Source organism: Heterodontus francisci, chromosome 1, assembly GCF_036365525.1.
Source record: "Heterodontus francisci isolate sHetFra1 chromosome 1, sHetFra1.hap1, whole genome shotgun sequence".
NCBI lineage: Eukaryota > Metazoa > Chordata > Chondrichthyes > Heterodontiformes > Heterodontidae > Heterodontus > Heterodontus francisci.
Window position 1 is genome coordinate 121,266,559 of NC_090371.1, and position 144,179 is coordinate 121,410,737.

At 42.2% G+C, this 144,179-nt stretch overlaps 2 protein-coding genes across 5 annotated transcripts in view; both read right to left on the reverse strand.

Moving 5' to 3' along the window:
* Positions 1–218: 218 nt before the first annotated feature.
* On the reverse strand, positions 219–118,338 carry exoc1 (exocyst complex component 1). Of its 4 annotated transcripts, XM_068035057.1 has the most exons (20): positions 118,255–118,338; positions 102,376–102,430; positions 89,460–89,591; positions 86,142–86,272; positions 83,067–83,226; positions 75,259–75,446; positions 73,802–74,029; positions 70,957–71,089; positions 63,300–63,409; positions 57,374–57,523; positions 49,895–50,000; positions 45,943–45,987; positions 36,804–36,967; positions 33,724–33,834; positions 22,654–22,733; positions 18,826–19,063; positions 16,000–16,183; positions 15,699–15,898; positions 8,681–8,875; positions 219–3,402 (listed from the first exon to the last, which is right to left on the reverse strand). In XM_068035057.1, the coding sequence occupies exons 3-20, from the start codon at positions 89,581–89,583 to the stop codon at positions 3,250–3,252; spliced, it is 2,700 nt and encodes an 899-aa protein (XP_067891158.1). In that variant the 5' UTR covers positions 89,584–89,591; positions 102,376–102,430; positions 118,255–118,338; the 3' UTR covers positions 219–3,249. The 4 variants fall into 4 exon arrangements, with proteins under 4 accessions (XP_067891158.1, XP_067891147.1, XP_067891169.1 ...); XM_068035046.1 differs by lacking the exon at positions 102,376–102,430; XM_068035068.1 differs by lacking the exons at positions 45,943–45,987; positions 102,376–102,430.
* Positions 118,339–142,104: 23,766 nt separating this feature from the next.
* Positions 142,105–144,179, reverse strand: part of exoc1l (exocyst complex component 1 like) — a 23,741-nt gene continuing 21,666 nt past the window's right edge. Inside the window, exon 3 of the mRNA XM_068057174.1 lies at positions 142,105–142,362. Coding sequence (XP_067913275.1) covers positions 142,105–142,362 — 258 coding nt within the window. The remainder of the gene's footprint in view (positions 142,363–144,179) is intronic.

The window sequence follows — 144,179 nt, forward strand, 5'->3', positions numbered from 1 at the left end:
ATCAGTCAGCATTTGTTGAGAGAACAGGCAAGTGAACATTTCAGTTTTGACAAGGGTCTGTATCTGAAAAGTTGACTTATCTGTGTTCTTTCCACAGATGCTGACTACTCTCCTGAACATTTCCAGCATTTTCTATTTCTATTCCATATATATGTTCCCTTCTGCACGGGTGTATTAAGAACAATGGAGTAAAACACAGGCTAAAATTAACACGAATATGAAGTTCATTGTCTTTTATTTAGTGTTTTAAATGCAGCGATACATTGTTATGAGGCCATCAATAATTGCTCAGTTTCTTCATAGAATTTTACTGTTTACAAAGCAAGTGACAAATCCCCGTTGTAGACATTGACAGCATGATCCAAGTCAGACGGTAAATTAAGATATCAATAGCAATCTCTAGAGCTCAGACACATTAGGATTTTGCACCAACAGTAATTTTCCAGAGTAACATTTAATACAAAATTTAAAATGTGCTTTATGCCATAAAGCACACTCAACATCATCAGTAGGTACTTGCAGTGACAGCACTGTACACACCTTAGTGAATGTAAATATTCTGATGTCTCCTTCAATGCTAATAAGCTTATTTACATTTATAGACATAATGCAAATAAACATGAACATTTTCAGACAGGTATGTGGTGTCCTTACATTATTGAACAGATTGGAGTTAAATACATAAATCTTCCTTTACTAACATTCAATAACCATGCAGTTCCATTCATATGCTTGCAAAACAAAGGTGCTGCCTGGATACAACATGTATAGCAAGTTATTTTAAGTTAATGTGATCAAAAATCAATTCAGACTTCATCAGAATTCATTCATAACCTATACTGAAACATCTCCTGGTCACTTGTTAGCCCCTCCAAAGACACACATTATGATATTGAAAGAAAATTCTATAGGTTAGGAGACAAGCTTATCATTTTTTCACTAAAAAGGGAATTGCTCAATTATAATAAACAAACTGAAGTACTGATTACTGCCTGCTGCAATAATCATTACTTCAGTCAGTTCATTATGATTAAGGAACTCCCTTTTTAGTGCAGTCTTAACATTGAATTGAGCAATACTATTGTTAATGTCTGTAGTTACTTAAAAGCCTTATTCACTCACTTTCATAATAATGCATAAGAACACCTCTTTTAGTAAATTTTGTACAGTCATGATTAGTGTTTATTAAGAATTAATGCACATGCTACTATATATATCACAAAGTAACCCAAGTGTTAGATGAATATCAGTCAAAATGAGTAACTTTGCTGCATTTCTAATTTGGGAATATCAAAATCAAAGTTAGGAAACTTGCAGACTATTGTGTGAGTACATCAGTGCTATCTGCATTTCTAGTGTCAAATAATTTTGATTTTCTAGAGTAGTTTGCCCCATGCTGCACTGTACTATAAAATAAATAATGTCTCATTCTACTCAAGTTAGTGGGAACCAGATGTGTAAAATTAAAGATACATTTTCTGAAGAGCACTATGCCTCATTTCTCTGCCATTCTAGATCCTATATTTTAAATTTATTTTAGGTGGACTGTATTTATTGAAGAAATTCTGTAAGTATTCCAAAATCTGTGTTTAAGCATTTCTAATTATATTAAATACTTCAACAAAGATGTTTCTTGAGGATGGTAGTGTGCTTCACAAAATATTGCTCTCAATTGCCTTTGGTGTTCTACATGCTCAATTTGCAATTTCTGAACTGACACACATTAATGTCCCTTCTTCCACATACACTTGAGTAAAAAGTAAATTAGCATGTGTCTTTTATATCTTTATTTTATGCTGAATAAAATAACATGCTGGATATTATCTGAAATTATTTTGTAATGTGGGTTAAAGTTTTCAATACGACTGATGAAAGAAATTTACAAAGACAGCAGTAAAACTTGTACTTTAAAGTTATAGCTCAGTTTAGCTCACAGGACAAACATTCTACTGAAAAAGCCTGGCCAGTGTCATCACTGGCATTATCATAGAGCGGAAGTAATGTGGTTGATTGAAAAATTAAAATGTATTCATTAGCCTGCTCAAGAACTGACCAAATTATTCCATCTGTTTAGTATTTTGTAATCCCTTATACCCCACCCAGTCAGGACAATGGACAGCAAAGAAAAACACTGCCTAATATTAAAATTGACTCTGGAAGGGAATTAATGCAGTGCATATGATTTCAACAAATGACACTGATTATCTGAAGCAATTATTTTTTTTTGATGAGGTCACTGCTACTGAATGAAAGGGCACAATCTTCCCTGTCCAACTAGATTCTTGATGTCCATTATATGGATTTAGTAATGAATGCAACCTATCAATTTAACATTAAATCAACAAGTAGAATATTAATTTTTTTTTAAAGAGTGAAAGTGCTGGGAGTTGCACTTTTTGACTGACTTGATAACCAAGATGAACATGAGTAACTTGAATGATCTTGGTTTTGTATACTGATAATTCAAAATAATCTTATTGTACTAAAAATATTGAATTATCCAATAATTTGAATCAATGGAAATTACACAGTGAGAATTTAGTGCAAACAAGAACAGAGATAATCTGAATCAAGCAATTTTGAAATAACAGTAGACTATTTTTAATGTTAAATATAAGTACATCAGCAGCACTTCTTGCATTATTCTCTAATATGGTCACAATTTATATTGGAGATAGTAAAATTATGGATTTAGAAGTGGCTTTCTTTTTTAAAAAAAGCTTCCTTTGGAAACACCTTAGGCTCAGCATTTTTCAACATCTATGAACCTTTCCAAAAACTATACTACAAAACAAACACTAATGGTCATAGATCTCCCATTGCTCAGAAATTGTGATGAAATATCTAACACCAAGATGCTGCTAGTTATTAAGTTGGAGCCAAAGGCTATCTTTTTTTAAAGAATACTATCAATCCTTATAGCTACAAGTACAAAATTGCAAGCATGTTGCATCAAAACCTTTCTAACCTGAAACTCTTCCCCAATATGAAATAACAAGTCACAGCATCATGCATCCCTAATTGAACATACTGTCAGATGTACATGTAGGTTAGTTAAAGGCAGTGTCAGAAGAACCAACAGCTTTTCAGCTTTAGCCTACTTAGATGAGTATCTATGTTCTTATATATAGGTAATGTTAAGCCAACATTAAATGACAATTCCTTCCATAAGGAGCTTTTACAGGATGAGGCAAAGAACATTTTGTGACGATTGCACTTAAGAATGTGCCTGACAGATTATATTATTTTTCAGTGAGACTGAGCAATACTAGAGAAATACTCTAGAATATCCTGAATGGTGAACTCCATAATAATCCCAGAGCCAGGATAACAGCGTGCTATCAGTCCCTCGAAGTGTTTATACTGACGAATGAACTCATCCTGCATGGAATGCCACATAACCTTTGAGAAAAGAAAAATCAGAATTAACAAAAAAAATTCTTTGCACAAGCTGCAATCCAATATTTCACCAATGTATCAATGGGCAAAGCCATTTTCCATATTCTAAAATACAATTTTTATAAAGGTTTGTATTTGGTTTATAGTTTTTTTGATTCTTTTCTCTTCATCCAGCTACCTCCATCCCCCACATACATATACTAGACTGAGGGTAGAATAAAAACATTAAAAAAGCTCTACACTGGTGCCTGTGCCCCTTGAATCAAAACTTCGGTCTCCCACACCACTCTTTCAACCACGCATTCAACTCTCTGATCTGTTTGACCCTATTCCAATTTGCACGTGGCTCCGGTAGTAATCCAGAGATTATTACCTTTGGAATTCTGCTTATTAATTTGGATCCTAGCTCCTCAAACTCGCTCAGCAGAACCGTATTCCTCATATGTTGTTGGTTCCTACATGAACTACGACAACTGGATTATACCCCCTCACTCCAAGTGCTTCTCCAGCTGCCAGAAATTGTCCTTAACCCTGGCACTGCGCAGGCAACACAAACTTTACAACTTCTGGTTGCAGCTGCAGAGAACAGTATCTATCGCCCTGACTATACTGGCCCCTATCACTACCATATTCCTTTTCACTCCCCCACCTGAATAGTCTCTTGTAAAACAGAGCCCTGGTCAGTTTGCTCATCTACCCAGTAGACTTTGCCCTTACCCACACAGACAGCAAGAACCTCATAACTGTTGGATAAGGACAAAAGACGAGGCCTCCTCCAACACTGCCCCTTACCTGCCTGACTTGCATTCGCACCCTCCTGTCCATGACCACTAACCAGACCTGTATTACTTCCTAACTTAAGGGGGTGACTGCCTCAGGGATTAAACTGCCCAGGTAACTGTCTCTCTCCATGATGCTCTGCAATGCCTTCATCTCAGACTCCAGCTCAACTACTCTGAGCTGAAGTTCCTCGAGATGCAGACACATCAGATGTGATTCTCCAGAATCACAATGCTCTCCACAAACTCCTACATGAACTCAAGGGTTGAGGCGAGAGTAACTGCCCTTGACATCAAGGCCGCATTTGACTGAGTGTGGCATCAAGGATCCCTAACAAAACTGCAGTCAATGGGAATCAGGGGGAAAACTCTCCACTGTTTGGAGCCATACCCAGCACAAAGGAAGATAGTTGTGGTTGTTTGAGGTCAATCATCTCAGTCCCAGGGCATCACTGGAGGAGCTCCTCAATGTAGTGTCTGAGGCCCAACCATCTTCAGCTACTTCATCAATGACCTTCCCTCCATCATAAGGTCAGACGTGAGAATGTTTGATGATTGCACAATGTTCAGCACCATTCGCGATTCCTCAGATACTGAAGCAGTCCATGTCCATATGCAGCAAGACCTGGACAACAGTAACATTTGCGCCACACAAGTGCCAGGCAATGACCATCTCAAACAAAAGAGAATCCAACCATTCGTCCCTTAGCATTCAATGGCATTACGATCGCTAAATCCCCCACTAACATCCTGAGGGTTACCAATGACCAGAAACTGAACTAGCCATATAAGTACTGTGGCTACAAGAGCAGGTCAGAGGCTGGGAATTCTGCGGTAACTCACCTCCTGACTCCTCACTGCCTGTCCACCAGCTACAAACACAAGTCAGGAGTGTGATGGAATACTCTCCACTTGTCTGTGTCATGGTCCTGTAGCTCTTTTTCAGAATATGCGGTTTGCCTTTAAGGCTTGCAAGAGATCAGTATTGCTTTAAGAGCCGGCAAGCCTTAGGAGTTATAGGAAGGTGCATTTTCATTGCCTTAGAAACAGCCGTTTGGATACTGCGATTCAAAGGGTGTATTCTCGATACCATGGAAACAGCCACTTGGAGTGATCTTGATGAGATACATTTGTTACAATTCAGTTTGAACTGGCAGTTAGTAAGACAGTTTGTCCTAACTGACAGAAGACACAGAGGACACAGCCGTGATGAACACACCTGAAAAAAGAGCTCTCTACCATTTAAACTGAAGGAAATAGGATTTTTGTCTGTTTAATTATTATCTCTCGAAATTCTAAAAAGTCAAGCCAAGACACAGATCTCTGGTAATTTAAATTGAAGAAAGGGAAGTTAGACTGTGACAATACTTTATCCCTCAAAAACTCTAAAGTCAGATTGACTCTGTTGAAAGTGTTTGCAAGTCACTAATTGTTGACATTCGCTCGACTTCAAACAACATTCTGCGAGGACTTCGAACAACATTGGACTGTACATTTACAAGGACTCTAATTTTTCTATTTTTAAATGTTCATACTGTTTAAGAATTTAATTCCGTGTCTGCGTGGGTTTCCTCCGGGTGCTCCGGTTTCCTCCCACATGCCAAAGACTTGCTGGTTGATAGGTTAATTGGCCTTTATAAATTTCCCCTAGTATAGGTAGGTGGTAGGGAAATATAGGGACAGGTGGGGATGTGGTAGTAATGTGGAATTAGTGTAGGATTAGTATAAAATGGGTGGTTGATGGTCGGCACAGACTCGGTGGGCCGAACGGCCCGTTTCAGTGCTGTATCACTAAACTAAACTAATTAAAGAGTTAATTTGTTGATTTATAGGCACCTGGTTTGGTTAGCCTCATTCAGGGGTTAACAGATGGTACAATTCAGTTGGGTCTTTCTTTAATTTGGAAAGTTTTTAAATGATATGTTAGCCTATCTGTGGAACGACGGGATTGAATTAACAGTGTGTTGGTCCCACCACAATCAGAATCGTATATTTTTGATTGGGGGCTTTGACAGGAGCGGTCAGTCGTAACACCTGGATGAGTGCAGCTCCAACATAACTCAAGATTAACACCATCCAGGACATAGCAGCCTGCTTGATTGGAACCCCATCCATCGCCTTCAACATTCATTCCCTCCACCACTGGCGCACAGTGGCAGCAGTAAGTACTATCTACAAGACGTACTGCAGCAACTCACCCAGGGTCCTTCCACAGCACCTTCCAGACTTGCGACCTCTACCTTCTTCTTTGGCCTCCTTGTCTCGAGACACAATGGGTAAGTGCCTAGAGGTGGTCAGTGGTTTGTGAAGCAGCGCCTGGAGTGGCTATAAAGGCCAATTCTAGAGTGACAGACTCTTCCACAGGTGCTGCAGATAAGATTGGTTGTCGGGGCTGTTACACAGTTGGCTCTCCCCTTGCGCTTCTGTCTTTTTTCCTGCCAACTGCTAAGTCTCTTTGACTCGCCACGTTTTAGCCCCGCCTTTATGGCTGCCCGCCAGCTCCGGCGATCACTGGCAACTGACTCCCACGACTTGTGATCAATGTCACAGGACTTCATGTCGCGTTTGCAGACATCTTTAAAGCGGAGGCATAGACGGCCGATGGGTCTGGTACCAGTGATGAGCTCGCTGTACAATGTGTCCTTGGGGATCCTGCCATCTTCCATGCGGCTCACATGGCCAAGCCATCTTAGGCACTGCTGGCTTAGTAGGGTGTATATGCTGGGGATGTTGGCCGCCTCGAGGACTTCTGTGTTGGAGATACGGTCCTGCCACCTGATACCAAGGATTCTCCGGAGGCAGCGAAGATGGAATGAACTGAGACGTCGCTCTTGGCTGACGTACGTTGTCCAGGCCTCGCTGCCGTAGAGCAAGGTACTGAGGACACAGGCTTGATACAATTGGACTTTTGTGTTCTGTGTCAGTGCATATATTGCCCTAGAAGGAAAAGGGCAGCAGGTGCATGGGAACGCCACCACTTGCAAATTCCCCTCCAAGTCAGACACCATCCTGACTTGGAACTATATCACCATTCCTTCATTGTTGCTGGGTTAAAATCCTGGAACCCTCTTCCTAACAGCACTGTGGATGTACCCACCCCACAAGGACTGCAGTGGTTCAAGAAGGCAATTAGGGATGGGCAATATATGCTGGCCTAACCAGTTATGCCCACAGCCCATGAAAGAATAAAAAAAATGCTGTAGCTGCAGCACACCACCTGCACTGCCATTAGACTATTTATTTATTCAATTAAAATTTACGTATATGATCAACTTAGCTTATCGTTTTTAACTAATTACTTGATCTAGTATAAGTTACAGGTAAAATAAATATTTACCAGTAACATTAACCACTACAAGTATTGGAGGCAAAAAGCAGAACCTCCTTCCCCCTGAACTGTATTCCCATCTTCACTAAATTCCCAACTTTTACATTCGGTTAATGACGACCACTCTGTGCGTCTGCAGATACTCTACTTTTATGCACTATTTTGAGCCATGCCCAAATTACAAGTACTTGTACAGTTTTTAAAGTTCAAGTTAAATACAAAAAGTTAAACTAAACTTCAGTTTGAGACTACTCAGCCATTACTTAACAGAGAGTTTCATGCTCATAAAAGTTTTAACTTTTGCACTTTTTGTGATGCAATTCATTTATTATCACTCAGTACATCAGCAAATACTGCTTACCTCTCTGCTAATAAGTGCAAATAACATTTGCACAAGTGTCAGGCAATCACCAGAACCAAGAAGAGAAAATCTAACCATCTCCCCATGACAGTCAAATTCCTCCACCAGCAACATCCTGGATACCACCACTGAGCAGAAAGTTAACTGGACCAGATCCCATAAATACAGTGGCTGCAAGAGCAGGTCAGAGGCTGGATATTCTGCAGTGAGTGACTCAACACCTGATTCCCCAAAACTTTTTCATCATCCACCAAACACAAACCAGGAGTGTGATGGAATACTGTCCACTTGCCTAGATGAATGTAGCTCCAAAAACATTCAAGAAGCTCAACACGATCCAGGACAAAGAGGCCTGCTCGATCGGCATCCCATCTACCATCTTAAACTCCCTCCAATACTAGTGCAATGTAGCTGCAATGTATACCATCTACAAGATGCACTAAGGCTTCTTGGACAGCACCTCTCAAAGCCATGACCTCTACCACCTAGAAGGGCAAGAGCAACAGGTGCATGGGAACACTACCACTTCGGAGTTTCCCTTCAAGTCACACGTCATCCCGACTTGGAAATATATCGCCGTTCCTTCATTGTCATTCGGTCAACGATTTGGAACTCCTTATCTAACAGCATCACGGGAGTACCTTCACCACACAGATGGCAATGGTTCAAGAAAGCGCCTCACTGCTACCTTCAAGGCCAATTAGGGATGAACAATAAATGCTGGCCTAGCCAGCAATCTCCACATTCTGTGAATGAATTTGAAAAAACTTAAGTTGAAGCAGATTTAAGTTTAGACATTCCATTGACACATACCTGCAGCAAGTTTTCCTCCTCACAGAGATGCTTGTCCACCTTTTTGTACAGGTTGTCCAGTCCTTTTTTCACTTCCTTTCCAGGATATTCTTTAATAACCTTTCGTAGCTCTTGCTTGTTGAAGGCTAGCTGATAGCTCACTTCCTCTTCCCTGATACCCTGTGCCACACGAGCTTCAATTCCTTCAAAGAAATGCTGCAACCAAATATACTAGTTAGTAGTAACACAACATATAAAAGCATTAATTTACTCAATGTTCCATAGGATTTTTCATGACAAACTTTTCTTCTTTCTTCTTTTGGGCCTCCTTATCTCGAGAGACAATGGATACGCGCCTGGAGTCCCAGCAAATGTGAATTCAACAAGTACACCTCAACAAACTGTAGCACTATTGCTAGACTAATTTTAAACACGTCTACATAATCAGATTTTAAACACGTCTACATAAAAAACTGTTTATATTTTAGACACTACCTACATTAACTTTTCCAGTGAATGCAAATTTCATGACTTTGCACTGGATTGCTGACTTGGGTTGTATTAGAGTGCTACAGTGGAAGTTTGGTAACTGAGGATAATTAAGGGTTAATTTTATCTTAAATCTAATGTCTTTTATTTAGCAGATCAACTTAACAGTTGCTGTTAGGGTTGGAGGTGGAGAGTTTTAGACCAGCTTTAAACAGGGTTCACTCAAGTTCTGCTTGCAGCTGCACCTTGTTAATTGGAGAATTGGCTTAAACCAGTTTTCAGGGGGCGAGAGTCAGTCAGTATAAAGTGAGCCATCTTACAGTGCTGACTTTGTTTGCATTGGAGTGTTGACTTGGGTTGCATTAGAGTGCTACAGTGGAAGTTTGGTAACTGAGGAAGTTCGGTAAGGAGGGAGTGAGGAGCTCCTTTCATTTCCTACCTGTCCTCAGTGAGGGGAGCCGAGAGCTTCCAACAGCACAGCTGACTGGGAGAAGACTCGGAGGGCGGAGTTGCGGACCGGTAAGTATAAAAAACTTACCTCTGGTAAAAAAAAACTGAAAGTGAGTCACAGGAAAGCTGTGACGTGATTGGCTGGTAGGGAATTTTTTTTACTGAATTTGAAAATAAAACATTGATAAAAATTGATTAAAACCCTAATTAATTAATGAATAAGTAGAGTAACTAAACCAGAGGGAGGAGATTGCTCTATTTAGTTAGCATTTAATATTTATAGTAGGAATCTAGCACTAGGGACCATATAGTTATTATAACAATTTAGTAAGGATTTAATAAGTATTTATTTATCTTAAATTAATTTATTAATTAGTGCCAGAAATGTCAGTTAGTGGGGTCAAGTGCTTCACCTGTGAGATGTGGGAGGTCCATGATGCTTCCAGCGTTCCGGACGACTAAATCTGCAGGAAGTGTACCCAGTTGCAGCTCCTCACAGACCGCATGGATCGGTTGGAGCGGCAACTGGATGCACTTAGGAGCATGCAGGTGGCAGAAAGAGTCATAGACAGGAGCTTTAGAGAAGTGGTTACACCCAAGGTGCAGGCAGATAGATGGGTAACCGCTAGAAGGGGCAGGCAGTCAGTGCAGGAATCCCCTGTGGCTATCCCCCTCCTGAACAAGTATACAGATTTGGATACTGTTGGGGGGGATGGCCTATCAGGGGAAAACAGCAGCAGCCAGAGCAGTGGCACCACAGCTGGCACTGTTGTTCAGCAGGGAGGGACAAAGCACAGAAGAGCAATAGTTATAGGGGACTCTATTGTCAGGGACACAGATAGACGCTTCTGTGGACGTGAAAGAGACTCCAGGATGGTATGTTGCCTCCCTGGTGCCAGGGTCAAGGATGTCTCTGAACGGACAGGGGGCATTCTGAAGGGGAGGGTGAACGGCCAGAGGTTGTGGTACACATCAGTACCAATGACATAGGCAGAAAGAGTGACGAGGTCCTGCAGGGGGAGTTTAGGGAGTTAGGTAGAAAGTTAAAAGACAGGACCTCGAGGGTTGTAATCCCGGGATTACTCCCTGTGCCACGTGCCAGTGAGGCTAGAAATAGGAAGATAGTGCAGCTAAACACGTGGCTGAACAGCTGGTGTAGAAGGGAGGGTTTCAGATATCTGGACCACTGGGATCTCTTCAGGGACAGATGGGACCTGTACAAGGAGGACGGGTTGCATCTAAACTGGAGGGGCACAAATATCCTGGCTGCGAGGTTTGCTAGCGTCACTCGGGAGGGTTTAAACTAGTTGGGGGGGGGGGGGGGGGGGCGGTGAGAACTAGAGCAGTAGGACAGCAAGTGAAATAAATGAAGGGGAACTAGTAAATAAGGCCAGTAAGACTAAGAGGAAGAGCAGGCAGAAAGATGTTGCGGAGCACAGTGGGACTGGTGGTCTGAAGTGCATTTGTTTCAATGCGAGAAGTATAACAGGTAAGGCAGATGAACTTAGAGCTTGGATTAGTACTTGGAAATATGATGTTGTTGCTATTACAGAGACTTGGTTGAGGGAAGGACAAGATTGGCAGCTGAATGTTCCAGGATTTAGAAGCTTCAGGCGGGATAGAGGGGGATGTAAAAGGGGTGGGGGAGCTGCATTACTTGTTAAGGAGAATATCACAGCTGTACTGCGGGAGGACACCTCGGAGGGGTCGTGCAGCGAGGCAATTTGGGAGCTCAGGAATAGGAAGGGTGCAGTCACGATGTTGGGGGTTTTCTACAGGCCTCCCAACAGCCAGCGGGAGGTAGAGGAGCAGATATGTAGGCAGATTTTGGAAAGATGTAAAGGTAACAGGGTTGTAGTGGTGGGTGATTTTAACTTCCCCTATATTGACTGGGACTCACTTAGTGCTAGGGGCTTGGATGGGGCAGAATTTGTGATGAGCATCCAGGAGGGCTTCTTGAAACAATATGTATATAGTCCAACTAGGGATGGGGCAGTACTGGACCTGGTATTGGGGAATGAGCCCAGCCAGGTGGTCGAAGTTTCAGTGGGGGAGCATTTCGGGAACAATGACCATAATTCCATAAGTTTTAAGGTACTTGTGGATAAGGATAAGAGTAGTCCTCGGGTGAAGGTGATAAATTGGGGGAAGGCTAATTATAACAATATTAGACAGGAACTGAAGAATTTAGATTGGGGGCGGCTGTTTGAGGGTAAATCAACATCTGACATGTGGGAGTCTTTCAAACGTCAGTTGATGAGAATCCAGGACCAGCATGTTCCGGTGAGGAAGAAGGATAAGTTTGGCAAGTTTCGGGAACCTTGGATAACGCGGGATATTGTGAGCCTAGTCAAAAAGAAAAAGGAAGCATTCGTAAGGGCTGGAAGGCTAGGAACAGACGAATCCCTTGAGGAATATAAAGACAGTAGGAAGGAGGGCTAAAAAGGGGTCATGAAAAGTCATTGGCAAACAGGATTAAGGAAAATCCCAAGGCTTTTTATACGTATATAAAGAGCAAGAGGGTAACCAGGGAAAGGGTTGGCCCACTCAAGGACAGAGAAGGGAATCTATGTGTGGAGCCAGAGGAAATGGGCGAGGTACTAAATGAGTACTTTGCATCAGTATTCACCAAAGAGAAGGACTTGGTGGATGATGAGCCGAGGGAAGGGAGTGTAGATCTCAGTCATCTCATTATCGAAAAGGAGGAGGTGTTGCATGTCTTGCAAAGCATTAAGGTAGATAAGACCCCAGGGCCTGATGGGATCTACCCCAGAATACTGAGGGAAGCAAGGGAAGAAATTGCTGGGGCCTTGACAGAAATCTTTGCATCCTCATAGGCTACAGGTGAGGTCCCAGAGGACTGGAATAGCCAATGTTGTTCCTTTGTTTAAGAAGGGTAGCAAGAATAATCCAGGAAATTATAGGCAGGTGAGCCCTACGTCAGTGGTAGGGAAATTATTGGAGAGGATTCTTCGGGACAGGATTTACTCCCATTTGGAAACAAACAAACTTATTAGTGAGAGGCAGCATGGTTTTGTGAAGGGGAGGTCGTGTCTCACTAATTTGATTGAGTTTTTTGAGGAAGTGACAAAGATGATTGATGAAGGAAGGGCAGTGGATGTTATCTATATGGACTTCAGTAAAGCCTTTGACAAGGTCCCTCATGGCAGACTGGTACAAAAGGTGAAGTCACACGGGATCAGAGGTCAGCTGGCAAGATGGATATAGAACTGGCTCAGTCATTGAACACAGAGGGTAGCAGTGGAAGGGTGCTTTTCTGAATGGAGGGATGTGACTAGTGGTATTCCGCAGGGATCAGTGCTGGGACCTTTGCTCTTTCTAGTATATATAAAGGATTTGGAGGAAAATGTAGCTGGTCTGATTAGTAAGTTTGCGGATGACACAAAGGTTGGTGGAGTTGCGGATAGTGATGAGGATTGTCAGAGGATACAGCAGCATATAGATCGGTTGGAGACTTGGGCGGAGAAATGGAAGATTGAGTTTAATCCGGATAAATGTGAGGTAATGCATTTTGGAAGGTCGAATGCAGGTGGGAAGTATACAGTAAAGGGCAGAACCCTTAGGAGTATTGACAGGCAGAGAGATCTGGGCGTACAGGTCCACAGGTCACTGAAACTGGCAACGCAGGTGGATAAGGTAGTCAAGAAGGCAGACGGCATGCTTGCCTTCATTGGTCGGGGCATAGAGTATAAAAATTGGCAAGTCATGCTGCAGCTGTACAGAACTTTAGTTAGGCCACACTTCGAATATTGCGTGCAATTCTAGTCGCCACACTACCAGAAGGACGTGGAGGCTTTGGAGAGGGTACAGAAGAGGTTTACCAGGATGTTGCCTGGTCTGGAGGGCATTAGCTTTGAGTAGAGGTTGCATAAACTTGGATTGGTTTCACTGGAACGACGTAGGTGGAGGGGCGACATGATAGACTTTTACAAAGTTATGAGCGGCATGGACACAGTGGATAGTCAGAAGCTTTTTCCCAGGGTGGCAGAGTCAGTTACTAGGGGACATAGGTTTAAGACGAGAGGGGCAAAGTTTAGAGGGGATGTGCGAGGCAAGTTCTTTACACAGAGGGTGGCGAGTGCCTGGAACTTGCTGCCGGGGGAGGTGGTGGAAACAGGTAAGATAGCGACGTTTAAGAGGCATCTTGACAAATACATGAATAGGATGGGAATAGAGGGGTACGGTCCCCGGAAGTGCAGAAGGTTTTAGTTTAGGCAGGCATCAAGATAGGCGCAGGCTTGGAGGGCCGAATGTCCTGTTCCTGTGCTGTACTGTTCTTTGTTCAACATAGTGTCATGTTAGGAGTCCCAACTATATAAATATGAAAACTTTAAAAAAGCGAACTTCAGTTTCATTCATCATTTCCAATGATTTTTTTTTTTTTTCGATTTCTTCAAAAAATATATTCCCAGCACTGTTATTTGTACCCTTAACTGGTGGCAACATTATGCCATGGTAAACAATAATGATGGAAACTGAAATGACCTTGCATAATGAAATCACTTATACAATTTTTTATTTTAAAAACAGTTGGGAGATTATAAATAAAAACAGAAACTGCTGGAAGTACTCAGCAGGCCTGGTAGCATTTGTGGAGAGAGAAGCAGAGTTAGCATTTCAGGTTTTTCATCAGAACTGGCAAAGGTTAGAAATGTAATAGGTTTTAAGCAATTGAGGGGGTGGGGGGGGGGGGGGGGAATAGAAAAAGGGAAGATGTGTGTGACAGGGCAGAGGGCAGGGGAGATTAAATGACAAAGATGTCATGGGACAAAGGCAAAGTGAGTGCTAATAGTTGTGGTGAAAGACAAAGCATTAGTCCAGAGTGTTAATGGCAGAATAATGAACAGCTCTGTACAAAGGCACAAACATGAATAAGCAAGTTTAATGCAGGCACATGGTTAAAAAATTTAAAAAACGATGTGGTCGCCTCTACATTGGGGGAGACAAAAAGCAGATTGGGTGACTGCTTTGCGGAACACTGCCACTCAGTCCGCAAGCATGACCCTGAGCTTCCGTTTGCTTGCCAGCCATTTTAATTCACCACCCTGCTCTCATGCCCACATTTCTGTCCTTGGCCTGCTGCAGTGTTCCAGTGAACATCAACGCAAGTTCGAGGAACAGCATCTCATCTTTCGTTTTGGCACTCTACAGCCTTCCGGACTCAACATTGAGGTCAACAATTTCAGAGCATGACTGGCCTTTTTAAAACATTTTTTTTAAACCATGTGCCTGCCTTCAACTTGGTTTTTCATATTTGTGCTTTTGGACAGAGCTTTTCATGATTCTGCCATTAACACTCTCTCTGGACTAATGCTTTGTCTTTCACCACAACCATTAGTACTCCCTTTGTCTCTGTCCTATGACACTTTTGTCATTTAATCTCTCCTGCCCTATCACACCAACTTCCTTTTTGTTCTCTCCTCACCTCACCCCACCCCCTTCACTTGATCAAAACCTACTACATTTCTAACCTTTGCCAGTTCTGATGAAAGGTCACAGACCTGAAACGTCAACTCTGCTTCTCTCTCCACAGATGCTGCCAAACCTGCTGAGTATTTCCAGCACTTTGTTTTTATTTCAGATTTCCAGCATCTGCAGTATTTTGCTTTTATTTTGGGAGATTATAAACCTTTACATTGTTCCTTTAGGGAGGAATATTGGAAATCTTGCCTTTATATATTTTTTGAAAAAGTATAGGGCTCTATTTCTACTAACATACACCATACTAAAGAAACTCGACATTGTATGCTCCCCATGTTTGGAGTTTTCACTATTGGTTTTCTAATGTTCCTAGTTTATCACTAATTTACTTCTAACTGGATAACAAGCTTCTTCACAAACCAAAGAATCTTGTGGTTCCTTATAACCCTTTAAGCGATGCCACATGGAACATCGAAAATAAAACCTCAACATAGTTTATTTAACATTATTGTATCCAGTCCAGATTAATGTTTGCGCAAAACAATACTGTTACCTTTTGTTTTATTGATAATTATGCTATCTCAAGAATAACACTTAGCAACTTCAGATTAAGGGCATGCTCAAAGTTTTCTGTGCGAGTGGAATAAAATAGACTCACGTTAAGTTTCTCAAGAGGTTGTCCCAGAGAGTATATTACATAAGACTGAAGATGCTCTGTATATTTGTGCTTGGCTTCCCTTCTTTCTGTTTCAAGGCATGCAATTTTAAGGCGAGAGAGTGTTGAAAAAATGTGGTGAAAGTTTTCCATCATCACAACATCTCGTGGAGTCTTCTGACTCTCATTAGCCACTTTTTCCACTGAGAATGGAACACACCATGAATTATCATATAAGGAACACTATTACAAATATATATATATTAAATCTGTGTTTTCAGTTCATAGTTTAACAGCCTCTCACCATTGTTGTAAACAGCCCGAATTAGTTTGGTGTAGGCCTTGTCCAGGTCCCCCCTGCGCTCAGCATTTCTGAAGATGGACTCTGCTAGTTCTGCAAACTCTTCAAATCCACTAACAAATGGTAGAATTCCAACTTTACTCTTCTTCGATATCTTCACTTCTTCCATCTGCTTAACTTGATTTAACTGAAAGAAAATACAAATGGCAAACTAATTCATCTTTGTGTATTTACAGATCTGAAATCTGGGCATTAATTGAGAATCTACAACCTCTAACCATTGCAAAGTATTTACAATGTACATTAGCAATCATCTGGAGTCTCCTTATCCACTGTATTGACCAGATCAGATCATACATTTATGAAGCAAAATAAAAACTCAAGAAACTTATATAAAACTTGAGTAAAATTACTATGTGCTCTACAATAAGCTCTGCAACTAGTCTGCAATTCATGAACTATAAAATCAATTTTGTTAGCACCAATACAGAACTCTCTCAGACCACAAGTTGTCGAATAACTGAAGTTTGCTAGTTCTGGATGATTTTACTGGAAATTGTTACAACGTGTACATTGATACATTTATTCAATGCTGAACTTGAACTTTTGTTCTATTTCAATAAATTGAAACATTTTTATTCAACAGTTAAAATATTAAATCTTACTGTCCAGCCAATAGACTGTCAAAGTTCTATTACTTGTTTCTTGTACCATGGACTGTATGTTCAAGCATGGGATACCATTCATGCTTTTGAGAGCTATTTTTGTTCTACACCAGACACAACAGATTATGTGCACTATTCAAAATTTAACAGTTGCTTTTCTTCACCCACGTGTCATGAAAACTTGACTCAAAAGATTTTCAAGTAACCACACCATCAAAAAGCAAACACAAGATTCAAGGCAATTAAACTAGGCCGAGGATCCCAATGGCTCAGCTAGTTAATGTAATGAGTAGCCCACTGTCAAGTAAGGCTCAGGTTAATTCACAGTCTATGCTGAGTTAACTAAGCTCAGTTGACATGGGATGGCCATAATTAACCTCAGTATCCCTGGGTTAAGGGTGGAAAATGGGCCAGAGTTCCCACTCAATCACTATCCAGTGGCTCCTGCTAGAAATGCATTTAGGGGGAGGGTTGGTGAGGACAGGCTTGGCTGTGCCACCTGTATTGAAATAGCCTTCCAAAACTCATACATGAAGGATGGTTCCAGAGGTGGGTTTTTACAGGATGCCTTGCACCCAGGAAAGGTACCCATCACTAAGCCAACATCTTCAGTAGAGAAAAGTGGCAGAAAAAAATTGTGGAAAATATATATATATATATAAAATAGAAATAGCTCATGATTATGACCAAATAACCAGCATTTGCTCATTACTTGGAGAAGACTCTATGTTACTGCTCAATTCATATTATTTCAAGGCTCTCAGTTTTTGTTCTTATTTTCCAATGAGTTCCAAACTAAGAAATCATCTCTATGGACACATGTGGTGTAGATAGAATCTGCTGGATACAATACTTCCCAAATAAATACAGCCAACACATAAGGCATAACTTGAGTTAACTATTTATTTGTTTCTGTCACAATCCTGTTTTTTTCTCTCCTCGGGAAATAAGCAGTGTGTTTTTAAGGCTACAAGAAATCAATACATCTTTAAGGCAGCCAGCTCCAGACACTGAGTGAAAGTGCATTCTAGTTGCTTAGCTACAGCCATATAAATCGAGAAGAGGTGAAATACAATGTTGCCAGTTGACTTTGAAACTGGCTGGTAGACACAGGCAATTGACACAGCTGTGTACTAGCACCTGAAGGGAGAAAGAAGAACTCTCAGACCATTTAAACTGAAGGAAGAGGTTAGTTTATTATTCTCTCTCAAAATTTTATAACGTTAAGCTAGATTAATTCCTTAACAAAAAATTGATCCGCTGTGTTCATCGCTGGAAAGAAGAAAAGTTTGATGCTTCAAATGCTGAACTGAACTGCTGAATTCCTATCTCTGAAAGGACCCTTTCCTAATCAGGCCTTGGAAGACTGCATTTGAACTTAGAATCAGGGGACCGTTTGTCAGGAAGTGTAATCTGCGGCGCAGTGGTTAGCACCGCAGCCTCACAGCTCCAGGGACCCGGGTTCGATTCTGGGTACTGCCTGTGCGGAGTTTGCAAGTTCTCCCTGTGTCTGCGTGGGTTTCCTCCGGGTGCTCCGGTTTCCTCCCACATGCCAAAGACTTGCAGGTTGATAGGTTAATCGGCCATTATAAATTGCCCCTAGTATAGGTAGGTGATAGGGAAATATATAGGGACAGGTGGGGATGTGGTAGGAATATGGGATTAGTGTAGGAATAGTATAAATGGGTGGTTGATGGTCGGCACAGACTCGGCGGGCCGAAGGGCCTGTTTCAGTGCTGTATCTCTAAACTAAAAAAAAACTACTGTTACTTCTATTTTTTCGGGCAGCTAATTAAACATCGAACCATCATTAGTTTGGGAGTTAGAGTCTTTAAATAAGTTGTAAGGTGTTTTGATATTGGTTTATCTTAACAGTGTTTAAAAGATTTTTGTTTTTTTTAAATAAATAGTTAATTTGTTGACATCTAAAGATACCTGGTTTGGTTTGCCTCATTTGGGGTTGCTAGATTGGTACAATTTGGCTGCTGCTTTCATTGTTTTGGGGAAGCTTAAAGATATGTATGATGTGACCTGTGCAGCAGCAGAACTGAACTGACAGTGCGTTGCTCCCACCACAATCAGAATCATATATTTTGATTGGGGGCTTTGTCTTGAGTGGTCGTACCATAACATTTCAGCTAAAATTTTCTTCAAAAATACTTACAATGCATTTGTCAAAGTTCCTCTTGACTGTCACAAGGACATTTCCTAATGTTGTACTGAGAAAGGAAGCAGGATCCACATTCTCTGCTGTCCAAACGTGATGGCTCATCTTCACCAACATATACAGCGAGTTAAAGCTGTCAATCTTGTCTCCAAGTGAAATGAGGTTGTTTAGCTCTGGCTCAATACAGCGGAAAACTTTTATCATCATTGATCGAATAATGCCTGCCTCCTCTTTTCTGCAATTATAAACAGGACTTTTAAACACACAATTAAATATTTAAAAAGTCCTACACACAGATCTAAGTTTTCAGCCCTTTTGACATAGAAAACCATTAATCTTAGTCTACAGTCCAAAACCACACAAATAAAAAGGATGGTGCAGCTATTAGAGAAGTCACTGATCTTCTGGAAGACCTATTATAACTAGTGTACTTGAAATATAAGCTGTAAAAAAAATGACTGAACAACTTTTTTGAAGGTAAAGTGCAAATCAAATCCAAAAAATGTCATCGATCAGAATAAAGCTAATTTACTTTTACAGCACACAAATATTATGTTTTCTAATGAGCAACTGAAAAAGACTATGACAAATAGAGTGTTTCAGTTTCAATTCTAATCAGAAGTTTAGACTTTTGAATATATATAATATACTGACAGTTACTTTACATTTTGTTGATTGATAGTGTTCAGTTTGATGTACAAAGGTCATTGCAGGTGATTTTCCAAGGCTTTTGTATTCAATTAGAATAGGCAGTCCCTATGAAAGTGTCTTTATTTGACATAACAGGTTAAGATTAGATGCCCTTCAGTTCAGAGTTTTTTTGGCACGATGACTTCAGCAAGTGATCAACTAATTCAGTTAGGGTTTTACAACCAACGGACAAATGGATTTGTATCATCTGCCGAATAGATGGATCCAGAGAATAGAACCTGGAACCACTGAGATCCTCCATGTGTGTATTTGTTTGATTGGAAGCATAATTTAATCTTAACAAATTTTTGGGCATCAACAAGGTCTAAGTCAGGGACCAGATCACCAATTCTAAGGTCCAGAAAGAGTCTGGAGATTGCTATGGTCCAATGAAATACCACATACAAGTTATATCAAGGTGCACGTCCACATTCAGTACTGGACGAGTCAGTAAAGTGTTGAGCTTGTTTGTTATTGCGTATCCGAGGAGCAAATGTAAATTAAAATTTTTGCAAAGATAATGCAAGCTATTGTGTTGTCTTTACTTCTGCTTACCAGTCACTTTTCATAACATTGTTTCATAATTTAAAGCCCAAGTTATGATCTGATAATGATTATTCTACCACTGTCTAGGAGATCAAAATAAGGCTCTTGCTGTATCCAGTAAGTTAGATACAGTGACAAGGGCTTGCTATGGAAAGAATCTTTGGCACTGAGAAGGGGAAAATAGCATAAAAAGAATGCAAGTACCTTCTACTTGCTCACTGACGCTCAGCTTGGGTTCCACCTGGGCCACTCAGCTCCTGACCTCATTACAGCCTTGGTCCAAACATGGACAGAAGAGCTGAACTCTAGAGGTGAGGTGAGAACAACTGCCCTTGACATCAAGGCAGCATTTGACTGAGTATGGCCTCAAGGAGCCCGAGCAAAACTGGAGTCAATGGGAATCGGGGGTAAACTCTCCGCTAGTTGGAGTCATACCTAACACAAAGGAAAATGGTTGTGGTTGTTCGAGGTCAATCATCTCAGTCCCAGAACATCACTGCAGGAGTTCCTCAGGGTTGTGTCTTAGGCCAAACCATCTTCAACTGCTTCATCAATGACCTTCCCTCCATCACAAGGTCAGAAGTGGGGATCTTCGCTGATGATTTCACAGTGATTAGCACCATTTGCGACTCCTCAGATACTGAAGCAGTCCACGTCCATATGCAGCAAGACCTGGACAACGTCCAGGCTTGGGCTGAGAAGTGGCGAGTAACATTCGCATCACACAAGTGCCAGGCAATGACCATTTCAAACAAGTGAGAATCTAACCATCTCCCCTTGACGTTCAGTGACATTACCATTACTGAATTCCCCCATCATCAATATCCTGGGTGTCACCATTGACCAGAAACTGAACTGGACCAGCCACATAAATGCTGTGGCTACAAGAGCAAGTCAGAGGCTGGGAATTCTGTGGCGAGTAACTCACCTCCTATCTCCCCAATGCATGTCCACCATCTACAAGGCACAAGTCAGGAGTGTGATAGAATACTATCCATTTGCTTGGATGGGTGCAGCTCCAACAACACTCAAGAAGCTTGACAGCATCCAGGACGAAACAGCCTGCTTGATTGGCACCCCATCATCCACCTTCAACATTCACTCCCTCCACCACCAACACACAGTGGCAGCAGTGTGTACCATATACAAGATGCACTGCAGCAACTCACCAAGGCTCCTTCGACAGCACTTTCCAAACCCACGACCTCTACCACCTAGAAGAACAAGGGCAGCAGATGCATGGGAACACCACCACCTGTAAGTTCCCCTCCAAGTCACACACCATCCTGACTTGGAACTATATCGCTGCTCCTTCACTGTTGCTGGGTCGAAATCCTGGAACTCCCTTCCTAACAGCACTGTTGGTGTACCTCCACCCCAAGGAGTGGAGTGGTTCAAGAAGGCAGCTCACCACCAGCTTCTCAAGGACAATTAGGGATGGGCAATAAATGCTGGCCGAGCCAGTGACTCCCACATCCCCTGAATGAATAAATATAAAAAGAAAATCTATATGCTTGGTTAGGATACATTGCAGACTACTTAAATCAGCTGCTAAGACATTTTGTTAAGCTTTGGGCAATGATTGATTTACCCTAAACACAGATTCTCTGGAAACGACAAAGACTGCAACGTTGAAATAAAATGGTAATAACAAAAAAATTTAATTCTAGATGTCAGTGTTCAACTACATTTTGACAAGCTTTCAATAACTATCTGCCCTGTAATAACACAGATACAGTGTTCTATTGATCCTTAGTTACATCTATGGATTTTACACTGGATTTTCAGCTTTAGTAACTGTGAGATTGAGCCTTAAACTGCAGTTTAAAAAACTGAATTTATCAATTCATGATTAACTGAAAAAATATATGCTGCATCATTTTGCTAGTTATTCTATTATACATGTACACTAAATTTGTCAGCCTTCATGTCAGCTTCCTGTCAGAAAATGACAGATGCACGAAAATAAAAATATAGGATTATAAAAACTGGTTCTTTAGACAGCAGATTCCCAAACTTTAAAATCAGCCATTAACACTCTCACATGCTTCCGAATGATTTTTCTTACGTTTTTGGTCAAAGGTTTGGGAGACCATTAAGGCTGCTAGCATAGGAACAGAGAAATGGGTATACAATTACAAAAAGATCAAGCTATTACAAAAAATTAAATATTCTAGTGTATCTCATTTTCTTTTGCCTCTATAGCAGGAAGCATGCAGCATGCTCACTCTTCATTGCCAGTTAGTCAGGTTCTCACATCATCCTAGTGTTACGACCAGGTTCCCTCTCAGCCTTTGCCTGGTTTAACTGTAACAGGGTTTAATTTTAAAAACATTGCGTTTTTAGCTCCCGCTCGGTGAATCCTTGTTCACTGCTCGCCAATTGTAAGGCAAAGAAATCAACCAGACAGGCTTTCTTAGATTTAAACAAGAAAGGTGGAAGTTTATTAACCTTAAAACTCTAATTTGGTTAAAACGACAACGAATACTAGATACTGTCTGACAGTTTCCCTCAACAATTTGCATGCCACAGAAAATTTTCATTCATGTTGATGCCAAGCACATTGGTAATTCTAACTGCATTACTTACTCAGATGGCACTGAATGCTTTTCTCCCAAAAGGTTATGTTGTCGAGACATAAATCCCCCATCTATATCTGTGGAGTCTGCCTGATGTTATGAATAAAACAAAGTAACTTTAATATCCTACATGTCATTCTATTTAAAGCCACTTTAATATAAGATATTTCATTCCTTTTAATAAACACATCATGAACAAAAGAATGAAATGTAATTTTTTAAAGAAATGCAACCATACCTGTAGTTTCTGGATTTAGTGAAATATTTACCCACATTTAGTCTATTGCAACTAAGCCTAGTTTGTATTGCCGCATCATCACTTTCAATTCTACAAATAATCGCAGCTAAAAGGATGAAAGCCATAATATTACTGAACTAAGAAAATGTTGTTGTCCATATTAGCTAAAAACCTCAAAACTTAGCAGATAGAGAGTTGATATTGCTTTAAGTCTTATTTTCATTGCAATGGGCGGGATTATCCCTGCAGGCTTCTGAACCCCGCTGTCAGGCTGAAATGCGGGCCAAAAGCCTGCACTGTGTGGGAAAACGTTACTCATTGTGATTTTCCCTGGGGCAGCCAACTAATGGCCAGAGGGCGGGATCGTCTTTCAATTAAGGATGGCAGGCGGGCTCTGGAAGCTGGAAAGCCAGTCAGAGGCCTTCTAGCTTGAAAGCAACAGCAGGCTGCAATGGAACATAAGTAAGGGAGTAAGGAGGTAAGTAAATGGAAGCACCCTCCAACTTAAGTTTAACTTAAAAAATGAGTTTCGCAGCTGGGTCACCACTGTGGGGCAGGGTGAGGGGATGCGGAAACACTCTACAGGATGACCTGTGGCTGGTGCAGCACCCAGGCAGGCAGGGAAGGTCTCGAGGTGTGTTTGGAGTGTTCACACCCCAGCCTGTCGCTGGGAGGCTGTCTCCAAGCACCTAAAAAGTGTTAAAAGAGGTAGCTATGGAGATAGTGGTGACCATCTTCCAAAATTCTATAGAGTCTGGAGCGGTTCCTGCAGATTGGAAGGTCGCAAATGTCACCCCACTATTTAAGAAGGGAGGGAGAGAGAAAACTGGGAATTACAAACCTGTTAGCCTTACAGCAGTAGTAGGGAAAATGCTAGAATCTATTCTAAAGGATGTGATAAATAGAAACTTGGATAATACTGATCTGATTGGGCATAGTCAACATGGATTTATGAATGGGAAATCATGTTTGACAAACCTGTTGGAGTTTTTTGAGGACGTTACTAACAGACTTGATAAAGGGGAGTTGGTGGACGTGGTATACTTGGATTTTCAGGAGGCTTTTGATAAAGTCCCCACAGGAGGTTGATTAGCAAAATTAAAGCACATGGGACAGGATCCATACTGGCATGGATTAAGGATTGGTTAACAGGCAGAAAGCAGAGGGTAAGAATAAACGGATCATTCTCGGCAGGCTGTGACTAGTGGGGTACTGCAGGCCAGGTAGAGTGGTGAAGAAGGCATATTGAATGCTTTCCTTTATTGGCCAAGGTATAGAATACAAAAACAGGGATGTAATGCTGGAACTGTATAAAACGCTGGTTAGGCCGCAGCTGGAGTACTGCATACAGTTCTGGTCACCACATTACAGGAAGGACATAATTCCTCTGGAGAGAGTACAGAGGAGATTTACAAGAATGTTGCCAGGGCTTGAAAGTTGCAGCTATGAGGAAAGATTGGATAGGCTAGGGTTGTTTTCTTTAGAACAGAGGGGACTGAGGGGTGACTTAATTGAGATGCACAAAATGATGAGGGGCACAGATAGAGATGAAGGACCCGTTTCCCCTAGAATAGAGGTCAATTATCAGGGGGCACAGTTTTGAGATGATCGATAGAAGGATGAGAGGGGACATGAGGAAAAACCTTTTCACCCAGAGGGTAGTGGGCGTCTGGAATTCACTGCCAGGAACAGTGGCGGAGGCAGAAACCCTCAACTCATTTAAAAGGTACCTGGACATGCACCTGAAGAGCTGTAACCTGCGAGGCTATGGACCAGGTGCTGGAAGGTGGGATTAGATGGGGTGGCTAGTCTTTTCGGCCTGCACGGACACGATGGGCTGAATGGGCTCCTTCTGTGCCATAATTTCTCTATGGTTATCGCAAGAGGATTTGAGTACAGGAGTAGTGAAATCTTGCTTCAATTGTATAGAACCTTGGTTAGACTGCACCTGGAGTACTGTGTGCAGTTTTGGTCCCCTTACCTTAGGAAGGATATTAATGCCATAGAGGGAGTGCAACAAAGGTTCACCAGACTTGTTCCTGGGATGGTGGGATTGTCCTATGAAAAGAAACTGGGGAAACTGGGCCTGTATTCTCTAGAGTTTCAAAGAATGAGAGGTGATCTCATTGAAACCTACAAAACACAAAGGAATAGACAGGGTAGATGCAGCTAAGATGTTTCCCCTGGTTGGGGAGTCCAGAACCAGGGGACACAATTTCAAAATAAGGGGGAAGCCACTTTGGACAGAGATGACGAGAAATTTCTTTACTCAGTGGCTGTGAATCTTTGGAATTCTCTACCCCAGAGGGATGAGGAAGCTCAGTCATTGAGTATGCTTAAAGCAGAGATTGACAGATTTCTAAACACCAATGACAGAAAGGGATATGGGGATAGTGTGGGTAAAAAGGCACTGAAGTGCAAGATCAGCCATGATCATATTGAATGGCAGGGCAGGCTCGATGGGCTGAATGGCCTCCTCCTGCTCCTATGTTCCGAAAGTGTTCCCTGCCACCTGCGGGAACCAAGAGGCTGACTGGAAAACTCCAGTCGGCTTCCTTTAATTGGCCCTTAACAAGTTGGGTTGGCTACCCATCTCTGCGAAAATGGCCTGGGGTCAGGATGCAGCTGGGAAACCAGTACGCAGGCGGTGGTGCTATTTTTAGTGTCTGCCTGCCTCCGATCCCGGTCCCCGATGGTGCCTAAAAATCAAGCCCAATGTCTTCCACAAGAGAACATGATATCTTTCCCTTCTTTTGATATTATCTATTTGTATTTCCAGTAGTCACTTAAATAAAAAGTTTATTTATTAAAAACTCCTGATGCTTTGTATTTAGGTAACCAAAGCAATTGATTCCACTCAGATCAACACAGGGGGCAGTTTGATTCAGAAAGAGAAACATGAATATGATCTTGTAAACTGCTTTATTTCTCCCGCACAACTTTTAATATATATATCATTTTTCTTATTAAACCAAATTAATACCCTTATACCAAATTAATATAGCCTAACATAATTTGACAACACTGGCATGTGAAATGCACTGAAGGCAGTGAATTCACATGCAGCTTTGAATAGTAATACCATCATTGGTTTGTTGCAATATTTTGGGACCAGTGGAAAAATTGAATATGAAAAACTGAGAAAATAGTGCAATATCTTTAGTTCCATTAGCAACCACTGTCAAATAAGCTGATGTGGTTGATGATAAAATATAATTGTGGTTTATATTATTTATAGAACAAATGGGGCCATTAGTGACAATGTTAGCTATATTTCTTATCAAACTAGTGCAGAATCTTAATGCCTTTGAAAATATTCATCCATCGGGGACAAATGTGGGTCCTGTCCCCAATGGTCTGAGAGACCCACGTATCTGCGAGATCTTCCCTCCAATTGAGGATGGTGGGTGGGGGGTTCCTGAAGCTGTAGGCCCAATCAGAGGGCCTGCAGCTTTGGAAGGCAGGCAGCCCCACTGGGAGAGGTTGGTGCTGCTCTGGCAGCAGAGGGAGGGGCAAGGGCATCTCAAAATGGATATGCCCTTCAAAGTGTGCAACAAAATTAAAAATGATGAGGACTGAAGCTGGTAGGCCCCTTGGAGTGGAGGGGAAACCCCTCTGGTGGATTTGTTTGGGCCATGGGTGCAGCCTTTCCTGCCCGCAGCTCTGTCATTGGGGCATGGAACATCTGGCTCTGACGGCCAACCGGCCTGCTACCAGGAGGCCACCTCCACTGAGCTGTCAGGCTCAGCATTCAGCAGGAGGCCTGGCGAAGTCCATCCCATCCCCCTAATTATCCTCATAACTGCTCGTTATTGCCTACCCACCGCTTCCAGGCGGGTAGCCACTTCCCTTGCTCACCCACCTTTGGCAAGACCGCCGGGAGGCGGGAGCATGTCACTGACCCAATATTAACCTTTCCTGTTTCCTTCCTGGTTCTGCCTCCAAACCCGCCTCTGCAAGTCTCATAAGATTCGGCCCACTGACTACATTATTTATACAAGTGCTAAGAAGGTATTTTTTCTTTATTATGTAAATATATTTGTTGACTTTCGTTTGGTCCCTTTCACTGCTCCATACTGAACAGAGCAACAGAAAACCTTACATCAAGCAACTGGTAATGCTGCTTCTGAGAAAGGAGATGCATGTCCTCAGATTGCCACATTCTGAATGGAGAAGTGCTTCCTCCCCCATTCTGTTCCACTCTTTATGAGCTAGTTTTCCATCATTTCCACTGACTCAGCTTAGAAAGGAACACCTTCAGCAGATTAAGCTAGAAGGATTGGGGGCAAGGTGTAGATAGAGGGGTTTAAAGAGGAAATTAAAACAAAAAACTGCAGATTCTGGTTTGAAAGAGAAAGTTGGTAGTAGAGGAAAGGAGCCTGAGATTATCTTGGCCATCCAGGAATATCCTACATTAGTGGCCAGTTTTGGAAGAGGCGAGTGAGGCCTAGTGGAACTTGATGTGTTCAAGCCAGGTTTGACTAAGCCAGTTGCGTGCCAGGTACATTCACGTTTTCCCCCTTGAATGTGATGGAGTGAAGGTGGAGGCCCTAGCAGGAGAAACTGACCAGGATTGGGGATAGTGAAGATTTTTCTGAGCATTGAAAGTGATACAAGAAAGTTGTTGGCCAAGGCCTTGCTAGTGATTGACATCAAGAGAGCCTGTGAGGACGAGCAGCATGCTGTAAATATAGCTAGCAGCATTTATGTGGAAGAGAAACGGGAACTCTGATTAAGATTGAAATGACCAAGGATGAGCAGTAATTCGGTGCAGTGCCAAACATTTTGCATTAAATGTCTTGATAAGATTAAGCTGCACAGTCACTAATTATTTGACTATTTTCATGGATTGTACCACTAGTTCATCAAAAAATAGATTGAGCCCGTATTTAATTGTATGGTTTAAGTGTTTTGGGCAGATTAAATTTTACTGCACAACATGCCGAAACTGACTTGAGTATATAGTCGCTAATACTTTGTATTCCTCCCTTTCCAATTGTTTGTAACTGGTAGTGTATAATCAGTTTTGCTGTCTTTGCTGAACTTCCAGTAAAGCTTTATTATTCAAGAGAATGATGACATGGCGCTATCTTTATTGACGAGCAATGCAATTTTAATGGTTTCAGACAACTTGCATAATACAAAGGAAATGCATTAAGTCCATAAATGACTAAATCACTAAATCCCATTTTAAACTTAAATGGAAAGTATTAAACTGAAGTAAATTTCTTGTTGCATTAATAATTTTAAATGTTCGTTCTGAAAGTTTTACATCTAACAAAAGAGAAATAGTTTTTAACCTACATATAACTTACCATAGCCATACAGGTGGTTGCAATTTTCAGAAAGGCTACAGTCTTTATCAAAGGGATGAAGCAACTTTTTTTTTACCAATTATTTAAAATACAAAAACCCATTTGGGTCACTGTCTTACAAAACATGATAAAAACAATGCATGACTGCTTTCCTCCTCTCCAGAGAGAGAGAGAGAAAGAGAAAACACAGTGGGAGCAGAGCTTTAAATAGCACACCAAAAGGAAAGAGCCGGAGACCAGAGAGGGAGAGAGACAGAAAACACAGCGGGAACAGAGCTATAAAAAGCGCGCCAAAAGGAACAGAATCAGAGACCACAGAGAGAGAGAGAGAGAGAGAGAAAACACAGTGGGAGTAGAGCTTTAAAAATGTGCACCAAAAGGAACAGTCAGGGACCACAGAGAGAGAGAGAGAGAGAGAGGGTATCTTAAGGGAGTAAAAACAGAGAACAAAAAACAAAGACTGAAATCACAGGAAAACCGTAAGTTCATTGGTTGGTAATTAACTGCTAATTTGAATTACCTAGTCTAAGTTGATTTCAGATTAAAGGTGAATAGGAGAAATATTTTACAGATTAAAAACTAAAGACCAGTCGGAAATTTAAAAAACAAATTAAAATCTAACTAAATAAAATAGAGGGCCAGGTGATGTGTTGTACCTGCATGATGTGGGAGCTGGTGGACCCCATTGTGGTTCCTAGTGACCACATCTGTAGCAAGTATTGGCTGCTGGAGGAACTCCGGCTCAGAGTTGATGAGCTGGAGTCTGAGCTTCGGACACTGCGACGGAAGGGGAGAGTTACCTGGATGCTGTGTTTCAGGAGACAGTCACACCCCTTAGATTAACAACCTTGAATTCAACCAGTGATCAGGGACAGGAGGGCTTGACTATGAGTGAGGCAGGTAGAGGGATCTAGGAGGTAGTGTTGCAGGAGCCTCAGCCCTTGTCCTTGTTCAACAGGTTCGAGATTCTTGCTCCCTGTGTGGACAAGAGCAGGGACTGCAGAGAGGATGAGCAAACGGACCACAGCACCATGGTACAGGGAGTCATTCAAGTGGGGGGGAGAAAAGAGAAATGTAGTAATTGGGGATAATATAGTTAAGGGCATAGACACTGTTCTCTGTGGTCAGGATCAAGAGTCCTGAAGACGGTATTGGCTGACTGGTGCCAGGGTTCAGGATATCTCAAATAAAAGCAAAATACTGCGGATGTTGGAAATCTGAAATAAAAACAAGAAATGCTGGAACCACTCAGCAGATCTGGCAGCATCTGTGAAAAGAGAAGCAGAGTTAATGTTTCGGGTCAGTGACCCTTCTTCGGAACTGAGTTCCGAAGAAGGGTCACTGACCCGAAACATTAACTCTGCTTCCCTTTTCACAGATGCTGCCAGATCTGCTGAGTGGTTCCAGCATTTCTTGTTTTTATTTCAGGATATCTCATCTGGACTGCAGAGGAATTTGGAGTGGGAGGGGAAGATCCAGTTGTCATGGTCCACGTAGGTACCAACAATATAGATAGAATGAGGATAGAGGTTCTGCTGAGGGAATATGAACAGCTAGGGGCTAATTTATAAAAAGCAGAATCAAAAAGGTAATAATCTCCGGATTACTACCTGAGCCACGAGCTAATTGGCACAGGGTCAATAAGATTAAAGAGGTAAATGCATGGCTCAAAGATTGGTGTGGGCGAAATGGGTTCAAATTCATGGGGCATTGGCACTAGTACTGGGGAAGGAGGGAGCTGTTCCGATGGAACAAGCTCCACCTGAATCATGCTGGAACCAGAGTCCTGGTGAATCGCATAACTAGGGCTGGAGATAGGGCTTTAAACTAAATAGTGGGCGGGGAGGGTTCAGTTGCCTGGAAAATTAGGAAATCAAAGTTAAAGGAGAAGATAGGAGTGCAGGTTAGTGATGAGGCTGATTGTTATTAGAAAATAAAAGGTAGGGACAGAACGTGTGAACGTCATATTGCACCAAGGAACAGTAGAAGATTAAGGAAATTTGATAATAGAACAAACTTAAAGGCTTTGTATCTGAATGCACAAAGCATTTGGAATAAAATTCATGAGTTAACAGCACAAATAGAGACAAATGGGTATGATGTAGTGGCGATTACTGAGACGCGGCTGCAGGGAAATCAGGTTTGGGAATTGAATATCCAAAGGTACTCAGTATTTTGGAAGGATAGACAGGAAGAAAAAGGAGGTGGTGTAGCTTTGTTAGTAAAGGAAGAAATAAGTGCTGTAGTGAGAAATGATATAGGCACTGGAGATCAAGACATAGAATCAGTCTGGGTAGAAATAAGAAACAGCAAGGCAACTTTAGTTAGGCCATACCTAGAATATTGCGTGCAATTCTGGTCGCCACACTACCAGAAGGACGTGGAGGCTTTGGAGAGGGTACAGAAGAGGTTTACCAGGATGTTGCCTGGTCTGGAGGGCATTAGCTATGAGGAGAGGTTGGATAAGCTCGGATTGTTTTCACTGGAACGACGGAGGTGGAGGGGCGACATGATATGAGCGGCATGGACAGAGTGGATAGTCAGAAGCTTTTTCCCAGGGTGGAAGAGTCAGTTACTAGGGGACACAGGTTTAAGGTGAGAGGGGCAAAGATTAGAGGGGATGTGCGAGGCAAGTTCTTTACACAGAGGGTGGTGAGTGCCTGGAACTTGCTACCGGAGATGGTGGTGGAAGCAGGTACCAGAGAGACGTTTAAGAGGCATCTTGACAAATACATGAATAGGATGGGAATAGAGGGATATGGTCCCCGGAAGTGCAGAAGGTTTTAGTATAGACAGGCATCAAGATCGGCGCAGGCTTGGAGGGCCGAATGGCCTGTTCCTGTGCTGTACTGTTCTTCGTTCTTTAAAGAAGTCCCTGGTGGGAGTAATCTATAGGTCCCCAAACAGTAGTTCCGCAGTGAGGCACAGTATAAACCAGGAAATACTGGGGCTTGTAAGAAAGGTACGGCAATAATCATGGGTGATTGTTAATATGCACATAGACTGGATTAATCATATTGGGAAGGGGAGCCTCGAGGGAGAGCTCATTGAATGTATTAGAGATTGTTTTTTTGGAGCAATATGTTGTGGAAGCAACTAGGGAGCAGGCTATTCGAGATTTGGTATTGTGTAATGAGGTGGGACTAATTAATGATCTCATAGTTAAGGACCCTCTCGGGAAGAGTGATCATAGCACGCTAGAATTTCAAATTCAGTTTGAGGGCGAGAAACTGGAGTCCCACACTAGCGTTCTGGAGTTAAACAAAGGTAATTACATAGGCATGAGGTCAGATTTGGCCCTAGTGGTCTGGGCAGGAAGACTAAAAGGTAGGACAGTTGATGAGCAGTGGCAGATGTTTAAGGAGATATTCAATTCCTCCCAACTAAAATATATTCCAGAGAGGAAGAAAGATTCTAAGAGGGGGAAAAAACATCCATGGCTAAGCAAGGAAGTTAGGGATAACAAAGACAAAAACTAAGGCATACCATATTGCAAAGGCCAGTGACAGGCTGGAAGATTGGGAAATTTTTAAAGGTCAACAAAGGGTTACTAAAAAAGTAATAAATAGAGCAAAGGTAAATTATGAAAGAAAACTAGCGCAAAATGTAAAAACAGATAGCAAAAGCTTATTTATATAAAAGGGAAGAGAGTAGCTAAAGTGAATGTTGGTCCCTCGGAGCATGTGACTGGGGAGTTAATAGTGGGGAACACAAAAATGGCAGAGACACTAAATCAGTATTCTGCCTCAGTTTTCACGGTGGAGGACACTAGTACCATCCCAAAAGTAACAGGTAATGCAGAGGTTACAGAAAGCGAGGAACTTAGAACAATCATCAATAGGGAAAAATACTGATCAAACTATTGGGATCGAAGGCAGATAAGTCCCCAGGGCCTGAAGGCCTACATCCTAGGGTCTTAAAGGAAGTGGCAGCGGAGATAGTGGATCCACTGGTTATAATATTCCAAAATTCTCTGGATGCGGAAAAGGTTCCAATGGATTGGAAAAATGCTAATATAACGTCCTTATTCAATAAGGGAGAGATGCAGAAAGTAGGAAACTATAGACCAGTTAATTTAACATCTGTCGTTGGGAAATTGTTAGAATCCATTATTAAGGAAATAATAACAGGACATTTAGAAAGTCAAAACGCAATCCATCAGAGTCAGCATGGTTTTATGAAGGGTAAATCGTGTTTGACTAATTTGCTAGAGTTGTTCAAAGATGTACAAGTAAAGTGGATAATGGGGATCCTGTAGATAGATGTTGTATATCTGGACTTCCAGAAGGCATTTGATAAGGTAGCGCACAAAAGGTTAATACACAAGGTAAGATCACATGGGGTTAGGGGCAATTTATTAGCTTGGATACAGGATTGGCTAACCAACAGAAAACAGAGTCTGGATAAATTGGTCCTTTTCTGGTTGGCAAGATGTAACTAGTGGGGTGCCACAGGGTTCGGTCCTCGGGTCCCAACTATTTACAATCTATATTAATGACTTGGATGCAGGGATAGAAGGTACTATAGCCAAATTTGCAGATGACACTAAACTAGGTGGGATAGTAAGTTGCAATAAAGAAATAAGAAATTTACAAATGGATATGGATAAGTTAGGTGAATGGACCAAAATTTGGCAAATGAAGTTAAACGTGGATAAGTGTGAGGTTATCCATTTCGGTCGGAAGAATAGAAAGGCAAATTATCTAAATGGTGAGAAACTTCAGAGTGCTTCGGTGCAGAGGGATCTGGGTGTCCTCGTGCAAGAATCGAAGAAAACTAGTATGCAGGTGCAGCAGGTAATAAGGAAGGCAAGTGGAATTTTGGCATTTATTGCTAAAGGAAGAGAGTATAAAAGTAGGGAAGTATTGCTGCAACAGTACAAGGGATTAGTGAGACCGCACCTGGAGTATTGAGTACAGTTTTGGGCCCCTTACTTGAGGAGGGATGTAGTTGCATTGGAGGCAGTTCAGAGGAGGTTCACTAGACTGATTCTAGAGATGAGGGGTTTGTCTTATGAAGAGAGATTGAGCAGTTTAGGTCTTTACTCTCCAGAGTTTAGAAGAATGAGAGGAGATCTAATTGAGGTATATAAGATGATTAAGGGGATTGACAAAGTAGACATAGAGAGGATGTTTCCTCTGGTGGGGCAAGCTAGAACGAGAGGTCATAGTTTTAGGATAAGGGGTAGCAGATTTAAAACAGAGATGAGGAGAAATTACTTCTCTCAAAGGGTTGCGAGTCTGTGGAATTCACTACCCCAGAGTGCGGTGGATGCCAGGACATTGAGCAAATTTAAGGAAGAGACAGACAGGTTTTTAATTAGTAATGGGTTGAAGGGTTATGGAGAACGGGCAGGAAAGTGGAGTTGAGGCCGAGATGAGATCAGCCATGATCATATTGAATGGCGGAGCAGGCTCGAGGGGCTGAATTGCCTACTCCTGCTCCTTGTTCTTATGTTCCTCAGACATAAGGCTGGCATCTCTTTCCACAGCCACAGATTTACTTCAGTAGTACAAAAAGATCATACCATTACAGATCCTGGTAAAGCTGGGCTCTGTTGCAGCTTGAAGAATTTGCTAATAAAGTCTTGTTCAGCCAAACAAAGGGGCTCTAGCTCACTTAGGACCTGCTCAAAAATCTGCATAAAAGGAACAACCTTTAGTACCAGACCACCAATTTTTATCTACAATGAGATCCAATGCTAAACCAATACAATCATAAAATGCCATATATGTAGTTAAGCTATTGCATGAAGCTGCTAAACACTTTTCTGTGTTTATATATAGCTTTTGTATATTTTTGAGTCAGAATCTTCAGGACATTTATAATTCCTGCTGGAAAAATACCCAAGTAGAAACTATTTCATCTGCATCATCAAAACACTTTAAACATCTCACTGATATAATTGTAAGTACTACCCTTGCAAATTACATGCACTATAAGTCACATTTCCTACATTCCAACAGTAGCCGTACTTAATTGCCTATAAAGTACTTTGAGACATTGAGGTTGTGAAAGATACAATGTAAATGCAAATTCTTTCTTTCTTCTAGGTGCCAATGCATGAGAGTTTAAATCTAACCTTGTACTTCTCATAGGTCCTACAGAGTTACAAGAGTATGTGAGGTGGCTGACTGGTCCAATTCCTAGAGGAAGCTGTTGGGACTGAGCTTCCATGAGACAAGAGCCAATTCTGAGATGTACATGCTTTAGACTGCATCCGTTCAGCCACAAGTGAATTCTATGACTCTAAGGCATTGGAAAGGGCTGACAAGTGGGCCCCTGTGTGCTGTTACCCTGATGCAGAACATGCCCATTCCTACTACGTTTCTAGCACTATCGTCAATGATCTGCACGAAAGCAGACGTAATGGTACCAATAAGATCAGTGAAATCTCATGAGTTACAGATCTGCAACATGCCAGGTCAGGCAGTACCTGTGGAGAAAGAAACAGAGTTAATGGGCTGAATTTTAACATACCTGACCTGCTGGGAGCGGGTGGGTCGGTAAGTCGTGGGAAACCCAGGGATTGGGATTCCTGCACACACTGTGGAGTTAACTCCATAAAGGTGTGTGATGTCACCGATTGCTTCCCCACCTGGAAGAGAGCCTGAAAAAAAAACGGGGGCCTTGTGATGGTGATGAAAGGGAGAAATCGGGGGCCTGGTGTTGGGGTGTGGATTAGGGACCAGTCCTGGGTGGTGGTAGCTGGTGGGCTGCAGGGAAGAGAAAAGCAGCAGCTTGGTGGTGGGAAGGGGAGCCTGATCATGGAGACTCCTTAGGCAGCCACTTGGATCCAGGAGGTAGAGCATGGCTACCTAACCTGAATCCAACGGGACCCGGCGACACGTGCCAGATTCAGGTCGAGTTAGGTCACTCTTCCGGGTCCGGCATTCGGGCTCAGGTCGGGTTGGGCCGGGTCGGATGCACTCTATCACCACCTACGGTACGTGGTTCCAATGTTAATGTACTTTTTGGACTTGAAAGGTTGTTTAGTTACAGTTTTTTTAAGCTTGTGCAGATAAGCAACAAAGTGAAAAATGCAAGCTAGGTTAGATGATGGTCAGGTCGGGTTGGGTCAGGTGTGGGAAACAACGAAAGACTCAGGCCAGGTCGGGCTCGGGTCGGGTTTCATTTGCAGACCCGAACCGTCCTTTACCAGGAGGTATGTGTAAAGGCACTCCCCTCCTGAATCTGCCCTCACCTTGAAGAGCTGCTGGGAAACCTGGCTGACCAGAGTTAAAGTTAAAAGAGGCTCATAGCCTTATCATATTTAAAGTTCCAACCCGCCTCCTTGGAGCAGGTTGGTCACCTGCCCACCTTCTGGTCTCAGTTAAAGCTGAAATAGGTGGTTTGGAGGTGGTTTTGGGTCAGGAAACAGATTTTTCAGACTTTAACCCCCCCTACCCAACTCAAACCTGCCTTTTTTTTTTAAAGATTTCTATACCACCCTCCCCACCCCCCCCATGTTTCAGGGCATTGATCTTTCAACATATTAACTCTGTTTTTCTCTCTCCACAGATGCTGTCTGTCCTGCTGAGCATTTCCAGCATTTTCTGTTTTCATTTCAGATTTCCAGCGCCCGCCAAAGACTTGCAGGTGGATAGGTAAATTGGCCATTGTAAATTGCCCCTAGTGTAGGTAGGAGAATGGTGGGGATGTGGTAGGGAATATGGGATAATGTAGGATTAGTATAAATGGGTGGTTGTTGGTCAGCACAGACTCGGTGGGCCGAAGGGCCTGTTTCAGTGCTGTATTTCTCTATGACTCTAATATTTTGCTTTTGATAAAATCAAGGATTATGGGTAATAGATTTTGTTTTAAATAATCTCTTTATTTTGTTTCACTGATTCATAGAAATCTTCTGCATTTTATATAGCATATGAACTAAGATTTATTCTTTTCTCCTTTATGAATAGAGATCACATTATGAAACTGCAAGAAAATGAAACCAGGATTGAATGTTAAGGCTAGAAAATAGATTAAATGCTTTTTACCAACATTATAGGCCCCTAAAATATACAAAAAAACTTCAACAACAGCCCTTAATAACATGCCTATTTTCATTTTTCAATAATAAAAACACATGGTGCTTGCAGTTTGGCACAAGCATTTTGCAAAAAAAAGGACAGATGTCTCAAAGTGCTTTGCAACCAATGAAGTACTTTTGAAGTGTAGTCACTGTCGTAATCTAGGAAATGTGGCAGCCAATTTGTTTACAGCAAGCTCCCACAAATAGCAATGTGATATTGACCAGATAATCTGTTTTGTAATGTTGATAGAGGGATAAATATTGGCCAAGATACTCGAATTACTCCCCTGCTCTTCTTCGAAATAGTGCTATGGGAGCTTTTACATCCACCCAAGCAGGCAGACGGAGCCTCGGTTTAACATCTCACCCGAAAGACACCACCTCTGACAGTGCAGCACTCCCTCAGTACTGCCTTGGAGCGTCAGCCTTAACTTATGTGCTCAATCCCTGGAGTAGAACTCTGAACTTGCGATTTAGAGACGAGAATGCTACCAACTGAACCACAGCTGACAGTACAAAAGAGCTGCCCAAAAGCTGAATATTTGCACCATTACTCAAATAATTAAGGTATTTACCTTATCAAACTTAGTTCTATCAGCCACATCGAGGTCTGAGGCAGACATGTTTCCCATGTCCAGCAACGAAGATGACTGAGATCGACGATTTCCTGATCCCTGAACAGACAGTTTGTTTAGGCTGGAGGTGGAACCAGTAAGTTTTCCAGAACTTCCATGGAGACCTGCAGTTCAATAAATCTAAAATCAATGACAGCAACTTCCAATCACATTACTGGGAACCCAAAGTGTGCAGCATTTAAACATCAGTGGCATGGTTAGGGAATAAGATCTCCAATAAAAATCAAAACATTTTTTGAGTCTTAGAGGAGAATTCAATTTAAAAACTGGTAGTGCATGACTGCTCATCGTGAATTTGTTTATGACCATCGACATACTTGCATGTATTTTTCTGAGGGATAATCCTAAAAATAAGAATCTTCTCACTGAAGTGTAAGAAACTAAATAGTCCAAAATAATATTAGTTTCAGTAAGGGAGAGTTTACTTTTTATAAATGTATTAATTATGTCACTGAACCCAAATTAAAAGCATACGGTCAGGATTGAGAGAATGCCATTCGACCTACTAAAACTTAACTTTACAGGATATTAACTGTCCCATTATGGCATCTAATTATATTTTGAATAAACCCAATGTGTTTAAATTTATTTACCTGGTTGATAGATTATTCTTAACATTTATCACTGATTAAACAAGATTTTCTTGATACCCATTCCAAATTTACCTTGCGCTAATGTATATTTATGTTCTCTGGTTCTAATTTCTTTTGTCTACTCTGAAGCAATAATTCGATTTATTTCACCACCCTGATTACTTTCCCAATAGGTCCGCCCTTAAATAATAATTTTTGTCCCTGAATTTTTTGTCACAATCATTGTCCGAGAAGAAGTTAAAACATTGAATTCAGACAAAACAAAATAATGCACATTCATATACAATCTACTTGTAATACAACGTTACTTAATTCAAATGAAATGTTCAATGTTTAATTCCCTATGTTGCTGTTACTTCTCTTGTTAATTTTAATAATGGCAGAATTCAAATATTGCAAAAAATACTCTGAATTATGAGTAAACTATACATGGATGTTAGGAGTTATGTCCAGGAACCTTTTGGCTTGAACCCGAGTTGGCTTTACTATCAGTATCCAGTTTCCCTTTGTAGATGTAAGGGGACAAATTTTACCGGCCACCCCCCACCCCCACCCCCCCCGCCCCACCCCCCCAAACGTAGCGGGGAGGCCCGGGAAATGCCTCCGGGAGAGGCCTGCCATGGCCCTAGACGTCGGGAAGGCCCCGCCCCATATTATTGGCAGTGGCGAGGCCTCATGGCGGCATTCCACCACCACCAATTTCCCCCCCCCACCCCGCCGCTCGGTGACGGGAGCATGATTTAAATATTTAAATGAATGAATTAATGACCTATCAGCTCGTTAGCCGTCCCGCTGTCATATCCCGGCCAGTTGCTGGGACTCCCGCGCCTTTGGCTCTCCGACTGGAGATCCGATGCAGGACACTGGTGGGGAGGGGGGAGGAGGTAACTTCTCAGGGCAGAGGGGTGTTGGGGGGGGCGGGGGCGGGAGAGCGGGGTAAAACCTTTTTGATTGGTCTAGGGAGTGGTGGGAAGGACTAAGTTTCAAAGTTTAGAAACTTTGGGTGGGGAAGGTCAGAATGGTAGTGAAGTTTTTTTGTTGGGGGGGTGGGGTGGCAAGTAACAATTTTTGTCATTGGATGGGCGGGAGAGGGTATTGAAACTTTTATTAAGTTTTTCATTTTTAATTTACACTTCTTATAACTTCAAAAATTTAAATGAATTGGAAGGGCTTGAAGCCCTTTAAAAATGAATCCGTGCCTCTGCAGTGGCAATGAACGCTGTTGCCGGGGACGGACGCCCGGCCCCTCCACATCATTGCAGGGATTATCCACCACAGCCAAGTAAATGAGCTGCTGCGATAAATCTCGCGCATGCGCCCCGCCATTTTTGAAGCTCACCGCCTGCAGTCCAAGGACAACTCAATTCCCTTGAACTTGCTGCACTCCGTTCTCTCAGGTCTAACCCTGACATTGTGATCAAACATACTGACAAGGGTGGTACTCTTCATCTGGCGTAGCGACCTCCACCTTGCAGAGGCTGAGCATCAACTCTCAGACACTTCTTCCTACCTCCCCTGGACCATGAACCCACACCAAGTGTTAAGCCACTATTCCCGGGGCTGTGACCGACCTCATCTCCTCTGGAGATCTTCCCGCTACAGCTTCCCACCTCAGTCCCACAACAGCCCGCTTCTACCTCTTTCCCAAAATTCACAAGCAGGACTGTCCTGGTAGACCCATCGTTTTTGTCTGTTCCTGCCTCACTGAACTTATTTCTTCCGATCTTGACTATTTTTTCGCTCCTTGTCCAGTCTCTTCCTACCTACATCCATGACTCTTCTGATGCCCTAAGCCGTTTTGACAATTTCCAGTTTCCTGGCCTTAACCGCCTCCTCTTCACGATAGACATCCAATCTCTCTACACCTCCATCGCACACCAGGATAGTCTGAGGGCTCTCTGCTTCTTCCTTGAACAGAGGCCCAACCAGTCACCATCCTCCTCTGCCTAGCTGAACCTGTTCTTACATTAAACAACTTCTCCTTCAACTCCACTCACTTCCTCCAAATAAAAGGTGTTGCTATGGGTACCCACATGGGTTCTAGCTATGCCTGTGTTTTTGTGGGGTATGTCGAACATTCCTTGTTCCAGTCCTACTCAGGTCCCCTCCCCCAGCTCCTCTTCTGATACATTGATGACTGTATCGGTACCATTTCCTGTTCTCGCCCTGAACTGGAAAACCTTATCAACTTCGCTTCCAATTTCTCTCACCTTCACATGGTCCATTTCCAACACTTCCCTTCCTTGACTTCTCTGTCTCCATTTTCTGGGTATAGGCTGTCCACTAATATTCATTATAACTGACTCCCACAGCTACCTTAACTACACTTTCTCACACCATGCCTCCTGTAAGGACTCCATTCCATTCTCCAGTTTCTCAGTCTCCATCGCTTCTGTTCTGATGATGCAATCTTCCACAACAGTGCTTCTGATAAGTCTTCCTTTTCCCTCACCCGACAGTGCCCTCAATTGTATCGGACCCAGTGCCTGCACTTCTCCCCTCACCCCTACCCTCCCTCCCTCCCAGAACTGCGATAGGGTTCCTTTTGTCCTCATTTCCCACCCCACCAGCTTCCACATCCAAAGGATCATCCTCCACCATTTCCGGCACCTCCAGCATGATGCCACCAACAAACACATCTTCCCCTCTTCTCCCCTGCCAACATTACAAAGGGACTGATCCCTCCATGACATCCTGGTCCACTCCTCCATCACCCCAACTTCTCATCCCCTTCCCACAACACCTTCCCATGCAATCATAGGAGGTATAATACCTGCCCTTTTACCTCCTCTCTTCTCACCAACCAAGGCAACTAACACTCCTTCCAGCTGAAGCACCGATTTACTTGTACTTCTTTCAATTTAGTATACTGTATTTTTGTTAATTCTTTCTTGGGATGTGGGCATCGCTGGCAAGGGCAGCATTTGTTGCCCATCCCTAATTGCCCTTGACCCGAGTGGCTTGCTGGGCTATTTCAGAGGGCAGTTAAGAGTCAACCACATTGCTGTGGGTCTGGAATCACATGTAGGCCAGACCAGGTAAGGGCGGCAGATTTCCTTCCCTAAAGGACATTCGCTGCTCACAATGCGGTCTCCTCTACAATAAGAAGACCAAATACAGACTGGGTGACCGCTTTGCGGAACACCTCCACTCAGTCTGCAAGCATGACCCCGAGCTTCTGGCTGCTTGCCATTTTAATTCACCACCCCTCTCTCACGCCCATATTTCTGTCCTCAGCCTGCTCAGTGAAGCTTAATGTAAGCCTGAGGAACAGCACCTAATCTTCTGATTAGGCACTCTACATCCCACTGGACTCAACATGGAGTTCAACAACTTCAGACCATGACCACCATTTTGATTTTTTAACCATGTACCAGTTTCAAACTTGTTTTTCATGTTTTTGCTTTCAGACAGAGTTGGTCATTATTCTGCCATTAACACTGTCTCTGTACAAATGCTTTGTCTTTTCCTACGGCTATTACTAATCCCTTTGCCTTTTGCTCCATGACATCTTTGTCATTTAATCTCTCCTGCCACTCCATCACAGACCTTCCCTTTTGCTCCTCTTCCCCCCCATTCCGCCTCCCCCCCACCAACCACCCCCACTTCACTTTCTCAAAACCTGTTAACTTTCTAACTTTTGCTAGTTCTGATGAAAGGTTACAAGCCTGAAACATTAACTCTGTTTCTCTCTCCACAGATGCTGTCAGACCTGTTTCCGGCACTTACTGTTTTTATTTCAACTCCCTGGAATTGAACTTGACAGCTTGTTTGACTAAATTTCAGTCAGTCAAGTCACACTCAGCTTACATTTGATATGTATCTGTTCTCAATGCCTCACTCCACTGAGCCCTAAAAAAATTGTGCCATGCAAAACTGCACTTCTATTATACATCATTAAAAGATGTTAAAATCTATTTATGATGTTATCATGTTTGTCTAAACAAAGAAGGAAAAGGAATGGCTTACTATCATTCTGCATGGAGTTCTAGATACTGTAAATAACTTAGAACATTTACTACATTTATAAATATATATAAAGTTTTTGTTGAATGAGAGTAGCATATCAGAGCAAAGGTCTCCTGGACTTTTACACCACAGCTAAATAAAGTTCCGAAGCACCAACAGATTCATACACATACTATTATCCTTTGTGTAAAAGACTCATTTCTTTTCTTAAGTATGAAATCAGTATTTACAACTTTCTGCTTTTCTCCTAATATAGTTCAACCTTTATATCCAAGCAATGCAAACATTACCAGTATGGTGTTCCTTCTCAAGTCTGACACCACAATCTGGAGCCATACAAACCTGTGGCTTATCCAAGCCTTTGATCTATACAAGACCCTATCCTAGGAAACCCCCTCAGTGTTTTTGAAAGGAGCAATAATAAAGACAAACTGATGTGATAGATCCAAAATACATACAAATATGAACCTCCAAATGAAGAGTGGGAGAACTGACAGGCTGGCAGGAAGCAGCTTGGCACATGGAGGTTGAAGCAAAGATAAAGAAAGATACAATATCAAAGACAAAGGAGAATGTTACAATGGGTTAGCCCTTCATCCTAGTTTGAAAATGCAACTCACATTAATGGGGTACTTATCTCTTCCCAGTGATGTTAATGGTTCTATATGCTTGGGTAGTCTCAACCCAGTTCTTCATGGGTGTGTGGGCAAAACACCAAAAGATTCCATAGAATTTATGACATTGTTATTGTGCTTTGTAGTTACCTACAGCTAATTTTAGAAATAGTGCTTTAAATGGTATTATGTAACTTTAATAGTACTGCGATTTCATAACAAAAATGCAAACACAATTTGCAAATTGATTTGTCACTAGTTTCTGCAGGATTGAAATACATTAGACATATGGTTCCTAAACAAAGCTGACTTTACAGTGGGACAGTTCTATCTCAGTTAAATCTCACTTAGTGCATATTTTTGTGCCCACAATATGGTCTTTTTGACCTCAACTCATCAACTGCAAAACACTTTATGATTGTTAGATTATGACTTCACTATGTTACATAACAATGTATTTATCTGTATTGAAGAACTAGTGTAGGAGTCCACTCTTATTGACACTTCACTTTTACCCAGAACAAATACTGACTATTACACCAAAAGCAAAATGGAAACATCTACTGTATTTATATTTGATCGAAAAGAACAAACTTTCATTTACATAGTATCTTTCATGACTTCAGGATGTCCCAAAGTGCCTCACACCCAATGAAGATCTTTTGAAGTATAGTCACGGTCCTAACATAGAAAATGGGGAAGGCAATTTGTGCACAGAAAGGTTCCACAAATAATGACGAGACAAATCGGCAGATAATTTGCTTTAGTGATGTTGGTTGGGGGATAAATATTGGGCAGGATGGGAAAAACTTATGTACTCTTCTTTGAATAGAGCCATCAGATCTTTTACATCCATCCAAAAGGACAGATGGCTTAATTAATTGGCTTAATGTCTCATCTGAAAGACAGCATCCAAGGCAGTGCAGCACTCCCTCAGTACTACAATGGAGCATCAGCATAGATTATGTGGCTCAAGTCTCTGGAGTGGGGTGTGAATCTACAATCTTCTGACTCAAGGCTGACACTTTAGTAGAAAAAAGTATGTTAAGCATAGGTGCTTCTGTTAAGTATATGCAAAGGACATCTGGATACTTTCCCTGAAAACAAACAAAAGGGAAAGCTTAGGTGGTCACAGTGACAAATGCTGAGCAATGGAACATGTTGCATTTTTGAACACATTATTAATGGAAAAATTGACATATTTTGTTTGATGTCATAATATTTATGACATTTGTCTATTAAAGGGAAAGGTATCAGTTCAAAATGATTACTGTAAACTTGGCTTCTGTGCATCTGCAGTATTTTGTTTTTCATTTCTCGGGAGTTGCATGGGAATACACAGTCATCTGTCTGAACTTCCATGGTGGTGGAGGGGGTGGGGGGGGGCGGTAGTGGCGAGTCAGTCTGTCATTTGTTAGGGACCATGCACACAATCACCTCAACTGTTTCTTCAATCACCCAGGTGGGATATTACGTCCAAATTGTGAAATTTGAACCTAAGTAGCCTGGTTATCATGGCAGTGTTTATCCCACAGGACTGGCGGCTCTTCATCCAGGAAAAGATATATATTCTATGGCCTTTGCCAGTTCAACAGTTATTCTGGCTCTATCTACCCTTGTGAAATTGAACACAATAATAAGGCTCCGTGAGGAGGACACAACCTCATGCATAAGTTTTAAATGATAGATACTGGTTGCAACTGCTGCAAAGAGAATACTTTCTCCTAGAAGTTCCGGTAGAATTAAAACCAAGTTCAAAGACATAAGAGCAGTGCTTCAATCACAGCAGTTTAAGACTTTATCCAAATGTTTTCTTTTGCTGGAGTTATAGCTTGGGCAAGTAACAGGAGCATTACAGCTTAACCATTCACTATTGCCTAAAATCCATTTTATAACCTTTTAATTCTTACAATCATAAGAAAAGCTGTTTTCAAAAGATCTAGACAAGCTTGATTTTTAGTAATGAACCAACTCATGAAATACAAACAAAAAGGTTTTCAACAAAAACTTTAGTAATAAAATAGTCAAGCAAGAGTGTTCAATTTTGTATATAATTCAGTATTAGAGAAATGACATTGTGTTCCAAACTGCATTTAAATCTAATTGTGAACATGCAAGGAATTCACTAATTATTGTCTCTACAAAGCATAAAATTCAAAATTTATCAGTGAACTACTTACTTAACTTCTGAACTGTAAAACCAATAATTATTTTGAAAATAAAAAGATTTCAACAATTATTGTTTTTTTTCCCTCATTGAGGTGATAATTTAGTGTTGGAAAATACAATCCTTTCCTATTTTGGGCAATGAAAGTTACCACAAAGTTATCCAACTATTGTATAGTACAGAATAAGTACAAAGGAAAGCACCATGGCCACTGCCCCAGGCATGTACCTAACCTTCAAAAGGAGAAAGTGAAAAGGCTTAGTGATAGCATCCTACTCAGGATCTGCAATACTCACTCCCGCAATCCCAGGATGATGAGGGAAATCCGATCCCTCAATCAATAAGATCTGAAAAAAGCATTGACTAGTTATTTTAGCATCCCTGCCTCTGAACCAGAAGTTGCAGGGTTTGCACCCTGCTCCAGAGTCTCCCAGTGAGTACAGACTTGAGCTCTGACTCTGAATTCTGGGTTGGCATCCAGCGGGCCATGTCCAGTGGGTGTGGGTGGTCCTCCACATCATATAGATTGTGGGAGTCTATAAAATCTTTCTGCTTGAAGGGCTATTCAAGGGAATAAAGATGGTTATGGTCTATCGAAGTGTTTATCAGCCTGTAAATCCTCCCACTACTCAATACTATTTGAAGGGAAGTGTGTGAAGATATGAAAACAACCTTCAGAAGAAAATTTGCATATGCAGCACTGTAAAATTATTCTTTCCTACAGTAGCATCTTATGCCAATTTAGGGCCCAGGCTTACTGGGATCTGCACTGAGACTGTACTATTGTTGCAAGAAACAAAGAAAACCTGCATCCATCAACTTGATCCAGATTCAAACTAAGGTCCCAATAATGAAAGGAATATGTAATGACCCATTTTACATTTTCCTAGGAACTCAAAACTGTGAAACTTATTTCCCCACAGTATTCCATTTCCTACAACCCACAAGCTTTTGAACCCAAACTTTGCATCATCTATTCATAACTAACTTATTTAACTAGCCTTCTCTTACTTTTTTCAAGTTTGGTGGTGTGCCTCACTATGGACCTTGGCATATTCTTCTTAAACAAAGCATTGTTTTACCCTTTCAATAACTGAATACATCTTAGTTATGTAAATTGTAATTTGAGTATCATACTTCATACATTTCCATGCTATCATTTTGAGAAAACCACTATTGTAGAAATATATTAATTTACTTTCACTACCATATTACTACATAAATACATGTAAAATGTACAACTGTTAACACTGTGAGTGAATGTTCAACTGTTCCATCAGGCAAAAACATGCAGTACATTATGTATGTAGGTAAAAACATGAACCAGTACATAGGTATGCAAAGTACCTATCAATACTACATAGGTACTGTGCAAATTCTCTGTCCACTTCAGGGCAGATGGACCTCAAGAGCTAATTTACTATTAAACCAACTCGAAGGAAAAGGAAAGGTTGGATTTAAAACATGTAACACTTATATTTAAATGCTAACTTTTTCATCTGTGCAAATAAGAAACTGACAGCACTTAATGTATATTCTTAAAGGTAGGGAACATTCATCCTCAATAAAAAAAAAATCAACTTTCACTAGGCTGCTTGAAATCATATACTCAAACATTCAAATCAATAAGCCATTATCCAACATAGTTAATTGAAAACAATATTAATATTTTTATTTTGTTAAAGATTCTAATGAAGGATATTAGATAGCAGCTCGAAAAAGGAGACAATACTCACTCTCTAGATCTTGTTTGACAGCACTCTCTTTTCGCGGAAGTGTAGCTGTGAGAGATTAGGTTGCAGGCACCGAAACACAAAGATAGGTTAGATTACAGGCCTGTGGCACAAACCATTTAGATGAATGACATTTGTTAGATACTAGGCAGGAAGATAAGCATATGCATGCAAGACACAACTATGGTAATGTTATGTATATCAGCCAAAGCATGATATTATACAAATATATATTATTCTTTCCTGGTTCTCATTCGCAGATGTTATCCTGACAATATCAGAAGCAGCATACACATTACTTGTGTGATAATTATAGTCATTAGAGAAGATATGGAAGACAAAGATTTAACTGAGTTTTTTTTTTAAATGATGGGTTTTGCTGGAGTGAATTGAGTGGGTTTGAAAAAGGTACTCTAATGGGCTTTTCATGGCCAAAATAATATTGTACAATAATACACTCTGTATCCACTGTCCCAAGAGGAATTTATCTAATTTTTAAAATCCTATCATGGTTTTCTATTCCACCACTCCCACTAGTTTTTATTTTTATCTTATTTTAGAGATACAGCACCGAAACAGGCCCTTTGGCCCACCGAGTCTGTGCCGACCATCAACCACCCGTTTATACTAATCCTACATTAATCCCATATTCCTACCACATCCCCACCTGTCCCTATATTTCCCTACCACCTACCTATACTAGGGGCAATTTATAATGGCCAATTTACCTCCCAACCTGCAAGTCTTTTGGCTGTGGGAGGAAACCGGAGCACCCGGAGAAAACCCACGCAAACACAGGGAGAACTTGCAAACTCCACACAGGCAGTACCCAGAATTGAACACGGGTCGCTGAAGCTGTGAGGCTGCGGTGCTAACCACTGCGTCACTGTGCTGCCCTAGTATTCTGTTCACATTTCTATCACTCCTCCCTTACTTAAACAAAGAGCTGCTTACATTTCCTTCGATACCCCTAGCCTTGAACCTTTCTCCTGGTCCTGTGTCTGACAGAAGAACTTTCTTTCTCTATCCCTGAAAATCATAAATACATTCACCAACTCCCCCTTATTGCCAGACAGCAAAGCCTCAGTAGACATTTCCTCATTCAGCCCTCTTAGTTTAGTAACCAGCCCCATTACTCTCCTTTCCCTTTTCTCCAATAATTCTACTTCATTATTGTAATGAAGATGAAAATTAACACAACATTCCAGAAGCAGCCTTATATAAAGTCAGGTACAACATTATCACCTGTTCAGACTTGCAACTCAACACTTTATTTGCTTTTATGACCACTTACAAATACTGTTGGAACACATAACTTATCGACCAAAACCCTCAAACCTCCTTCTTGCTGTTACCTCAGGCATGTTGCCATATAACGCGCTCTACACAGCCTTACTTCTTTTAGCTAATCTCATAGGGAATCCTAGAGTGTTGATTCACCAGGATGATACCAGGGATGAAAAACTAGTTGTGAGGACAGACTTGAGAAGATTTGATAGAGGTTTTTAAAAACTTTGCAAGGTTTTGACAAAGCAAATTGGAATAGAATATTTATTCTGGGAGTCTGTGATGAGTAAGGGGTGTGGTTATCAATTTAAAGATATTAAAGAGAGAGTGATGAGAGCAGTTAGGAGAATTTTTATGCCGTACCTGGATCATGGACTGCTTTGTTACAGTTTAAGGGATTAGTAGATAAGCATTTAAAACAGAGGAAGGAACATTGCTATGGGAAGCAAGTCAGGCAGAGGGATTAGTTTTAGATTGATCCAGCAAAGAGCTGGCACAATGGGCCAACTGGCCTCTTTCTGTGTTATAAAATCTACGGTTCGTGACATTACATTTCATTCACTACATTTCTACCCATTTACCTAACCTATCCAGGTCCCTTTGGATTTTGCACATTGGCTTGCATCACATCCACTATACATTCAACTTTGCTTTGAATGTTATTTATAACATTATAATGAACAGTATTTCAATCCCAATCACTGTGGAATTTCACTACCAACAGCTTTGACACTGACATCTTCCCACTGGCAACCTGTCCCATTCTGATACCTCCCCACACACTACTAACCATTGCTGGCTATCCTATTGTCAATTTCCAGGTATCATTTTTTTAAAGCAGGAAATAAACCTTCCTGAGGAACAGTGCCACTCCACCTCTTCGCTATCTTTCCTGAAACATACATGACCCTGTAGATTTGCTCCTCATTCAACTTTCTTTTGCCAAGTTTCAGCAACTCCTAGGGTGTCTATTGGTGCTGTATTTATACTCATTTTTAACTTACCTATTTTGTTTCTTGTGCTTCTTGCACTCATGCATGTAAATCGTGAATCATTCCTATCTTCCTTTCTGCAGTTACGTGAATTCTCCCTAATAACTGGTTCATACAGTTATCTCCTCTTTGTTTTCATATATTTTTCTTCCTTGTGTACGGTGCAGTGACTACAGATCCCTCTATTGATTTTTGAGAAACTCAGTTAGTACGCACTTCATGCAAGTGCATTCCTCCTAAACAGTTTGCACATCTTACATGTCACACATGTAAATTATTTAGCACCCCCAATTGTCTCAATTCAATTGTGTGAAACTGTGTTGGGAATTAAATATTTGATAAATTTTTTATAGACCAATGTCTCCCCAGTCCTAACCACTCCCTCACTTTCAACTCCCTGAAAATACATCTTGTTCGACTCAAACATCTCTCCACTCAATGAATTCCTTTCCCTATATGGACCTGAAACACCCATGAATTACTACTTCTGGTTAGCAGTCAATTAACTTGGAGTCCTTCCACTAACATTCCAAATAACTGAAACAGTCTTACACAATTTACCAATTTCACTCAACTATGTAAATTAGAAAACCAGTCAGCTGCAATCCTCTTGCAAATAAGAACAATATGTTTTGTTCTGCCAAAAATCTGCTCTATTATTTAGAAAAATCTAAATTTTTTTAGCCATTGGAGCTGAGTTTTCAGCAAATTCAATTTGGGCTAATATTAGATTGCTGAATTTGGTTAAATGAAGTAGAGAAACCCTTGTAATTTCTTCTCAAAAATCTTATAGAAAAGGAAGCCATTTTAGCCATGACCAAAGATAGCCCCCCATATCTCATTGCTTAAATTCAGTGAAAAGACAAAAAGGTAATCAAGCCAATGAACCAACAGAAATCATTTGAGCAGTTCCAGAGTTATAATTCAATTACGTGATGATTCATAATCTATTCGAATACATAATCAGAGAAAGTTTGTAACTGCTCCAAATGAAGTTTCAAAATCTGAAATGATTAAAAAGAAACATTTAAATTCGAAAATGTATTATCTCAATTGCCTCGAAAGTCTAATCGATCAAATTTTCAAGCTATATATTTATTCAACTATACATTAGAGTGAGTTAGATCCCTCTTTCATAGAAAATATGCCAGCACATCAATCCAATCAGAGTAGGAAATAGATACAGTGACTTTCATGCAACATCTAGTTATATAAAACCCTTTCAAAATTTAGTTAGGTCATATGCTACTTAATCATGATCAAATTTATTGAATGCAAAGATGAAAAAAATCTTCTAAAATTGTTACACCAGATCTACATTTGGTATCTTCTCAACATTGCTCATTATTTGATCATGCAGCTAAATTTGACAAACAACACCTTCTATGTTTACTTTTGTTTATCATAATTAAGATGCCAATCATTAATATATTGCAAATATGGTGTTAATCAAAAAGTGAAGCAAGTTTCCCTAAATAGGAGTAAATAAAATCACATTATGCAACTTCTACAGGAAGAAAATAGTAATTATAGCAGGATGATACTGGCATCTGAAGAAACATGTGCATATCTGTAAATTTCTTTGATCTTTAAAGATTGGGAGTTAGGCACGGTTTATATCGATAAAGGACCTTATTAAATGGGATGTTTCCCTGCTAATGGAAGGATAGACTTACCAAACTTTTTTCCTTCTTTTGATGTGCCAGTCATCTTGATCTTTGCAACCTCAAAGAATTCTTTAATTTCCCTTTCATATAACCTGGATATATAGTCTACGTAGTTCTGCAAAGAAAAAAAGTCTACATACTCATATATTTAACATATTCTGTTTTACTGGGAACTGTGTAAATTCGACTGTAAGGTTTTTATACATGAAGACACATGATCTTTAAAAATGAGTCAAGCAATCATCATCAACTGAGAAATTCACAGTTCTATTTGGTTGTCATAGAGTGCACACTGTCTCCCTATAGTGATACACCTCACTAAACTATGTTCAGAGAACTAAAGTGCAGGTTGCGAAAGTTTAGGGACCCCAAGTAGGTAAAAGGGCCAAAAGGAAGGGAGGAACTTAATCACTAGAGAAAAAGCTTTTTTTAAAATTCTTTCACAGGATGTGGGCGACACTGGTTAGGTCAGCATTTATTGCCCATCCCTAATTGGCCTGGAGAAGGTGGTGGTGCCTTCTTGAACCACTGCAGTCCAAGGGGTATAGATACACCCACAGTGCTGTCAGAAAGGAGTTTCAGGATTTTGAACCAGCGACAGTGAAGGGATGGCAATACAGTTCCAAGTCAGGATGATTAGTGGCTTGGAGGGGAACTTGCAGGTGGTGGTGTTCCCATGCATCTGCTGCCCTTGGCCTTCTAGGTGGTAGAGGTCACGGTTCTGGAAGGTGCTGTCAAAGGAGCCTTGGTGAGTTGCTGTAGTGCATCTTGTAGATGGTACACACTGCTGCCACTGCACGTCGGTAGCGGACGTAATGAATGTTGAAGGTGGTAGATGGGGTGCCAATCAAGCAGGCTGCTGTGTCCTGGATGGTGTCGAGCGTCTTGAGTGTTGTTGGAGCTGCACTCATCCAGGCAAGTGGAGAGTTTTCCATCACTCCTGACTTGTGCCTTGTAGATGGTGGACAAGCATTGGGGAGTTACTTGCCACAGAATTCCCAGCATCTGCTCTTGTACCCACCGTACTTATATGGCTGGTCCAGTTCAGTTTCTGGTCAATGGTAACCCTCAGGATGCTGATTGTGCGGTATTCAGCAATGGTAATGCCATTGAATGCCATGGGGAGATGGTTGGATTCTCTCTTGTCTGACATGGTCATTGCCTGGCACTTGTGTGGCGCGAATGTTACTTGCCACTTATCAGCCCAAGCCTGAATGTTGTCCAGGTCTTGCTGCATATGGACACGGACTGCTTCAGTATCTGAGCAGTCGCAAATGGTGCTGAACATTGTGCAATCATCAGCGTACATCCCCACCTCTGATCTCACGATAAAGGGAAGGTCATGGATGAGGCAGCTGAAGATGGTTGGGCCTCGGACAGTATCCGGAGGAATTCCTGCGGTGATGTCCTGTGACTGAGATGATTGCCCTCCAACACACACAACCATCTTCCTTTGTGCTAGGCATGACTTCAACCAGTGGAGAGTTTTCCCCAATTACCACTGACTCCAGTTTTGCTAGGGTTCCTTGATGCCACACTCAGTCAAATGTTGCCTCGATTTCAAGGGCAGTCATTCCCTCCTCACATCTGGAGCTCAACTCTTTTGTTCATGTTTGAATCAAGGCTGTAATGAGGTCAGGAGATAAGTGACCCTGGCGGAACACAGAGTCAACGAGCAGGTTATTGCTGCGTAAGTGCTGCTTGATAGCACTGTCGACAATACCTTCCATCGCTTTACCGATTATGGGGTGGTAACTGGCCGGGTTGGATTTGTTCTGCTTTTTGTGTACAGGACATACCTGGGCAATTTTCCACATTGTCGGTTAGATGCCAGTGTTGTAGCTGCACGAGAAATTGGCCGGGGTCACAGCTAGTTCAGGAGCACAAATCTTCAGTACTATTGCCAGAATGTTGTCAGGGCCCATAGTCTTTGCAGTACCCAGTGCCTTCGGCCGTTTCTTGTTATCAAATGGAGCGAATTGCTTTGGCTGAAGACTGGCATCTGTGATACTGGGGACCTCAGGAGGAGGTCGAGACGGGTCATCCACTCGGCACTTCTGGCTGAAGATCATTGCAAATACTTCAGACTTGTTTTTTGCACTGATGTGCTGGGCTTCCCCATCATTGAGGATGGGGATATTTGTGGAGCCGCCTTCTCCTGTTTGTTATTTAATTGTCCACCATCATTCACAACTGGATGTGGCAGGACTGCAGATCTTAGATCTGATCCGTTGGTTATGGGATCGCTTAGCTCTGTCTATCGCATGCTGCTTTCGCTGTTTGGCACACAAGTAGTCCTGGGCTGTAGCTTCATCAGGTTGACACCTCATTTTGAGGTATGTCTGGTGCTGCTCTTGGGTTGGTCCCCCGGCTTGATGGTAACGGTAGAGTGGGGGATATGCCGGGCCATGAGGTTACAGATTGTGGTTGAGCACAATTCTGCTGCTGTTGATGGCCCACAGCACCTCAAGGATGCCCAGTTTTGCGTTACTAGATCTATTTGAAATCTATCCCATTTAGCACGCTTGTAGTACCATACAACACAATGGAAGGTATCCTCAATGTGAGGACAGGATTTTGTCTCCACAAGGACAGTGCAGTGGTTACTCATACCAATACTATCATGGACAGATGCATCTGCAACAGGCAGATTGGTGAGGATGAGGTCGAGTATATTTTGCCCTCTTGTTGGTTCCCTCACCACCTGCCGCAGTCCTAGTCTAGCAGCTACGTCCTTTAGGGCTTGGCCAGCTCGGTCAGTAGTGGCACTACCGGGCCATTCTTGGTGATGGCCATTGAAATCCCCACTCAGTACAATCTGCACCCTTGCCACCCTCAGTGCTTCTTCCAAGTGGTGTTCAACATGGAGGAGTACTGATTCATCAGCTGAGGGGGGGGGGGGGGGGCACGGTAGGTGGTAATCAGCAAGAGGTTTCCTTGTCCGTGTTTGACCTGATTCCATGAGATGTCATGGGGTCTGGGATCGATGTTGAGCACACCCACGGCAACTCCCTGCCGACTGTATACCACTATGCCGGCACCTCTGCAGGGTCTGTCCTACTGGTGGGACAGGACGTACCCGGGGATTGTGATGGCGGTGTCTGCAACATTGTCTGTAAGGCATAATTTGGTGAGTATGACTATATCAGGCTGTTGCTTGACTAGTCTGTGGGACAGCTCTCCCAAGTTTGGCACAAACCCCCCGATGTTAGTAAGGAGGTCATTGCAGGGTCGACAGAGCTGGGTTTGCCGTTGTCGTTTCCAGTGCCTAGGTCGATGCTGGGTAGTCCGTCTGGTTTTATTCCTCGTTGACTTTGTTGCGTTAGATACAACTGAGTGGCTTGCTAGGCCATTTCAGAGGGCATTTGAGAGTCATAGAAAGTTTAAGGCACAGAACGAGGCCGCTTGGCCCATTGTGTCTGTGCCAGCCAAAAAACGGTCCACCTATTCTAATCCCACCTTCCAGCATTTGGTCCGTAGCCCTGCAGCTTACGGCACTTGAGGTGCATATCCAGACTCCTTTTGAATGAGTTGAGGGTGTCTGCCTCAACTACCCTTTCAGGCAGTGAGTTCCAGACCATCACCACCTTCTGGGTGAAAAAGTTTTTCCTCATCTCTCTTCTAATTTTTCTACCAATCACTTTAAATCTATGTCCCTCGTCACTGACCTCTCTGCTAAGGTGAATAGACCCTTCACCTCCACTCTATTCAGGCCCCTCACAATTCTGTACATTTCAATCAGATCTCCCCTCAGCCTTTTCTGTTCCAAGGAGAACAACCCCAGCCTATCCAATCTTTCCTCATAGCTGCATTTTTCCAGGCCTGGCAACATCCTCGTAAATCTCCTCTGTACCCTCTCTAGTGCAATTACATCCTTTCTGTAAGACACCAGTGAGTACTCAGTGTGGCAGCTGAAGACTAATAAACAGGCGAACGAGCTCCTTGTGTTTAGCCTCCCCTGTCTCTATTTCTATAATATATATATTAATTTCATCATAAACCTGTGACGGTTTTGCCTGTGGAAGTAAATTATTCACCACTGCAACAGCAGTGTTGTCATTTAATCAAAGAGCTCAAAGAACGTCCTCAGCCTTCTGAAGTTATGTTTTTACGTTTTAGATTGTATCATCTTAACCCTCAGTTAATTACAGCCTTGTAACTCAGTACCATCTAATAATCTAAATTCTTCCTTCCGATCAAAGCTATTATCAGCTTCAGGACAAAAGGTTTAATAGAAGGAGTAAAACAGAAGTTTATAATTGCATGTTTATTTTAGAGAAGAAACACACGATTACCCTTGCAGAACAGGAACTGTAGTCACCACGTCACAGCAGTTGCTGCACTAACACTTAAAAGGCTACACAAAACTTCTATTGAAAAAAATACCAGAAATAATTATGTGGGCAGTTTTACTTCCAATCAGGTTGTGTGCCAAAGACTGTTCAATGTTTTGTTTGTCATAATATTGCAACAGTAATTTTAGCAAGGCAATAAGCATATCATGCAAATTCAGTTCACGCTTGTGAGTAAAATAAGGTGCACTCCAGGGTCGTAGTGAAATATTTTCAGATTTAGAATTCAATCCCATGAACCAGCAAAGCTTCAGGACTCCATTTACAATAGTGGATGCCAATTAAAGCAATAGTGCAGATTGGTGGGACAGAAGGTCATAGGGAAATCATAGGGAAGCTGGAATAGCTTGGAACCTCACAGAACAAACAAAGTTTCATAAGATCCAAGCCTTTATTATATGTGCTTACCTTGATTCTTAAAAAAAAGTGGAATTACTTCAAAACCAAAAAGGAACTGATCCATTAATGTCAAAAACCTTCATGTTAAGGAAGGGAAAGGAAAGGTACACCAAATTATACACGTGAGGATCCAAAAAAAGAGAAAGGAAGAATATAGCCATATCAAGAAACAACCACCTTTCAATTAAGTATTACTGCAAAGAGTAATTAGGTGCACAAATTTACCTTTTTCAAACTTTGTGAAAATTCTTAGTATTCTGAGCCTGCAAGATCTGAAGCTCTACAATTTCCAAAATACTTCTACATGTTTAGACAACCACTTTATGTATTGAACCCATTAAAAAAGCTGGGGATGTACACGGACTCTATGCACCTCCTGTATCCTCATTCCCACAAAAATACCGCCATCAGTGCGTCCTCTGAATTGCTACCCTAAAATAGCTTCTGGACTTCACTTGCTAGACCTGTCTCCGCACTCAGACAATAGTTCGTCGATACTACATGCTGACTCCACCCTACCTACGTCATCATTATCGCACCAGGGGACCTCTGACATCAACACTGGACTCCTTCGTATTGGCTTGTATCTTATTTCTCATTTCTCCATGTCCTCGCCCCTCCCTATTTCTGTAATATCCTCCAGCCCCACAACCTCTTGAGCATCCACAATTTTAATTCACTCCACCATTCGTGGTCATGCCTTCAGCTGTGGAATTCCCCCCCTAAATCTCTCCACCTCACTTTCCTCCTTTAAGACACTCCTTAAAACCTACTCCTTTGACCAAGGTTTTTGCCACTTGACCTAATATCTCCTTATGTGGCTCTTGTCATACTTTGTTTTATAATGTTCCTGTGAAACACTTTGGGACGTTTCACATTAAAGGTGCTATATAAATAATAGTTGTTCTTACTGAACTTAGTTTATTTTAATATTTAAAACAGAGTTAATATTTTGAAAACAACCCAACTCTAACAGCTACTAATTTAAACAGATGGTTTAGTTCCCAAGTCTAGGATTAAAAAGTAACAATGTAAAGATTCCTCAAGTAAAAAGCTTAGTAATTCATATGAAGCAGATCATAAGATCAAAAGAAACAGAAGCAGGAGTAGGACATTCGGCCCCTTGAGCCTGCTCTGCCATTTGATAAGATCACGGCTGATCTGATTGTGGCCTTAACTCCACTTTCCTGCCTGCCCCCATTTTACATGTAATTGTTCAAGATTTAACTACTTCTAAAAGGCACTATTGCCCTGATTGCTGAGCAACAAAAACAATAAACTATCAAAGTTCAATAAACTGACACATATTTTGCACTGTACTGGTGTATTATCCAGTTCAAAATTGACTGAAACCACAAATGGCAGCATTTTAAATGGTCCATCTCATTTAATCAGCTATCTGAAAAATGGGGAAGGCCAAATGAATGTACTTAAGAGCCCTTTCCTATCCTGAGTGGTGTGAAACAGGGCTGTGTTCTCGCACCCACACTTTTTGGGATTTTCTTCTCCCTGCTGCTTTCACATGCGTTCAAATCCTCTGAAGAAGGAATTTTCCTCCACACAAGATCAGGGGGCAGGTTGTTCAACCTTGCCCGTCTAAGAGCGAAGTCCAAAGTACGGAAAGTCCTCATCAGAGAACTCCTCTTTGCTGACGATGCTGCTTTAACATCTCACACTGAAGAGTGCCTGCAGAGTCTCATCGACAGGTTTGCGTCTGCCTGCAATGAATTTGGCCTAACCATCAGCCTCAAGAAAACGAACATCATGGGGCAGGATGTCAGAAATGCTCCATCCATCAATATTGGCGACCACGCTCTGGAAGTGGTTCAAGAGTTCACCTACCTCGGCTCAACTATCACCAGTAACCTGTCTCTAGATGCAGAAATCAACAAGCGCATGGGTAAGGCTTCCACTGCTATGTCCAGACTGGCCAAGAGAGTGTGGGAAAATGGCGCACTGACACGGAACACAAAAGTCCGAGTGTATCAGGCCTGTGTCCTCAGTACCTTGCTCTACGGCAGCGAGGCCTGGACAACGTATGCCAGCCAAGAGCGACGTCTCAATTCATTCCATCTTCGCTGCCTTCGGAGAATACTTGGCATCAGGTGGCAGGACTATATCTCCAACACAGAAGTCCTTGAAGCGGCCAACACCCCCAGCTTATACACACTACTGAGTCAGCGGCGCTTGAGATGGATTGGCCATGTGAGCCGCATGGAAGATGGCAGGATCCCCAAAGACACATTGTACAGCGAGCTCGCCACTGGTATCAGACCCACCGGCCGTCCATGTCTCCGTTATAAAGACGTCTGCAAACGCGACATGAAATCGTGTGACATTGATCACAAGTCGTGGGAGTCAGTTGCCAGCATTCGCCAGAGCTGGCGGGCAGCCATAAAGACAGGGCTAAATTGTGGCGAGTCGAAGAGACTTAGTAGTTGGCAGGAAAAAAGACAGAGGCGCAAGGGGAGAGCCAACTGTGCAACAGCCCCAACAAACAAATTTCTCTGCAGCACCTGTGGAAGAGCCTGTCACTCCAGAATTGGCCTTTATAGCCACTCCAGGCGCTGCTTCACAAACCACTGACCACCTCCAGGCGCGTATCCATTGTCTCTCGAGATAAGGAGGCCCAAAAGAAAAGATAATCAAATAATTCAATGAAACATTTTAATTTTTCAAATTCAAAAAATCAAGACAGATGGTAAAATCTATGATCCTATGTAAATCATCTACTTACCTTATTCAAACCTTCATATTTCTCACGATCAGTATTCTTTAACCACTCCATTAGTTTGGCATATCTAAGTAGATCTCGATGGAAAGGAAGGTGTTTGGGAAGAGTCAGCTCAACTGAGTGCTGGGCCAAGGTGGAGCTTTGATCATGTCCCTAAAAACAAAAATACCACAAATAACCCATTGCTGTATTAAAGAGTGGTAAAATCCTAATTAAGTTATAACACTGCAGAAGCAAAAATTGAGTCTGGTCCCTTTCTGCCACACTGCATGACAACCTTCTGAGGGATAATTATGATTAATAAATTAAATAAAAATAAATACAATCAATATAAAATCCAGCATACTTATAGCACCACTCAAAGTTGCAACTGGCTGGTATCATTTCAAAAGTGACTGTGTGTGATTTCAAGTCACAAACAACATCATTTGGGCACAAATTATATGCCAATTCTACCTCTAGAAAGGAATGAAAACAAATTCAGAGTTCACTATCGGCAGAAAGTTACATGAGATTAAATAGTTGGAAATATGCAATGCAAAAGCTCATATCATCCAGTTGTTAAATAAACCTGATGTAGATGGACAAAATTAGCTTAAAATATCCTATTAAATGAAATTGCTTTTAAAGTTTCCCTTTGGATGGCCAATTCTCTTATCTTTGAACAAATGACATATCATTTGATAGATTACTCTATGGCAAGACCTAACAATGCCTACCTACTAAATGTGAAAACACATACCCTGTAAGTTTTTGTTCATTATTCACCACAACATGACTGGTCTCTTAATTAGGGCAACCATCCTCTCCCTACTTAAAATACGGAAATATTTGCTGCCTAAAACTGGCTCCAGTACCACTTGCTGAATGAAAGCTTTGATCTGTATTGATGTTTGCATTTACGATCACTGAAGTTTGAAAATGGTATTTTAAAGTCATACAATTTACAACAATTATCTATAAAATTAATTTATGGATGTTTTTAACGTTGAAACAATCTATGCTTCTGTGAGTCTATGTTTTATTCTTGATATTGATTTTTGAATGAAGTCGGCAAACCAGTCAATCCCAGTAAATTAAAAAGATTTACACTGACGTTCACTCTGAAATATATAGATTTCAATAACAATAAATCAGCCTAGTTATAGTATACGCTGAAGAAAACAGAAAAAAATCAACTACAACTTATTCACCACTGAATTGTTCAAAGGCAACAACTACAGTAGAAAAAAACACCATCCTGTTTTCTCTCAAATACTATTATAGGACCAAAGTCAATTGTTAAATACACAACATAGTTATTTTATGAATTGTAATTCAAAATACTAAAATATTTTTAATTAGCGGCATTTTGCTTTATACATCACAATAGTCAATTCATATAGTATCTACTTGGTTCAATGATAACAATCTTGCCTGGAGTCAATGTTGTGGGTTCAAACGCAGTTCCAGAACTTGAGCAAATAATCTAAAGCTGACACTATAATGCAGCAATGAAGAAGTGCTGCAAAGTTGGAAGTAGTTAAGACATTCAACCAAGTTCCAATCTGCTTACCTAGGTGGATATAAGAAATCTCATAACATTAATTCAAAGAGGAGTAGTGTTCTTCCAGTGCCTTCGGCAGAATTCTTCTTTCAACCAACACCAAAAACACATCAATATGTTACTTATTTCATTGTTGCCTGTAGGACCTTGATGTACTTTCCTACAAGACAACAGTGACTACACTTGAAAAGTAATTCATTGGCTGTGGAGCACTTTAGGACAGCATGAGCATGTAAAAGGCCCTATGTGAACACACGTACAAACACAAAATACTGTGGATGCTGAAAACCTGAAATAAAAACATCAAATGCTGGAAATACTCAGTAGGTCTGGCAGCATCTGTGGAGAGAGAGAAACAGAGGCAACGTTTCAGGTCTGTAACCGCTCATCAGAAGTTCTGACGAAAGGTTACAAACCTGAAACGTGCACTATGTTTCATGTCTTCACAGATGCTGCAAGACCTGTCAAGTATTTCCAGCATTTTCTGTTTTTATTTAAATACGATTCCTTCTTCCTACACGTGATAACCTAAATTAGAATTACTGTCCTGCACATCACCAGCAACTGATAAAACTTCACAGTTAAATGCTATCACCACACAGTGCTGGTTGTAACCAAACCAATTCATACTAACTTCACCTTAGCTTTCTGTGGCATCAATGTTACAAAACACTTCCATATTACACAGCTGACCCAGTGTAAAATTTAAGTGCCCTTATAACTGCTCTCAACAATTGTGAACATCCAGTCACTATCACATCAATCATCTGTATATTCTGTTAGAAACTCCCACATTCTGAAAAAGGTGCTAGTGGCAATAATACTATTCTTTCTTTTGTGATGCATCTTGCATTCTATCAGATTGGGCAGGCTTTACTTCCCATCACAATATTTTGAATGTTGAAACTGTATTTAGTTACTTCAAAAAATTCCATCTCTAAGTTAACAGTCCCTAACTGTATCATCAAATTGAACAGTCTACTTCATAGGACACAGCCAGCTAACGCGCATACCTTTGACATGGCATGAAAGCTTCCACAAAAGACTCCTGTTTCTGCAGTCCAGGCCTGCAAACTCTTTCTCCCGTTACAGTTAAACCTGGGTGCAGATTTAAACCAAAACTAGGATTCCAAACAGGCTATCTAGCCCAAGGCTGTAACATTGTAACAACTGATTTACTAGTTACAACCATTTTTATAAATGTTCATTTCTAAGCAAACCTTTAAAACATTAGACAAATGGTTTTATTAGTTAACTTGTGCAGACAAGCCAAAGCAACAGCCACCTTCCTGCAATTTTAGAATTGCACACATTAAAATATGACTGAAATTAAAAAAAAAGCAATTTAGCTGGCAGGACAATGCAAATGATACACCAGAATTCAGCGCACAGTCCATGCATCATTTTTGTAGAACAAATCTGAACTGCGACTCAAGATTTTAGGACATCGTTTTTCAGATTCTCTGATTAAATCGAAAATATACAACAACGTATTCCAGGTGAGCTATATAGCCAAATCTTTAACAAGATCGTCACAAGCTTAAAGAACTAATGTGTTCTGTTTAATAGTAACATAATGATAATTACTATTAAGAAAAGGCATCTGTACACCAGTTGTTTGAGTTTTAAAACTGCTAGGCAGAGGCAGACTGGGAGAAACCACTTTGTGTAGAGGGGCAGACTGGGAGAAACCACTGTGTGCAGTACTCCCTTGATGACATCAGGAAGCTCCAGTCCAGTGAGACTATGAATAGGACAGTGAGCTTTGTATAGCAGTCTTCATTAATTAAATGTAAGGGGAGTTCTACACCAAACACCTGCTAGTTTGGGATAGCAGTTCTAAAATATAAAATATTACAGAGAAAATGAGGGAGAAAATGATAAATTTTAATATAACTAAACCCAAATATTGACCTCTCTTTTCTTTTTGATAGCGGGGCTTTGATGGAGTAAATAAAGAGAAATCGTTTGCACTGGCAGAGGAAAGTCAGTAACCGGGGGGCACAGAAATAAGATAATTGGCTGGAACACACAGTCTAAAAGGCTGGTGGAAGCAGATTAAATAGTAACTTTCAAAAGGGAATTGGATATATACGTTAAAAAGAAAAATGTGCATGGCTATGGGTAGAGAGCAGGGGTTTAATTGGATACCTCTTTCAAAGAGACAGCAAGGTATGATGGGCCTAATAGCCTCCTTCTGCGCAGTATGATATTATGATTCACATTTCTATTTTTATCATTGGTAAGTGTACAGATCCCCTCATTATAATACGTAATTCTTTTATAACAGTTTAATTAAATGAATTTTAAGAAAAAAATTTGCAGTGAAACTCCATTGGGATAAGTTTTTTTTTTAAATTGTGCTTGTCAAAAATTGTCAATATGGTTCTTCTATGGTTTCATTCAATTCAAATGACTTACAGCATAAACTCGAGGATAAGATTAGGGAACAGTGCCTCTAGGTGCTGGGCAGGCATCAGCCATTACTAAGCCTTACAAATAATCGACATATAATTTAACTTTTTGAGGAATGCAGTGGTATTACACGTTTTATTTTGTTTAATGAGAGGAAGATGGTCTGTAGATCAAAACTTTGAACATTTTACAATATTGTTGCAGTAAAAGCTATTAATAGAAAAACACAGTTCAAAAGCTGCATTTAATATTCAAAGGTTTAAAAGCCCAACAAGCAGCGAGAGCCGAAATTGTATTCCATGCTCAGCGTACTCACAGAAACTGAGTGGTAGGAGGCTCTGCGATAGTGCAGGGTGAGAGTCTGAGTAAACTGATTAAAAACAAAAAAACATGAAACAAAAGTGTGACGCAGGAAAAGGAGAACCAAATATAGAAATTTACCAGTACTGGGATACTGACGATGGCAAACTTATGGGAGCCTGTAGGAAAAACAGATCTATCTTCAAACAAGTTATCAAGTGCAACACAATCAAGGGGTTAAGGGCTCTCCTAACTTATAAAGTTCAGAGAACAAACTGCCAGAGACACCCTGGTACAGTTTATAAAGTGACAAGAACCCACAGATTTTATTTGTAGCATAATCCAAACCAGCTGAATATATACATATGTGTATATCCCAATACACATAGATGTACACAGATACAGAATTCTGTCTTGCACTTGTGTTAGTTCATTTTGCTAAAGCTCTTTTTACCATTTAGTTTGTCTATTGCTATCATTATGTTTGCTGTTGACAGTGGGTCAGCATCACAAGAAAGTAAAGTGATGCATAATACTGCAACTCTCACCTGTTAGAAAGAAAAGGCAGGCAACTATTTTTTTCTCTTGTAGTCTTTCACAAGAAAATTCATTTTTCTTGTATTCAAATAACATAATAGCATCCTACCTCATAACAAGTATTGAAAATAATAAGACACATACTGTTAAATGTGTTGGAGAAAATATAACTGCATTTATAGCTTGGGCAAAGCATATTTGAGAAAGTAATAATGGCATGCAAAATCGCTCAATTATAATCTACAGTGTGCCTTTCAGTAACAGACACTTCAGTTAATGTTTCATTACAAAATGACTGGTATCTTTTCCACTTGGTCCTTGGGACAAACCTTTTTTATATATAGTTACTAAACAAATTTACAACTCAAGGACTATGACTTCCATCGAAGCAACAGAAAGCAGACACATGATGCCAAGACACTGATGCTTATGACATTAATTAAAAACTACACAGATACTAGTAACACTACCACTAAGCAAGCTTAGGACTTCTGCATTTGTGCAACTATAAAAACAGGTCATCTAAGAAATGAAAAGGGATAAGAAAAATGACACAGCAATTCAGTGGAAAACCTGAGAGATGCAAAAAGTTAAAAACAAAGTGCCATTTTTGGCAAGCATCCGTTGTTCCAATTAGAAGACTAACCAGTCATATCAGAATGATGTATTCTGTCCAATATGACTTTGTGCTCTTTCTTCTGAGATTAGCAGCACCTTGGCTTCCATTTTCGGGATCAGCCTTGAACCATACTGGCCATAAGGTCACTTCTTCAAGCTGGCTGCTGAAAGGTCTTGCTTGAATACAAGTTTGGTGCCCTCTCGATGGATTCTATACTTGACTATCCTAACTTTCTTCATCTCAGCAATATTCAGTAAAAAAATTACTTTTAAGATGATTTTATACAATCTAACTAAGCTTGGACATGAAGACAGATCATTTTTATACATAAAAATTCTTTCATCAATTTCAATATGTCATTGAAAAGAAACTAAGAGCTCATGTAGCACCAAGTTAAGATAGAACATTTCTTTCCCCAAAAGGTGCATCAATGATATGCAATCAGAATGAAATGTAGAAAATAAAGCATGCTTCAATCCTAAAGTCAGACGAGGATTCAATATTTGACATACCTGCTGGACAAAGACATTATTAAGGTGATTGGCAAGTCTCCGAGCAAATTGTTCCCGTAGATCTTTGAACTGCTGTTGCTGCTGCTGCACTGCTTGAAGTGCATCATGTCCTAAATAAATAATCAGTAAATTAAGGAAAATATTTGAAGAAAATTTGTACAATGATCATCACCGACAAATTAATTTCTGTTTAAGGGAATGCTTAATTTTACATATATTTTGTTGCAACACAGAAGACTGACAACACTGATCATATACCATTCTTTTTAATGTTCTCCTCCCCCAAAACCACAGCATTAGCCTTTTTAAGGTGTTGTTTACTGAACCATGTCTTATTTAATATAACCTTGCTCCCTTTAATTTATTCACAATCGAGTTTAAAACAAGCTGCATTCAGAATCATGCCCCCAGCCTAACTCAATACAAATATGCATGCACTTGTCTTTGGTTGTCAAAGTCTATTGATAAGCCATATATTTCAATTAAAAATGACTAGCAGCTCCTTTTGAAGTTAGCCAACAGTTATTCAAATCCAAGGATGCTGAAGGAAATCAGTATTAGCAGAGAAATGGTGTTGGGGAAATTGATGGGATTGAAGACTGATAAATCCCCAGGGCCGGATGGTATGCATCCCAGAGTAGTTAAGGAAGTGGCCCTAAAAATAGTGGATGCATTGGTGGTCATCTTCCAAGATTCTATAGACGCTGGAACAGTTCCTACAGATTAGAGGGTAGCTAATGTAACCCCACTATTTAAAAAGGGAGGTCGAGAGAAAGCAGGGAATTATAGACCAGTCAGCCTGACGTCGGTAGTGGGGAAAATTCTAGAGTCCATTATTAAAGATTTTATTGCACAGCACTTGGAGAACAGTGGTAGAATCCGACAGAGTCAGCATGGATTTACGAAAGGGAAATCATGCTTGACAAATCTACTAGAATTTTTCGAGGATGTAACTAGTAGAGTTGATGAGGGGAAGCCAGTGGATGTGGTTTATTTGAACTTTCAGAAGGCTTTCAACAAAGTCCCACCTAAGAGATTAGCGTGTAAAATTAAAGCACATGGGATTGGGGATAGTGTATTGCGGTGGATAGAAAATTGGTTGGCAGACAGGAAACAAAGAGTAGGGATAAATGGGTCTTTTTCCAAATGGCAGGCAGTGACTAGTGGGGTACTGCAGGGATTGGTACTAGGACCCCAGCTATTCACAATATATATTAAAGATTTAGATGAGGGAACTAAATGTAATATCTCCAAATTTGCAGATGACACAAAACTGGGTGGGAGGGTGAGTTGTGAGGTGGATGCAGAGAGGCTTCAGGGTGATTTGGACAAGTTGAGTGAGTGGGCAAATGCATGGCAGATGCAGTATAATGTGGATAAATGTGAGGTTATCCACTTTGGTAGCAAAAACAGGAAGGCAGATTATTATCTGAACGGCTATAAACTGAGAGAGGGGAATATGCAGCGAGACCTGGGTGTTCTCGTACACCAGTCGCTGAAGGTAAGCATGCAGGTCCAACAGGTGGTAAAAAAGGCAAATGGTATGTTGGCCTTCTTAGTGAGAGGATTAGAGTACAGAAGCAGGGATGTGCTGCTGCAATTATACAGAGCCTTGGTGAGGCCACACCTGGAATATTGTGTGCAGTTTTGGTCTCCTTATCTGAGGACGGTTATTCTTGCTATAGAGGGAGTGCAGCGAAGTTTTACCAGACTGATTCTGGGATGGCGGGACTGACGTATGAGGAGAGATTGAATCGGTTAGGATTATATTCGCCGGAGTTCAGAACAGTGAGGGGGGATCTCATAGAAACCTATAAAATTCTAACAGGACTTGACAGGGTAGATGCAGGAAGGATGTTCCCGATGGTGGGGGAATCCAGAACCAGGGGTCATAGTCTATGAATACAGGGTAAGGTTTGAGAATGAGCAGAAATTTCTTCACCCAGAGAGTGGTGAGCTTGTGGAATTTGCTACCACAGAAAGCAGTTGAGGCCAAAACGTTGTACGTTTTCAAGAAGGAATTAGATAGAGCTCTTGGGTTTAAAAGGGATCAAAGGATATGGGGGGAAAGCGGGAACAGCTTACTCATAGAATCATGGAATAATACAGTGCAGAAGAGGCCCTTCGGCCCATCGAGTCTGCACCGATGCATTAAAACACCTGACCTGTCTACCTAATCCCATTTGCCAGCACTTGGCCCATAGCCTTGAATGTTATGACGTGCCAAGTGCTCATCCAGGTACTTTTTAAAGGATGTGAGGCAACCTGCATCTACCACCCTCCCAGGCAGGGCATTCCAGACCGTCACCACCCTCTGGGTAAAAAAGTTCTTCCTCAAATCCCCCTGAAACCTCCTGCCCCTCACCTTAAACTTGTGACCCCTCGTAACTGACCCTTCAACTAAGGGGAACAGCTGCTCCCTATCCACCCTGTCCATGCCCCTCATAATCTTTTACACCTCGATCAGGTCACCCCTCAGTCTTCTCTGCTCCAGAGAAAACAACCCAAGCCTATCCAACCTCTCTTCATAGCTTAAATGTTCCATCCCAGGCAACATCCTGGTGAATCGCCTCTGCACCCCCTCCAATGCAATCACATCCTTCCTATAATGTGGCGACCAGAATTGCACACAGTACTCCCAGCTGTGGCCTTACCAAAGTTCTGTATAACTCCAACATGACCTTTCTGCTTTTGTAATCTATGCCTCGATTGATAAAGGCAAGTGTCCCATATGCCTTTTTCACCACCCTATTAACCTGCCCATCTGCCTTCAGAGATCCATGGACAAACACGCCAAGGTCCCTTTGTTCCTCGGAACTTCCCAGTGTCAGGCCATTCATTGAATACTTCCATGTCACATTACTCCTTCCAAAGTGCATCACCTCACACTTTTCAGCGTTAAATTCCATCTGCCACTTTTCTGCCCATTTGACCATCCCGTCTATATCTTCCTGTAACCTAAGACACTCCACCTCATTGTTAACCACTCGGCAAATCTTTGTGTCATCCGCGAACTTACTGATCCTACCCCCCACATAGTCATCTATGTCGTTTATATAAATGACAAACAATAGGGGACCCAGCACAGATCCCTGTGGTACGCCACTGGACACTGACTTCCAGTCACTAAAACAGCTGTCTGTCATCACTTTCTGTCTCCTACAGCTAGGCCAATTTTGAATCCACCTCATCAAGTTACCCTGCATCCCCTGTGCATTTGCTTTCTTGATAAGTCTCCCATGTGGGACCTTGTCAAAGGCTTTGCTGAAATTCATGTAAACTACATCAACTGCACTACCCTCAACGACACACCTGGTTAAATGCTCAAAAAATGCAATCAAATTTGTTAGGCATGACCTCCCTCTGACAAAGCTATGCTGACTATTCCTAATCAGATTTTGCCTCTCCAAGTGGAGATAGATTCTCTCCTTCAGAATTTTCTCCAATAGTTTCCCTACCACTGACGTGAGACTCATTAGTTGTAGTTCCCTGGTTTATCTCTACAACCTTTCTTAAATAGTGGGACCACATTAGCTGTTCTCCAGTCCTCTGGCACCTCCTCCGTGGCCAGAGAGGAATTCAAAATTAGGGTCAGAGCCCCTGCAATCTCCACCCTCGCCTCCCACAGCATCCTGGGACACAAATCGTCCAGACCTGGAGATTTGTCCACTTTTAAGCGTTCCAAAACCTCCAATACCTTGTCACTCCCTCAGACAATTTGCTCAAGAACCTCACAGTCTCTGTCTCTAAGTTCCATATCTACATCCTCATTCTCTTGGGTGAAGACAGATGTGAAGTATTCATTCAACACCCTACCAGTGTCCTCTGGCTCCACCCACAAATTTCCCCCTTGGTCCCTAAAGGGTCCTACTCTTTCCCTGGTTATCCTCTTCCCATTGATATAGAATATCAGAGGATTTTCCCTATTTTTACCAGCCAGAGCTTTCTCATATCCCCTCTTTGCTCTCCTAATTGCTTTCTTAAGCTTACTGAGTTGGATGTTCAGCCATGATCATGATGAATGGTGGAGCAGGCTCGAAGGGCTGAATGGCCTACTCCTGCTCCTATTTTCTATGCTCAAGTATTTTTCAGGAGTATTCAATTAGCTTAGATTGTTCAAATGGCTAAAGTTAGCCTGGAACTTCTGAAGGGATAAGCCTGTCCCAGCTAACTGTCATTGTTGGTAAGGTTCTAAGAAAAGAACTACACACATATAGAGGTTAAGTATAAAATTATAGTTTAGCATTGAAGTTTCAAAGCATTTATTAGTTTTCTTATTGAAGAAGCTAGTGTAGCCCAACATAGAACTTTAGAGCACAGTAGGAGGCAACTGGCCCATCACAACTGTACTGGCTCTCTGAAAGAACTATCAACTTGGTCTCATTCCTCTGTCCTTTCTCCATACTCTTTTCAAGTTTTCCTTTTTCAAATATGTATCCACCTCCCTTTTGAAAGTTATTATAGTTTGCTTCTACTATTGCTTGTTGGTAGAACATTCCATATTCCAAAATCTATCGTGGCCCTGCCCTACATCTGTAAACCATATAAATGCAAAATGTTGTTGAGATGCAGCTCTGAGTGCTGTAAAAGATGCATGTTTCTGCCACTTATCCTCATTGAAAGTCTCTCTGGTACAAAATGCACTTGTGTATAAAATCCAACAGCTGTACTCAGTTCAGACTGATCACTACAACTTCAAGCATGAACAGATTCTTGAATATGCATTTGAACATTGTAATAGCATCTGTGAAACTGCTATAATAGTGTGCCACTAGCATAAATTTTTCAAAATTGATCATCAATAAATGGCATGATCATAATTGTAGTTTGTGATAAAACAGTTCTTTGCAAACCAAAGAATGAAGCAAGGGGTTAATTAAGTACTGGGATCCATCTCAAGGACACTTGACTCAAAGCTGAAACAGGTTATTTTAATTTTCTACTTGCCAAGACCAATCACATTCTGGGATTATTTGAACAGGCTCTCCTCAGTAAAAACTTGGAAATGTTATACGAAGTCATTACATTTGAATTTAAATAAATCGCCAAAGGGTTAAACTCCAGTTTGCAGCTAAGGCTAGAAAACAAGTTGTGCAGTCAAGACAGATGACAACTAAGAAGCTACGTTCTTTGCGACTTGGGACAACTGGGGGCACAGAGAGGCACTGTCTCACCCGAGAGTTCCCAGCAGATATCCACAGATATTATGATTGGCATGACACTGTTTACCTGAGCACATTATAGGGGTCAGTACCACAGGACATGCGCGATACCAATACCATCACCCTCTATAAAAACAAAGGTGACCGCGGAATCTCCCTGCTCAGCAGAGTGGGGAAAGTCTTCGCTCAAGTCGCTTTAAACAGGCTCCAGAAGCTGGCTGAGCGTGTCTACCCTGAGGCACAGTATGGCTTTTGAGCAGAGAGATCGACTGTTGACATGTTGTTCTCCATTCGTCAGCTACAGGAGAAATGCCACGAACAACAGATGCCCCTCTACATTGCTTTCATTGATCTCACCAAAGCCTTTGACCTCGTCAGCAGACGTGGTCCCTTCAGACTACTAGAAAAGAACGGATGTCCACCAAAGCTACTAAGTATCAACACCTCATTCCATGACAATATGAAAGGCACAATTCAGCATAGCAGCGCCTCATCAGACCCCTTTCCTATCCTGAGTGGCATGAAACAGGGCTGTGTTCTCGCACCCACACTTTTTGGGATTTTCTTCTCCCTGCTGCTCTCACATGCGTTCAAGTCTTCAGAAGAAGGAATTTTCCTCCACGCAAGATCAGGTGGCAGGTTGTTCAACCTTGCCCGTCTAAGAGCGAAGACCAAAGTACGGAAAGTCCTCATTAGGGAACTTGTCTTTGCTGACGATGCTGCATTAACATCTCACACTGAAGAGTGTCTGCAGAATCTCATCGATAGGTTTGCGGCTGCCTGCAATGAATTTGGCCTAACCATCAGCCTCAAGAAAACGAACATCATGGGACAGGACGTCAGAAATGCCCCATCCATCAATATTGGCGACCACGCTGTGGAAGTGGTTCAAGAGTTCACCTGCCTAGGCTCAACTATCACCAGTAATCTGTCTCTCGATGCAGAAATCAACAAGCGCATGGGAAAGGCTTCCACTGCTATGTCCAGACTGGCCAAGAGAGTGTGTGAAAATGGCGCACTGACACGGAACACAAAAGTCCGCGTGCATCAAGCCTGTGTCCTCAGTACCTTGCTCTATGGCAGCGAGGCCTGGACAACGTATGTCAGCCAAGAGTGACATCTCAATTCATTCCATCTTCGCTGCCTCCGGAGAATCCTTGGCATCAGGTGGCAGGACCTTATCTCCAACACACAAGGCCTCGAGGCGGCCAACATCCCCAGCTTATACACATCCCCAAGGACACATTGTACAGCGAGCTCGTCGCTGGTATCAGACCCACTGGCCGTCCATGTCTCCGCTTTAATGACGTCTGCAAACGCGACATGAAGTCCTGTGACATTGATCACAAGTCGTGGGAGTCAGTTGCCAGTGATCGCCAGAGCTGGCGGACAGCCATAAAGGCGGGGCTGAAGTGTGGCGAGTCGAAGAGACTTCGCAGTTGGCAGGAAAAAAAGACAGAAGCGCAAGGAGAGAGCCAACTGCGAAACAGCCCTGACAACCAATTTTATCTGCAGCACCTGTGGAAGAGTCTGTCACTCTAGTATTGGCCTTTATAGCCACTCCAGGCGCTGCTCCACAAACCACTGACCACCTGCAGGCGCTTACCCATTGTCTCCCGAGACAAGGAGGACAAAGATGATGATTAGGGGTCAGTTGCCACAACAATCTAGTAAGAATCCACGGTGTAGAGGAGGGTAGCAAGATTGATTGACAGCTTTACTGACCAACCCAAGACAGGTGGAAGATTCAGGAACCAAAACAGGCTTCGTGAACTGAGAAGCAACAGAATGAGGTAACCAGAGCGCGGTTAGATAGTGAGAGTCTGACTAAAAAGGAAAACTCAAATGTGAGCATTGTGCCCACCACCTGAGATAAAGTGGCATTTTTTAATTGCAGTGCACAGGAAACTTTATAGAATTTAAGTACTATCCGGTTGAATCATGTGCATCACGCAAAATAATCATGCTTCTTGAATCTGCATCGACCTAGTATCACTAAAATGTTCAGCAGCACTGCCTACCAGAAGATTGGAAGGGTACAGTTGAGGGAACATGCAAAAGACATTAGATATTCAGTTCATATGACAAGGTGGATACACTGCTACATTGACAGATTATGCTATTGTATGAGTAGATACGTAGCAGTATGAGAACAGGACTGAAGTTGCTATAAGGACATGCATAAACGTCAATTGAAATACTTCATGGAATGCGATAATTGCTGTGTTTCTGGAACCATAGAAATGCCATTTGTTTAAAGCAACTCATTTGGATGAACAATACAGGTTTTAGTATCTTCTCAGATTAAATTGGGTTGGGTCCATGATTGGGCAATTTATGCTGTGGAAAGAATGGAAAGCATATGCCAAATAGACTATTCTTATTCCAGGCTTTCTTATATAATGCAACAAAATGTAAAAATAAAGTAGTTGGTTGATTATTATTTAGATACAAAAAGATTTAGTGGATATATTGTAAAAATTTAGTCACAATACCTGGTCGAAGGGCTACATTCATACATTGCAGAAGGGCCTCTGCGGCATTGGTGCATGCTTCAATACCTTTAGAAGATGATAGATCCCCATCTGTAAGGGCTTTAATATGGCCTTTGGATAAGTCCAAATAGTTCTGCAAAATAAGCATGTGTACAGTGTAGATTCCATTGCACACAATCTCACAAAGGCATAAAATGCTTGAATTAGGTATAAAGTGCAACTTAGCATTAAGTTTTTCGGTTTGCAAGACTAGTTTAATCTCATACTATTTGGCAGATGAAATGCATCATCCCCCTGATTTCAATTTAAAAATAATCCAACAATTTTGCATTCAGGTATCATTTCCAGCATCTTAGAATGGCAACAGAGGAATTTATTTTGATTAGCCCATTATTCAATCCATTAAATTCTGGCAATAAATCTGATGAGCGTCTCATTCATGTAAAAATTCATTACCATGTTTAAGAATCTCCAAATGAGGCTACTTGGAAACTTGCACCTGCTTTTAGGGTTTCTATTTAGTCAATGTGGAGTGCACCCACTGTCTCTCAATAGAGACATCTTACATTTCCAAGTCCAGAGAGCTTAGGCACAGGTTGGCACAGCCACAATTTAGGAACTCTAAAATATGCATTACACTTTAACCAGTCAAAACCACACAAATCATCAGTACACGACATTAGTTGGTTTTCCGTTTACACCTACTCATCTGGGAATTGTTTTGCAGGGTCTACCATGGATGGGTAAACGGGTTCCAAGTTTCCATAGGAACACCTTGGTTCCATAACCCTTAATGCCCTTCGTTAACAAAAATCTATCAACCTTTTTTGAAATTTCCAATTGACCTAGCCTCGAGTTTCTTTTGGGGGGGGGGGGGGCAGTGGGGGTAAGAGCTCCAGATTTGCACTCCGCTTTGTGCAAAGAAGTGCTTCCTAACATCACCTTTGAACAGCCTCATTTTAATGTTATGCCCCTTGTTCTAGACTCCTGTACCAGAAGAAATAGTTTCTCTCCATCTACCCTATCAATTCCTTTAATCATCTTAACATATCAATTAGATCACCTCTTAATCTTCCATAATCAAAGACATACCTAATCTGTCCAACTTGTTCTCATAATTTAACCCTTTTAGCTCTGGTATCATTCTAGTGAAATGATCAGACATGGTTTTGTGCAGCTATCCTGACCCCTCCCAAAAAAAATCTCATCTACCTCCCTGCTTTCCCATGAGTGGAAGAGTAGTCTCTAGTTGACAAGCTGCAGTCTGAATTTATATAGGCAGCAGGAACAATGTACTCCTTATGAGCAGCATGGTGTACAGCAAAACCCACCATAAAATTTGAGAGTGCATCCTCCGAACCACAGCATGGACACATGCCATATCTCATTATGCAATGCTTCTACCGGTTGGAGATGAGAAGCATAAGACACAGTTGCTTGCTTGCCTCTATGCAACCCAATCATGGTAAACACTGAGCTCTGGATATAGGAGCCTGCCTCTGGTTAATGCCTTCTGGAAGCTGGTTTCCCTAAACGTGTCAGCCTGGCTCAGTGGATAGCACTTTCGCCCGAGTCCAAAGGTTGTAGGTTTAAGCCCCATTCCAGAGACTTGAGCTCAAAAATCTAGATTGACACTCCAGTGCAATACTGAGGGTTTGCTGCACTGCGGAGGTGCCGTCTTTTGGATGAGATGTTAAACCGAGGCCCTGCCTGTCCTCAGGTGGATCTAAAAGATCCCATGGTACTATTTCTAAGAGCGGGGGGAGGTACTCCAGTGTCTTGACCAATATTTATCCTTCTTCAATAAATATTAAAAACAAATTATTAGGTCATTATCACATTGCTGTTTGTGGGATCTTGCTGTGCTCAAATTGGCTGCTGCATTCCCTACATTACTACAGTGACTATACTTCAAAAGTACTTCATTGCCCGTAAAGCACCTTGCAATGTCCTGAGGTCATGAAAAGCGCTATATAAATGCAGGTCTTTTTTATTTCAGTGTTTCTTCAATGGCTATACAAGTCCCCTGCTCTTTGATATACTGCCATGGGATCTTTTACATCAACCTGAGAAAGCAGACCGGGCCTCGGTTTATCATCTCAGTGATAAGACGGCACCTCCGCAGTGCAGCAAACCCTCAGTATTGCACTGGAGTGTCAGCCTAGATTTTTGAACACTCATCTCTGGTGTAGGATTTGAATCCAAAACCTTCCGACTTAGACGTGAGAGTGCTGCCAACTGAGCCACATTTGGTAATGGTAATATGAAAATAAGGACAGAATATATGACTTTACAAAGAAGAACTAAATTCTACATGCACACCCTGGTTCAATTATCCCTCTGTAACCTTGCTTCGCTTGAAGTTTACACTTGCTCTTGGTCTATATGTAACACTGTAGAAGACTGAGTTATAATCCACTAAAAATTTTAATCTAAGCATATCGTCTGCCAATTTTTTCTATTAAAATTTCATATGTCCACAATTATAATGGAAACTGCCTGTGAAAACGTGTCACATTGTAATTATACATTCCCTCCAATATAGCTGTTGTAGCATCACCACTGGAAGTAAGATGTTATCATAGTATGACAAGTTTACATAGGCAGCTTTCATTATGCATGTTATAGGAATTTATAACGCAATTACATAAAAATAAGGTCAAAACGTAAAAATGTATGACTTTACAAACTGGTGTAAATATCATCTGGCTTCTAATCCTGTCAGGAATTCACTTAGTCTTGACTCCTTAACTACAATGCCATGGGTGACTGACTAGCATGCACATCTTAAGTACATGGTTTCAAATTCTATAGCAAAAGTAGGGAGAAAGAATATCTCACATACCACTAGAAATTCAATTTCCTCCAGCAGCTTCATATTGTTAGTGTTACTGAGCTGTATGAGGTCATTGCTTTGGGAGATGTGGTCCATCTGTTCCTTTACACTCTGCAGCATCTCTTCATAGCTGCTCAATTTATGCTCAATCTCATCCACTTCTTTAAGTGCTTCATCCAGCAGCTGCATTAGAATGTTCACCTGCTTTTCTGAAGCCATAATCGATTGGATGTTGGCCTGAAGACGAGACAATTTCCATGTTAGACAAAGTATAATATGCCAGTGTTACTTATTTGGATCGTTTTAAACCACTTAGCGTAGATTATTTTAGCTCTTATTTCATAAATCATTCTCACTGGTGAGTCCCAGTTCCCCAAACCTTTGATCTATCTTTCTCTTCAAATCTGGTTAAGCTTTCAGTAATCCATGGAAACAAAAAGCAAGCACTGTTCAGTAAATACTTTTAGGTATTGCTCTATTTTATACCTCTAAGATCCCATTTCTACCTTTGACAATGGTAGAGAATCACATTGGATGTGATCTAATATTTAAAATATGAAGCAAATAAATAAAAATGTGAATATAAGTGACATAATAGTTATAATAACTACAAATATTTTAACTATCTCCGAGAGTAGATTAAACAACAAAAGAGATTGAAACTTTCAGATCTAATTTAATCTTTCATAAATTACTTTTAATACACAGTTTAAAATTTCTGGAAGAAAGGAGAAACTGCCTGAACTTTTTCAAACTGTCACTGGTTGCTTTGCTGCAATTTCAAGCACCGTCTTTCTCATGACTTTTCAACTGCCTTGATTCAAACAAAACAGTCTCATACATCCCCGAGAAGTTACCGAGGCATCCTGGATTTTATATATCTGCCAAAGGAGAAAATGGGGACGCCCCAATGGGAAATCCCTGCCACAAAAATGTGCTGGCAAGATCTTCCTCTGGCTGCATAGAGAGCAGACAACCATGGCCATTGCAGCATATTTAAATAATGGCAGGTGGGCAGGGTTTGCCAAAGGGCCACATCTACCTCTTCGACCACTCAGTGGTTTCTGGCAGAGGGGAACACCTCAGCGAGAGCACTGCTATGGAGCTCCATTGTTGAAGGCCAGAAGGCATCCATATTAGCTCAAAGAGAAGTGCTTAAACTTGATAACTTAAACATTTAAGAGCTGGCTATTAAGGCCTCTGCACAATGACTACTGAACTTTAAAGGAGCAACCAAACCAACTTTTGTCACAGCCAGTAATCAACATCATACTTTAGTCATGCAAAATGACTGAACTGTCCAAAAATTAAGCAAATATGTTTTATAATTTATCAGATATCAAATATATAGGCATAACATGAACATGTTGTAGTCACTTAATTTCAGAACAACCCATCTTTCCGATATGGAAAACTGGCCCATACAGCAGATGATTAGAGTAATTTTTTCATATTCTAATACTCACCCCATCCAGCACCTGCAATTCTCGAGATAGTTTTTCTGCAAACGCTTCAGCATTTGAGACAGCATATTCACAACCATCCATCATTATCTCAATATCCTGTTCTTCTCTTGCATTCAACTCCTGGTATTCATCCAAAGATTCTTCATCTCCACCAGCCACACTCTGATTTTCACCACTCGGAACAGACTCTGGAGAAATTGGTAAAATGCTGTTTGATTAAACTTCATAATGTTACAGTATGATTAAAATTTATATAATTTGACAGCAAAGTACAAATCATTTGAAGATATTTGATGCCTTTAAAGTCACATTGAAAAAGATAGTCCAGAACTTGTAATATTTAAATGAAGTGAAAAAAACAATTTTAAAATGACTTATTAGTTACTGGCTGCACAGAAAATAAGAGTTGTCTGGCAGCTCTCCTTGTGTGCGTTTTTTAAGCAAGGTGGTAGTTTTGTGTTTATATTTAATAGATAAATACTATGGCGAATCATAGCTAAGTTTTCAAACATCGATTATGATTGATGATTTTCATGAACATTACAGATTTTATAAATGTACTTAACATGTTTAAAGAAGTAATGCAGATCCTATGTATTTGATGAATTAACTCTATCAAGTATGCAACTATCCTGATGGCTGAGTATATTCAGTGCTGTTGAGTCATGCAGGCCAGTAAAGTCCCTCACATCATCCTGGTCAGTACTGGGTTAGCCAATCTCAGCTGCAGCAATGGTGGAGGAGGGGGACAACAGTTGGCTTCAATATCCCTAGTTCAGTTACCAGGAATGACAACCAGGGTTTCCAGACCTGGCTGCTATGGAAGAACTTCGACTGAAAGTATATGGGTTCAGGCTCAGCTGCAATATTCCCCGTGATGGAAATATCTTGCTGACAATCACCGTCAAGGCTCACAGATGCAGAATGGTAACTTCAGCAAAGTACTTGAGGGTTACCAAAACATGTGAACCATACCCCAGGTTTGAGAGTTAACTACTGATTAAGAATAGGACCAAGGAGCAGCTCCTGAAACAGAATGTAATATTCTGCAGCTACTATTACTAACATGATGCAATTTTCAAAGTAGTACATATAAATTTCCTACTAATTCAATTGAGAGGAGGAAATCATACTGCTACTTATTCCACATCCCATCTTATTACTACTTATTGCAATATCCATAGGCATACTAAGTTATAATGCAGAAAATTTAAAGTAACTATATTTGTTTTCCTTCAATACAACAGACTAATAGCTGTTTTAATATTCAAAAGTATTACATTAGCATTTTTTCTGGACAGATTTGCATCCAAAGTTCCACTTTAACCCGTAAAATAACTGATCATTCCAAAACATTACCTTTGTTATTCAGTTAACAGACTTGGTAACATGCTAAATAGGACTAGAAACCTAGCATGACTGAAAATGATCACATTTTCTGAAGGTATCTCTCATTAAACAGCTATGAGTTTGAATGTATGGTAATACATGTTTAAGCAAATATCTTCTAGTTGAACAGAAGGTATGCTTTATTCAACATCTTTTATAATGTTTAGCAATAGATCCTTAATGAATATGTGAAACACATTGTACACAATGCAGATGATACTCAGCAGCATGATAAACATGAATGAAATGCGAGAATGTTGCTTATTCCAGGGATAATGTTAATTTTTTTAAATTTGTTCATGGGATGGAGATGTCACTGGCTAGGCCAGCATTTATTGCCCATTCCTAGTTGCCCTTGAACTGACTGGCCAGTTCAAAGAGCATAAGTGCTCTAGATTTCTGTACATTTCTACATTAGAATATTAATCACATGCACAATTCATGGCAGGAAAAGTGTGTGGACTTTAAAAAGCACTGGGTTCAATAATCCAGTTTTGCAGAATTCATGAAGGCCTATTGAAAGAAAACTAAAAGCAGTTTACAATATAATGGGATCACATTGTACTCAGGCGTCCAAATAAGTGATCAAATTATAATGAGGGTTAAAAACCCAAAATAACGATCACAAGAAACCAAGCTTGGTTGTGGACTTCTGTGTACTAGGAATAAGGAAATTTTCCCATATACAGTGCAAATAACTTTTGCTTCAAAATAGAAAGATCATACTTTAAATTCCTTCTTTTTTGAAGAACCATTATTAATTCACAATTCCTGATGAAACTATTTTTAAAAGGTAATGAAAAGGGCTAGAGTAGATGAATCATCATCTAATGAATATTTTTGGGGAAAAAAATTTACAAGGTGTTCAGATAAAATCTTGAATCTAGTCTAGATTTTTCTTTCAAATAAAAGGACCCTCGCTCCATCTTACTAACAGCTACGAAGAAAGTTAATGCTTAAAACATAATGGCCACAGCAAAGTATGAGATTCAGTAAAATTAGTGTTCAAAAATTTAAGTTCAGAAAATTTGCTAAAACGGCAAGTGAAAATACTATGTCGGTTTGCTGCTATAAGATTTAAATACATCATAGTCTTGCACTTCGAACCATAGGACCATAGAAAAGATATGGCACAGAAAGAGGTCATTCAGCCCACTGTGTCTGCGCCGACTGAAAAAGCTAGCCACCCAATCTAATCCCACCTTCCAGCACCTGGTCCGTAGCCTTGCAGGTTACAGCACTTCAGGTGTTGAGTTGAGGGTTTCTGCCTCCACCACTGAAACGGGCAGCAAATTCCAAAAACCCACCGCCGTCTGGATGAAAAAGTTTTTCTTATGTCCCCTCTAATCCTTCTACCAATCACTGTAAATCTGTGCCCCTGGTAATTGACCTCTCCGCTAGGGGAAACAGGTCCTTCCTGTCTATTCTATCTACGCCCCTCATAATTTTGTACACCTCAATTAAGTCACCCCTCAGCCTCCTCTGTTCTAAGGAAAACAACACTAGTCTATCCAATCTTTCCTCAAAGCTGCAATTTTCAAGCCCTGGCAATATTCTCGTAAATCTGCTCTGTACTCTCTCCAGAGCACTTAAGTCCTTCCAGTAATGTGGTGACCAGAACTGTATGCAATAGCTGTGGCCTAACCAGTGTTTTACACAGTTCCAGCATTACATCAAAATAAAAACAAAATACTGCGGATGCTGGAAATCTGAAATAAAAACAAGAACTGCCGATGAAGGGTCACTGACCCGAAACGTTAACTCTGCTTCTCTTTCCACAGATGCTGCCAGACCTGCTGAGTGGTTCCAGCATTTCTTGTTTTTATTCCAGCATTACATCCCTGCTTTTGCATTCTATACACTTTCCCTTTTGCCTTGGAGAAATAAAGAAAAGCTTTCCTGCAAGATGACACATGATACTTATTTTTAACAGAAAATTAAATTAGGGCTTTGGATTGGAAAATATTTGTTGTATGTAGCACTGATTTCAATATTATCTTTTCACAGAGTGGAAGTGGCAATAATTTGTTACAATTTTACCATTTATGGCACATGGATATACAAATACTATTATTCTTAAAGGAAAATGAATTGATTTTAGTTTTTGGATACAGAAAGTAATTGTTGGGTGAAAGCATCTCATTATGGTCACTACCATAAATTATACGGTAAGAAAATCAGTTGCACGAAAACACAATTACACACATTTCAAGTAATGCAGACTGCCAAGGTCATTCAATAGGAGTGATAACTGTTCACTTTGGATTAAAAATGCAGCTTATTTTGATTGTTCTCTTAAGAAATAAACAAGCTTCCCAATATTTAATAGGTTTGTAATCTGGGTCAGATTTGCCAATTATCATTATAATCCCCAAACTGCAGTGAAGCTGGGTTCCAACAGAATTGGAACCACATAAATCTGGCATTTGCATGTACTTCCTGTCTATATCATTTGACATACTTCTGTGTCAACTTTGTCCCATTATAAATTCCTATGTTTGCATTAATGGGTCTTGCCTAAGCAGATTTGCTGCATAATCTGGCCACTGGTTTTCTGAAAAGAAAATCAACATTTTTTCCTCAGTGCCAAATTTCTACTGTCCAAAACAAGAGGTTAAACAAAACTTCAAAAAAAAATTCAAATGTTATTTTAAAAAATCTGCATCAACATGTGTCCACTAGCCAAAAGTGTGTACACCAATTACACATCTGTTGTAGTTCTTGTTATATACTTTATAATCATCACAAACTGTATTAAGTGAAAAGAGAATGAGAACCTGGACTCCAACACCAATCTTATTGGCCTCCTTCTGAACTCTGTGCTCTCTTCCTCTATCACCTCAAACAGTCTTTAGCCCTTTTTTCCTAAAAAATAAAATCAGGTCCCTTTGGTGCCGAGCCCATCCAATCTTACAGCCAATCTTTTCTCCCGTTGTCACCCCAGGCTTCAGCCTCTTCTCAACAGGCCTTGGTATTCTCTGCTACACCCACTGTGGCACCTGGTGCCAGTTCTCCAAGAGCTCGAGTAACCTAGCTCATATCCTGCCCTCAGTGACCATTCTGTTCAGCTCATTATCCTGTACATGTTCTCTCCTGCCCCTCATGTCAAATCAGATCAATGCTGACCTGCTCTGTACTGCCTTTGAATATGTTTGTTCTCTAACCAACAAAGATCTTGCCAGCCACAACCTCATGGCAAAAAATCAATTGACATCTCTTCTACATCACTCGCCTTCTGCTCTCTTTATCACCTCCCTATCCATTGCAGGTTCCAATTCTTGCTGACATTGTTAATGGCTTCCTCTTACCTTCAAAATCACTTTCACCACACCATTCCTCAACAGCTCACTATTAACAGTCCATTCCATTTAGCTGTTGCCCAATAGGTAACCTTCCAAGTGTATTGTTACTTCCTAATTACATGCTTATTGTTCCCTTGGTTCTCTGTTCAAATACCTTGCCTGTTTTCTATGCTAACCACAGCACCAAAGCCACCCTGGTCAGTCACCAATGAAATGCTTTGTGACTGTGACAAAATTTTATCCCTCTTTGTTCTCCTTGCAGTGTTCAACACAGTCGATCATATTGTCCACCTCTACTGTTTCTGTTTGACAGAGAGCTGCTCTACTCGCTTCTTTATGGCTCTAGAGTCAATGAGGGCACAGAAAGCAGCCATTCGGCCCATCAAGTCCATGCCGGCTCTCCATGGAGCTATGTAGTCAGTCCCACACCCCCGCTCGATCCCCATAGCCCTGCCAGTTTATTTCCTTCTAGGTCTTCCTGTTTCATATATTTATCCACATTGCGTTAAAGGATGCAATATTGTCTGCCTCAACCATTCCCTGTGGCAAAGCCATGCACAAACAACCCTTTGTGTAAACAAATTTCTCCTAACCCCTCTAAGTGGCAACTTAAAATTGATGGCCCCTCATCATTGACTCTCAAATCAGAGAAAATTGCTTTTCCTTATTCACTCTACCAATGACTTCATAGGTTTCCTTTTAGCCTTCTCTGCTCAAGTTGAAACAGTCACAGTTTCTCGTTTCTCCTCATAATTAAGTTTGCCATCCCAGCTCAACCTTGGTGAATCAACGTATACGCTGTCTATGGTTTTAATGACCTTTCTAATAATGGAGTACCCAAAACACACAGTAGCATTAACAAATTTATTAGCTCCATCATTATGCCTAAAGTGGATTCCACCAACACTTGCTGTGACCTCCATAAATTGCAAATCATTTAAAACTTTACTGTTGCATCCTATCCCACATTAAGTCCACTTGGTCATCTCTACTATCCTCACTGGCCTTCATTGGCTCTCCATCCTCAAACTGATTGAACTGTAAATTTTCATCCTTGTCTATAAATTTCCACACAGTTCCACCTTTCCTTATCTCTGCAACTGCCTCCAGCCGTGTGTTTCCTTGTGTATCTCTGATTTGGCTTCTGCACATCTCGTCACCCTCTTTCCCAACTTCAGTGGCACAGCCTATAGCTGGCGCAGCTCTACTGCCTCTAACACACTTTGCAAACTGCGCTGCCTCCTATTTCAAAATACATCTCTTCAACTATGCTTTCAGTCACCTCTCCTGACACTTCGAGATACTCATCTGTGAGCACCGCTCTACATTAAGGCAAGTTATTGTTCCCTCCAAGCCATGAAAACCTCCATGCCACAGAAGTCAGCACACATAGATGGCCTGCAATCCAATGGATGAGCATGAAGTAGTCCAGTGAAAACCCCAGCAATCAGCTTTTGACTGGCAATTAATCAAAAACTAAAATTTTAAGTTATGAAACAAAGTCCTCAAAAGAAAAGTTGTAGCCTTTAGTTGCATTCTTAAAACAGAATGGATGTATTCTTACGACGTCATCCAAAATAATGTGCAGAGGCACCCACTTACTAACAATGCTGCAATCTGTTTTCAGAATCAAAACACCAAAAACTCAGGAAGCAGGCAAATATTATGCAGAAATTGAGAGAAAATGCTGGAAATACACAACAGATTCATCAGCATCTGAAAAGATAGGTTAACATTTCTGGTAGAGACAATATATGAGAAGTAAAAAAAAGGATGCAAGAGAGCTTCTTTACACACCTGACCAAAACATAAAAATGAGGGAAAAGGAAAGAACAGGTGAACAATCCTTTTCACCTTGTGATTTTTAATTTAAATTATGTTTTAGGAAATAAAATCAGATTCATGATTCTAAGGATTAATTCCCAAAGATCCAGTTTTTTAAAAACTTGAAAGAAATAAAAAGGCTGGCACCCTTGCAAAAATGGGGTCCAAGTATTTTAATGAGCACTCTGAAAGGTAATGGTCCATCCATAAAAACGGCAAATCATATTTATCACATAATGCAGAGGTCTTTAGTCCATTTCAACACTTCCTACTGATACTCACACATGCAATATCAGAAAGGCTCCCTTTTCAGTCTGAACAGCAGAGGTTCGGCTCAACAGGCGATTGCATGTGAAGTGCTCGGGGATGTTTTGAAGCCGTGAAATGTACTATATAAAGGCAAGGTCTTTATTTTCTTTATCTGAACCCCTCTACTGCACTAGATAAGGTGGCACATCAATTACAGAAATACACCAGAAAGACAAAAGTAAGAAAAATGTTACCAACCTTCTGTAACTTTAGGAAGTTCTTTGCAGAGGAAGAATAGAGAAAGAGGATTAAAGGAAGGTAAGCAAAGAAACATTACAGCAACAGATAGCAATATAGATTACAAAAGGTACCATGTTACAGCGAGTTTTCTAACATAGCCGGGTCTGCCACTTCTGCGACCACAATGGGTTTTCAAGTAGTGGCATTGCAATAGAAGTCATCGTTTTCAATGATTCAAAATTTAGAAACCAAAAATAGGTATTTACAGAAGTGAAAGCACTGAAGACTAGCCATTAAAATATCTATTCACAAAGCACTGTACAAATCCAAATTTTATGTGTAGCAAAGCTATACTGTGCATTCTATAAAGGACAACAGATTAAATGCACAAACAGTGAAATGGCATAAAATAGTGTAATGTTAAACTGGACTTCATGTAAAGCAATCACCAGCATAAACAAAGACTATATTCCAATATTGTAATGGATCTGTAGTCCAGACCTGTAGAAAAAGCCCAATATTAAATCATGCCATCATTATTCATCACATGAATATTTGTGATAACTTTGCTCAGCTGCCAATTATATTGCATTTAAATACTATGAGCTGGAAGGATAAGAGGAGCTGGAAAAAGATGTATACACAAGAATAAGCTGTGTAAGAAAAAGTCTGGAAGGAATTTTTTAGTATACATACTGACTGGCAAATCATCACAATAATTTAACACAAATAGGAAATTTATTTGGAAACTTTCTTTGCACGAAGTGAAACCAGCAACTTCTGTAAAAGTTCACTAGGTCTTACCTTCCAATAACTGTGAGCTGACATTGACAAACTCAATCTTCTTTCTAAGGTACCGCTGATTAAGTTTCCAAATACAGGAAATAAAAGCATTTTTCTCTGCTGTGCTGCTGGCAACCCACTTGTAAACTTTTTCAAAGTGCAAATCGAACTCTGGATTCTCCTGTAAACATGGACAATACAAATCCACTTAGTTACAGTGCTGAATTTTAGAAAAACATTTGAGGTGATGAAGTGGTTAGGTTGGGCTGCAGTTTGTTATTGATGGTACATTTCAAACTCCTATGCACAGTTTAACTGTGTACTCAAATTAATAATACCAGTGTACTCAAAGCAGTTAAGTTATTTGCTGCATTTGAATCTTGGTATACATCTAATTGGTTCTTTCCTGTCAATATTGGGATGGGTGAACCAGGCTGTTAACAACCTCATCATCCTACTGGACCCCAAGCTCAGCTTCCGACCAGATATTCTTTCCATCACCAAAATGAACTACTTCTACTGCCATAACCTTTCCTGTCCCCAACATGATGCTGCAATTCTATCCATGCCTTTACCATCTCCAGACTTGACTCTTCCAATGCTCTCCGAGCCAGCCTCCAACTTCTGTCAACTTCAGATCATCTTAAACTCTGATACTTGTATTTTATCCTGCATTAAGTCCTGTTTCTGTTTTCAGCTTGCTCCTGTTTTCACTGACCTACATTGAGGTCTTGGAAGACTGGTAGCCAAATTCAAAATTCTCATATTTAAATCTGCTCATGATCTATCTCCTCCCCATCTGTGTATCCTTCTCTAGCCTCTAACTGTTCCCTCCACCTCCCTCCCCAACCTCACCATTCCTGATATAAAAACAGAAAGTGCTGGAAATACTCAGCAGGTCTGGCAGCATCTGTGGAGAGAGAAACAGCATTAATGTTTCAGGTCTGTGATCTTTCATCAGAACCCCAACCTCACCATTCCTGATTCTAGCTCCTCGTGCACTTTTGTCCCACCAGTGGGAATTGCTCCTATACTTGCCTAGGTCCTATGCTCTGGAAGTCCCTCACTAAATTTCTCTGCCCCTCCATCTCCTCCTTTAAGACCTGACTAAAAAAAACCTGCCTTTTGAGTAAGCTTTTGCTTATCCTTCCTAAAATCTCCTTTCTTGGCTTGGTGCCGGTTTTTTAAATTACAGTGGCGCAGGGGTTAGCACCATAGCCTCACAGCTCCAGCGACCCGGGTTCGGTTCTGGGTACTGCCTGTGCGGAGTTTGCAAGTTCTCCCTGTGACCGCGTGGGTTTCTGCCGTATGCTCCGGTTTCCTCCCACAGCCAAAGACTTGCAGGTTGATAGATAAATTGGCCATTGTAAATTGCCCCTAGTGTAGGTAGGGGGGTAGGATTGAGGAAAGGTGTGGATGTGGTAGGGAATATGGGATTAATGTAGGATTAGTATAAATGGGTGGTTGATGGTCGGCACAGACTCGGTGGGCCAAAGGGCCTGTTTCAGTGCTGTATCTCTCTATGACTCTATCTGCGAACACACATTAAAGTTGCTATATAAATGTAAGTTGTTATTGATACTGAGCTGTCAACATGAAATGTTAGAAGTGATACTCTTCTTTGCCAAGTGTGCCCCATAATGTGACCAGCTTAAAACATATTTGAGCTGTACCAATTTTTAAGAGTAAAATTCACCAGTTATATTGACGGATTCTCACACGAGAGACACATGGCAAGACTGTATCCACAAGATCTAAATGCAGAAGTTTCTGTCCAATCATCTTTGAGCTGTGACAGTGGTTGCACTGCAAGACGGAGAAAGTCAGCCCAATGATAATCATCATTGTGTTAAAATAAAGGAATGAAATCTTTTGGTTCCACAAATTTCTATCAATACAAATGCTGAAAGAAAAACAAAAGCAGTTTTGGGCTTCTCCATCTCTGCAGCTGCTCATCTAACATCAGCTCCAAACTGTCAGCAAAACATTCCACAGGAAATCCTGATGATATCCTTTCCAGTTCTGGATGCTATTTGCAAGGTTTGAGGTGGGAAATTTCAGTACCGGTTGAGCATTGCTATACTTGCTCAGGAATTATTTTTTCCCAGCAAAGGCATCTCCCAACTAGCATCTAGAATCAGAAAGCTTTTAAGATTTCCTGTGGAGCTGTTTAGCCTACTCACCCTCCCTTTTTTGGGTACTGGTGCATCTTGCTGAGTGTGTAGATTGGTGGAGCTCTGTGGAACAGAGTAAATAAAAAGATTAATATCTCCTATAAGGGAAGGGTTTTTTAAATTTTAGTTAAACTTGCCTTTTTTTGGAGGGAGGAGCAGAGGAGGTGGTATGGAAGTACCTCACATTGAAAACATACCTGCATACTTACTTTCTGCTTCAAATCAATTTTTCTCCATTAGAATTCTATTTTGTATTCTCCTTGTCACTACAAAATTTGCTTTTGCTGATAGGGTGGGGTACTGGACTATGGACTTCCATGCTTACTAAAGCCAATGCTTCACAATTAATTGACAAGATGTGCATTTCCAGGATGCAATTTGGACTCTTGCCTATTTCCCTCTCCCTACTAAACTGTAGACTAGCAAATGCGCAAATGAAATGAGAACAAATTACTCTCAAGTTCTTTGAGTCTGCTAATTTACCTGGTTTCAGAACACTTAATTAAACCTCTAATTCAAACGTTAATGTAGTGAGAGATGTTATGAAACCCAAAATAACTTCTCAACATTTGGGCAGTAGTGACGAGTGGGGAATGGGGTGTGGGAAGAAAAACTAGCTCAGAGTAATGTTAAAAGTCATGTGTTAGAAGAGTTTTGGTCTTCAAATGAAAAGCTGTCATTTATCAAGCAAGCAACCAACCTTGATCAAATAAAATGGTGATAAAAAGTGGTTCCCAAATTTTTCCAGCACAAAGCTCCTGCAGCATTTTAAAATATTTAATATGACTCAATAGGAGACAAAAAAGTGGCAAACTCGGATATCCATGATGACTTCTAATACCATTATTACGGTAATCACTCGGACTGAAATGTTACGTAATTCTCAGTGGCCTCTGAGGCCTTTAGTTGCTTCACTTCATACCTTGTTGGCATCTTTGGCATCAACTACAGCTAAATCTCGCAGTGCCCATGCCGTCTGCCGTTTGTAGAAATCCCCCTTATCCGATTTCTTCACCTTTACAACATTTACTTGGACTGGTCGCTCTGTTGTCACTACAAATATCAAACGTTAAAAAGTTAACAAATTAGGTGTGCACGGAAAACAAATCTGTGAACACCAAAATATTGCTTATTAGTAAAGAGGTTCAAGAAGCATTCTAAAAGACTACTACAGAACTAATGTTAATTTAACTCTTTGGGAAGGTCATACACAAGACATGGCCCACACCCCGATGAGCTTTAATCCATCCCAGTTTCTTTATTCTTGTGCCATCCATTTTTTCATGACATTGCTGTGCAATGCGTTGGCACATTTTCTCCACAAAAGATATAAAATAGGTGCAAGTTTTTGTGGTGCACAACCAAAAGACTCTCCATTTCAGTTATTAAAACTTTGTGGGCCTTGAATACTTGAACAGGCAGAACATCCTGACATGCATTTCGACTAAAGTAGGAGCAATCCTCTTGGTCAATGTGTCAATTAAAGAGACTAAAGCTTCCAATTTGCAAACTTCACAATGGACCCCACAAAGCAGTAGCCACAACAATGGCAAATGTGGTAGAAATGGAAACAGCAGTTGAGTGCAGCAGAAACAACACAATGCCAGAGACAATAGCAGCAAGGACATGAAAAGGCAGCAAAGAAAGCAGTAGGTAGCTTTTGGGGATGGGTCAGAATTGGAGGAATCGCAGACTTCTCAGGGGATTGTGGGGCTTGAGGAGGCGACAGAGATAACCACTGACTCCATCCCTCTCCCTGATAACTGTCTGAGGCTAACCCAGACTGTTGACAATCCTGGTGTCATATTGACCCAGGGATGCACTTCCAACCGCTTACCCATGCCATTACTGACCGCTTATTTTCACCTTCTTAACATTGCCCAACTCTGCCCCGCGTCAAATCATCTGCTGCTGAAACCCTCATTCATGCCTTTGTTACCTCTAGACTTGACTATTCCAACACACTCCTGGCCATCCTCCCATCTCCCTTCATAGATTTAAGCTTATTCAACTCTGCTGCCCATATCCAAACTTGCACCAAGTCCTGTTCACTCATCACTCCTGTGCTCACTGAACTACACTGGTGGCTGGTTAAGCAATGCATTGATTTTAAAATTCACACGTTCATTTTCAAATCCCTCCATGGCCTTGCCCCTCCCTATCTCTGTAAACTCCTCCACCCTACAGCCTTTGAGATATCTGCATTCTTCCAATTCTGGCCTCTTGCACATCCTCGATTTTAATCGCTCCACAAATGGCAGCTGTGCCTCGAGTTGTTGATGCCCGAAATGCTGGAATTCCCTCCCTGAATCTCTTTTCCTTGCTATCTCCTCCTTGAAGATGCTCCTTCAAACCTACTTCTTTCACCAAGCTTTTGGTCACTTCTCCTCCTATCTCCTTATATGACTCGGTGTCAAATTTTGTTTGATAACGCTCCAGCCTTGGAACATTTTACTATGCTAAAGGAGCTGTATAAATGTAAGTTGTTGGCACTAGGACAGGGGCTTTTCATGCTAGGAAACAAACAGTAAAAACGTAACAAAGGTACAGAGTCATTTTGTGGGTGTAACTATAGTACAAGTTTGAGAAGACTAGTAGTAAAGCTTACATTATTGTGTACTCTAACATATGTTAAAATAAAGTATATATACATTTGTAGAAATATAGATGTCAATCAAAACTGCAATAGGATCACAAAGTTCCGAAGAAGGGTCACTGACCCGAAACGTTAACTCTGCTTCTCTTTCCACAGATGCTGCCAGACCTGCTGAGTGATTCCAGCATTTCTTGTTTTTGTCACAAATGAGAGGTTGAGTTGTATTGCACTACATAACAGATTGTCTGGATAAAATAAAGCTGATGTAACAAGAACCCACTGAAAGCAATATAAATCCTAATTTGTATTGCACTGCTTAATATTTTAATAGAGCAAAGTATTTGCAGTCAGTCCTGATGAGTCTGTATGCACTGGGCTATATCATCTTTTATGTAACAAAATCAACATATATTTGCATTCACCTACTGCTCTTTAACCCAAGGAAACATCCCAAATTGCTTCATGGAGGGGGAGGGAAGGAATAGAGAGAGTGAACACCATTTCGAAGCTGGAGAAGAGTTAAGGGAGGTCAGTGAAATCAGTGACGAAAAGATTTGAAAATATAGAGATGTGCAGCAGCGGAATGGTGGAACACAAGGTATCACACAACAGACTAGAGTCAAAGGATCAAAGGGTGCAAGCTAGAAGAGTGAAGGAGGGGTTTGTAAACAAGGGTGAGGATTTTGAAATCAATGTACTGGAGGATGTGGGATAATGGGGGTGAGATGAATGAGTTTGGAAGAACAGTGACTGAAGTGTGGAATTTGAACATGGAGATGAAGAATACATGGTTACAAGTTTCAGCAGTGGTGGGGTGAAGTTGGAACAGAGTTGGAAAACATTGCAGAGGTGGAATTAGGCAGTCTTCAATTCACTATCTTAATAAAAACAACTTATATTTATATAGCACCTTTGACGTAATAACACGTTCCAAGGCACTTTACAGGAGCATTACAAAATGAAGTATGACAACGAGCCAGATGACCAAAAGCTTCGTCAAAGAGGCGGGTTTTATGGAGTATCTTTTAGGAGGACAGTGAGGTGGAGAGGCAGAAAGGTGTAGGGGAGGGCATTCCAGAGCTTGAGGCCTAGGCAACTGAAAGCACGGCCACCAATGGTGGAGCGATTAAAATCAGACATGCACAAAAGGCCAGAATTAGAGGAGAAAGGTTAATATTAAAATGGACATTTTTGTTTAACCAGAAATCATAGCTTTTGAAAGTGCTAGTGCAAGTGCTATTATCATTTAAATTCATTATTTACATTTTCTCTGAGTATTTCATTGGAAACTATCACAATGAACCTAAAACCTACAGTGCCAACATTTCCTGAGAATAGCTGGCTTCAATTGATCAAAGCGATAACACTTAGCTAACTTCATCCAAACAGTAAAATAGCTATAAAAAGCCATCCTTCATCAGAGTCAGCTTAACATACTTCTCATATTAAAGAGGCAAAAATTATGGAAATATGATGTTTGCTGTTTTCAGTCAATTTGAAGTCAAAATTAAAGGTGTATGAATTAACTGTTTAAAAAAAAGCAATGGTCTGGATTGGTAATGAAAATTGTTATGCATCTCTGGGCACATGCACTAATGAAACATTAATTAAAACTGTCTGACTGTATACAATGCTAAACTATACCTGTAGCACACAGAAAGCAATTTTTCTTCTTTTTGCCAGCCTTGCAAACGTTAACAATGCTGAGCAATCGTTCATCATTTGGAGTGAAAATATCCCTCTGTAAAGCATGCTTGATTGCTGTCATTCTGAACACTGATAAGATGGAAAATAGTTTCATTTGGTTAAAGTTTATCAGAAAATAAAATTCTGTAATATTAAAAATTGTGCAGACAAGGGAATAGATAGCACAGCAGATCTGAGTGATGAACATTCACACTTTTGGAACCTGGCTTCAAATACAGCCTGAACTGATCGAATAAGTCCCAGTGGGATTGTAAGTCAATAGTTCCAGACCCAGTTCCTCCAAGGTAAAGCACACAGCACCAAACTAGTAGGATGGTTGGAATAGGAAATACAAATGTAAATTTACACTTCTGGAGTACAAACTCATTTGTTGAGGCAAAGGCACACTGCTGAGGCGAGTAGAGGGAACTTTAAACATATGTGGTAATGCATGCACTACCTGGTACTGTATGGTGCTAATTTAAAGTGTAAAAAAAATTGCCAATTCAAACACACAGAACTCTCTTCACAATAAACAAAATTCAACAAGACAGAAATGAAAAGGGAGGGATCACACACAAATACCAAAGCATTTTGAGGCTGTGCCATAGAACAGATTCCTCACATGATGAGTTTCCAATTTCAATGGTGAGACACTGAATTGAAGCAAAGCATTTACCTTGAGGAGAGGTAATCGAGAAAGATCTAGGGACGATAACACGAGTGACAAACGTTCACTAGTCAGCTCAAAACACAGACACCTAGCAACAAACCTCAAGGGAATAATGCACAGAGATCAAAATTTGTAAAATGTACAAACGAAAGAATACAGATTTAGCAACTTATATTTCCATTGTGATGACAGTTCTTAACTTGTTCTGTTTACATTCACGAAAAGAACTCTGTATTAGCAACATCATCAACACCTCGCTGGATGAGTAGGCATAGTAAAGAATGGCAAAAGAAAACTGAAACCCTGCAACAGTCGGGAAAGTAACATTTTTTGCACCGTGGAGGTAAAAGCAGGAGAAAAGTAGATTGTTTTATAAGAACATAGGACAGGAGTAGACTATTCAGCTCCTCAAGCCTGTTCCATGATTCAATTATATTAGGGTTGATCAGTACCTTAATTACATTTACCCACCTTTGCTCCACATACCTTAATACCCTTACTTAACAAAAATCCCTTTGACAGTTTTGAATTTTTCAATTGACCTACCCTCCACAGTTTTTTTGAATAACAGTTCCAGATTTCCACTACCTTTTGTGTGAAGACATGCCGACACCCCAAATGGCCTAGTTCTAATATTAAGGTTATGCCTCCTTGGTTCTAGATTGCCCCACCAGAGGAAATAGTTTCTCTCTATCTACCCTATCAAATCCTTTAATCATCTCAAACTCGTAACCTTCTATAATAAAGGGAATACAAAACTAGTCCTCACAATTTAATCCTTTTAGCTCCAGTATCATTCCAGTGAATTGAAGCTCCACCCCTTCCAAAGCTAATATATCGTTCTTGAGACGAAGTGCCCAGAACTGAACGCAGTCTACCCAGAGCTTTATACGACTGCAGCATAACTTGCACCACTTTATATTCCATTAGATTAGGTGAGGCAGAATCAGCAACAGAAATGCAACATCTTTTCACCCAATACCAGCAGCAAACCCTTTGGTTCATCAGTAGACCAAAGCTAGGCTCACACTACTCCACAGTGTGCCTTAATCCTCCAACTTTAGGTAACCTTCAACACTATTCGGTCTCAGCTACAAAAGTATACTTCTACATCATAAATGTCTTTATCTATTCTGTGACTATAATGTCAACAACAACAATTTGCATTCATACAGTGCCTTTAACATAGTAAAATGCCCCAAGGTGTTTCACAGAAGTGTTATCAAACAAAATCTGACACCAAACTACATAAGGAGATAATAGGACAGGCGACCATAGAAATAGTTTATGGGGCATCTTAAAAGTAGGAGAGAGGTGGAAAGTTCAGGAATTCCAGAGTTTAGGGCCTAGGCAGCTGAAGGCACGGCCACCAATTGCCAAGACTAAATTTACCTGAAATTCCTCCTGCGCCAAAAAGTTACAAATTCTGAAACATGACACCCTCATTTTGTGCATATTCCTTATAGTTTTCCACTGTCTCAGATAGTTTCAACAGGCTATCTGCTAATTCATTTGCTCCCAAAGAGAATGAGTAAAAAGAAGAAAGAATTTGCACACACACACAGCACCTTTCACAACCTTAGGAAATCCCAAAGAGCTTACAGCTAATGAAATGCTTTCTGAAGTGCAGTCACTGTTGTAATGTATTAGGTGGGGTCAGAATAAGGGAGAAAGTAATAAAGTCTAAAACAGGGTTAATGTGCATGTATGTGGATGCACGGAGTGTTGTTAATAAGACTGGTGAGTTACAAGTGCAAATTGACAAGTGGAAATATGATGCTGTGGCTATAACAGAGATCTGGCTCAAAGGAAAGGACTGGATGTTAAATATTCATTGATACAAAGTGTTCAGGAAAGATTGAAAAGGAAGAAAAGGGGGGGGGGGGGAGGAGTGGATATCGATTAAGGAGAGTATTACAGTGCTGAAGAGAGAGGATGTCTCAGAGGGGTCAAGAACGGAATCTATTTGGCTAGAGCTAAGGAATAAAAAAAGTGCAATTACATTGCTCAGTGTAGTCTATAGGCCACCAACTACTGGAAAGGCTTTAGAGGAACAAATTTGCAAGGAAATTACAGAGAGGTGCAAGAATTATTGAGTAGTTTTAATGGGGGACTTTCGCTATCCAAATATAGACTGGGATAGTAAAAGTGTAAAGGGCAGAGAGGGGCATGAGTTCCTAGCGTGTGTTCGGGAAAAATTTCCACAGCAGCCTGGAGTCTGGCCTGCATGTGACTCCAGACCCACAGCAATGTGGTTGACTCTTAAAATGCCCTCTGAAATGGCCTAGCAAGCCACTCAGTCCAAGGGCAATTAGGGATGGGCAACAAATGCTGGCCCAGCCAGCAACACACTCATCCCACAAATGAATAAAAAAAAAGTTTCCAGTCCAAGAGGGGAGGCACTGCTGGACTGGTTCTTGGGAATGAGGTGGGCCAAGTGGGTCAAATATCAGTCGGAGAACATTTAGGGGACAGTGATCATTGTACCATAAGGTATAGGTTGATTATGGAAAAGGACAAAGAACAATCTAGAGTAAGAATAATAAACTGGGGGAAAGCCAACTTCAATGGGGTAAGAATGGATCTGGGCCGAATAAATTGGAATCAGTATTTTAAGAAATCCAGAAAGCTGAAAAAAATCTTCTACTGCTAGACTGCTGCTGTAAGGCCTAAGCAGACCTGTTGCTACACCCCTACTGAAAAACCTTTGTGAAGCCTGCTGCAGTGGAAATGCCTTGAACGCCTACCCATTCTGTTAGTGTTCATCAACCTCACCTGGAGACTTCGAGTGGCATCCGACTATCTGACTCTGGAACACCTCACCAAACTGAAGAACTTCCTACCAGAACGTGACAAACTAAATTATTTTATTATTCCTTTTGTTCCTATGAAACAGCTGGAAACAAAAATCCTTTTTCCCCAGTATAACCGTTTTTTTTTTAATGTGTGCGTGTGTGCATGAGGGCTAGGGAAATAAGGAGCTTTTCATATATATATTTGTCTCATTATTGGTTAAGACCTGTTTTTATAATAAATAGTTAATTTTGTTGTTGATTAAAGAAACCTGGTTGGTGTGCTTTATTCTGGGGATAAATAGAGCATGTAATTGGCTTTTTTTCAGTAGGTGGGAAAATTTATTGATATTCTGAGACCCGTGGAGAAGTGGAACAGAATTAACAGTCTACTCCTCCTGCCACGGTGGTAACAAGATCTTTCCTTAGATATGGAGATCAAAACTGCACACAGTACTCCAGGTATGATCTTAGAAACTGTCGTAAGACTTGCTTATTCTTGTACTCCAATCACCTAGCAATAAAGGCCAACATGCCTTTTGCAGCCCTATTTGTTTGCTATACCCACATGCTAACTTACTATGTTCCTTGTACGAGTACACCCAACTGCCTCTGAACATCAACCTTTAAAAGTTTCACACCTTTTAAAATAATTCTGCTTTTTTATTCTTACTACCAAATTGAATAATTGCACACTTCCCCACATTATACTCCATTTGTCACCTCGTGCCCACTCACTTAACCCATCTATATCTCTTTGCAGCCTCTCTGTGTCCTCTTCACAGCTTACATTCCCACCTAGTTTTGTATCTTCCGCAAAAGTGGATACATTACTCTGTCTCTTCATCTAAATCATTGATATAGATTGTAAGTAGCAGAGGCCCCAGCACTGATCCTTCCAGCACTCCACTAGTTACATGGTCAACTTGAAAATGCCCCGTTTATCCCTATTCTCTGCGTCTTGTCCGTTAACCAATCCTCCATCTATGTTAACATATTAGCACCAACCTCACGAGCCCTTAACTTGCGTGTTAACCTTTTGTGTGGCACCTTATTAGAATTAGAATTAGAATATTACAGCGCAGTACAGGCCCTTCGGCCCTCGATGTTGCGCCGATCATCTGACCTACACTATTCCATTTACATCCATATGTCTATCCAATGACCACTTAAATGCCCTTAAAGTTGGCGAGTCTACTACTGTTGCAGGCAGGGCGTTCCACGCCCCTACTACTCTCTGCGTAAAGAAACTACCTCTGACATCTGTCCTATATCTTTCACCCCTCAACTTAAAGCTATGTCCCCTCGTGTTTGCCATCCTCATCCGAGGAAAAAGACTCTCACTATCCACCCTATCTAACCCTCTGATTATCTTGTATGTCTCTATTAAGTCACCTCTCCTCCTCCTTCTCTCTAACGAAAACAACCCCAAGTCCCTCAGCCTTTCCTCGTAAGACCTTCCTTCCATACCAGGCAACATCCTAGTAAATCTCCTCTGCACCCTTTCCAAAGCTTCCACATCCTTCCTATAATGCGGTGACCAGAACTGCACGCAATACTCCAGGTGCGGCCTCACCAGAGTTTTGTACAGCTGCATCATGACCCCGTGGCTCTGAAACTCGATCCCCCTACTAATAAAGGCTAACACACCATATGCCTTCTTAACAGCCCTATTAACCTGGGTAGCAACTTTCAGGGATTTATGTACCTGGATACCAAGATCTCTCTGCTCATCTACACTACCAAGAATCTTCCCATTAGCCCAGTACTCTGCATTGCTGTTACTCCTTCCAAAGTGAATCACCTCACACTTCTCCGCATTAAACTCCATTTGCCATCTCTCAGCCCAGCTCTGCAGCCTATCTATGTCCCTCTGTACCCTACAACACCCTTCGACACTATCCACAACTCCACCGACCTTCGTGTCATCCGCAAATTTACTAACCCACCCTTCTACACCCTCATCCAGGTCGTTTATAAAAATGACAAACAGCAGTGGCCCCAAAACAGAACCTTGCGGGACACCACTAGTAACTAAACTCCAGGATGAACATTTGCCTTTATAGAATGCCTTTTGGAAATCCAAATACACTACGTCTACTGGCTTCCCTTTACCCACACTACTAGTTACATCCTCAAAAAAACATTTGCTACCTTCTAATCCACTGGGACCGTTCTACAATAAAGGGAATTTTGGAAATCCTAACCAGTGCATCCACTATCTCTGCAGCTACCACTTTTAGAACCCTCGGATGTTGGCCATCAGGTCCTAGGGATTTGTCAGCTTTTAGTCCCTTAAATTTCTCCAATATTTTTTCCTCTGCTGATATTAGTTGTTTTAAGTTCCTCACTCTTATTAGTCCATTGGATACCCTCTATATCTGGTATATAATTTGTGTCTTCCACTGTGAAGACAGACACAAAATATTTGTTCCATGTCTTGGCCATTTCCTCATTTCCCATTATAATTTCTCGCATCACTGCCTCAAAGGGGCTGACGTTCACTTTAGTTACTCTGCTCCTTTTTATATACTTGTAAAAGCTCTTACGGTCTGTTTTTATACTCCTGGCTGGTTTACTGTCATATTTTATTCTTTCCCTTTCTATCAACTTTTTGGTCACCCTTTGTTGGTTTATAAAACTCTCCCAATCCTCAAAGCTTACTACTATTCTTCGCAACATTCTAAGCCTCTTCTTTGAATCTAATACTATCCTTAACTTCCCTAGTAAGCTATGGATGGATCTCTCTTGTTGAGTTTTTGTTTTTTTTAATGGAAACCATTGTTGTTAAAAATTTTGAATCATTTCCTTAAATGTTTCCACTGCTTATTTACTGCCATACCTTATAAGTTATTTACCCAATCAAACTTAGCCAATTCTACCCACATACCTAAACAATTGACTTTATGGTTAAGATTCTTACTTTGTACTCAAGTATGTTGCTCTCAAACTTAATATGGAATTCAATTGTATTATGATCAATTTTTCCCCAGAGGATCTTTAAATGAGATTACCAATTAACCGCATCTCATTACATAATTCTAGATCTAAAACAGCTTTGTCCCAAGTTAGTATCCAACATATTGTTCTGGGAAGCTGTTGCAAAAGCATTCTACAAACTCATCTTCCAGACTACTTTTTCCAATTTAATCTGCCCACTCTATATGAAGATTCCACGACCTCACGATCATTACACTGCCTTTGTTATAAGCTTCAATTATTTCTCACTTAATGCTCTGTTAAACAGTATAACTACTGTTCGGGGGCCTATAAACTACTCCCATTAACGCTTTCTGACCCTGGCTATTCTTAATCCCCATCCATACTGACTCTTTTCCCTGATCTTCTGGGCCAAGATCCTTTCTTACTACTGTCCTTATGCCATCCTTTTTCAGGGCTACTCCTCCTCCTTTTCCATTCTGCCCGCCATTACAAAATGTTAAATACCCTGAAATATTTATTTCCCAACCTTGCAACCATGTCACTATAGAACAAAAGAAGAACAGTACAGCACAGGAACAGGCCATTCGGCCCTCCAAGCCTGCGCCGATCTTGATGCCTGCCGAAACTAAAACCTTCTGCACTTCCGGGGACCGTATCCCTCTATTCCCATCCTATTCATGTATTTGTCAAGATGCCTCTTAAACGTCTCTATGGTACCTGCTTCAACCACCACCTCCGGCAGCAAGTTCCAGGCACTCACCACCCTCTGTGTAAAGAACTTGCCTCGCACTTTCCCTCTAATCTTTGCCCCTCTCACCTTAAACCTATGTCCCCTAGTAACTTACTCTTCCACCCTGGGAAAAAGCTTCTGACTATCCACTCTGTCCATGCCGCACATAACTTTGTAAACCTCTATCATGTCGCCCCTCCACCTCCGTCGTTCCAGTGAAAACAATCCAAGTTTATCCAACCTCTCCTCATAGCTAATGCCCTCCAGACCAGACAACATCCTGGTAAACCTCTTCTGTACCCTCTCCAAAGCCTCCACGTCCTTCTGGTAGTGTGGCGACCAGAATTGCACGCAATATTCTAAATGTGGCCGAACTAAAGTTCTGTACAGCTGCATGACTTGCCAATTTTTATACTCTATGCCCCGACCGATGAAGGCAAGCATGCCGTATGCCTTCTTGACGACCTTATCCACCTGCGTTGCCACTTTCAGTGACCTGTGGACCTGCACGCCCAGATCTCTCTGCCTTTCAATACTCCTAAGGGTTCTGCCATTTACTGTATACTTCCCACCTGCATTACACTATAATGGTGATATTAAACCCATTTATCTTTACCACCAGTTAATCTATCTTGTTACGAATGCTTTGTACATTCAGATAAAGAGCGTTTAATTTTATTTTTTTGCCACTGTTCTTTGTATGGACCTTATTCACTGATGCATTATTACAGTTAAACTCTCTGTCCCTTCCTGCTCCACTCTGCTCGTCTTTATCCACATTGCTACACTGTTCTATTGTCCCAACTTTTCTCTTTGGATTTCTCAATCTACCTTCACCTGAACCCTCCTCCCACTGTTAGTTTAAAGCCCTATCCACAGCCCTGGTAGTTTAGCAGAGAGAGTAGTTTTGAAAGATAGAGAGCTGGGCCTGGGCTTTAAACTCAGTCAGATTGAACCCTCCAATGGGTGGGTACACATTAAGGAAAGTCTTTCTAGATTTGATTAGTTCCTCAAAGTTAGCTATACAACAAAATAGGGAGCATCATAAGCAAACACTTATGCTCGAGTCGCTGGTTAACATAGAAAATAGGAGCAGGAGTAGCCATTCAGCCCTTCTGGCCTGTTCCGCCATTCAAAAAGGATCTTGGCTGATTGTCTAATTCAGTACCCTGTTCCCGCTTTCCCCCCATATCCCTTGATCCCTTTGGCATTAAGAAATATATCTATCTCCTTCTTGAATATACTTAATGACTTGGCCTTCACTGCCTTCTGCGGTAGAGAATTCCATAGGTTCACCACCCTCTCAGTGAAGAAATTTGTCCTCATCTCGGTTCTAAATGGCATACCCTGTATCCTGAGACTGTGACCCCTGGTTCTGGACTCCCCAGCCATCAGGAACATCCTCCGTGCACCTAGCCCTTCTAGTCCTGTTAGAATGTTATAGGTTTCTAGGAGATCCCCGCTCATTCTTCTAAACTCGAGTGAATATGGGCCTAGTTGACCCAATCTCTCCTCATATGTCAATCCTGCCATCTCCGGAATCATCCTAGTAAATCTTATTTGCACTCCCTCCATGGCAAGAACATCCTTCCTCAGATAAGGAGACGAAAACTGCACACAATACTCCAGATGTGGTCTCACCAAGGCCCTATATAACTGCAGTACTCCTGTACTCAGGTTGTGCCATTGTTGTGGGGAAGTTGCATAGTGATAATGTTCTGAGACTAGGAGTCCAGAGGCTTGGCCTAATGCTCGAGAGGTAAGAGTTCAAATCCCACCAGGAAAACTGGACAAATTTAAATTCAATTAATTAATTAAGCCTGGAATAAAATGCTAGCCTCATTAATAATGATAGAGAAACTACTGGATTGTTGTAAAAACCCATCTAGTTCACTAATGTCATTCAGGGGTGGAAATCTGCTGTCCTTACCAAGTCTGGCCTACAGTAATGCGGATGACTCTTAACTGCCCTCTGAAATGGGGCGGCACAGTGGTTAGCACCGCAGCCTCACAGCTCCAGCGACCCGGGTTCAATTCTGGGTACTGCCTGTGTGGAGTTTGCAAGTTCTCCCTGTGTCTGCGTGGGTTTCCTCCGGGTGCTCCAGTTTCCTCCCACAGCCAAAAAACTTGCAGGTTGATAGGTAAATTGGCCATTATAAATTGCCCCTAGTATAGGTAGGTGGTAGGGGAATATAGGGACAGGTGAGGATGTGGTAGGAATATGGAATTAGTGTAGGATTAGTATAAATGGGTGGTTTATGGTCGGCACAGACTCGGTGGGCCGAAGGGCCTGTTTCAGTGCTGTATCTCTAAATCTAAAATCTAAACAGGCCACTCAGCTGTATCAAACTGCTACAGAAAAACTGAAGAATAAGACCGGACAGACCACCCGGCATATAGCACCAGGACCAACAATGGAACATCCTGCCCAGTCGACCCTGCAAAATCCTAACATCTGGGGACGTGTGCCAAAATTGGGAGAGCTGTCCCACAGACTAGTCAAGCAACAGCCTGACATAGTCATATTCACTGAATCATAACTTACAGCCAATGTCCCAAACACCTCCATCACCATTCCAGTGTATGTCCTGTCCCACCAGCAGGACAGACTGACCAGAGATGGCCGCACAGTGGTATACTGTCAGGAGGGAGCTGCCCTGGGAGTTCTCAACATTGACTCCAAACCCCATGAAGTCTCATGGAATCAGGTCAAACACAGACAAGAAAACCTCCTGCTGATTACCATCTACCGCCCTCTCTCAACTGATGAGTAGTGCTCCTCCATGTTGAACACCACTTGGAAGAAGCATTGAGTAGTAGCAAGGGCACAGAATGTAATCTGATGAGGGACCTCAAAGTCCATTACCAAGAGTGACTCGATAGCACCACTACTGAACAAGCTGCTCGAATTCTGAAGGACATATCTGCCAAACTGGGCCTGCAGCAGGTGGTGAGAGAAAACCAACAAGAGGGAGAAACCTACTTGACCTCGTCCTCACCAATCTATCTATCGCAGATGCATCATTCAATACAGTATTGACAGGAGTGACCACCACACAGTCCTTGTGGAGATTAAGTCTCATCTTCACAACAAGGATATCCTCCATCATGTTGTGTGGAACTACCACCGTGCTAAATGGGATAGATTCAGAACAGATCTAGCAGCTCAAAACTTGGCATCCATGAGGTGCTGTGGGCCATGAGTTGCAGCAGAATTGTATTCCACCAGAATCTGTAACCTCATGATCTGGCATATCCCTACCTCTACCATTACCATCAAGCCAGGGGACCAACCCTGGTTCAATAAAGAGTGTGAGAGCGCATGCCAGGAGCAGCACCAGGCATACCTAAAAATGAGATGCCAACCTGAAGTTACAACACAAGTCTGCATGCATGCTAATCAGCAGAAATAACATGCTATAGCAGAGCTAAGTGATCTCACAACCAACAATCAGACAACAACTCTCTAGTCCTGCCACATCCAGTTGTGAATGGAGGTGGACAAATAAACAACTAACCAGAGGAGGAGGCTCCACAACCATTCCCATCCTCAATGAGGGGAGACTCCAGCATGTCAGTGCAAAAGACAGGGCTGAAGCATTTGCAACCGTCTTCAGCCAAGTGGATCATCCATCTCAGCCTCCTCCTGAGGTCCCCACTATCAGGGATGCCAGTCTCCAATCAATTCATTTCACTTCACAAGAAACAGCTGAAGGCATTGGATACAGCAAAGGCTATGGGCCCTGACAACATCCCGACTGTAGTATGAAGATTTGTGCTCCAGAACTAGCCACGCCCTTAGCCAAGCTGTTCCAGTACAGCTACAATACCAGAAAATTGCCAAGGCATGTCCTGTCCACAAAAAGCAGGACAAATTTAACCATCTACCCTGGACATTTAACGGCATTACCATTGCTAAATCCCCCATAAGTATCCTGGGGGTTACCGTCGAACAGAAACCTAACTACACCAGCTATATAAATACTGTGGCTACAAGAGCAGGTCAGAGACTGGGAATTCTGCAGCAAATAACTCACCTCCTGACTCTCCTTAGCCTGTCCATCACCTACAAGGCACAAGCCAAGAGTGTGATGGAATACTCTCCACTTGCCTGGATGAGTGCAGCTCCAGCAACACTCAAGAAGCTTGACACCATCCAGGACAAAGCAGCCTGCTTGATCATTACCCCATCCAACACCATTGCAGTGGCAGCAATGTGTATCACCTACAAGATGCACTGCAACAACTCGCCAAGGCTCCTTCAACAGCACCTTCCAAATCTGCGACCTCCACCACAGAAGAACAAGGGCAGCAGACACATGGGAACACCACCGCCTGCAACCTCCCCTCCAAGTCACACACTATTGTGACTTGGAACTATAAACACTATTTCTTCACTGTCACTGGGTCAGAAGCCTGGAACTCCCTCCCCAACAGCACTGTGGGTGTTCCTACACAATATGGACTGCAGCAGTTCAAGATGGCGGCTCACCACCAGCTGCTCAAGTGCAATTTGTGACTTGTTAGAGATGCCCACATCCCAAGAATGAAAAAGGAAGGTCAGGATCTGTTTAGTTTTTATATTTTTATACTTTTATGTCTAAATTTGTAGCTAGGCCCATTAGTGCAATAATTTAGTTTACGTCGCATGTGTGCTTGCCTGAATGGTTTAGGTAACTGTACCGATACACTTTAATTATATAGGGAGGGTCAACCTAGAGTCTGAATTCAATTATTCCAAATCACGTTTGACCAGATATTCAAGAACCAAAATTTGGTCTGGGATAGTGTTCCAACAGGGAGAATAACGAAGTTTTCTATACTTGGGATACACATTACTAAGCAATTCCATTCATCTCTCGGCTGCCACTGCAAGAAGTAACTCAAAGTGGCCTATTTTCAAGTGGTTGGAAAGAATCTCATTTTTTATAAATCTTCCTTTATGATAGCTTGGACATATATCCAGACTGATGTCCCATGTTCCATGTTCTTTAATTTCCTATTTTAGCAAGCCACTACACAAATTGAGATTAATGGGAGCACTGCATGGCTCATTTCTCACATAAAAATTTTCATCATGCACTCATGTCCAAACGTTATTGAAGGAAATTGCTTAGCATTCATTATTATTTTGACACACTTGTATATGGTTTGGAGAGCCGGTGTGGACAGGATGGGCCGAATGGCCTCCTTCTGCGCTGTAACGATTCTGTTAAACAGTGTTTATTACATTTGTCTGCTGTTTCATTCTTAGTCCTGTATAGTTTTACTTTCTTTAAAATAAGAATTAGTAGCTTGTAACTCCACCTATATAGTCTGATATCCTGCTTTTATTTTACTGGTTTGGAGAGGATCTGGAGTGAACGGCATGCTGCATATTTTATTTTAATTGCATATGTCAACAGTAGAAAGGTTCATTAATCATCCAGTAGCAACACCATCAAATTTATTTCCACATACAGCATAATTTTGGTTAATGAAAAATGCAGGCTTGTATTTAACGCAAACAAAAACTGGTTGGATGTAGCCTGAATTGTGACAAGACATGTGTCTGCGTTCTCACAATAATATTTTACAGGAAGACAAATATACTTTACACTTGTAGCTGTGTCAGGAATTGAAGTAGGGTACTCATCCCTGACCATTTTAAGGCCGCAATCTAGCTTTATGTTTCAGTATTTAGAGTGCCAATAATTATGCAACTAGTCATTTCAAATTATATTTTTGAGGCCAAACCTGGTGATAGTTTCTAGTTTTTACTAATAGGATGGTCAAGATCTTCATCAAAACCCTGCAGAAAAAGATAAAAGTCACTTCAGGAAAGGCAGAGGAAATACTCAAGTGCCCTCTCTAATGGTCCCAAGTAAAGCTAAATAAAAATTTATGTAATATCCTATTTTACCGCAAGTCACTGATCATGGATTTAAATTCACTTTTGGCTGAGATCCACCAACTGTCAGACTTACAATAATATTTAACAATTTACTAACGCAAGTGGCCCAGAATAGGAATGATTGATGAAATAAAAACAGAAAATGCTGGAATTACTTAGCAGGTCTGGCAGCATCTATGAAGTTAATGTTTCCGGTTGATGACCCTTCATCAGCAATAAATATGGTTAAGCCATGTACATAGTATGCAACACTTATTCTACGTATATGAGATAACAATGCAAACAGGACTATTTTTTCCAAGTACCTCTGCCAGTTGCTATAGAATCATAGAATAGTACAGCATGGAAGGAAGCCACTGAGTTCATCGAGACATCTTCAGAGAGCATTCCAGTTAGTTCCACTCCCCTGCGCTTTCCCCATATCCCTGCAATTTCTCCTTCAATTCCTTCTTGAAGTCTACTATTGAATCTGTATTCCCCACCCCATCAAGCAGTACATTCCAAATCTTAACTGTTTGTTGCATAAAAAAGCTTTTCCTCATGTTGTTGCAGCTTCTTATGCCAACCACCTTAAACCTGTGCCAATTCTGATTCGTTATAGAATCATAGAATGGTTATAAGCACAGAAGGAGGTCATTCGGCCTGTCGTGTTCATGTCGTTTTTCTGCAATAGCACGCACCTAATCTCACTCCCCCACCATTTCCCCGTAACCTTGCAAATTTTTTCTCTTCAGATAAATATACAATTTCTTTTTGAAAGCCACAACACTCTCAGGCAGTGGATACCAGAACCTAACCACTCACTGTGTAAAAAAACATTTTCCTCAGGTCACCACTGCATCTTTTGCCAATCACCTTAAATTGGCGTCCTCTGGTTTTTGATCCTTCTGCCAACAAGCATCAGTGAACAACATGGGTGTTTACAACAATTGATGATAGCTTTATGGTACTGAGACTAGCTTTCAATTACAGATTTTTATTAATTAATTGAATTAATTCCACCAGTTGCCATGGTGGGATTTGAACTTGTATCCCCAGGGCATTAGTCTGGGCCTCTGGATTACTAGTTCAGCAACATGACCCACTATGCCACCGTCTCCCCCCTTAAGTAAGCTGCCACGCATTAGCCCACAAAAGGTCTGCGGGCAGCTGTAAGCATAATGAACGGCAAGCACTGTTCGATCACCTGATCACAATCCAGGCTAATGTGTAAGTGCTACACGTGAAGTTCCAAAGAAAACATTTCACTCATGAAAGATGTATATCTGAATCAAGATTGGTAGGTGAATATGGGAAAATGAGTTAATTTTACATCAAGTCTGTGCCTAGTAATGATGAAACAGAATTTGTGACTTTATAAAGCTACAAGGAAGTTGCTGCCATCTGTAGTATTTTATCAAAATTATATAATTTAATAATTCAGTTCACTTGATTCTGTCCAGGCCAGTAATTCAAGCATTTTTTCTCCAGCTCAAACCTGTACCACTGTATTTCTGAGTGCAATTCAAAACTCGTAACACTGTACTTGACGTTATGGGTGTGAAGCATGTTTCAAAACTGCCAAAAACATCCACAATTGAAACATGAACTCCTCGCTTCTCTTCCAGTTGCTGCCTGACTACTGAGCATTTCAACATTTTCTGCCTTTATTCAGATTTCTCACACCTGCAGTGTTTTCACTTTTGACCATAACTCTGTACTGCAGAGTGCTGTGCAAGCTACCTTTGTGAAACAACTGACTAAAAACAATATGGTACGTTTCTAGAAATACAAACATAGCTTAATAATAACATGCATTTATACAATACCTTTAATATAAAAACATTGCAAGAAACTTCACAAAGATAAAATTGGATGTTGAACAATACAGGTGAAAATTTAGGAAAGATACCAAACACATGATCATAGAAGTAGGTTTTGAGAAGGCTTCTGGAGATGGGAAGAGAGTTGGCAAGACAGAAGGGTTTAGGCAGAAAGCTCCAAAGTGTTAGCCAGATAAAGATCTGTAAGACAGATAAAGGATCAGATACTGAGCAGAGATCGACCAGAATTAAGAGGGTGAATTAAGCGAATCAAGTAAATTAAGAATTAAGAGAAATATACAGCTGTAGAACATTGTAGCGTAAAGACAGGGTGAGGCCGTGGAGGGATTTGTAACTCTGAATAAGGAATTTGAATTCAATGTGTTAGGGGATTGGAAGCCAATGGAGGCCAGTGAGGAGTGATATGATACAAGAAATAGCACTCATTGTGTGGCAGACCATTAAAACAAGTTACAGTTTGCATAAAGAGCTGGGCACACCAACCAGGACAGTAAAGATGCTGCAACAAAGTCTTGGATGAGCGTTTCAGCAGCACAGCAAGTGACATAAGTGCAGAGGAGAGCAACGTTGTGGAGGTACAAATAAGCAATCTGGACGATTGATTCAAATGGATTTTGAAGCTAGGGTCAAACAGAACTGGGGATGCACACACAAACAGACAACGCTGGAAATACTCAACAGGTCAGGCAGCATCTGTGGAAAGAAAAACAGTTAACGCTTCAGGTCGATGATCTTTCATCAGAACTGGCAAAGTGAAAGGGGGTGCGGGGAGATGAAAACAAAAGGGAAGGTCTGTGTTAGGGTGGTGGGCAGGAGACATTACATGACAAATGCCTTCATGGTACAAAGCCAAGTAAAGAAACAGAAGATGTGTCTGGATGAGGTGCAGATGGCCGAACAGCAGCCATCCGAACACAAAATAAAGGGATTAAAGAAACAAAAGGTGGTGGGGGAGGGGGGGGAACAAATCAGCAAAAAAACACAAGAAAAGGAAAAAAATGGGGGCAGAGGTTATGATCTAAAAATATTGAACTCAATGTTGAGTCTGGAAGGCTGTAAAGTGTCCAGTTGAATGATGAGGTGCTGTTCCTCAAGCTTGCGTTAAGCTTCACTGGAACACTGTAGCAGGCCAAGAACAGAAAGGTCAGAGTGGGAGTAAGGTGGAGAATTAAAATGACAAGCAATAGGAAGCTCAGGGTCATGCTTGCAGACTGAACAGAGGTGTTCCGCAAAGCAGTCACCCAGTCTGCATTTAGTCTACCCAGTGTAGAGGAGACCATATTGTGAGCAGTGAATATAATAAACTAAATTGAAAGAAGTACAAGTAAATTGCTATTTCACTTGGAAGCAGTATTTAAGGCCCTGGATGTTAAGAGGGAAGGAGGTAAAAGAGCAGGTGTTACATTTCCTGCGCTTGCATGGAAAGGTGCTGTAGGAAAGGGGTGGGAAATATTGGGGGTGACTTAGGAGTGGACCAGGGTGTCGCAGAGGGAACGTTTGCTTAAAAAGGAGGGAAAGGGAATATGTGCCTGTTGGTAGCATCACCCTGGAGGTGGCGGAAATGGCAGAGGATGATCCGTTGAATACGGAGTCTGGTGAGGAGGAAGAAGAGGACAAAGAGAACCCTCTTATGGTTCTGAGAGGAAAGGGAAGGGGTGGAGAGCAGAAGTGCATGAAATAGAACAGACACGGTTGAGGACACTGTCAACTGCAGTGGGGGGGGGGGTGAAATCTTCAGTTGAGAAAAAATGAAGACAAATCGGAAGCGCAAATATGGAAGGTTGCATCATCACAACAGATGCAATGGAGACAGAGAAACTGGGAGAATGGAATCAAGTCCTTGCAGGAAGTGGGTTGTGAGCAAGTGCAGTCCAAACAGCAGTGGGAGTCCATGGGCTTATAGTGAATATTGGTTGATAGTCTCCCTCTGTGGATCGCCACCTTGACGCGGTGGAAAGGATTGTGCACTCTGAACGATCCCTTGAGCAATGCCATCGGGAGCTCTTTGCTCCTGGTAGAACAACCCATGGCAGCAAGGTCAGGGGCAGGTGCCAGACAATATATGGTCCAAAATGTCCTCAATGGCAGAACAGGCGGATGAAGACTGTGCGTCTCACCGGCTGCGAAGGTGGAAGGCGGCTACAGTGGCAAGGTCGTCCTGGTCATGGTGGTTTGACGTCACCGAAATCTGACCACCAATCTGTCAAGATCATGTGGACAATGACGGCACCCCAAGATCCCCCATGTTAAACAAAGTCACACGCAGGCTTCGATCAGGGTCCATCTGCCAAGTCCTATGGCAATAGAGAATTGGGGACAGGGCTGTGAACCTGGGAGTCTCTTATCAAGAATCTGCACACAGGAAACAGATGCATGAGGTCATTGGGCACCTGTGTTGGGACAGAGTTGTCTCTGGGCAGCAGCATCTGTGACTGAGCAGTCCTCTTCAGGATACCCTCTGCTCACCCCAAATGGGTAGGGGGCTAGAAAAGGTGCCCTAAGAGTAGGCTGTCCCACTTTCTCCTGGCTGGGGAACCACACCCTGCGGGATCACCAGCTTCATGGTCAAAGAAAGAAAACTTTAAATTTTGCAACTTAGAATGTTAGAACACTCATGGAAAATCTCTAGAGTGAGCTTCCGGAAAGAAGAACTGCAACCGTTAGCACGTGAGCTATCAAGACTCCAAATTGACATCGCTGCCCTCAGTGAGACCCACCTTCCTGGGGTGGGACAGCTGAAGGAACAAGCAGGGGAATACACCTTCAACTGGAAAGGAAAGGCTGACAGCGAACCTCGTGTCCATGGAGTTGGTTTTGCCATCCAGAATAGGATCTTGGATGCACTGCCAGAACTCCCCAACTGTGTAAATGAATGACTCAAGACACTTCACCTACAGCTCAGCTGTAATCAATATGCCACCGTCATCAGTGCTTATGCCCCGACCCTTGACTTTGATGAAGATGTTAAGGAAAAATTCTGTCTGACTTTTATGAAGTCTTCACTGCCATCCCAAAAGAAGAGATCATCCTTCTGGGGGGATTTAAATGCCAGGGTTGGCTGTGACTCCATTGGGAAAAATGGGGTGGGAAAGACCAATGCAAATGGTGTCCTCCTGCTGACAAAGTATGCTCAGCATGGCCTCATGAGATCAAACACCCTCTTCCGCCAGAAGGATAAATACAAAACCACATGGAGGCATTCGAGATCAAAGCACCGGCACCTCCTAGATTATGTAATTGTTGGAGTCAAGCATCTAAGTAATGTCTGTATCACTCGATCCATGCACGGGACTGATGTCTTCTGGACAGATCATCAACTTGTTCAATCGGTGATGAACAGTAATCCTAGCACCAAGACACTGCAAGACCCAAAAGTCCAAGGCGATGAAGATCAATGCCTCAGTCCTAAAGCAGCCCGACTGGAGAGAGTAATTTCAAGTATAGCTCACAACCAATCTGGAAAATCTTCACACATCAAACTCAATTTCAGAATAGTGGGAACAAATAAAGTCAGCTGTCCAGACTATTCGGTTCGAGCAACAGCGTCACCAGGTCTGGTTCGATGAAAATGACGCTGAAATATGTGACCTCCTGGAACAAAATTGAGCAGCCTACATTGCCTGGTAGAACAACCCAAGGTCGCAAGTCAAGGAGGCAGCATTCCAACAGCTCACGGCTGACACCCAAAGACAAATCCAGAAGATAAAGGACAAGTGGTGGGAAGAGAAAGCCTGAGAGATCCAACAATATGCTGACCATCATGACATGCGAAGCTTTTCTGAGGCCACCAATCCCATTTATAGAGCAAAGTGCAATGGACAAAATCCCCTTCGCTCACAGAATGGTGCATCTCTTCTGAAGGATGACAATGTCATCTGCCAACGCTGGAAAGAACATTTTCAACAACCCAACTGTGAATTCACAGTAGCAGCTGATACTATCCCCCAGTATCCTGTGGTAGAATCTGAGGATGAACCACCAATGGGAGAGCTGCAACAAGCAAACAAATGGATGAAAAACAATGAAACATGCAGCCCTGATGGTATTTCAGCTGAGGTCTTCAAAGCTGGTGGGCTTTTGCTCACATCAACACTCCATGCACTCATCCTACGGATCTGGGAGGAAAAGGAAATTCCACCACCCCAACCCCCTCCCCGACTTCATGAACAACAACTGCAACGATCTTCAAGAAGGGAGATAAATCATGCTGTGGGAACTATCGAGGCAATTCCCTCTTGTCCATAGCAGGGAAAATCCTGCCATGCAATCTCCTGAATCGTCTGCTTCTTGTGGCTGAGGAAATCCTCCCAGAGACAGAGTGTGGCTTTAGACCTTTTAAAGGAACCTCCGACATGGTCTTTGTTGCCAGGTAAATCCAAGAAAAATGTCGAGAACAAGACCAAGAACTCTTCATTGCATTCACTGACCTGACCAAAGCATTTGACTCAGTAATTATCACGAGACTCGTTGGATTGTGCTCCAAAGATTTGGATGTCCAAGAAACTTCATCACAATCCTGCAATTGCTCCATGATGATATGACTGCAATAGTCTTGAGTGGGGGAATCTAAAACAGATGCGTTCAAAATCCGGACTGGGATCAAGCAAGGCTGTGTGATAGCCCCCAGACTATTTACAATCTACCTGACAGTGGCTATTCACCTCGTGAAAGATCAGTTGCTCTCTGGTGTGAGTATTAAATTTTGCCTAATTGGAAAACTTTTTAACCTCAGTTGCCTCCATGCCAGAACTGAACTGACCACCATGGACATACATGATCTACAGTTTGCAAATGACTGCAAGGCCGTTGCCGACACTGCACCAGGTCTGCAAGCCACTCTCGGTCTCTTCAATTCTGCATACAAGAGACTCGGCCTGTCCTTGAATGTTGCCAAAACAAAACTCACATTAACCCACACAAGGTCAACCAAATATTCCACCTCCCATATACGATGGAGACACTCTGGAATATGTTGAGCACATGCCATACCTTGGCAGCCACCTCTCTCTAAAGGCCACCATTGACGAGAAGATCCAACACCAGATCAGTTGTACCAGCTCAGCCTTCTACAAACTACAGTGGTGAGTATTTGACAGCAAGGACCTCTGCAAGTCAACACAAGTCCTACCCTAGTGTACAGAACAGTCGTCGTCACCACACTCCTGTCCTGCAGTGAGACAGGAGTTTGAGTTCTGCCAGGGCCACTCAGCTCCAGACCTCATGACAGCCTTTGTCCAAGGCTGAGCTCCAGAGGTGACATCAAGGCAGCATTTGACTGAGTATGGCATCAAGGAACCCTATCATAACTGGAGTCAATGGGAATCAGGGGGAAAATTCTCTGTTGGTTGGAGTCCCCATACCAAGCACAAAGGAAGATGGTTGTGGTTGTTGAAGGGCAATCATCTCCATCCGCGGACATCACTGCAGGAGTTCCTCAGGGCAGTATCTTAGGCCCAACCATCTTCAGGTGCTTCATCAATGACCTTCCCTCCATCATAAGGTCAGAAGTGGGGATGTTCGCTGACAATTGCACAATGCTCAGCACTATTCACGACTCCTCAGATACTGAAGCAGCCCATGCCCAGATGCAGCAAGATCCAGACAACATCCAGACTTGGACTGATAAGTGGCAAGTAACATTCGCGCCACCCAAATAACCATCTCAAATAAGAGAGAATCTAACTATCTCCCCTTGATGTTCAATGGCATTACCATCACTGGATTCCCCCACTATCAATATCCTGAGGGTTACCATTGACCAGAAACTGAACTGGACCAGCCACATAAATGCTGTGGCTACAAGAGCAGGTCAGAGGCTGGGAATTCTACGCTGAGTAACTCACTTCCCGACAGCCCAATGCCTGTTCACCATCTACGAGGCACAAGTCAGAAGTGTGACGGAATACTCTCCACTTACCTGGATGGGTGCAGCTCCAACACTCAAAAAGCTCAACATCATCCAGGACAAAGCAGCCCACTTGATTGGCACCCCATTCACAACCTGCAACATTCACTCCCTTCACCAGCGATGCACAGTGGCAGCGGTGTGTACCATATAGAAGATGCACTGCAGCAACTCACCAAGACTCCTTTGAAAGCACCTTCCAAACCCACGACCTCTATGACTAGAAGGACACAGGCAGCAGATGAATGGGAACACCACCATCTACATGTTCCCCTCCAAGTCAAACACCACCCTGACTTGAAACTAGATCGCCATTCTTTCACTGTCACTGCATTAAGATCCTCGAACTCACTTCCTAAAAGCACTGTGGATGCACGTACACCCCAAGGACTGCAGCAGTTCAAAAAGGCAACTCACCACCACCCTCTCAAGGGCAATTAGGAATGGGCAATAAAAGCTGGCCTAGCCAGGGAAGCCCACATCGCCTGAACGAATTTTTTTTTAAACCTGAACTGCGCAACAATGACATATAACGTGAGAAATTCCATCCGCAATTCTTCCACCGCATCCTCCGGATTCAATGGGAGAACCGTCGAACAAACACTAGTGTCCTTCTTGAAGCCAGCTCCACAAGCATTCAGGCAAAACTCCCACAAAATCAACTTCGGTGGACTGGACATCGTGTCCGGATAGTTGAAAACCGTCTCCCATGCAAGGTCCTCTTTTCTCAACTGTCAAATGGCCACTGTTCCAGGAGAGGACAAAGAAAATGCTTCAAAGACACCCTGAAGCTCTCTTTGAAGCACAGAAATAATGACACTGATGACTGGGTAAAGTTTGCTACCATTCAAAATGGTGACAACTTGTCCATCAGGTTGAGAGTCCAAATGTCTTAATGATGAGGCAGGGCGGCGGCAGAGAAGGAAAGAAAAGGAAGGAAATCCTGCACTCCGGATCCCACTAGCGCGTGGGACGTCCTGCCCCATGTGCCCAAAGTTCTCCAGGCCAAGTATCGACTTGTTCAACACATGAAGACCCATGCAGAAACCTTTGACCCTGAGTAGACATCATCCTCGAATCGAAGGACAGCCAACAGTTGATAGCCTATCCCCAGAAATGGAGACAGAGAAGTTGAGGAAGGGAAGGGAAGAGTTGGAGACGGACCATGTGAAGGTGAGAGAAGGGTGGAAATTGGAAACAAAGTCAATGAAATTTTCCAGTTCAGGGCGACAGCAGGAAGCGGCACCGATACGGTCATCAATGCATGGATTTCATAGCAAGCTCGAGGAACAGAGGGAGTTGCCCTGGGAGACCTCAACATCGACTCCAGACCCCATGAAGTCTCATGGCATCAGGTCAAACATGGGCAAGGAAACCTCCTGATTACCACTTACCACCCACCCCACTCCTGCCCCCTCAGCTGATGAATCAGTACTCCTCCATGTTGAACACCACTTAGAGGAAGCACTGAGGGTGGCAAGGGCACAGAATGTACTCTGGGTGGGGGACTTCAATGTCGATCACCAAGAGTGGCTCAGTAGCACCACTACTGACCGAGGTGGCTCAGTCTTAAAGGACATAGCTGCTAGACTGGGTCTGCGGCAGGTGGTGAGGGAACCAACAAGAGGGAAAAATATACTTGATCTCATCCTCACCAATCTGCCTTCTACAGATGCATCCGTCCACGACAGCATTGGTAAGAGTGACCACAGCACAGTCTTTGCGGAGACGACGTCCCGCCTTCACATTGAGGATACCCTCCATTATGTGGTGTGGCACAACCACTGTGCTACATGGGAAAGATTTCGAACAGATCTAGCAATACAAAACTGGGCCTCCATGAGGCACTGTGGGCCAACAGCAGCAGCAGAATTGTACTCAGCCACAATCAGTAACCTCATGGCCCAGCATATCACCCACTCTACCATTACCAACAAGCTGGGGGACCAACCGTAGTTCAATGAAGAGTGCAGGAGGGCATGCCAGCAGCAGCACCAGGCATACCTCAAAATGAGGTGTCAACCTGGTGAAGCTAGAACCCAGGACTACCTGCATGTCAAACAGCGCAAGCAGCATGCGATAGTGCTAAGAACAGGTGAGAAAGAGGTCTAGGGTTCCCTTTCAGCCTTCACCTGGTCTTACTGTAACAGGGTTTTATTTTTAAACACACTGTGTTTCAGCTTCCCCCTGGTGAATCCTTGTTCACCACTTTCCAATGATAAGGCAAAGAAACCAGCACACACACAGGTTTTCTTAGATTTAAAGAAGATTGATTGAAATTTATTAAAAATTAAACTTAAACTATAACTCAGTTGATGCCTACGGATACAAGACGCGGCCACGCTCGCATGCATATGCAATACACAAATGCTAAGAGAGACAGAAAAGAACAGAAGAAATAAAGTGGAAAAGTCCGAGGCAATATCTGAAGAGTTTTTGTTACGGCTCAATGTACAGTCCTTGATTGCAAGTAGTTCTTGCTTTTCATTGGGGTCCAGTATTCTTCTTAAACCTTGTTCACTGGAGGAGACTTTTCTCTCTTGGGGTTTATGTGTCTTCAGTCAGTTTTTGGAGTTCCGTGAGAAAAAGATGGGAACAGACAGGAGAGGCTGCGGCCAGCCAGCCAGGAGAGGTCTTCTCAATCCAGGAGCAAATAGCTTTCTGCCAGTTCAAAACACTGTTTCTCCAATTTAAAACTCTCAGTTCAAACTCTGCAACAGCCAGTTAGCCATGTGACTAACTGGTCTGACCACATCTGTTTGTGGATTGAATTGGAGCAGGGGAAGGCACTGGACACTGCAAAGGCTATGGGCCCTGACAACATTCTGGCAATAGTACTGAAGAACTGTGCTACAGACAAGTTGTTCCAGTACAGCTACAACACTGGCAATGTGGAACATTGCCTAGGTATGTTCTGTACACAAAAAGCAGGACATGTCCACCCAGCCAATTACCGCCCCATTAATCTACTCTCAATCATCAGTAAAGTGATGGAAGGTGTTGCGACAATGCTATCAAGTGGCACTTGCTTAGCAGTAACCTGCTCAGCGACGCTCAGTTTGGGTTCCGCCAGGATCACTCAGCTCCTGACCTCATTACAGCCTTGGTTCAAACATGGACAAAAGGGCTGAACTGAACAGGTGATGTGAGAGTGACTGCCCTTGACATCAAGGCAACATCTGAGCGAGTACGGCATCCAGGAGCCCCAGCAAAACTGGAGTCAAGGGGAAATCTCTCTGCTGGCTGGAGTCATAACTACCACAAAGGAAGATGGTTTTGGTTGTTGGACGTCAATCATCTCGGTCCCAGGACATCACTGCAGGAGTTCCTGAGGGTAGTGTCCTAGGCCGAACCATCTTCAGCTGCTTCATCAATGACCTTCCTTCAATCACAAGGTCAGAAGAGGGGATATTTGCTGATAATTGCACAATGTTCAGCACCATTCGCAACTCCTCAGATACTGAAGCAGTCCGTGTAGAAATGCAGCAAGACCTGGACAACATCCAGGTTTGGGCTGACAAGTGGCAAGTAACATTCACGCCACACAAGTGCCAGGCAATGACCATCTCCAACAAGAGAGAATCTAACCATCTCCCCTTGACATTCAATGGCATTACCATCGCTGAATCCCCCACTATCAACATCCTGGGGGTTACCACTGACCGGAAACTCAACTGGAGTCTTCTTTGGCCTCCTTATCTCGAGAGGCAATGGATAAGCGCCTGGAGGTGGTCAGTGGTTTGTGAAGCAGCGTCTGGAGTGGCTATAAAGGCCAATTCTAGAGTGACAGACTCTTCCACAGGTGCTGCAAATAAAATTGGTTGTCGGGGCTGTTACACAGTTGGCTCTCTCCTTGCTCTTCTGTCTTTTTTCCTGCCAACTGCTAAGTCACTTCGACTCACCCCACTCTTCAGCCCCACCTTTATGGCTGTCCGCCAGCTCTGGGTATCATTGGCAACTGACTCCCATGACCTGTGGTCAATGTCACAATGCCTCATGTCACGTTTGCAGGCATCTTTAAAGTGCAGATATGGACGGCTGGTGGGTCTGATACCAGTGACAAGCTCGCTGTACAATGTGTAAGTGGGGATCCTGCCATCTTCCATGCGGCTCACACAGCAAAGCCATCTCAAGCACGCTGGCTCAGTAGGGTGTATATGCTGAGGATGTTGGCCGCCTCGAGGACTTCTGCATTGGAGAGACGGTCCTCCCCGCTAATGCCAAGGATTCTCTGGAGGCAGTGAAGATGGAATGAGTTGAGACGTCGCTCTTGGCTGACAAACGTTGTCCAGGCCTCGCAAGGTACTGAGGACACAGGCTTGAAACACTCAGACTTTTGTGTTCCGTGTCAGTGTGATATTTTCCCACACTCTCTTGGCCAGTCTGGACATAGCAGTGGACGCCTTTCCCATGTGCTTGTTGATTTCTGCATCGAGAGACAGGTTGCTGGTGATATTTTGAGCCCAGGCAGGGAACTCTTGAACCACCTCCAGAGCGCGGTCGCCAATATTGATGGAAAGAGCATTTCTAACGTCCTGTTCCATGATGTTCATTTTCTTGAGGCTGAAGGTTATGCCAAATTCGTTGCAGGCAGCCGCAATCCTGTGAATGAGCCTCTGCAGGCACTCTTCTGTGTGGGATGTTAATGCAGCATCGTCAGCAAAGAGGAGTTCCCTGAAGAGGACTTTCCGTACTTTGGTCTTTGCTCTAAGACAGGCAAGGTTGAACAACCTGCCATCTGATTTTGTGTGGAGGAAAATTCCTTCTTCTGAAGACTTGAACGCATGTGAGAGCAGCAGTAAGATGATCCCAAACAGTGTAAGTGCAAGAACACAGCCCTGTTTCACGCCATTCAGGATAAGAAAGGGGTCTGATGGGACACCGCTATGCTGAATTGTGCCTTTCATATTGTCGTGGAATGAGGTGATGATATTTAGTATCTTTGGTGGACATCCGATCTTTGTTAGTAGTCTGAAGAGACCACTTCTGCTGACGAGGTCAAAGGCTTTGGTGAGATCTATAAAAGCAACGTAGAGGGGCATCTGTTGTTTGCTGCATTTCGCCTGTAGCTGGCGAAGCGAGAACAGCATGTCAATGGTGGATCTCTCTGCTCGAAAGCCGCACTGTGCCTCAGGGTAGACACACTCAGCCAGCTTCTGGAGTCTGTTTAAAACGGCTCGAGCGAAGACTTTCCCCACTATGCTGAGCAGGGAGATTCCACGGTAGTTGTTGCAGTCACCGCGGTCACCCTTGTTCTTACAGAGGGTGATGATATTGGCATCGGGCATGTTTTACTTAAATATTTAAATACTTAAATAATGAACTGGAGTAGCCATATAAATACCATGGCTACAACAGCAGGTCAGAGGCTAGGAATCCTGCGGCAAGTAACTCACGTCCTGACTCCCCAAAGCCTGTCCATCATCTACAAGGCACAAGTCAGGAGTGTGATGGAATACTCTCCATTTGCCTGGATGGGTGCAGCTCCAACAACACTCAAGAAGCTCGACACCATCCAGGACAAAGCAGCCCGCTTGATTGTTTGTGAATGGGGTGACATTCACTTCCTTCACCACCAACGCACAGTAGCAGCAGTGTGTACCATCTACAAGATGCACTGCAGCAACACACCAAGGCTCCTTGGACAGCACCTTCCAAACCCACGACCTCTACCACCCAGGACAAGGGCAACAGATGCACGGGAACACCACCACCTGCAAGTTCCGCTCCAATCCACACACCATCCTGACTTGGAGCTATAGCACCATTCCTTCAAGATCGCTGGGTCAAAATCCTGGAAATCCCTTCCTAACAGCACTGTGGGTGTAACTACCCCATATGGACTGCAGCGGTTCAAGAAAGCAGCTCACCAACACCTTCTCAAGGGCAATTAGTGATGGGCAACAAATGCTGGCCTAGCCTATGATGCCCACATCCCAGGAATGAATTTTTAAAAAGTTCATCTTTCGACTGGCACTTTACAGCCTTCTGGGCTCAACACGGAGTTCAATAATTTTGGATCATAACCTCTGTCCCCATTATTTTCCTTTTTCTCTTTTTTGCTAGTCCCCCCGCACCACCCAACCTTGTTTCTTTCTTAATCCCTTTGTGTTTGGACAGCTGCTATACTGCCATCCACACCTCATCTTTTGCTTCTTTACTTGGTTTTGTACCTTGAAAGCATTTGTCATTTAATGTCTCCTGCCCTCCAACCTATCACAGGCCTTCCCTTTCGTTCTCCCCCCGCCCCCACCAACTTTTGTTTAGTTTAGTTTAGAGATACAGCACTGAAACAGGCCCTTCGGCCCACCAAGTCTGTGCCAACCATCAACCACCCATTTATACTAATCCTACACTAATCCCATATTCCTACCACATCCCCACCTGTCCCTATACTTCCCTACCACCTACCTATACTAGTGGCAATTTATAATGGCCAATTTACCTACCAACCTGCAAGTCTTTTGGCTTGTGGGAGGAAACCGGAGCACCCGGAGAAAACCCACGCAGACACAGGGAGAACTTGCAAACTCCACACAGGCAGTACCCAGAATTGAACCCGGGTCGCTGGAGCTGTGAGGCTGCAGAACCTATTACATTTCTAACCTTTGCCATTTCTGATGAAAAGTCATCGACCTGAAACATTAACTGTTTTTCTTTCCACAGATGCTACCTGACCTGCTCAGTATTTCTAGCATTGTCTGTTTTTGTTTCAGGTTTCCAGCATTCACAGTATTTTGCTTTTGTGTTGTGCGAGTATGCACACAGTCTGGTTCAGACAGACTGAGTAACTGTAGAGGGGATGGAATTAGAGTAAAAGCCAAACAGTCTCAATGTTACAAAGAATTATCAAGCTCATCCATGACTCGACACCAGACAAGTCCAACAACTTGAGGTGTGGGCAGGGAGATGGAACTAGTCATCAATGGCATACATATAGAAGTCAATCCCATGTGTCAGTTGATATTGCATGGAGCAGCATGTAGATGAGAAATAGGAAGCAATCAGGAATCCTATGGAGAGGATGATAAGGGCAACCAGAAAGAGTGCTGTAATCACAAAGAATGGCGTTAGTAACTTTGACCAAGGTGGGCTCGGACTGAAGGAATTTGACTAGGGTGCGATGGGAGAACGAAGTAACAATTCCAAAAACTTAATGTTTGCCTCAATTTACTAATGTAATTCTTCCAAATTAAATATACACAGCAACTTCAATTACATAGAACATACAACATTAAACAAACCATTGGGCCCAATCCAGTTGGTAATGCTGAATTACAGGTCCAGGATGAGTGCAATACACGAGGCTAGTCACCCTGGCTGCCTGCCTATTCTGTGCCCGCGTGGCCTTGGAGAGGGACCATGCAGTGTCTCAAGATATTTTGCCATCAGTGGACACTGAAGGATGTCAAGATTCTTACAGACAATGATAATGACATGATTTCGTAGGAAGGTTCCCTTTACTTTTGTTGAGACTCCTTGACTTATGCTGAGCTTCTTTTAGTTTGACTAGACTATTTGTTTCATTGTTATATTAGTGGAGCCCAGAAAGAGGCATATGTGTTGTTTCTTGTTCAGGGACTCTGGGCAACCCAAAGAAGGGTCACTGACCCAAAACGTTAACTCTGCTTCTCTTTCCACAGATGTTGCCAGACCTGCTGAGTGGTTCCAGCATTTCTTGTTTTTATTCCAGTATCACCTTTAATTGTTCAACAAAATAGGCCCAACCAGTCAGAGCTGGAGGAACTGGAAGTGGCCTCACTGTCACTTCTGTATTTAACAAATAGGGAATATACAACAAATGATATTTCCTACGTTGCAAAGTATCAGTTTGTTATCACGGTAAAATATTAATGCCCAACCTTGGAGAGAAGGGACAAATTCAGCAAACCGGATCCTTACAGTAACTAGGGCCTGGGTCTCCCCCTCTGCTATCAAACCCCGCGACTCTACCGCTCCTCCCGCACATTGCTGCTCCCGACCCCCGTGTTTACCTTTAGCAACGGACCGAAGCCCCGCACACACCACCAATCCTCAACAACAATCCACAACCACCATCCCAGGCCGAGAACTGCCCGCCACCGTCACTTCCGGCTACAGCCATCCGCCCTGTCAGGCACTTGTGACAATTTGAAAATTGCCATGATTGAGACTGGCAAATCAATGCCTCGCTAGCTCTCAATGCAGAGGATGCACCATCGATCCCAACTGCTCCAAACCCACTCCTCTAGTCTTTTTCCCCAGAGCATCAGAGATTTTAATGGTCTGATACATAAAAACATTTTATGTAAAACAATAACAGCGATGCCCACATCCCATGAATTAATTAAAAAGATCGATTTAGTTTTCAATTTGTTTTGTTTGATTGTACAGAGTGAATTTTGTACTTCACAGTTGTGCAGCAGAAAGAGTAGTTCTAACTGTTACTGCATTCCTATCAACTTATCTCCCCTGAACTTACAGCATTCCGTTCTCTCAGGTCTAGCCCTAACATTGTTATTAAACCTGCTCAAAAAGGTGGCACTTGTTTGGCAAACCAACCTCTACCTAGCTCTGGCTCTCTGACATTTCCTCCTGCCTCCTCTTGGAGCATGAACTCACCACTGAACATCAAACCATCATTTCCAAGATTGTCACTAACCTCATCTCCTCTGGAGATCTTCCATCTCAAATGCCTCCAACTTCATCGCCCCCCAACCCTATAAAGCCTGCTTCTACCTCCTTCCCAAGATCCACCAACAGGACTGCTCAGGTAGACCCATCATTTCAGTCTGTCATTGCTCCACAGAACTGATTCCTTCCTATTTCGACTCAATTTTTTTTTCTCTTTGTCCAATCTTTTCCCAACTGGGCAAGAGAATTCCAAACACTAACGACCCTCTGAAAGAAGAAATTCCTCCTCATCTCCATCTTAAATGGGAGACCCCTTAATTTGAAACTGTGCCCCCTATTTCTAGATTCTAGATTCCCCCACAAGGGGAAATTTCCTCTCAGCATCTACCATGTCAAGCCCCCTCAGAATCTTATATATTTCAATAAGATCACCTGTCAATCTTCTAAACCCCAATGAGTAAAGGCCCAACCTGGTCAACCTTTCCTCATAAGACAAACCCTTCATCCCAGGAATCAGCCTAGTGAACCTTCTCTGAACTGCTTCTAATGCAAGTATGTCCCTCCTTAAATAAGGAGACTAAAACTGTACACAGTACTGTCGGTGCGGTCTCACCAATGCCCTGTACAGTGTAGTAAGACTTCCCTACTTTTATACTCCATCCCCCTTGCAATAAAGGCCAACATTCCATTTGCCTTCCTAATTACTGGCAGTACCTGCATGCTGATGTTTTGTGATTTATGTACAAGGACACCCAGGTCCCTCTGCATTCTGTACGTAACTCTCCCTTTAAATCATATTCTGCTTTTCTGTTCTCCTGCCAATGTGGACAACCTCACATTTTCCCACATCATACTCCATCTGCCAAATTTCTGCCCACTCACTTAACCTATCTATATCCCTTTGCAGACTCTTTGTATCCTCCTCACAACTTGCTTTCCTACCTATCTTCATATCGTCAGCAAATTTGGCTACTGTACAGTCAGTCCCTTCGTCCAAGTCATTTATATAGATTGTAAATTGTTAAGGTGCCAGCACTGATCCCTGTGGCACTCCACTAGTTACTGTTTGCCAATCTGTAAATGACCTATTTATCCCAACCAATATCCACTATAAGCCCATTGAATTCCACAGCGAACTTGACTACATTTCCTTCTATCCTGCTTCTTGTAAGAACTCTATTCCATTCTTCCAGTTTCTCCATCTTCATAATATCTACTCTGATGGTGCCATCTTCCATACCAGTGCTTCCAACATGTCTTCCCTTTTCCTCAACCCACCACTATGGTTGACAGGGCCCCTGACTATGGCCGTTCCATTTCCAACACTTCTGCTCTCACCCCTTCCCCTCCTTCCCAGGACCATGACAAGGTTTCCCTTGTGCTCACTCTCAGTTTCAACGGATCATTCTCTGCCAATTCCACCACCACCAGCATGATGCTGCCATCCAGCACATATTCCCATGCCCTCCCCTTCCAGCTTTCCGAAGGGACCATTCCCACTGTGACACCTTGGTCCACTCCTCCATCACCCCCAACACCCCCTGCCCTCCCACTACAACTTCCCATGCAAAAGAAATGCAACACCTGGCCTTTTACCTCCTGATTTCCCACCATCCAAGGTGTCAAATACTCCTTCAAGGTAAAACAGTGATTTACTTGTACTTCTTTCAATTTAGTATATTGCATTTGCTGCTCACATTGCAGGTTCCTCTACACTGGGGCAAATATACAGATTGAGCAAACACTTTTGTTCACTCTGTAAGCATGACTCCGAGTTTCTGGTTGCCTGTCTTTTTAATTCTCCATCCCACTCCCATTCTGACCTCCCTGTCTGTGGCCTCCTGTACAATTCCAATGAAACTCAACTTAAGTTCAAGAAACAGCACCTCATCTTTCAATTAGGTACTTTATACACCCTCTGGACTCTAGTGAGTTCAACAATTTCAGGTCATTACCTCTGCCCCCCTTTTTTGGATGGCAGCTGTTGGTGATGATTCTGCCTTTCCCATTTACACCTCCTCTAGATCCACCTTTTGTTTCTTACATTGTGATGAAAGGTCATCAATCTGAAACATTAACTCTGTTTCTCTCTCCGCAGATGCTGTGAGAACTGCTAAGTATTTCCAGAATTTTCTGTTTTTATTACAAATTTTGCTTCTTTATTTGTCACGTTACTATCTCCTTTTGTCTTGCATCATCTTCCCTATCACAGACTTTCTCTTTTGTTTCTCCCCTCCCGACTTTCCCTGCCTCCGAACTTGCTTAAACCCTGTTACATCTTTAATGCTTTCCAATTCTGACAAATGATCATCGACCAACATTAACTCTTCTCTCTCCACAGATGCTGCCTGACCTGCTAACTACTTCCAGCAATTTCTGTTTTTATTCATTTCAAGCTTGCCTTTTCAGCATTATATATTTTTGCACTGGCCTTTAATGGTGCCAATTGCCAGATAATCAAAAATGGAATCATACTGTGTTCACTAATCTGCTATTTTCAATTATATTTGACTAATTTAGAACGAGATTAGATACAAGTTACTCTTAGTATCATACTTGATGCATTGGGTGAAAAAGTGATGGTATACCAATTTTGATTCTGTTGCTATATTTATATTGAACAATTCATCATTCATAGTGGGTTTATAGAATTATTATTGTCAATCTTATGTCATTACAAAGATAGCACGAGTAAGGAAGGTCATTCATCCCATCTATCTCATTCTTCCATGAAAACCTACAGTCTCCCAATTTCAGCACTTACTGCCTCTTGATTTGCTTTACCTCTACCAAACTACCAGAACAGCAGTTGAGGTATTAATCAGTTTTTACTAACAACTTTACCCTACCCAAGAGGCCTGTAACAAGTCCTTATTATTATTTCTGCTCTTACCTACTTCTTAACACGAGACAAGCTATTTCGTTCAGTCATATCTTTATGTCAAGTTGTGCTCCTTAATTTCCAAATCCAATTAACTTAGCCTCATCCTCTGTATTTTCAAATAGAAGTGCAATGAAGATGCTTAATTTTCGTGAACTCTTCCTTCTCTTGAACTTCCTCTTAATTATGCAAACTGGAATGTCTTTTTTTGGTGACAGTGTAAAGCAAAATGCCAGCATGAGACCCATTCCAAATCAAATGACTGCATTACTATACAGTATTATAAGATCTATTCTTTTGATCTCATTTTTTACTGGGTGATATATATCTCCAAATTATGAAAACTACTCCTGTCTTATTTGTCTAGACTCTAGAGTAGTAGGTGAAATGTCAGCATAAGAACTTCTCCCATCTAAATTATGAGAGCCGTTCCAGTCCAGATAGATCTGTGGAATAGACTCCTTTCACAAACAGTTCACACTAAGTCAAATAACTACTGAAAGGTATTTGGAAGTATTTGGAAAGAGCAAGATTGAAGGTTGCAAAATTAAGCAGAGATATAAATTATCAATTGAACACTTACCAGTTCTAATTCTGGTACTGTTATACAAATTTGTTCTTTGTTGACCTAACCATCCACCTCCAACACCTTTCCACCGTTGTCCAGTTGGATGGGACTGCACTCGCCTGGTTCCATTTTTATCTCTCCAAACGTAGCCACGGAAATGCTTACAATGGTTTCTCTTCCTGCTCCTGCATTGTTACCTCTGATGTTCCTCCAAGAATCTACCCTTAGCCGCTTCCTATTTCTTGTCTACATGTTGTCACTTGGTGATATCATCTGAAAACAGAGCAGCAGATTCCACACATACGCTGATGACATCCAGATCTAACTTTACCTCCACTGTCTCTAAATTGTTACACTGCTTCTCCAAAATACTCTACTGGTTGTATTTGACCTGAGATGAGCTTCTGACCACTATCCACACCATCATTAAAACCGCTTATTTCCATCTCCATAATATCACCCAACTCCGCCCCTGTCTCAGTTCATCTGCTGCTGAAACACTCATCCATGCCTTTGTTACCTCCAGACTTGACTATTCCAATGCATTTCTGGCCGGCTTCCCATCTTTCACTTTCATAAACTTGAGGTCATCCAAAACCCTGCTGCCTTGGTCCTAACTCGCACCAAGTCCTGTTCAAGTACCTACATTGGTTCTCGGTTAAGCAAGGCCTCGATTTTAAAATTCTCATCCTCACCCCTCCCTATCTCTGTAACCACCTACAGCTCAACCACCCTCTGAGATATCGGCGCTGCTCCAAAGAGTGCAACCACTGAAAATAGATCCCGCAGGTTTGAGCATGCCATGTTGCAATGATGCCTACATTTTAAAGCAATCCCAGGTGCCAGAGCTTTTCTGGCCTCCCTCCTGCCTTCAGGGATAGATCCTCGGAGTCAAGAGCTACCCACTGAGGACGTGGCTACTGACGCCTGTGGGAAACCCATGCTCAGATGAGGAGGTAGAACACCCGCCAAGGGAAAACATGAGTGACCGTAGAGGAGGCCATTGGTCTTCTGAAGATGAGATTCAAGTGCCTGGTCCAGTGGAGCCCTTCAGTATGCCCCAGTGAGAGTCTCATGTATTGTGGTGATCTGCTGTGCACTGCACAATCTGGCGCTGCAGAGGGGGGAGCTGATGAGCAACAATGATAGTGAGGAGCATACTGCTTCCTCGGATAACGAGAATGCAGAGGGGGAAGATGGGCAAGCAACGCCAGATGAAGGACCCCAGGGACAACAGGAGAGTGGCCACAAGATACATGCAAGGGAGGCTTGCGCTGCCCTTATATATTTGCGTTTTCTTTGAGCCTTACTGCCAGTTGTAGCTAGACCAATAAAGACTTACCATTATGCAGCCATATTGTTGCCTACATACCTTCCTTCAGGAAGGACTCACTCATTGATCATTCACCCAGCACTCAACTGGCCAGGCTCCAGAGCTGACCCCTTGCAGCATGATGTTTCACATCCAACCTCTTCACAGAGGTTGGGTTGCAACAGAGGGCCATAGGCCTGACAGCAGTAGACGGAGGTAGTCTATGCTTAGAGAAACAATTTATTCAACTTTACAGCAGACCCTACTCTTTGCATGTAAATCACACAAACACCTATGATTGTGAATCTGAGTTCTTTTTGCCTTCAGTCTGGTTCAGTAAATATACCGAGTCGGATGTGTAGGTAAAATCAATTACTTTATTTGCGTAGTCGCCAGCGGACTTACTCTGAGAACAGCGGCACTGACTCCACCAGAGTCTGTCGGGTCCCCCCCCAGAGTAAGTGAAGTTTGTGATACAGGTACTACTGTTTATACATTAAGATTCATGCTGCACCTCCTTGTTTAACCAATCAGTGCGGTACAATTCGACTTCACCCATGTGGTGACATGCAGTACATCTGTTACTGAGGTTACAATACACTCCATTCTCAATACATACTTGTTACTAATAAAATATTGTTTTGTACCAGCAAGATAAAACAAAGCGGATAAGCAAGCTAATTAACAAGAGCATAGGAATCATCAATAACCATGCTGGTCTCACTCCCTACTCATAGATCATGAGTCTGTCTCTACCTTGTGACAAGTAATTGCGGAGCATCCTTCTATCTCTATTAGGTGTACATTCCTGAGTGTTTCGTGCAGTGTGCAGCTACATCAAGTAGTGGCAGTTCACGAAGATAAGAGGGGCCTAGCACTTCTTATCACTCACACAGGGATGGACATCCTTTGATTCATATGAGTCCATCTACTTCAAACCACAGGGAGTCATACACTCAGGCCATAAAGAACAGATGTCCTTGCAATTACCAGTGTCGGCTAGTCTTTACTGTCTCACACGCTCTGCCTTTACTTTTAACTATTTCATTGTGGTTTCTGCCACTTAAAATCAAAGCTCAGCAAAGCTACTATTCCTAACTTGGCTATATTTCCCATTAAGCATAGTGCCATATCTTTCTGCTCACTTCCACATGATGACCCCATGAATCTAGGTGCTCTTCCTCATTCTTTTGTGTGATCTCCTCCGAGGTGCTTCCTCTACGCTGTCAGCTAAAGTGGAGGCAGGCTGCTGACCTTGCTGCCCCTTGGCTAGGGATGACCTTGCCGATCGTCCTCTGGATGCCTTAGGCCTGGAGGCCCTGGCATGCTGAAGGCCTCCTGCTCAGAAGCAGTACAACCCTCTGTTGGCAGGGATTAAGGAGGCACAGAGGAGCAACTGCCCGCACCACAAGCACCCTGAGACAAGCCCCTAGCTGCGGGAGGCAGCAGCTCCTCCTCCCCAGCAAGGCAGACTTCTGCCTCCCTGCTGACCTGAAAGTGCAGAGGACCCTTGTCGCCTTGCTACAGCTGTCTTGTGCCCATGGTCATGACAAGGATATGCAGATCTGCACAAATGTCCTTCAGACAGTGAGTGTTCTGCTGGATGTGGAGCCGCCAATTTCTCAATGGAAGATGCCACTCGTGCACCAGTCAGAGATAATACTGAGCTCAAGGCCTGGATGGACCCCTCCATCGTCCGTGTTTGGGCACGCATTACCTCTGGCATTTCTTTCAGATGTTGCTGGACCTCTCACTGCAGCAGCAACATTTCCCGTGATGCTGCTGAGACCAGAGGCATGTCATGAGCCTGGGGCTCAGCATGGGCCTGACCTCCCACAGGACCGTCAGAGGCTTGGGATGTCACAGCCTCTGTTAGCTGCCCGGGCTGTCAGTGCTCTGCCCACCAGGTTGTGTACCCAGATGTAACCGCGAGCTCAAACCCACCGACATGCGAGTATCTACACTGGTGGAGGGTTTAGGGATAGGAGGTGATGCTGGACCCCCTAAGGCACTGTCCTCCCCCTCAGAGGTGGCAGGCTCCCCCGCAGTCTCAGAGGCTCCTTCGATAGGCAACACTTGACCTGCATGAGAGAACACAGACATGTGCCCCCCTCCCGACATTGCACATACCCCTACATTGGGGATCCCTGTGGGCACCAAATGCCTGATAAGCAGCATGGATCCATTGCTGCAGATGCAGCCTTGTGCCCAATGGCGACCTTACTCACTGTCTTGGGAAGGCGCCCCAGCCTCTCAGTCTGCAATGCTCTGGCCGTCCTGAGGTCCAGCCAAGTCCTTGGCCTCCTCCTCCATTGGGGTTAAATCATGGAGAATGGGTGGCCCACCTGATTGTGTGCTATCTTCTTCTCTAAACAGAGGGAAGGAAACTGTTTGTTCTCCAGCGAGAATAATCCCAAGACATAGCCTAGTGGTAGTCCAGCTGCCACTAATGGGGCCACACAGATGCCTCCTGCATGCAGCCCCTTTCCAGGGACCTTGTGAATATCTGCAATGACAAGGGGTATTCTTTCAGGACCACTTCACCATGGCACAGTCAGTTTGCATGCATCCCCTGATCCTTTGCCCATGTCTGGATGGGCACTTTCTCTCCACCCAACACATCTTCCTGCTTTATCAGATGCGACCCAAGAGGCGAAGGCATTAAAAGGAATTCACTTTCACAGATGGGATGAAGGCATTGAGCTGCTTGCGGCACTGGATCCAGGTCCTTGGCTTTACCCCACAGCTGATGACCTCCTCTGCTATCTGGAGCCAGGCCTGTTTGGTTAGGCTGCTAGCTCTCCTCCTCCTGTCTCTCAGGAATAGAATTTGCCTCCTTTCCCTGACTGCCTGTAGGAGCACCTGGAGGGAGGCATCAGGGAAGCGTGGGGCCGCCTGGGGTCTACTCTCCGCCATCTCACCGTATCGTCCATGACCTCTTCCTCTCCCAGGCCTGCAGACTGCAAACTTAACTGCAGGGCTGGCAGCCCTTTAAAAATAGAGCTAGCACCAGCCGAGGCGTCAGCTGACACCAGACTCTCTGTCTCTGGACCCAACTCTGACCACACAATTGGTTGGGTCCCAGGTCTCATTGTCCTTAATTGGCCAGCCGCCGCTGGATTGCGTGTGGTTGGCCACACCTGTCTCAACTGTGCACCGATTTCCGATCCTGATGGCGGGACTCGTGTCCTCACATTAAAATCAGTCCCATTATCTCCTAGAACCAATAAGGGGACAAACCATATTAGAGTTTGTAATGAGTAATGAGTCAGATTTACTTAACAGCCAAACAGTGCATGAACATTTATCTAATAGCGATCATAATATGATTGAGTGCAATGTAGTGTTCGAAAGAGAGAAACATGAAACATCTACTAAGCTTCTACATTTAGGTGAGGCTGACTTCAGTGCAATGAGACAAGGACTGTCCACAGTAAATTGGACAAATCTGTTAATGGGTAAATAGGCAGCAGTGTGAGATGTTCAAAAAGGATTTAATGTGATTCAGAACCAGTTTATACCCCTAAGGGCTTTACTTGCAAAGGAAAAAGCAGCAATGGATGACTAAACAGGTAAACACCAACATAAAATTACAAGAAAAAGGCACTCAAAAATGCTAAAATAGCACCGTTTTGGGCAAATTTGGGAGAGATGTAAGGAACAGTGAAGGCTGATCAAACCAATAGTAAGAGCTGTAATAAGAGAGTATGAAACAAAACTTGCAAGGGATTTCGAGATCAACACAAAAAATGTTATTATATTTGGAAAAAGAGGTTGGTTGGGAGCAATGTAGGCTCCTTGAAAACTGATAGTGGTGATATTGTTAATGAAAATAAGAAAATGGCAGACATGTTGAATAATTTGCATCAGTATTTACAAGAGAGGAAGAAGTTTGCCTGTCGGACGTCCCAAGGAAACTAATATTGAATCAGGGGCAGCGACTCACAAGACTAATGTAAGCAAAATAACAGAAATGAAGAAAATAATGGCACTGAAGAGTGTCAAATCCCCAGGACGAGATGGTCTTCATTCCAGGATTTTAAAGGAAGTGGGTGAGAACATTGCAAATAGACTAACTATAATCTTCCAAAGTTCTCTCTATTCAGGAACCATTCCTTTATATTGGAAAATTGCACATGTCACTCTGCTGTTTAAGAAAGGTGAGAGAAGAAAACCAGAGAATTACAGACCAACTAGTCTAACATCTATTGTCAAGAAATTACTAGAGTCTATTAATCTAGAGGACTGGAATCTAAGAGGTAAAAGTTATGCTATTGCTATACAAAGCCCTGGTTAGACCACACCTGGAGTACTGTGAGCAGTTCTGGTCACCACGCTTTAGGAAGGATGTAAGGGTCCTTGAGAGAGTGCAGAGGCGATTCACCAGAATTATTCCAGGGATGCGGGATTTTAGTTACAAGGTTAGGTTGGAAAAACTGGTGTTGTTCTCCTGAGAACATCAAGACTGAGGGGAGATGTAATAGAAATGTACAAGATTTTGACAGGCATAGTTAAATTAGACAAGGAAAAACTGTTCCCATTAACTAATGGTACAAGGACGAGGGGACACAGATTGAAGGTTTTGGGCAAGAGATGCAGGGGGAATATGAGGAACAACTTTTTTATGCAGTGGATGGTAACAACCTAGAACTTGCTGTCCACAAGGGTGGTGAAAGCGGAGACAATGAATGTCTTCAAAAGGAAGTTGAATGGCCACTTGAAGGTATTAAACTTGCAGGGCTACGAGGATCGAGTGGGAGAGTGGGACTGACTGAATAGTTCCATGGAGAGCTGGCATGGAATCTATGGGCCAAATGGCCTCCTTCTGCGCCGTAAATGACCCTATGACTCTATGAGAGATTACACAAATTAGGGTTGTATTCCTTGGAATTTTGAATGTTAACGGTGATTTGATCAAAATTTTCAAGGTATTAAGGGGAACAGATTGGGTAGATAGAGAAAAACGATTTCCACTGGTTGGGAAGTCTAGTACTAGAGCGTAGAGTCTAAAAATTAGAGCCAGACCTTTCAGGAGAGAAATTAGGAAATATTTAAACACACGAAGATTGGTCGAAGTTTGAAACTCTCTTCCCCAAATGGCAATTGATGCTGGATCAATTGTTACTATTAAATCTGAGATTAATAGATTTTTGTGAACCAAAGGTATTAAGGATATGGGCAATGTTGGTTATGTGGAGTTAGGTTCCAGTTCAGCCATGATCTCTTTGAATGGCGAAACAGGCTTGAGGGACTAAATGGCCTATTCCTGTAGCATGAGGCTCAGGCTATTTTAACAGACTGACCTCATTTAGCTGATGCAGGGCTGACTTTGACGCACCTTTGATGCATGGATTTGAATGGTTTTCACTTATGCTTGAAAGTTTCCTTTTCTAATGGCTGGAAGAATATTAACTGAATTTAACTCCGGCAGTCTCAGTCCAAGTCATACTATTGCCAGGCATAAGTGCACAATATTAAAACTACCATGGTATGGGTCCAAATGGCACTAAATTGTCAGCCCCACTTTTTTGTTCTCTTCTTGGAGGCGAATTCGGTAGCGTGGGGGTGATGGGGGGAGTGGAGAATCTCCATGGAACCATCCGCCAGGAAACCTGGCACCATATTGAAGTGTGCCGACTCTGTCAGAGGCAGGGAAGTACAATGGTGGTACTGATGCCCTGACACGAAGGCATTGTAATGTAAATATTTGAAATGCTGCTTTAAATAAATTTGAATATAATTCACTGCGATCCAACGAAGGTTCCTCAATTTTATGATTGGCGTGCAGCACTCATGTGCCTTCAGTTTCACGACTTTGAAAAGCTGCGTCACTGAAGCAAGAGTCCTCAGTACTGTGAAAGGGAAAGTAACTTAACCAGAGTAGCACAGGGGAAGTGGGGTTTACAGCGGCCATTGCCACTATCCTGAGTGTCCAAGGGGCTTGTGTGTGAATATGGGGAACTCTGCAAGGGGCTTGTGTGTGAATAGAGGAATTCTGCAAGAGGCTTGTGTGTGAATATGGGCAACTCTGCAAGGGGCTTGTGTGTAAATATGGTGAACTCTGCAAGAGGCTTGTGTGTGAATAGAGGAATTCTGCAAGGGGCTTGTGTGCAAATATGGTGAACTCTGCAAGAGGCTTGTGTGTGAATAGAGGAATTCTGCAAGGGGCTTGTGTGTAAATATGGTGAACTCTGCAAGGGGCTTGTGTGTAAATATGGTGAACTCTGCAAGGAGCTTGTGTGTGAATATGGGAAACTCTGCAAGGGGCTTGCGTGTAAATATGGTGAACTCTGCAATGGGCTTGTGTGTAAATATGGTGAACTCTGCAAGGGGCTTGTGTGTAAATATGGTGAACTCTGCAAGGGGCTTGTGTGTGAATATGGGAAACTCTGCAAGGGGCTTGTGTGTAAATATGGTGAACTCTGCAAGGGGCTTGCGTGTAAATATGGGGAACTCTGCAAGGGGCTTGTATGTGAATATGGGAAACTCTGCAAGGGGCTTATGTGTGAATATGGGGAACTCTGAAAGGTGCTTGTGTGTGAATATGGGAAACTCTGTAAGGGGCTTATGTGTGAATATGGGGAACTCTGCAAGAGACTAGTGTGTGAATAGGGGATCTCTGCAAGGGGCTTGTGTGTAAATATGGTGAACTCTGCAAGGGGCTTGCGTGTAAATATGGGGAACTCTGCAAGGGGCTTGTGTGTGAATATGGGAAACTCTGCAAGGGGCTTATGTGTGAATATGGGGAACTCTGAAAGGTGCTTGTGTGTGAATATGGGAAACTCTGTAAGGGGCTTATGTGTGAATATGGGGAACTCTGCAAGAGACTAGTGTGTGAATAGGGGATCTCTGCAAGGGGCTTGTGTGTGAATGGTGGGAACATCAGGTGATGCTGTGAACGATGTCTCCATTGCCACCCCTGTCACATGATTGGAGAGGAACGGCCGTCGCCATTACGCAAAATGGCCGCCTGCCATGCAATTGCGGTGGCGCGGCCACTCACGTCACAAGTGGAACCGCTGCCTTTTTGCACAGCCACCGCTGGTGACTAGCTGGTTTGACCATGTCTGTTTGTGTATTCAGCCATCTTAGCAGTCAACCTGGAATGCGAGCTCCCCCACCTTCAATGTCTGGTGATTAAAAGTTCATTGTGGGTTGAATGTCAGGGAATGGCTGCTTTGTCCTACCAAATACCATCTGTTAATGTGCAAATGTCTTTTCCAGCCACGGCTGATCTGTTCAACAAGTCCTCCCCTCACTCCAGAAACAGTTTAAAATCAATGTTCATGACAAAATTAATATGCCTCATTCTTGGCATGTGGGGCCTAGTATGACAAAGTCATAGACTGTAATTTTCCAGGCCCTTTGGCAATGGGCTGGGAGATGGGAAGGGGGAGTGCCGTCTGCTATGCCACTTTGCCAAGGACGGGAAGGTTGGCAGATCATCTGTATGCCGAGATGCATTTTCCCTGAGCTGGGGGGCGGGGGGGGAGGGGGTGGCCCTCGCTATGTGGGGACACCGCCCAGCGAAATCTGGAAGCCTCCCATTGGTTTCCAGGGTATAGGCACTCTTTGGCCCAGTGAGGGCCCCCAGGTGCAATGGCCACCCTCACTGAAACAGCACTGCCAGTATTCAGTGACACCCCAACCTACCCTGATTGCCGACAACTGCCTGCCCAGCCCCAGCGTTCACCAATCCCACTTCCCCCTCTTCGAGGGCACCCCACCATTGAGGTGCCCTCTCCCTGGTGTTGCAGCCTCAGCAATAGCCACTGCTAGTGCTGGTGCTGCTGAGGCTGCTGAGCCCTCTGATTGGGCGGCAGTTCTTGCGGCCAGGCTTCTGTCCTGAGCTGGATGGGGGCCTTTGCCGCTTAATCTGCCCCCACTGACAATATGCCTCCCCGGGTTCCGCCAGCAGCCGAAGCGGGCTTACCTCCTGCTTTTGGTTCCAGTGGCGGGATTTCTGCTGCCTCCATAAAATTCAGCCCATAGAGTCATAGAACTGTACAGAAGGAGGCCATTTGGCTCATCGAGTTCATGCCACTCTCTGTAGAGCAATCCAGTCAGTCCCATTTCCCTGCCTGATCCCTGTAGCCCTGCAAGTTTAATCCCCTCAAATGCCCATCCAATATCCTTTTGAAATCATTCATCATCTCCGCTTCCATCACCCTCATAGGCAGCGGGTTCCAGGTCATTATCGCTTTTTTTAGAACATTACAGCGCAGTACAGGCCCTTCGGCCCTCGATGTTGCGCCGACCTGTGAAACCATCTGACCTACACTATTCCATTTTCATCCATATGTCTATCCAATGACCACTTAAATGCCCTTAAAGTTGGCGAGTCTACTACTGTTGCAGGCAGGGCGTTCCACGCCCCTACTACTCTCTGCGTAAAGAAACTACCTCTGACATCTGTCCTATATCTTTCACCCCTCAACTTAAAGCTATGTCCCCTCGTGTTTGCCATCATCATCCGAGGAAAAAGACTCTCACTTACTTGCTATGTAAAAAAGTTGTTTCTCACATCCTCCTTGTATCCCTTGCCCAAAACATTAAATCTGCATCCCCTAGTCCTTGTACCATCAGCTAATGGGAACTCAAGTTTAAAGTGTGTCTACTTCAACGCCAGGAGCATCCGGAATAAGGTGGGTGAGCTTGCAGCATGGGTTGGTACCTGGGATCCTGATGTTGTGGCCATTTCAGAGACATGGGTAGAGCAGGGGCAGGAATGGATGTTGCAGGTTCCGGGATTTAGATGTTTCAGTAAGAACAGAGAAGAGGGTAAAAGAGGGGGGGGTGTGGCATTGTTAATCAAGGAAAGTATTACAGCGGCAGAAAGGACGTTTGAGGACTCGTCTACTGAGGTAGTATGGGCCGAGGTTAGAAACAGGAGAGGTGAGGTCACCCTGTTGGGAGTCTTTTATAGACCTCCAAATAGTTCCAGAGATGTAGAGGAAAGGATAGCGAAGATGATTCTCGACAGGGGCGAGAGTAACAGGGTAGTTGTTATGGGGGACTTTAACTTTCCAAATATCGACTGGAAATACTATAGTTCGAGTACTTTAGATGGGTCAGTTTTTGTCCAGTGTGTGCAGGAGGGTTTTCTGACACAGTATGTAGACAGGCCAACCAGGGGCGATGCCACATTGGATTTGGTACTGGGTAATGAACCCGGCCAGGTGTTAGATTTAGATGTAGGTGAGCACTTTGGTGATAGTGATCACAATTCGGTTAGGTTTACCTTAGCGATGGGCAGGGACAGGTATATACTGCAGGGCAAAAATTATAGCTGGGGGAAAGGAAATTATGATGCGATTAGGCAAGATTTAGGATGTGTATGATGGGGAAGGAAACTGCAGGGGATGGGAACAATCGAAATGTGGAGCTTATTCAAGGAGCAGCTACTGCGTGTCCTTGATAAGTATGTACCTGTCAGGCAGGGAGGAAGTTGTCGAGCGAGGGAGTCGTGGTTTACTAAAGAAGTTGAAGCGCTTGTCAAGAGGAAGAAGAAGGCTTATGTTAGGATGAGACGTGAAGGCTCAGTTAGGGCGCTTGAGAGTTACAAGCTAGCCAGGAAGGATCTAAAGGGAGAGCTAAGAAGAGCAAGGAGAGGACACGAGAAGTCATTGGCGGATAGGATCAGGGAAAACCCTAAGGCTTTCTATAGGTATATCAGGAATAAAAGAATGACTAGAGTTAGATTAGGGCCAATCAAGGATAGTAGTGGGAAGTTGTGTGTGGAATCAGAGGAGATAGGGGAAGTGTTAAATGAATATTTTGCATCAGTATTTACAGTAGAGAAAGAAAATGTTGTCGAGGAGAATACTGAGATTCAGGCTACTAGGCTAGATGGGATTGAGGTTCGCAAGGAGGAGGTGTTATCAATTTTGGAAATTGTGAAAATAGATAAGTCCCCTGGGCCAGATGGGATTTATCCTAGGATTCTCTGGGAAGCTAGGGAGGAGATTGCAGAGCCTTTGTTCTTGATCTTTATGTCGTCATTGTCGACAGGAATAGTGCCGGAAGACTGGAGGATAGCAAATGTTGTCCCCTTGTTCAAGAAGGGGAGTAGAGACAGCCCTGGTAATTATAGACCTGTGAGCCTTACTTCGGTTGTGGGTAAAATGTTGGAAAAGGTTATGAGAGACAGGATTTATAATCATCTTGAAAAGAATAAGTTCATTAGCGATAGTCAGCACGGTTTTGTGACGGGTAGGTCGTGCCTCACAAACCTTATTGAGTTTTATGGAGCAAATGGAGTTTAATGCGGATAAGTGCGAGGTGATTCACTTTGGAAGGAGTAACAGGATTGCAGAGTACTGGGCTAATGGGAAGATTCTTGGTAGTGTAGATGAACAGAGAGATCTTGGTGTCCAGGTGCATAAATCCCTGAAGGTTGCTACCCAGGTTAATAGGGCTGTTAAGAAGGCATAGGGTGTGTTAGCTTTTATTAGTAGGGGGATCGAGTTTCGGAGCCACGAGGTCATGCTGCAGCTGTACAAAACTCTGGTGAGACCGCACCTGGAGTATTGCGTGCAGTTCTGGTCACCGCATTATAGGAAGGATGTGGAAGCTATGGAAAGGGTGCAGAGGAGATTTACTAGGATGTTGCCTGGTATGGAGGGAAGGTCTTACGAGGAAAGGCTGAGGGACTTGAGGTTGTTTTCGTTGGAGAGAAGGAGGAGGAGAGGTGACTTAATAGAGACATATAAGATAATCAGAGGGTTAGATAGGGTGGATAGTGAAAGTCTTTTTCTTCGGATGGTGATGGCAAACACGAGGGGACATAGCTTTAAGTTGAGGGGTGATAGATATAGGACAGATGTCAGAGGTAGTTTCTTTACGCAGAGAGTAGTAGGGGCGTGGAACGCCCTGCCTGCAGCAGTAGTAGACTCGCCAACTTTAAGGGCATTTAAGTGGCCATTGGATAGACATATGGATGAAAATGGAATAGTGTAGGTCAGATGGTTTCACAGGTCGGCGCAACATCGAGGGCCGAAGGGCCTGTACTGCGCTGTAATGTTCTAATTCTAATGCCTCTGTTTATAAATCCGTGCTGGCTCTCCTTATTCACTCAAACCTCTCCAAGTGCATGTTGATTTTTTCCCTGATTATTGTTTGTAAAACCTTGCCCACCACTGATGTTAAACTTTGTCTACCTTATCCAAACCCACCATAATCCTCTGCATCTCCATCAGATCTCCCCTCAATCTCCTTTGCTCCAAGAAGAACAACCCCAGCTTCTCCAACCTAACCTTGTAACTAAATTCCCTCATCCTTGGAACTCTTTTTGTAAATCTCCTCTGCATCCTCTCAAGGACTTTCACATCCTTCCTAAAGTGTAGTGACCAAAACTACCCAGAGTTTTATAAAGGTTCAGCCTAACTTCCCTGTTTTTGTACTTAATACCTCTGTTTATGAAGCCAAGACCCACATGCTCTGCAATTACTCTCTCAATATGTCCTGCCACCTTCAAAGATCTATGCACATGAATCTCTCTGTCCTTGCACACTCTTTAGAACTGTGCTGTTAAGTCTATATTGCCTCTCCCTATTTGTTCTTCCAAAATGCATCACCTCACACTTCTCTGTATTCAATTCCATTTACCACTTGTCTGCCCATTTTGCTAGCCTATCTTGGTCCTGTTGCAGTGGATTGGTATCATTCTCTCAGTTTGCCACACCTCCAGGTTTGCTATCATCGACAAATTTTGAAATGTTACTCTGTATTCAATATCCAAGTCATTATATATATATATTAGGTGAAAAACATTTGTGGGAAGGTGGAAAATATGTTTAAATTCATGTTCTGGTTGGAAAGACTGTTAAATATGAAGAGGTTTTTATTGAAAGGGTTGTTAAAATAATTATTTTTAAAGATGTTTGCTTAAAAAGTTGTTTTATGAAGGTTTGAATTGTTTTGTACTGTTGCAAACACTGAAATGATGCCATAAAGTCTGGGGTGAGACAAAAGAAGCCACTCAAATTAAGCCCGGTTAGGAAAAAGGTATCAGAATTGTATCAGGTCAGGAAGGGGAAACAGTTGCAAAGCTGCAGAGAATGTGCAGCTTGGTACGTAGGCAGCTCTAAAAAAAGATACAAAAGCAGAGTTCTCAGGGTCACAGAATATACAAGCAGGGACACAGAGACACAGGCACAGGAACAATACAGAAGAAGAAATACTGAAGAAGAACTCACACAGAAGAAGAAGCCCAGAGTAGAAGACATCAGAGAAGGACCAAAGACAACATCACCTGTGTCCAGGCAGCTTTGAGGAGCAAGGATTGAAAGCGGCTTGTCCACTATCACCTAGTGGTAAATATGTTGTTTAAGTATTTACTTAATACAAACTGTTGTCTTGTTGCTCCAAAACCATTGTCTTTTGCCCTTTATGTCTTGTTCAAGAACTCGGCTAAGGTTAGGGACCTTACACATTTACCACAACTCGCTGCTTTCTGTCCTTAAGACAATTTTTTTATCCAAGCTGTCACTGACCCTCCTATTCCATGAGCCTCAACTTTGTTAAGCAGCCTTTTATGTGATACTTTGTCAAATGCTTTCTTAAAGTCCATATGGACAAAATCCATTGCATTCCCTTCACCAACCTTCTTCTGTTAAGTCATCAAAGAATTCAATTAGATTAGTCAATCATGATCTGCCTTTTACAAATCCGTGCTTGCTCTTCTTAATTAACTCAAACCTCTCCAAGTGCATGTTGATTTTTTTCCCCTGATTATTGTTTGTAAAACCATACCCACCACTGATGTTAAACTGACAGGCCTGTAGTTACTTGGAATGTCATTACACCCTTTCTTGAATAAGCACGTCACATTTGCCAATCCTCTGGCACCTCCCTCGTACCTAGGGAAGATTGGAAGATTATGGCAAGCCCTTCCACTTTCTCCACTCCCACTTCCTTTAGCAGCCTGGGATGCAAGTCATCTGGATCAAGTGACTTATGTACTCTGAGCATCATTAACCTTTCCAATACATACTTCCTATCAATGTTCACTCCATCCATTACCTCTACTATCTCTGCTTCTACCGAGATTTTTCCAGCATTCCTTAGTAAACACTGATACAAAGTACTCAATAAGTATTCTCGCCTTGCTCTGCGCCTCTAAGCATATTTCACCCTCATTGTCCCTAATAGGACCCACACTACCTCTTATGACCCCCTTACTCTTTACATACTGGTCGAAGATTTTTGGGTTCCCTCATATATTAACTGCTATTCTATTCTCCCTGCCAGTCTTATTTTCCTCTTCACTTCCCCTTTCAACTTATTGTTTTTGGGCTGGTTCTTGTTTGAACAATTCACTTGACATGTATCATACATCATGTTTTTTTGTTTCATCATATTCTCTATCTCCCTTATAATACCATGAGCCTTGGCTTTGGTTCCCCTACCTTTCGCCCTTGTTGGAATGTACCTAGCCTGTACTTGGAAACGTCTCCTCCTTAAAGATCTCCCATTGTTTCGTTACATTTTATAAATTCGGTTTGGAATGTTTAATTTGTGGTGGCTTTTATTTTTTCATTGTGGCCAAGTGGATGCTGCGATGGTCAGTGGCAGAGGAAAGGTAAGGTGTGGGACTTTTAGTGAATTGGAAATTGGTGTTGTGGTTACTTGTATCACACCTGGATGAGTTCTTTATGGACAGCCGGGTCAGAAAGGGGCTGTTCAGGTTGGCTCCTCCCTTCCTCTTCCTCCTCATGCACCTGCTCCTTCTCCTCCATCCCATGCTCCTGCTCCTCAGCTGCTCACAATATGGCTGGTGGCAAGGGCTTTGCCCTCATGTTGGCAAGGTTTTGCTGCATGCAGCAGACCACAACAAATCTCGACACTGATCTTCCATGTACTACAGGGCTCCTCTAGGGAGTTGCAGGCAGCAGAAGCATTGTTTCAGTGTGCAAAGGTCAGGTCTGGAACATTTTATGTGGCAGCACGTCTTTCATTATATGCATGCTGTGCATGTATGTGAGGGTTGGCCACAGGAGTTATCAGCCATGTTGTCAGCCATGACCGAAGAAGGGTCACTGACCCGAAACGTTAACTCTGCTTCTCTTTTCACAGATGCTGCCAGACCTGCTGAGTGGTTCCAGCATTTCTTGTTTTTATTTTGTCAGTCTTTGTTGCCCAGTTAGCCTTGTTTGCCATAGTGGTTCAAATGCAGATGGCACAGCAGACTGGCTCATGACTTCTACTAGGATACTGGGCATTTACATGCATGATTCACTGCTGCCCATGGTCAGAAACCAGCTGGACATTGAGAGAGTGGAATCTCTTTCAGTTCTGGTACAGGGCAGAGATGGCAAGCAACACCTGCAAAGCAATATGCAGGCAGTCAATATCACCCTACACCATGGAGATGCCTGCAATCCTAGCAAAGCTGCATGTTTGTGCCACCTGCTTGTCTCTGGCAAGAGAGAATGAAACATAGTTAGCTCTTATTGAGCCTCAGTGACCTCCCTTGTGCAATAGTGGATGGCAAACTGGGAGATGTTCATCACCACGGTTACCTTCACAGCCACTGGCAATGCTGTCCTTGCCGTGCTCTCAGGCTGCAGTTGTGGTTGCAACAGATGGCAGATTTCAGTGAGGATGTCTTTACAGCAGCATAGATGTCTCACAAATATTGTTCCTCACTAAAGTTCAGGTAGGAGAATTTCTCCCTGAACATCCTGAATGGATAAGTCAGCAGAAAGTCCTTCAGCACTTGGCACACCACTCCCTGTAGATCTTTTTAACTTAAAATGACTACAGAATGCACCAAACTCTTGTAGAATCAAAACAACCAGAAGAAATCAACCAGCATCTGACCTGTATATAGTTGACGAACCCTTTGAATAGTGGTGCTGCAGGGTCCTTCCTGTTGCTGAACACCTGTTCAACTGTGCAGGGTTAAGAGAGGTTGTTTGTTGGAGAAATGTGCTCCAAAATGGCACAGCTGGTGTCAAATCAACATTTCACACTGCCTGTTCTGAATACTTCTAGCAGCTATTCACCGCATGCTGTAAGAAGCTGTAATATTCTTGACTGACTTGATTATATTTTAAACGAAATTTGTGGTTGAGATTTGCAAAAGCTATTCAAACCGGAGGACATCGATAGTTCAGATAAAAGGTGAAGTGCTTTTTGCTTTAGCCAGTTTCTACAGATAAACAAGGTCTGTGATGAAAAACCAACAGTTTTGAAGCAATAGACTGCTCAGTAAGAGGCCAAGAATCGTAAATAGGGTCGAAACCAATAAACAGCCAAACTTCAAAGCTATGTTTTGCTTTGATGCAAAATTAGAACCTTTGTGAAACTTCATGTTTCAATAAGACTGATAAGAAATTAAAATAGACACAAAGAACATGGAGTCACAATATCTGTTCATGGATTTGTAAAACTCAACCATGGAGATAAAAGATAGACATGGCTGAACATGTTGTAAAAATGCTAAATCAGCTGGCTGAAGTGGTGCACAAAGTGTTTTGAAAGGTGCAAGAAAATGACATTGATTGATAATGCCAGGGTTTGTCTTCTTTTGAAATGCACAGCACAGTGATTCCACAAGCAGGCTTTACTGGGGAAAAACATTTAAGAAACATGGAATTTATTAAGGCAGGATTTAACCCTATCATTTAAACAAAGAACTCAACATATGATTGGACAATAGGACAGTATGATCCTGTCAACGAAGCATCCATGCCCACCTTAGAAAGAAGGGTATAAAGATCATTGTAAAGAGTGATTCAGGACTGCAGCCAGGGAACTTGGTCAGTTGCTGAAGAGTCTGATCAATGAGAGCTGACCACTCACCAGATGATTGCATGTATGACTTTTTAAAATTTATTTGCAGCTAACTGGTGTATCGTATTGTTAACAGGTGTGTTGCTAATGGGTGTATTGTATTGCTATCTGGTATTTCTACCAAACCTAGTAAAAACATTAGTGTTTAATTTGGGCTTCGAGTGTTGTCTCATTATTTCTTGTAATTTTCGTATCTGAACTGCAGAGTAACCTGTCAAGGGGTAGAAGATTTCGTCTTACAACGCTCTCACTCATATGGCGCCCGGCGTGATTTGCCCCACAAGTGTGTGCATGCCACGGATGCCATTTGGCAGCACTAAGTGTGCTTATAGCACCCAAAAAAAGGAGTTAATGAGCTCAATATCTGTTATCTAGGAAGTGTGAACTTTTGCTGATTGATACAAACCTGTACATTTGCTTCTGAAATGTTATCATTGCAAACAGTTAAATGCATCTAGAAGTAATCCTGTTTGTCAGTTTCTGATGGATACAAATTATTACCAAGTCCCATTTTGTGTCTCATAGTTTCATATGCAAAGACATTAGATGTTAGTAGGGAACTGTAATGTAATTATGACATCTGTGCAATTATTACCCAGCAGCGAATGTTTTACATGGTAAAAGTAATTATTAATAGATAGCAATTTAATTAGCAAAGAGGCAAACTCAGGTTGTAAATCAGATGTGAACCAAATAGATACTCAGTAATAACTTATATTTATATAGCATTTTTAATCTGCCTAACATCCTAAAGCATTATACAGAGTAAAGTAATTATAAGACAATCAGAATGGTACAAAGAAACTAAAACAGATACAAAATAAATAACTACAATATTAAGAAAGTAGCCAAAACCATTGAAGTTTCAAGACTGGAAACAAATCAGAAAGGACTCAGGTGACATTTTATACAAAATTTACAATATTTTCTGTTGGATCTGAAACAACATCTTCCGAGAGAAGAGTGAATAGTACAAAGATGAATAAAGGAGTGCATCAATGTAGTCATAGAGTTGTACAGCATACTGGCCCTTCATGAAGGTGCTTCCATTATTAATATTTTTTGTTGAAGGCTCGTGTTTGAAAGATTGTGAAAATTGGTTCATTTGAAAGACTGAGGAGATATCTGGATTTGTTTTTTTTAAAAGGTTACTGGAAGGACACTTCAGATTTTAAAAAAATACTAATTGGAAGAGACAATGAAGTGCTAAATAAACATAAGGAGCCTTGCTGGCTATTGGAGTTGTTTACAGAGAAGTCACATATCTAGATTTATGGTTGTCAGGAGTTCTGGCTTTCTGATTTGGGGTCGGACTGTTTGAATGGTCAGTTGGTGTGTATCCTGCAAAGAGAGAAGCCACCCAACTCATCCTTTTCCACCTGTTTTGAAAAATCTTCTGAGAATGTAGTGTGATGACTGAAACCACAGATGCAGTAATTCTCCCGAAAAGCCTGCAAGACTACTCCTTGACATCTCCTGAACAGAACTGCTCCAGAAAGATTCCAGTGACAGCCATCTACATGCACCTGGACACCAGACCAAAGGCCAACTGGAACATTCCATATTTTTTCCTTTTTCTTCAAGAATTGACAATAACTTGGCCAAAGAATTTTTTTAATTGATCTCTGCAGAGCCAGCTTTTCATTTTTCTTTATTTTTTTCTTTAACCAGTGTGTGTGCGTATGCTAGTATAAATATCTACCCTTATAAAATAACCTTTCATATTTCAAACTGTTAATAAGCTTTGCATCTTTATTGAATAAGTCTTGTTTTATAATAAATCAACAATTTTGTTGTTTATTAAAGACACCTGGTTGGCTGATTTTTATTCTGAAACTAATATAAAGTATATAATTGGCTGTATTGGTAACTGCGTAAAACATTTAAATATATGTTGTGACCAGTGAAGTAGTGGAACTAGAGAAGGACAGTGCATTCTTCCATACTCAGTCTTAACAAGTGGAAAAGCTGGACTGGAAAAATTATTTAATGTAATTGATTAAACCGAGCATCTGGAGTAAAATGATTTTAAGAATTGTGAAACAGCAACTTATCTATTTCAGAAAGCAGAGTTGAAGAATTTCTAGACAAATAAAAAAGGAATGATTGTTAGCTCATAGTAATTTGGCAGCTTGTTTGAAAGATGTTGCAATGAATTTCTGGTCCTTTATCTCACAAGATACAGCTTGTGTTCACATGAAGCCTCGTTTACACTGTTCGTACTCTAATTCATTCTTTCCTCAGACTTCAAAACTACAGTATTCCTTTCCTCCCTCAATCTTTGCTTTCTTCTACAATTTTCAGTTGTTAAAAACTGAAGCTTAGCACCAATCTAATCATTGCTTTAAATTAGTAACTTTATCCTTGACCTTTTTCATCCAAAGCAGCAGGAGCTGGGATAAAGCAGCGGGAGAGGGAGATGAGATAAATCAGTGGGAGTGGGAGCAGGACTGGGATAAAGCAGCGGGTGAGGGAGCTGAGATAAATCAGTGGGAGTGGGAGCAGGAGCTGGGATAAAGCAGCGGGAGAGGGAGCTGGGATAAGGCAATGAGAGAGAGAGCTGGGATAAAGCTTCTATCCTTAAAGGATTAATGATTGTATCTATTTCCTTTTGCCAACAAGCAGTTATTAACATAAGCTGTATAGTTCACTTGAAACATCTTGTATGATTCTTATCTACACAAAGACAAACATACACAGTTACAAATATACAACACACACATATTCAGAGCAAGCATACAGTCCCCTCTATTCATATTTGAACTGGCACCTATTAAGTAATCAATGTCAAAATTCACAAATGTGATCTTCTTCCCTAGGTAGTGGTGATTAAGCTCCTGCAAACATCGGACAAAGGTATACTTGGAGGCTGTGCTGGAAGTTTCCCAGCCATAAACTTTATCAAAATGCATGTCAAAGTGTGGATTATCCTAAAAATTAAATTCAAAAGACAAATTAGCTATTTTTTCATTAATTAATCATTACTAACTTTTGAAGGAAAGCATGCAACATTGTTAACTAAATAAGATGTTTCGGGAACATTTCTGCAGTGCAAATGCATCATTTCTCTTTGTTCCTTTCTCCTAGGGAGGTTTCTGTTTTCTCCGAGTTCACCTTAAGAAAGGCTAACAGTACAATCATATTCTAACACCAACATTCTTTGTTCAGCTCTTTACAAATGTTGGAGCTGAATTTCCTCAGAAATTCTGCCAGTGTCCCGCCAGAGTTAGAGTGGCGACCAGCAAACCACACGGAAAATGGTGGAGATCAAATTGCACTAGTTCTCTGCCATTTCTGGGAACGAATTCTTGGCCTTTTAAAGGAGCAGAATCTCTGTTTGCCTCTTTCAAGGCAAATAACACCAAGAGGGCAAGAGGACTCCTTACATTGGGTGTTCCCACGACTTAGCCTCCATAGGGATCTGGCCTATCAGTGGATGACAGAATACCCAGTTAGAGAAGAGTATCAGCCTCTACATAGGCTGATGTGAGCCCCACTGGTGGGGACCGGGCTAGACAGAATCTTTTAAGAAAAACTTGTGTAGATCGGCCCCTTTTCTCAGGAAGTCAAGAGGAACAGGGACTGGGGTGTGAGGCAGTCTAGGAAACCTTAATGCAAATGATGTGCAGGCATCAAGATTTCCAGCTGTGATGAGTGCTGGAGATATGCCTGATGTGCTGCTTGCACTGCTTGTGCAGTGGTAATGAGATGCCCTCCCACTGATCTTGCAAACTCTGGCAAGTTAGCACTGGCAGGCACAATCCAGTCATGACAGCTAAGATTGCAACCCATAGATAGTTGACCCACCTGGCCGACAAGCAAACATTAAAAAAAAACTTTAAAAATTACACGTACCTGGGACATTTCTGGCCCCAATTCTGCTGCTGACAGAGTTCACCAATGGCTCTGGCACAGGTCATTACAGCTACGTTTCCAGTTAAAATTGCATAGAGGTTCAATGTCATAGAGTCATAGAGTTATACTGCACAGAAACAGGCCCTTTAGCCCATCGTGTCTGTGCCGGCCATCCAGCACCTAACTATTCTAATCCCATTTTCCAGCATTTGGCCCATAGCCTTGTATGCTATGGCGTTTCAAGTGCTCATCTAAATACTTCTTAAATGTTGTGAGGGTTCCTGCCTCTACCACCACTTCAGGCAGTGCGTTCCAGATTCCAACCACCCTCTGAGTGAAAAGATTTTTCCTCAAATCCCCTCTAAACCTCCTGCTCCTTATCTTAAATCTATGCCGCTGGTTATTGACCCCTCCGCTAAGGGAAAAAGTTTCTTCGAATCTAACCTATCATTGCCCCTCATAATTTTGTATACCTCAATCATGTCCCCCCTCAGCCTTCTCTGCTCTAACGAAAACAACCCTAGCCTTTTCAGTCTCTTTTCATAGCTGAAATGCTCCAGCCCAGGCAACATCCTGGGTGAATCTCCTCTGCACCCTCTCCAGTGCAATCACATCCTTCCTATAGTGTGGTGCCCAGAACTGTACACAGTACTCCAGCTGTGGTCTAACTAGCATTTTATACAGCTCCATCATAACCTCCTTGCTCTTATATTCTATGCCTTGGCGAATAAAGGCAAGTATTCCGTATGCCTTCCTAACCACCTTATTTACCTGTGCTGCTGCCTTTAGTGATCTATGGACAAGTACACCAAGGTCCCTCTGACCCTCTGCACTTCCTAGGGTCCTACTATCCATTGTAAATTCCCTTGCCTTGTTAGTCCTCCCAAAATGC

Bases quoted from the DNA above. Each gene is read 5' to 3' on its own strand.
- exoc1 (XM_068035046.1), bottom strand. From the start codon at position 89,583: ATGACAGCAATCAAGCATGCTTTACAGAGGGATATTTTCACTCCAAAT. The intron at 74,030-75,258 runs GTGAGTATTAGA...TCTCGTCTTCAG, and splicing joins AATTGCAGGTGCTGGATGGG to GCCAACATCCAATCGATTAT. The intron at 63,410-70,956 runs GTATTGTGACTA...TTATTTATTTAG, and splicing joins GAATGTAGCCCTTCGACCAG to GACATGATGCACTTCAAGCA.